Source organism: Ascaphus truei, chromosome 1 (genome assembly GCF_040206685.1).
Source record: "Ascaphus truei isolate aAscTru1 chromosome 1, aAscTru1.hap1, whole genome shotgun sequence".
Taxonomy (NCBI): Eukaryota; Metazoa; Chordata; class Amphibia; order Anura; family Ascaphidae; genus Ascaphus; species Ascaphus truei.
This window is the reverse complement of record NC_134483.1, coordinates 457,047,037-457,191,215: the sequence shown is the minus strand read 5'-3', so window position 1 is coordinate 457,191,215 and position 144,179 is coordinate 457,047,037. Positions and strand designations below refer to the sequence as shown.

Below are 144,179 nucleotides of genomic sequence, written 5' to 3'. Positions count from 1 at the left end.
CTCTCCCCCATCCTCTCTCCTTCCTCTCCTCCATCCTCTCTCCTCCCTCTCCCTCTTTCCCCCTATCCTCTCTTCTCTCCCCCCCCATTCTCTGTCCTCTCTCCTTCCCCCCACTCCCTCTCCATCCTCTCTCCCTTCCCTACTACCTCTCACCCCTCCCCCCCACCCCTCTCCATTTTATTATATTGCCCAGAAGCTGTAGCAGCCAACAAAACCCTGCTCTCCTCCTACCGGTTACAGCTGTTTTTATCTGATCAGCTCCGCGCTCTGCCGTCGGCATCTTCCTCTGATTTCCTCCAACCTCCGCTCTCCTCCTACCCACCCAAACCGGTAGGACACCACACTAATAACCGGGACTGTCCCAGCTACATTTTTACAATTTTTGGGGCACCGGGACAGCTCACTAAAACTCGGGACTGTCCTGGCTAAACCGGGACTTCTGGTCGCCGTACCTTTTGCAGCTATCTTGGATTTTACTTTCATTTTACAGGCACATATTAAAAGGTAAATATTTTGGGAACAGGGGTCTCAACCCTCTCCCCAGGCATTGTACAATTGCGATGCCTTGCCCCTGCTGTAAACCGTGCAGCGCGCGTTTGTATCTTTTCTTGGTCACGCAGAGCAAACCATGTTGGTGACACAAGGAGACTGACCACAGTTTGCTCTCTCACCTGCAGGCTTCTGGACGTTCTCGCTGCCAGGAAGGATCCACGGGGTCTCTATGGAACGGTGCTTGTAGATGGGAAACCACAGCCTGCCAACTTTAAATGCACCTCTGGTTATGTTGTACAAGTGAGTTATGTGGTAGTCTCAAGGGTGCGTTCCTGTGTACTGTACATAGTAACTTCAGTTAAGGGGGGGCTGTTTCCACTGATCTAAATACTGGAATTGGCAACTGTGGACACGCTGCGGTTGTATAGAAAAAATTGTAAATATGAGTTGAACTGGGAAATCTTAATCATCTTTTCACCTTGGTCCAGGCCCAAAGGATTCTTTCTATTGGAAGGGTGACAATGCTTCGGAGTAATATGTATACTGGTTCATATTCAGTGCTAGCGGTTAACTTTACAGACACCTTTACCATCAGAACTCCACTAATTTCCAGTATAGTCAGCTGTGCCAGCTTAGCTCAAAGTTGGTGGCTGTCTGTGAATTTTCTGTTCACCAGCACAGACCATTAAAACTGAATGGACCAACTCACAAGGGCATACATATAATTTCTCAGGATGTTTGTAGCTGAGGGGAGCTCATCATGGCTTGTGCGCTCTGCCACAATGATACAGTAAATGTCTCTTAGCTTAATCTTTTTGTGAGGCTTTGAACCTAATCATTACTCTTTTACTAACACACTAACTGCTTCATTATCTCCATGTGCTGTAGTGGCACCACCATCTTAAGAATACTAGTTATGCTTTATCTTTCTATCTTTCAGTGGGATCACTGAGAAATCTCATTAAAGGTGCATTTCCAAGCAAGATTTCCCCCCCCCCCCCTTTTTTTTTAAAACCGTATAAAAAAAAAAACTGTTTTGATTTATTAAACCTACCACTGTCATTGGGCCTAAATGGGATTGCACGTCATCAATAGACTGAAAGCTGTCATTAATATTATTTACTCCATTGTTTTTTTTTTTTACATTTATTGATTGAGGTTTCATGTCACTTTGAAATATGGTGCAGAAATTGGTAAGACAAATGGCACTATTTCGATAACCGTAACTAATTAATTAGAGAGTCGCCAATAATATTAACGTGTGGAGTTCAACTTTTCCATAAAAAATGGACGGGTTAGTATCCCTCCCAAATGCTATGTTAAGTATGTGTACAATTTGTTGAAACCTATGGCCCGAAAGTGGCCAAAAAAACCTTATGATGGATATGACTATTGCCTGCCATGAATAAACATACCAAGTTATTTTAATGGGTGAACGGCAGCACGTGCTCTGTACAGTACGAAAGAAACGCTCATTTTGCTGTTCTCTGCAGGATGATGTTGTGATGGGAACCCTCACCGTGAGAGAGAACCTGCAGTTCTCTGCAGCTTTGAGGTTACCCAAGACATTGAGGCAGAAGGAGAAGGATGACCGCATCAGTCAGATCATCAAGGAGCTGGGATTAACCAAAGTTGCAGACTCCAAGGTAATGTGTGAAGTAGGGTTGACAACAAGACGTTTCCCTCGTTACCACGTTTTGTATTGCTACAAATATTTGTTTAGTTGGAAATAAGATGTCAAGAACTGACTTAACTGATTTGAAAACTCTTTTCATAATCTATATCACAATTAATGTGGGGGAGAAGGTCTGGCATGCAGTGTAGGGCAAATGTGCCGGCAATAGCCACGATAGAGGTATGTAGAATCGTGATGCTGGCAGTCCAGAGGTCTTTCCAAATGAATAAAACAACTTCTTGAAACACTTCAACGTTTTAGTCCTGTCTGAGACCTTTGTCAAGATAATAATGCAAACAAACGCCCTTAAATACCCTGTGCACTGCGTATGCAGTAAAAATTGGTGCCAAGCTAGCAGCTGGAGGTTGCTAAGTAAACAAAGAAAGCAGACCGTAGCGGTATAGTTACAGAGCAGCTTGAGCATAATGTAACCTTGTAAACTTTCTATTGCCTAAGCTGGGGTGCTATAAGTACATATCTTGTACAACATGCCAATACACGATTAACAGCACATCTTTCAGACACCCTCATTGTGGTCAATCCATCTCTTTCAAATTTCACCTTCCATGCTCCGGTCAATATATGGTGCACCTCTTCATCTGCCCCTACAGACACGCGTAATTAGGGGGAGGGGGGAAAGGAGCGTGCCTTTAAAGAGCTAATCATTGGTCTGCCATTCGGGCAGCATTCAGCAATGGGTCTAGTGACCAGCCAGTCGCAGACCACTTTTACAATACACCGTGAGGCCAGATGGATCTACAAGCTAGATACTGTGACACTCTTAACGGGCTGAATGAATACGTGTCCTTTCATTTCTTCTTGTAAATTTGCAGCTCTGACCTGAGTCATGTTATCCACTTGTGTGAGTCTTTTGACGTCAGATTATTTTCTTCTGCCATATCCTCCGAACTGACAGAGATGAAAACACAGAGTTTCATGCATCAACTTCTTGGGACCAATGCCGGGGGGTTAGCTACAAGTTTTGAATGATAACAAACTCTTATTGCCCCTACTCTCTAGGCCAGTCTTTTTCAACCAGGGTTCCTAGGAACCATCGAGAAAGGTATACATTTCTTACCATTATTTATCTTTCTCTGAGAACCATGACCATACACAGACTTTTTCCTGTCCCCAAGAGTTATTTGTGAGGGCAATATTTGTGCTCTATGATGTAATAGAGTTTGAGGAAAGTCATTGCAGCTTGGCTAAACGAATGACTGAGGTCTTTGGTGGGAGGAGCTTTTTAAATGCTGTGACAAAGGCGGTCGTACCACACTGGAAAGATAGGCATAAATCCCATTGTGTGTAAGAAATGTATATGTTTGTGTGTGTTAATAAATGAATGGATATATACAGTACTATGTGGCTCTGTTAAATATATTTCTGCTCTTGTTTTAGGTCGGCACCCAGATGATCCGTGGAGTGTCGGGAGGAGAGAGAAAACGGACGAACATTGGGATGGAACTGATTACTGATCCAGCTATTTTATTCTTAGACGAGCCAACCACTGGGTTGGATGCCAGCACTGCCAATGCTGTCCTGCTGCTCCTGAAAAAGTGAGGGCATTGTTATAATCGTATTCGCTACGGGGAACTTTGGGCAAGTTGCCCTCTTTTCCTGTGTCCTAGGATCCAAAGATTTGTGCTATCTGGCAGGTGTTTGCCTAAAAATTCTATGTACAGTGCATTGATATGTTGTATAACTGGGCACTCTGAGGATTTAACTGGTGCATCTTGTTGTAGTTTAGGTATATATATATATATATATATATATTTTGTCAGGAAATTGCTTTTGTAACTACCAGAAAATGACACTATGCCCACCAAGTAACCTCTATCCTAATTTCAACCCAGAGACTGTGTGCCTCTACTGTTTCCTTATCTATAAATCGCCTTCAAATTATTATTTATTTAAAAAAAAAATACTTGTAAAAACAGTTAACTCATTTAATTTGATTTCTCTGAAAACGTTTCAAGTCGGTAGAGAAACATGTCAATCTCTAGTTTAAGAAGCGGGATTAAAGCGTAGAATTAGGGAGGTCCTGCGGTGTTGAACCTGGCTATTAGTAGCCCTAGACACCCCCCCCAGATTGCAATATAATTACTGGTATACGAAACTTTCACAATGTATATTTGCATTCCCCCCCCCCCCCTATTCACATTCGCAATCGAATTTATATGCCTGTGCATTTGTAATCAAATGTTTAAAATGTATTTTTAGGAGGAATGTAAATAGGGGTGCAACCTCGGGTCTAAGCCATTGAGTTCTTGGGTGTGGATTGGCGTGGGATACTTACCGTGTGGCTGCTAATATAGTGCTACTAGACTTGTGCTGTTTGCTCAAGTATATGATTATGTAATAATATTATTTACGTATTAAATGCTACTAGTTTTATTGTGAATGAACTTGCCCCCCGTCTGTCCACTCCCATGACTGGGCCTGACCTGGGCTCTACTGTACTGTCTGTCTATTGTGTATTATATTATATAGCAGTATAATAATAACTGCAACAATACAGTGTATTCCAGTCTAATCGCAGTACGAGCAGCAGGTTCCTGAGGCGTGCACACAACTACAGGGGGTGCAGCCACAGCACTACTGCTACTCCTGCTGCTGGAACAAAAAAAAGCAACTGGTACATCCATTGCTGTTCCTGCTGTCCAACCTGGCTATGGAATGGGACGTCTCATTGCAGCTGCAACCAAAACAGCGCTGGTGTTCCGCCGCCTGGACAGTTTGCCATGGGACACTTTGCTGTGAGGTCCGCTCCTGCGCCCGGCTGCCTGTCCCGACCACCCGCTCGACAACTGCATGTCGAAATGTCCTGCACGGAACATTTTAAAGAAGGCAGTGTAGAGGTCCCACGTGGGATTAAACATGCAGTTGTCGTAGCGGTCAGGAGCAGAGCGGGCGGTCGGGACATGCAGACCTGGCTTGTCGGTCGGCTGGACGGCGGTCAGGTGCAGGAGCTGACATCGCGGCGAAGTGTCCTGGCGGCGTTTTGGTTGCAGCAAAACATCCTAGAAACATCCTGGCTGTCCACCTCCTGTGCCTACCTGTCCCTACTCCCTAAAGTTCCTTTCTACCTACCCCTGCACTAACCCATTTAGCCACCAGCAGTAATTCCCTTCCCTTAGAATGTCAACAACAGTGAGAAACAGGTTGTAACATTCATAAATTTGATATAAAAGTGTGTAGGTGGATTTTATGACATTTGCATAAATGGAAGGCAAAGGGAAACTGCCGGCACTTTCAGGACCATTCGGCCAAATTCTTTACTGCCCGAGCTGCCTAAGAATATCCGTCTCAGGATCGAATGCTGGTCAGAAATGAGCAGATAATTTTGTGACTTTGCCCATATGTTAGTATATTCACGAGTATCGGGGTTGCTGCCTGGGGAAACGGAAGCCGAAATGTTGGATTTCCCATGAGGAGCACTGGCCCCTTCTGCAGTGACTTACCTCAGTAATATAGCGAGGTTCAGCACTGGAGGACCCCTGGTTTTAATTATTAAAAAATGAAAATAAAAAAAGAATTGGCATTTGGGGGGGGGGGGGGGCAGGGGGGGGAGATTTCATTGATTTGCATCCAAATCCTTACTTACACATTTTGTATTTCTTTCTTTTCTACTGTGCTCTGTAGAATGTCTAGGCAAGGGAAGACTATAATATTCTCCATACACCAGCCTCGTTATTCCATCTTCAGGCTGTTTGATTGTCTAACTTTGCTTGCCGGAGGTAGAATGTTATACCATGGACCCGCTCAGAATGCTCTGGAGTACTTCACAGGGCTGGGTAAGCTTTTAATAAATGGTTTGCTGAGAAGGTTCAAGAGGTAGCAAAAAACTATTTCCCTATAATATCTAGGCTCGTCACCTCTCCAATAGGTGTGGGATTAAATGAATGGATTAAATTAATAATCTCTACCTGGAAAACATACCTTCTTTTTTTATTAAGGTCGAGATCTACTTTTTATCGTGCCGTGCTAGAGTACTTTTTGGGGATATTGAGAAGTGTTGTTATGCCACCCTATAGAACTAAACTGGATTGGCTAATATTCTCATATTGATGTGTATTTTCTCCTAATTGTTATTTTGGTCTTGTGTAGGCTATGTGTGTGAATCGCATAACAATCCCGCTGACTTCTTTCTGGATATCATCAATGGGGACTCGACTGCGGTGGCTCTGAACAAATTGGAGGAAGTGGATCTAGGTATGAGACCGGGCAGTGATTTGCAGAATTCCAATGCACCTGTCAACCGTTTGCTTGGGAGCCCAACCCAGAAAACGGACTGCTTTCTGCCCAGCATTTCAGTGTCAAAAGTAAACTGGTGTTCTGTCCGTTTACACCTTTTACTTGTGTTCACTAGGTGATGTGGCTGCAATATCAACATTTCTATCTGAAAGCCATATTGAGCATGTTTTTTTGTTTGTTTTTGAAGAGATCAATATGCACTATACAAAGTTAATTTGACATACCAATGTACAGAAGGAAAATGTATATTACTATAGAACATAGAACATGAAAGATGCATGTCCCTTGTATCCTTCACACAACTCTTACGACCCTTATTTCTTAGCACCTCCCTTGTCTGTTCATTGACGACCTCCCTCATCTTCTGATCTTTATCAGCACTGCCTTTCTGACTTTTTACTACAATACATTTTCAGATTAGTTCTTCCTTACCGGAAGTTTGTTTATATATGTACAGTAAGTGTATGTTGTCTGCAGCACTCCTTCAATAAAACAATGACTTCATTTACTCCCTGATCCAAAACCGTGTGGAAGGAGCACTCTCGCTACATAATATTCTGCCACGGGTGTCATCTACAGTAGGGGTGAATTTCCGCTATACCCATTCACAATAAATTAAAACACTAATTAAAAAGGTCCACGTGAGGGCTTTCTAATATTCTCTCGTATTCATTTACTCCATCACAGATATAAAAATATAAACGATTGGCAACATTTAGGACCAGACATGTCCTTTGTCATCACCTACTATTGAAGCACTCATTAGTTTTTGTCTAAAACATAGCAAATCCCAACTCGATTACAGATCAAATAAATCTGCAATCCATGATTAATATTAAAATAGATGCACTGTAGTAGATCACACTATGATTAAAAATCTATATAGATAAATTGTTAATATATATATACATATATATCTTGTATTATATATTTGTGAAAGCACTGTATGCCTGTCTGCATCTTCCTGTGTCCCTAGGGGAAATCTCATTGGTCCCTTGGGCCGCCCGCCCCCACACCTCTCATTGGCCTGAGGCGGAGTGACGACACGCACACGCACACACACACACACTCTGTCTCTCTGTTGCTTGGCCTCACTCTCCCCCGTCAGTTGGACCGCAGCTCACCTTCCACACCTCCCCCCCCTCCTATCCCGGTGCCCCTCCTCTCCCGGTGCCCCTCACTCTCTCCCCCCTCCCCACCTCACCCAAATCCCCACGCTCCGCAACATCCCCTGCCGCACCCTCACCGTGCGCCGCTCCCGGAGAGGGGAAGCGCGGCCCTCCTGCTCAGCAGCAAACTCCAGGCTCCTCCCCCCTCGCTCACAACGAGGAAAAGCGCGGCACGGCCCGGGCCTCCTGCACTCCCCCTCACGTGCGCCGGCTCCTGGAGAGGGGAAGCGCGGCCCTCCTGCTCAGCAGCAAACTCCAGGCTCCTCCCCCCTCGCTCACAACGAGGAAAAGCGCGGCCCGGGCCTCCTGCACTCCCCCTCACGTGCGCCGGCTCCCAGAGTCAGTCACCCAGTCACCCGGGGGAAGCCCAACCCTGTCGTCCGCCCCCCCAAAATTACATCCCGGGCAACGCCGGGTCTCTCACATATATATATGTGTGTGTGTGTGTGTGTATATGTATATATATATATACACACACACACACACACACACACACATATATATTAACAATTTATCTATATAGATTTTTAATCATAGTGTGATCTACTACAGTGCATCTATTTTAATATTAATCATGGATTGCAGATTTATTTGATCTGTAATCGATATATATATATCTCACGCTACAATACATTTGTATTGTATCCCAGGAGACCTGAAATGCATTGCAAGTAAGTTAATTGCCGAGGCTTTTAGCAGAAGAGGTGACTTTTTGGGGGGGAGTTCGGATGGTTGAAGTTGATTTAATTACATTCATTCATTTGATTTGTCTCTCCCCTTTTGAAGATGCGATCGAAAGGCCCGACAGTGGCGATAAGACAGTCGTGGAGAAGTTGGCAGAACAGTTCTGCAGCACCAGTTACTACCAGGAAACCAGGGCAGAACTGGAGAAGCTGTCACCGGACAAAAAAGTGAAGGTCAACTTTTTTTCCAGACAAATCACATACAACACGCCATTTTTCCACCAGCTCAAGTGGGTGTCCAAAAGAACCTTCAAAAACCTCTTAGGCAATCCTCAAGCATCCATCGCCCAGGTAATTTTATGATGTCTACTGTGGGCCAGCTGGTTTACAGTCATATTTAGATTACTTTACTAATTACTAATGCTATGTGAAATAAACCTAGGAGGGGTTAATATATCCAAGCATATGCTTATATAACATACATAGTTAAAAACTGGCATATACCAGTGAAGATACTCACATGTCTGCAAGTAAAGTGAATATTGAAATACAGGGGACCTAGCTGGGAGATTATATACCTAGAAGAAGGAGGGGCTGGCCTCCCATAAGCTGCCCAATAAATAGTTGCAGGTGTTTGGCTAAATATATTAATTACACCCTAATAGTGGTGCCTTCTAGGAGCGTGCTGCTAAGGATTAAAATCGGCCAAACAGAAAATGTAAAACAAATATATAAGCGCCGCACTTCTCCATGTAAGGAGCATGCTGTGACTGCTAACAAAGGTTCAGCTACTTCACTAGCACATGACCCACAACAATAGATTTTCAAGTTGTGGTTACGTTACCAAAGTATGTTTTATGTAGCTTATTTTATATTCAGTTGTATGTACCGTGTACCGTTCTAACTTGGCTTCTTCACTTCTTATTGATTTAGTGCTCAGGGATATATTTATTACCACTGGGTTTTAGTAAAAGATATCAATGCCATATATTGGACCCATTCAAACATGAGAAATTGGGCCAGCACTGATATTCCAAGGAATATATGATCATATTAATGACATTCCATTGGAAATAGATATAGGGATTACAAAGGGTACAAAATAAAGAAGCGGTTAAACAAGCATTTTATATATATACTGTAGATGCTAAATCCTTTATGTATGTGGTTAAAGAGATTGGCCATGGAATTATAAATACCAAGTCCCTCTTTCCAAAAATTATTTTATACTATTTACTATTAAAAGGTTTTTATTTCTACTCATTTTCACCACACAATTTACGGAGTGCGTTCATTAGGGAACTTTTGTTTTTGTGTTTCTATTAGTATATATTATCCTTATTCACATCATAGTATATCACTACTTGTTTTATCATTACTAGGCTGATGAGGGTGTTTTCCCTTCTCTCCCCTTACCCCATTCCTATTCCAGGAGGGCAGGCAGGGGGTAGTAGGGTTGGGAGTGCTGCTTTAAGATTTGATAACCTGTACTGTATATATTGTCTCAAAATTGTTTCAGGAAAATGATTGTAATGTGTTTTTTGCTTTAATAATCACCCTACAAAGATGTGCTGAGGGCCCTAGACCCCCTCCCCATAACTCTGGGAGATCTATTGAGGAAACGCCAAATGTGCCAATTGGGGCACTATTGCACAAAAACTCCCATTTAAGTAAATTACAATTTTAATTCAATTGCGCTCCGCACACCTGTGGTTTAATGGATAACCTCGTGTCACCCCAAGTTTTTGCTCTCATTTTTTTTAGAATGAATAAGATATTACTTTATATTTTCTGCCATTTATCTACACATCCACGGCAAGCAAAGCGGAAGTAAAAGCAAGAGAAATCTGGAAAATGTTAGGTGTAAGTCTGTTTATATTCTAGATGTCTAAAAAAAAAAACTGCTCTGCGAGAGCTTCACCTCATGACAAGAATTAGCTCCGGCAGCTTTGTATTTTTAATGAGACCTGACTCTCTTTGTGTGTGCGCCTTTCAAGCTTTCATGTTTCCGACACCTCATTAGTGCTGGATTTCAAACGCTTTCTATGCGTGATACACCGTTCATTAAACCACTTCTGCTTATCCGACTCAAATTTTTCCTGATATGATCCTTGTTTTCTACCACAACTGGCTTTATGGCTGTGTATCTGTGCCCTTTGATCTTTTCAGCAGGTTCTTAGTAATACAGTACCACTTATCCACGGCATTAGAGAATTAAGGGCTAACGCAACTTTGCTGCTTATGCTTAAGCGATCAGCCTGATACCAATAATGTTATAATGTTTTACCCACCTTTGTACAATAGAGTAGGTCTAAAAGGTTAAAGCATTTGAGATAATCTCCTAATCTACTTGGTGGCATGTTCTTCTGTATCATTACCACTCGGTCACATACGGACAATGTATTGTTGTGGGAGAAATGTCATAAAGTATTCAAAAGATTTTCCAGACTTAGCAGAACATTGTTTCCAAATATTAAGACATTTTCATTTATTTATTTTTTTAATGATTTTTTAATAGAACCATGCCAGAAAATAAAATGGCATTAATGAGTCTTGCATTATTGAGTTCGTTGCGCTGCCATAATGGGTCACAATACATGTTTTCTGAAAGTTTTTTTTCCTTTATTGAAGGTAATTTCACATATAACATTTTCACTAGAAGCCACTCAAACTGGCATTCAATGTATTGTCAAATCATAAAAAAAAGCTTCATGCTATGGCATGTGTATTATTTACTATTTAAAATACTTTTTTTGTACAATTACCATAAATGGTATTATACAGTTTTTGTGCGTATACTAATTGGTTTTAACCTCTCTTACAGGTAATGGTTACTCTCGTTCTGTCACTAATTGTTGGAGCCATTTTCTTTGGCGTCCAAAACGATGCCAGTGGAATTCAGAACAGGTTGGTGCATTGGCATAGGAATTTCTGCTACCGTGTAATGATGCTTCTAGATTTAAAAACATGGTGCAGAGAAGACACAGCTCTGAGCAGCAAACAGCAGACTAATGGCAAGAAAGCAGAGCTAACTTTTTTTAACGAGAGGCAGACAATTGTTAATCTTTGAAGGACTGGAGGAGGATTTTTGTTTTTCATATACATATGACATCTACAGACCCTGAGAAAAATCAAATCCAAAAAAAAAAAAGACCCTTCCCGTACCCTCACAGCTTAACCCCATTTAGACACGAGTAGCTAAAACATAGTGTTTGATACCGGTCAGTTGAATTGGTTAGGCTGCAAAGCTGCAATGGAACACACAAAGTAAACTTTTCCAGCACTGTGATTGTTTTGAGATTTTGCCCATTTCCCTACACGTTCGCTGTGAAATATCTGAGTGGTGCTAGAACTGTTTACAGATAGTCCATACCATTGCACAAGCCACAATGTTCATTTTTGGGGGGGCCTTGTGTATTGAATAACACAGACCAGCAGTACGCACACCAGCAGTATTCTAGACACTGCGCTGTAGAATGCTACATCTTTTTTTGAATCACCACTTTATTTATTATGTTCATTATGAAAATCTGCTCCTGTTTCCACACAGGGTCGGATCTTTGTTTTTTTTAACTACAAACCAGTGTTTCAGCAGCGTCTCGGCCATTGAACTCTTCATTGTGGAGAAAAAGATATTCATGTAAGTACTGTAGCCCCCAGACATGCAGTAGGGGGGAAGATATCAGGCGACGGGCTCCCAAATCACATTTATTCACACAGCTTTCACTTAACACGCTTTCTATTGTAATTCTCCTCGTTTTTGTAGCTTAAATGGTAACAGTGCAGAACGCTTGGCCATGTTGAAATGGCGACAGGATGTGTCATTCCTCCCTGATACTTTACATTTGGTATGATATGTAGTGAGGGAGGTGTGATACGAATTGATATGCCTCAGATCAGATAATGCAAACTGCATGTGTCTAAGGCCATGAATTCATTGTCCATGGCCAGTCCAGCATAAAAGCGGGGCACCCTGTTGCATGCATAGTGAGCCCAACAGCTGCCATTACCTCAATTTGTCAGAGCTGTTTGTTAAACGGTAATATCCAGGGAGAAACATTTTTATTGAAATCAGGATACAGTTGTCCTTGAGAGAGAAAATAAAAGCCCATTCTTAAATTAAGGATTTAAAAAAAAAATCCCTTGGCACTGCGGGCACTTAAGTGGTTAAGCAGAGTTGCTGACCCTCTGACACTGAAGGAGTGTGCAGCCATTGCATGGAAGAAATGGAGTATGCCAGAGTACCTCCGGCATTGGCAAACATCAGGAAAACAAATCACAAAAAGGTATTTTTTTTTAAATTAAGTTTTTTTCTTTTTTGTTCCAGACATGAATATATCAGCGGGTACTACAGCTTGTCAGTATACTTTATCTCCAAGTTAATGGCAGATTTAATTCCCATGAGGACAATACCCGCCATCATATTTACCTGTGTCACCTATTTCATGATTGGTAAGTACATTGCAGATGAGGACGATTGCTGCTTCATCTAGGTGTAATGTCAATGCTCCTCCTCAGAAATATATGCCCTTATTTACTAAATGGTATTTGCCATAACACACCTTAGAGATTATTGACTTGAATGTGCTGTAAGGTGCCCTCCAGCTCCAGAAGGTCTCTTATGTGACCCATTGTCTTCAGCCACACTTATTTTGCTGTTTGTAAGGATTCTCTACCTGGCTCCGCACTACTCTAACTGCATATTGTACATTTCCATCCTATGCTACATTTAGACGGCAGATACTTTATCCTATATCTGTACTTACAGTATATTGATCCAGAGGAAGGCAAACAAAAAAACTCCAGTGAAATAGCATTAAATGATTTCTCATAAGGGGATAGATAAATTCCTTCCCGACTCCAAATATTGGCAATCAGATTACTCCTTGGATCAGCATCCTTCCCATGTTTACTTATTTGGTATATCCCTGTATACCTTTCCTTTCTAAAAAAAAAAAATCTCCAACTTTTTTTTAACAATACTATTGTATCTGCCATCACAGTCTCCATGTGTAATGAATTCCACATTTTAACTGCCCTTACTGTAAAGAACCCTTTCCTTTGTTGCTGGTGAAATCTCCTCCTTTCCTCCAACATTAAGGGACGACAGATTTGTTTGTACTGCCCTTGGGATGAATAGTTCTTTTGAAAGCTCTTTATTTTGTGCTATATTTGTATATAATTATCATATCCCCTCTTGGATGCCTCATTTTCTAATGTAAACAAATCTAATTTAGCTAGCCTCTCCTCATAGGATAGATTGTCCATCCCCTTTATTAATTTGGTGGCTCTTCTCTGCACTTTTTCTAGTTCCATGTCTTTTCTGTGGAGTGATGCCCAAAACTGTACTCTATATTTAAGGCGTGGTCTTACTAATGCTTTATACAGGGGCATAATTTGATTGGCATCCAGCAGCTTTTATTTTCTGTCCACCCCATGGAAAATAAAAATAGCAAAAGTGGTTCCCTAAAAAATAATAAATAGTAATTAGATTATCTGTTTGGGGTAGTGACTCTACTCCCCCAATGTTTAACTTTATGTATTATGCACTTATTTCTATTTTCCTGGGCTATAGCTTGTATGTCAACGGTGTTCAGCACTGACTGAGTACATGGTTGGTGCTCTGTGTATGTGTGTGTGCGTGTGTATATAGAATCAGTTACCGCTTTCAGCCTTCTTTTTGTTCTTTAGGATATAAACAAACGGCAGCGGCCTTCTTCACCATGATGTTCACCTTGATGATGGTCTCCTATACTGCCACTTCTATGGCACTGGCAATAGCAGCTGGTCAGAATGTTGTTGCTGTTGCCAACCTCCTCATGACAATTTCCTTTGTCTTTATGCTGGTGAGTCTCACGTGTGCACTGTCTGACTGGTAAACAGATTATGCAAGTTCTACAGAAACTCCGGTAACATTTGGTGCATTGTGGAGATTTGGGGGCTGTTCCATGCAACCTGAAGACAATAGGGGTTATATATTAAAGTGTGTGTGCCAATCATTTATCACCACACACAAACCCCTTTTTAAGTTAATCGGCGATTCCATGTGGTGGGAATTATTCATTAAGGTGCCGTGGTGCTGCATATATAGCCTGAGTAACATCAGAATGCTGTATGACCAAATTATATTGTCTGTAACAAATCACTTTCCCTATCCGTTCCATTTTTCACCTTCACATAGTGTGAGGAAGAGGAAGTATGTTGGCAGGAAGTCCTGAGACTGCAGTTTTTTCTTGGAACTCTGATCAGGAGTTACTCACCTTCTTGGCGTCCACCCTAATGTTACAATGATTATTAGACCATGCCGACGAGAGATTATTTAGGTCTCTGACTTCAGCTAGTCTCATGTCTGACACATTCATGTAATCTAAAAGGAGAATAGATCTTCAGCAAAGAAGGGTGGGTAGCAGTGTTAGTCCTTTCTTCCATGTTGTAACAAAGGAGGGAGAGGGAGTAGGTGGTGTGATACCTTTTAATTGGACCAACATTTCAACTACAATACTTGTTAATAGATCTGAAGTGCTGTGAGCACCCTTTTGTTAAGGTCCCCAGAGTGAAATTCTTTTTAGCACCAAAGGTTGGATTGATCAGTTACCACCAAATTAAAATGCGGGAATACATTAGCATGGGGTTAGTAACCAGATGAGTAGACGTTTGGTTTCTCCTATGGGTAGCTGGCGAAGACCTAAAACTGTGGACAGTCAGAGACATGCAAACGTTGGCATATTACATTTTATATATTGACGCCTTTTATATTCCAAGCAGTGGGGCCACGTAGTTTGCGTACTTGGATATATTTGTACCATGCAACTTAGCTTTGGAGTGGCACGGCTTGTATTTCTGACAATAGTAATTCATTTTTAATTCTCTCTACCTTCTAGATCTTCTCTGGGCTTCTGGTGAACCTGACATCCATCATGGATTGGCTTAACTGGCTCAAGTACTTCAGCATTCCTCGATATGGCCTGACCGTAAGTCATTCCCTTTCTGGTCCCCCACGGATATTTTAGCATATGCAGTTTTAGCATTAAGCTGCTGTAAAATAAGGGCTACAGAACATACCCTGTGCATTTCCTTTTACCTGGGGTTAATGCTAAAAAGGACTTCTTTTTATTTGTTGTACCATGGTGACATCCTTTTAATGCTGTACTTAGCAATACCCTCCTTTTTGTATTCTGTTCTTGCATTATGGAGAACATTTAAATTTGAATGGCTGCTGCCATTAACATACTTTAAAAGAACAGGTTGCAGTTGATGTCAGTGAAATATCAAAAACGTGTTATGACGTTTTTACTTTTGAGGCGTATTCCCACATCTTGAAACATATTGGGTTTAAAATCACTTGGCTGTACCATGATTTTTTTTTGCCATTCGGACCATTAGTTTCACAATTTAGAATCTTTGTAATTTGGAGCTAGACTTTCAGGCATAAATATGACCATAAATACCACATAATTCACACGGTTTGCTTTTTGTTAAGGAACGGCTACTAAGAAGTTCTTTGAAAATAACCATTGTCACAAAACAATTATACAAATATTCTAACCCACTTGTGGGTTTCACAATGGATAATAAAAAGAGTGGTGTAAAGGCCATTTTTGAAACAAATAAACAAACCAAAAAAAAACATATTTGGGCTTACTACATGCCTGCGGCTGTCTGCAGCTTTGGAAAACCTACAGTACTTATCCATCAGAAAACCCAGGCAGTTTCATGAAGTGTGTTTTATACCAGGAGCGCGCAAACTGGGGGGGGGGGGGGCGCGAGACTCTTTGGGTGGGGTGCGGCTCACCATGTCCCCACGTCACCATGGCAACGCAGCATCAAATGATGCCCGTTGCCATGGAGACGGGTCAGATGACCCCACTGCGTTATTTAACGCCGCATTAGAGGTAAGGGGGGGAGTGGGCGACAAGGGGAGAGCAGGCAGGAGGGGCGCAGAGCGGGAAGTTTGCGCACCCCTGCTATTTACCGTATCCGTCATGTTCAGCACTGCCATCTTGTGGTGTGACGTGCATCGTTTTATATTGATTATTTCATTCCCTCAGGATACTCTTCTCACTCAGTCTTTCTAAGTGAAAAATAAATTGGTAATTTGTGTTCATCTGTAATCAACTAATTGAGGTGTAAGGTATAACTCCTGAAATTTTGCATATCATGGACAAACACAAACAAATGTTCCAGCACTCGCGGTCTAGAGAAAAATGAATATCAACTAGAGGACAATGTACAAACTATAAATGAATTTAATATGCACACAAGAAAACAATGACTTGGAGTGATGTACCACAATGGAAATAACACCTCTGGGGTGATAGGTGTGGGGAAAGAACACAGGGGGAGGGAGTAAACAACAGAACACGGTAAGGGGGGGAAAAACAACAACATGCTAGGGGGGGCAAACTTTTCGAGGTGAGAACCTCTTCTTCAAGCCTGTTCCCACTGGTCCAGAGGGACCAAGAGGTACTTCCCTGATCCCTCTTTCCCCACCACAACGTCCAGCTCTGTCTCACAATCTCATATAATGTGCCAGACAGCAAAGCAAAAAGCTAATGAAAGTCCATAAGCTGCAGGAGTTCCAATTGAGAAAGCAATGTAAAGCAAAGTGAAACCGTCCTTCTCAGCAACCTGTCTCCTCTGTGTTCCTGCTTTGAGAAGCGCTGGTAAGGAACGCCCACCGGGACATTTAAAAACAGCGCTGAGATATTGGCACCCCCTACGGTAGTCTGAACCTCAGGAAGCTGGGGTCCCTGGAGCTGAAATGAATGGAATTCAGCTCCGGAGACCCACTGCAGGAATGAAGGCTGTCCTCAAAGGGCACCAGAATATCCATCCAAGCAAGTGCCCCCACGACACAGTAATGAGCAATATCCCATAGAATAACCAAACGCTAGCCACGAAATACATTGACACAATGCCTACTTAAGCCCCCAGCAGGAGCCTATATACCCACATTGCCAATCATTGAAGACCCTAAATAAATACAACTATTGTTTTCCCTTGCGGGATGAAGACTCGTCCTCCTTATCCTCAGGGGCACCATCAGATCCATCCCCTGAAGGGCCGACCAACAAAATAAATCCAAATAACAAAACCATTTATGTATAAAAAATTACCAGGAAGTAATACATTGAGCGTTACCTCTCGTTTTCAAATATGTCCTGGGCACAGAGTTATGATGACAAGTACATGGTTACAAATACATGGTTACATTAAATTAACAGGGCTATACATTATATATAAAGACATTGCATGAACAGTTAAAGATAATGTTGTAAGCGTATGGAACAATTACAGACCAGATTAAAATGTGAGGCCGCTTTAGTCTTGAAATATTTTAGGCTACGCTTATAGTGCCGGCGACGCAACGGTAACATTAGGCTGCGGACGCTGGAAAAATCAAATTGAGATGACTTCCAGCGATCGCGACCAAGCCGGCAATGCATTTGTTTTGACACAACGTCTCCGTCGCTGGCACTATAAGCGCAGCCTTAAACTGGTGGCGGCTTTGAAAGTCTGGGATAGATTGTTCCAGTTTTGAGGTGCACGGTAAGAGGAGGAGGAGTTGCTGGATTCTGTGTTTTGATATCAGATTGTTGTTGATGACTAGAAGACTGGAATATATTGATGACCTTCCAGAAGTTAGCTGGATTTGATGTATTCTGTTGAAGATTTGCAATTGTATGTTGTTTTGGGAGTGCAGAATCTCAGGTTCATATGAAAACAGAACAACATACTGTATAGTGCAAGATTGCCATTGAACTACAATGTATGGTGGTCAGTTTTGTTTGAGGATGGACAATGCCACAACTCACATGGTATCTTGAGGACTACAGGCATCAAAATTGTCATCTTAACTCTATGCCCTGGACATACTTGAAAACGAGAGGTAACTCTCAATGTATCACTTCCTGGTAAAACATTATAAAAATAAATAAATCAAAAGGTATCTTTATGAGAACACTCCGTCAGCCACTCTCTCTCTAGATGTCCTGGAGATAGCCAGTGGGGAGGGGGGATGTCTCCTGTTGTGGTTATGGGGGGATCTGTGTTATCCTCCTATTGGTATGATGTACCCCTCAAAAGGAATGGATGTAATATGAAAGGTTCCAATATAAATGTGTTTATATAAACCAAACAAATACAAATCTGCACTTGCATATAAGAATGTTAGCGGGCGCACAATAGCATGGTTTCAGCAGGATACACAATGCAGCAGGGTCCCAATATTACCAGCAGTCTCCACCTCAGCATTCGGTCGGCAAATCGTGACGTCGGATGTGCAGGTACTCTTGCGATCCTCCTATGGCGGCTGCCATATATTGTCAGAATAATATTGGGCTTTTGCGTGTCCTGTTTGCCTTTTGCATGTATTCCGCAGGCATCTGTAGTTGAGATTCTCGGTAGTGCCAGTTGCTCTCCCCCCAAAAAAACAATCGGGTAAATTAATTGAAGAGAAGTCCAGGATCCTTGGTGCTGTTTGAAGAGAAATCACCGGTGAGAAAATCTTCTTTCTTCTTGTAGATGTTGTCTCGTTGTCCACTTCCTGTCAAATGAGACGTGACACATTTGACAGACACATGGTACATCCACCAATCCGATTGATGGATGTACCATGTGAACATCTATCAACTTTGGCTGAGAAAGACCTCTAAACCAAACTTGATGGAATCGCATGGTACATCCACCAATCCTATTGGTGGTGGATATACCATGTGATTCCTTCCCTTTTTGAGTGATGTGACGTCACCTTAAAGGGAGGGAATCGCATGGTATCCGATTTGGTTCATGTGTACAATGTGATTCCCTTCTTTTAAGGTGACATCACAGCACCTAAAGAAGGGAAGGAATCACATGGTAAAGCCACCAAACAATAGGATTGGTTGATGTTCCATGTGTCTGTCAAATGTGATGTCACAGGCCTTATATAAGGCCTATCATGTCTCATTGGATAGGAAGTGGGCGACGAGGCAACATCTACAAGAATAAGAAAACTACTCACCTGTGACTTCCCCAAGCAACGTGGGAAATTTAAATTTGCAGGAGATATCGGCACCCCCTACGGAGGTCTGAACCGCGGAAAGCAGGGGGTCCCCAGCACTGAAAGTAATGGGGTTTAAACCCAGAGACCCCGCTTCAATCCTATGTACAAATATAATAAAAAGCGACAGTGAAAGGCGAGTAGCAGTATCTTCTCCCCATCTAATGGCCCATGAAGCGAAGGATTAACACTGCGGGTCACATTCAAAAGCATGGACCCCGGCAGTGTTATCGCTTCCAGGCAGTAAGTCTACCTGTCCTTGTCGCCACACTTGTCCCTATTTTTCTCTGCGGCAACGACAGTAAAACTGAATGCATCTGTTCACTCAGCAGAATATTGTCGTATTTTTAATGGTAATTCCAGCCTCCTTGGGGGCAACGAATGAATGTCCAATTCATATTGCAAGGCATGAATTTACATGTGCCTTCAAATTTCTGTGTTATCAAGAAATACGTTCTCACTGAGGTCCTGTGAATATGCTTTTGGAGTATTGAAGCTTGAATGTATACATTCAAAAGATATAATGTAATGTTGATCATAATTTGGAAGCTGCATAGCACAGTTTGAAATCTTAATAATCCTGTTTTACATTTTAGGCTCTTCAAGTGAATGAATTTACTCTTCTCAATTTTTGTGATAATAAAACTGCTGTGCCAGAAGTCAGTCCAAACTGCAGTGTGCCCAGCCCATTCAGCACGTAAGTATTTATAGGACCATTATTTTACATACATGATAATTTAATATGTTTCTTATGGTAGTTAAACTAAACCTCAAAGTCAAGTTATCTATTAAAAAAAGTGTATTTTTGTACATGACAGTATTGTTGGAATGGCAGAACTCATCTGAAAGCAACCACATTGTGTACAGTGTCCCGATAAATGCAAAGAATTTGGTGGTACAGTAACCAGTGCCACTCGGCTCACCTGCTGTAGAACGTTAGACGGTAGATGGAAGACAGGGCACACGGATTTGAAAATTAACAAATGAATTTCTAAAGCTAACACAACGTTTCGACCGCAGTGGTCTTTATCAAGTGCAAGTGGCTTAATGACCAAGTCCCAAATGGCCCATTAATGATTATATGTTTAAGGGGGTTACATCTGTGTGATTAATGCCTTATTTTCATTTACGGTAGAAAAAGATCAGTTGTGAGCACATTCCAATGTCTCAGACAGGTCTGCAAACTGGTCTGTCCCCCTAATCTTTTAACATACAATGCTTCCACGGATTCTGGGTAATGACATGCAAATGAGCACGGCGTCACTCTTTAAGGATCTATTTATTTATTTTTAAACATTTGGCATCTACTGTATTTCTAAATAATTCCCCAAATGTATTTGTAAAGCTGGCAAGCTGAGGGAGGGGTTTGATTTCCACTGGTTTCTCCCTTGTGTGAGATGTCACTGTGCGTTCAGCTTTATTGCTGGTGGGATAAGGGTATAGAAAACACCCATTCAAGGGCACCTAAAAAAAATTCAAACTTGTCATTAATTTCCCCCCCCAAAATGTAAGCAGTCAGATACTTGCTATTAGAATTGTTAGATTAGGGAAGCCAAGTAGACTTGCATTCTTTACAAAAAGGTTTCTACCTGGCCATGTGGGATTGACCCACAGTATGGCACAAAACTTTTAAAAGCAAAGAGCTAGCGCTTTTATTTAGTAGGATATTAGCACAGTAACACAGTGCTTTTTAAGTGCACCATGATTGCTATAGGCATCTGCAGTTTGGCTGAATTGGGGGGGGAGGGGCTGCAAACTTTTCTGCATGTACCATACCTTCTGTAAATTAATAAACTGTTGTTTTTTTTTTTAACATTTCATAATAACACTCGTTGCCCACTTTGTTTTTTGTTTTGTTTTGTTTTTAACAAAAAAAAGCCACCAGTTATAAAGCAGCTCTTTACGGTAAGGTACAATAATGGTCTCGCTCTCTACTTTCTTGCAGATGCACTGGAGAAGAATATTTGAACCAACAAGGAATTGATTATAGCAGTTGGGGCTTATGGCAGAACAATTTGGCTCTGGCTTGCATGACCATAATATTTCTCACCATTGCCTACTTGAAACTGTATTTCATGAAGAAGCTCACCTGAGCCCCTCATTTCATACATGATGTTGTGTGTGCAGAATCAAGAACATGTGACTTAGCCATAATGCCTGACGCACAACACAATAATTAAGATGCCATGAAAAGCAGGGGAATACATTGCTGTTAATGCCCCAGCTGGAGGCATTAAAGGCTTTTAATCCAGCTGGGGCATTAATGGCCAAGTAGTGCCCTGCTCTTTGGGGATTGTTATTAATATGCGTAAAAAAAATAATTAATGTTAACATTTTTAAATGTTGGCAGCTGATACCGGTTAAAATTCCTGGCCATTCATAAACCTGAATAATCGGCCAATCAGAGCTTGTGAGCATCCTGACGCTTTAGCTTATAATGCAGAATATTATAGATGTTCTATAGGAACCGGGGTCAAGAAATGACAGTACTGCTATTTGTGTTATAGATACTTGTCTGTTATGTAGAGTGCAATTGTGTGTACAAATATATATATATATTTTTTTTTAATCAGTTGTTTCCTCCTGTTATAGTATTCTTCTATGGCAATGTAATATTAACATGTCCAGAGTTATTTATGGCTAATTTCAATTGCACTTCAGTCATTTGAATAACCTTTTATACTTCTTTTTTTTCTACATACGTTTTTGTCAAATCTTAACTAAAAACGTAACACTAACCTTGTGTTCTAGGTTAGCTTTTTGTTGCGACACAGTGACAGTAAATCAGTAGGATGAATCTACTAATGACAATACTGCTTTTTACTGCAAAACAGTGCGATATCCTGAAATTGGGTATACCGAGCATCTGTAAAATCGCCTAAATAAGTTATTTTATACATGTTAAGGAAAACTGGGCAGAATGTGAAGCGTAGTGCTAATTTCAAAGTAAAGAGGAAAAAACATTTTGTGTCACTTTGAGTCTGTCCTCATTGCGGAGAAATGCGTACGGTTGTGTGTCTTGGATCTTCGCACTACTGGAGTGTTGGAGAATACTCAAGACTTATTTACATTTTCTAAAAGCTACAAATGCCAAGATTCACTAAGCTCCGATAAGGGCACGAGAGCTCGATCTGGCGTGAATTGCCATTGGCCTGAATAGCCGTTAACGTCGTATTGAGTTCCAATACCCCTTAATCAGTCATGAATCCCCGTCCCAGTCTAGGACATTTGGTTGCAGCTGTTAGGCCACCACTCACCTCGCCCATGGACATCTCGCTGCCGGCCGCTTCAGTGTGCATCTGCGTCGCCCCACAGGCGGACGACTGATGGGGTTCCCGAAGAGCTGCTCCCCTCTGCACAGAACCAGTGTGCTAAATGTTAACTTCTGCTTTTGGTTGTATGTATATCTTTATTTAAATAGCGCCATTCATGTACATAGCGCTTCATAGCAGTAGTACACGTGATAATAAAAATACCAGATAATACAAATAACACAACATGGGAAGAAGTGCTTTCAGACATAAGTGACATTTAAGAAGAGGAGTCCCTGCTCCGAAGAGCATACAATCTGATTTCTTGGTAGGAAGAACGTACAGAGACAGTAGGCGTTCTGGTAAGTGCGTCTGAGAGCCAAGGTTTATGTATGAGGTGTTAATTACCAGCCATGGAGCTATTCATATGCTTTCTTAAGCAGTTGTGTTTTGAGGTAGGTCTTAAATGTGGATAGAGAGGGTGCTAGTCTGATATTGAGGGGATGGGCATTCCAGAGGCAGTCAGTGAGCTGTTTCAGGCGGGATGAGAGCTATAGATACGAAAAGAGTAGAGAGAAGAAATCCTTGAGCAGAACGCAAGAGTTGGGAAAGTGTATAGCTAGAAATTAGGGCTCAGATGTAAGGAGGAGCAGAAGAGTGTAAAGCTTTAAAAGTGAGGAGGAGGATTGAGTGTGTGATATGGGATTTGATAGGAAGCCAGAAGAGGGATTTCAGCAGAGGAGATACCGAGACAGATTTAGGAGAGTTGATTGATTCTGGCAGCAGCATTAAGGATAGATTGTAGGGGAGGCAGGAAGGTCGGACAGCAGGCGGTTACAGTAAAGACGGGAGAGAATGAGCGCCTGTGTCAGAGTTTTAGCAGTCGAGCAACCGAGGAAAGGGTGTATCTTTGTAATATTACAGAGGGAAAAAACGACAGGATTTAGCTACCTTTTTTAATGTGAGAGAGGAGTCGAGTGTGACCCATGGGCAGCGTGCTTGTGCTACTGGGTGTATGATAGTGCTTTCAACAGTAGTGTGGAAGGAGGTAGTAAAGCCAGGTTTAAGAGGAAATATGAGGTTACATTTTTTAAATGTTAAGTTCAAAGTTACATAGTAGATAAGGTTGAAAAAATGACATGCGTCCATCAAGTTCAACCTATGCTAAATTTAGAAAACAGATACTTTATCCTATATCTATACTTACTTATTGATCCAGAGGAAGGCAAACAAAAAACCCCAGTGACATATCCAATGATATCTCATAAGCGGGGAAATAAATTCCTTCCTGACTCCAAGAATTGGCAATCGGATTACTCCCTGGATCAACATCCTTCTCATGTTTACTTATTTGGTATATCCCTGTATACCGTTCCTTTCTAAAAAATATGTCTAACAAATCTATTGTATCTGCCATCACAGTCTCCATGGGTAATGAATTCCACATTTTAACTGCCCTTACGGTAAAGAACCTTTCCTTTGTTGCTGGTGAAATCTCCTTTCCTCCAACCTTAAGGGATGACCCCCAGAGTCCTTTGTACTGTCCTTGGGATACATAGTTATTTTGAAAGCTCCTTGTACTGTTCCCAAATATATTTGTATATAGTTATCATATCCCCTTTAAGACACTTTTTCTAATGTAAATAAATCTAATTTAGCTAGCCTTTCCTCATAAGTTAGATTGTCCATCCCCTTTATTAATATGGTGGCTCTTCTCTGCACTCTCTGTAGTTCCAGAATGTCTTTTCTAAGGAGTGGCACCAAAAATGATACTCCATACTCAAAGTGTGGTCTTACTAATACTTTGTAAAGGGGCATAATTATGTTTACTTCCCTTTCATCCATTGCCCGTTTAATGCAAGATAAGATCTTGTTTGCCTTTGCAGCTACTGCATGACTTTGGGCACTATTGCTAAGCCTGCTGTCTACAAGCACCTAAATCATTCTCCATCAAGGATTCCCCCAATTTATCCCCATTTAATGTGTAAATCGCCAGTTTATTCTTGCATCCTCAATGCATAACCTTCATTTATCTGTATTAAACCTCATCTGCCATTTTATCTGCCCACGTTTCCAGTCCCTCCAAGTCCTTCTGGAGAGAAATTACATCCTGCTCTGATTCTCCTACCTTACACAATTTAGTATCATCAGCAAAGATGGAGACTTTGCTCTCGATGCCAACCTCAAGGTCATTAATAAACAAGTTAAAAAGCAGGGGTCCCAGTACCGATCACTGAGGTACACTCACAACCTTAGCCCAACCTGAAAAAGTTACATTTATGACAACCCGTTGTTGTCTATCCTTCAACCAGTTTTCAATTCAGGTGCATATATTTTTACAGTCCAATTTGCTTTATTTTGTACACCAACCTCGTGTGGAACTGGATCAAAAGCCTTTGCAAAATCTAAGTTGACCACATCAACTGCATTACCCTGGTCTAAATTTCTACTTCCTCAAAGAAACAAATTGAAGTCAAGCTTACAGGTCTGTAATTCCCCGGTTGTGATCTAGCTCCCTTTTTAAATATAGACATCACATCTGCTTTATGCCAATCTTCTGGTACTGAGCCTGTGGAAATGGACTCCTTGAATATTAAATGTAATGGTTTTGCTATTACTGAACTTAACTCCTTGAGAACTCTTGGATGTATGCCATCGGGCCAGGTGCCTTATCTACTTCATTTTGTTTCAAGTCAGCGGAAGGTCATACAGGATGATATAGCAGAGAGACATTTAGACACTTTGGTCTGTACAGCAGGTTTAAGGTTAGGGGTTGAAAAGTTTATTTGTGTGTCATCGGCATAGAGGTGATATTTGAACCCAAAAGATGTGATTAGGCCACCTAGAGTGTGTGTATAGAGAAAAGAGAAGAGGTCCCAGGACAGAGCCCTGGAGTACCCACACAGAGGGATCGATTGGAGGAGGAGGTGTTGGCAAAAGAAACACTGATGTACGATGGGACAGGTAAGAGGAGATCCAGGATAGGGTTGTTACAAATACTAAGTATGGAAAATGTGAAGAGGGTGGTCCACAGTATCAAATGCTGCAGAGAGGTCTAGTAATATGAGCAAAGTGTAATGGCCTTTGTCTTTAGCAGTATGGAGGTTATTTTAGTGATGGCTGTTTCAGTGGAGTGAGCAGTGCAGAAGCCAGAATATAGAGGGTTTAGGAGAGAATAGGTGGTGAGAAAATGGAGCAAGCAAGAGAATACAAGATGTTCAAGGAGTTTAGAGGCAAAAGGCAGGAGGGAGACAAGATGATAGTTAGAAAGACAGGTAGGGTTAAGTTTGCTGTTTTTGAGTAATGGTAGAACTGTTGCTTGTTTGAAGGAGGAGGGAAAGTTACCAGAGTAGAGCGAGGAGTCAAACGTGTGTGCGTGCGCGCGTAGGGATTATAGTAGGAGAAAGAGGTTTTAGGAGATTGGAGGGAATGGGTTAAAGAGGGCAGGAGGTAGAGGGAGAAGAGGAGATCCGCAATGATACATCCTCCTCTGTTACGGCAAAAAAAGAACTGCTATGTGGACTTCGTCAACTCCACCCACTGGAATATTAATGAGCCAGGAAGACAAAGGACATTGAATCCATAGCTCCATTCAATCTGAACCCCTTCAGTTTACATCTGCATCGCCCCAAAGGCGGACAGTCTTTGGCGCAGCTAAAGGGTGTGAGCCATTTGGTGATGTTAAAGCTTCTCTAATTCAATCTGAAATTCACCAGCCCTTTTATCCCCTGCACCCATGTCACGGGAGACCAGGCCATTTCCACCTTTTTACCAGGATCATGCATTGAGCAAAGCGAGTTAATGAAATAAATTGTAAATTTATTCACAGGAATAGGCAAACACACAATGTTACACAAAATACAGCAAAACAGACACACTTACTTGGGAATTGGGGTAACAACCTAGACTCTCCTAGCTGCAGGGAATTCTATCCAAGATCACAGTTGCAAAAACAGGACAGAAAATATTCCAGGCAACTTTTCGCTGAAGCAGCCTTTTTCTTGCTAGAGACTTGCAACCGGAAAACTCTGGAGAACCTTGGAGAACTATCTCATGGCCGCAAGGGGTTATAATACCTCTGACTTTCATTACAGATTACTGCCCCCCTATCAGGAGCACAAGGAAAATCTCTGCAGCTAATCAGAGACAAGCTAGTAGGACGCACAGGTTTACCTGGAAATCTGAATGAACCAAGGGGCATGGGAAATTTGGCATCTCTGGCCCTTGATTCCCTCAATGCCCCCCACAGTGACATGCCCCAGCCAGTCTGGTGGGCCAAATGGAAATTCAAAGAGCGTCCTAGGGACCCCTTGACTGTTTCAGGAACACCACATCCATATGCCCTGTTTACCTTCCTGGGTTGTGCTGAAGCAGGGAACTTAGTGGCGAGTCTTCCCCGATACCCTCTGTAGTCAACTTAGTGGGTTGTGGTCCGTGATTACTGTGAATGTTCTGCCATACAAATAGGGTTTTGAGGAAACTGCAGCCCTAACAATGGCCAGGCATTCCTTTTCAACTGTGGCATAAGACACTTCCCTGGGCAGCAGTTTCCTGCTTAGGTATACCACAGGATGTTCACCCCCCTCCTCCCCTACTTGACTGAGTACAGCACCAATACGATAATCGGAGGCATCAGTCTGTACCAGAAACATCTTTGAATAATCTGGTGCTGCCAAGATAGGGGCATTAGCCAGTACCGTCTTCAATGCCTGGAAAGCACCTTCACAAGCAGGAGACCATGCTACCAGAACTCAGAGTCGTTTCTTAGTCAAGTCAGTCAGGGGTTTGCAATGGCACTATACTGCGGGACAAACTTTCTGTAATAGCCAGCGGTGCCTAAAGAAAGCCATGACCCGCTTCTTGGTTTTGGGAACAGATCACTGAACTATGGCTTCTACCTTAGCTGGTTCTGGCTTAAGGTGCCCACCACCCACTCTGTGCCCTAAGTACAATACCTCCGCCATACCTACTAGACACTTTGTGGGCTTCAATGTCAGCCCTGCTTCACTAACTCTGTTCAGCACCGCTGCTAAATACCGCAATGTCGTACAGGTATGCCCTTGCGTAACCCTGCATCCCTTCCAGTAACCTATTGACAGGCGTTGGAAGGTAGCCAGGGCATTTTTCATACCAAATGGATCACTCAAAATTCATAGAGGGCACTTGAAGTGATAAATGCTGACTTCTCCTGTGCCTCCTTGGTCAGTGGGATTTGCCAATACCTTTTGGACAAATTCATGGTTGTCAGATACCTCGCCCCTGCAAGCTCATCTTGAAGCTCATCCATGCGGGGCATGGGATAGGCATCTGACACCGTCTGAGCATTGAGCTGCTGGTAGTCCACACAGAACCGAGTGGTTCTGTCCTTCTTGGGCATTGGTCCCGCTGCGTCCGGTGGCGCGCGACCGCGTGCCTCACCAGCAGGGGTATCCTTCTGAGCTGGTCGCAGTCCCCCCTCGCTGCACGGCTCACAACGCGCTGTGATGCGTCAGCCGTCCCCCGCTGCAGCCATCCGCTGGAGGGGGGGGTCTGTTTCGGACGGGAGCAGCAGAGGGCATGCGGAGGGAGGGAGGGCGGAAGTAGCAGGTCCCTCCGCTCAAACCACGCCCCCCGGCTGCCGCTCCCGCTCCCTACAGACCGCAGATAGCGGTCAAGTGCCTCTCAGCGCGCTGCCTGCATGCAGTGCGGGCGTGCTGACTGAGGGAGCGGGGCCATAGCCTTAGGTACCAGGACTACCGAAGAAGCCCAAGGGCTCTGAGACGGTCTAATTACCCCCAAGGCCAGCATCTCCTCTACTTCCCTCTCTATACTGCCCTTCACCTCTGTTGATACACAATAGGCATGCTTATGCAGAGGTCTCTGATCACCAGTCTCCACTGGATGATCTGTGATATGTGTTCTGCTCGGCTTGTCCGTGAACAAAACCCTATGCTGCTCTAACATAGCCTTTGTTGTGGCCTTTGCTGCACACTCTGCTGCGATCCTATCGCTACCTGCTCTACTGTGCCCCCCTACCTAGATTCCCCTAAGAGGTCAGGCAGAGCATTGCTCGCCGGGTCCCCCATCGGTGGGCTACAGATAGCTATCACTGATCCCACACACTGTTGAAAATATTCCTTAAGCATATTAATATGATAAGTCCTATTTCTACCTGTCTCTCCATCTAACTGTACAACATAGTTGCACTCATTCATCCTCCTGATAACCATGTACGGTCCGGACTAAGCAGCCATCAATTTGTTCTGACTAGTGGGCTTCAGAACAAGTGCTTGCTGTCCTGGGATGAATGTTCTGCAACGGGCATGTTGATCATACCAAGTCTTCTGCTTTGTTTGAGCATCCCTGAGATTAGCCTGTGCCAACCCCATAAGAATTTCTAACCGGTCCCTGAGATCTACCACATACTGAAGCACAGAAGCATCAGTATTGGTAGTCTCCCCTTCCCATCCCTCACGGAATAAGTCAAGAGGTCCCTGGACCCTGCGACTATATAGGAGCTCGAAGGGAGAGAACCCAGTAGATTATTGCGGTACCTCTCAGTATGCAAACAGCAAGTGCTGTAGGTGAATCTCTCAGTCCTTCCCCTCAGCCTCTATAAAAGCTTGCAGCATCTGCTTCAGGGTACCATTAAACCTCTCACATAGACCGTTTGTCTGGGGGTGGTAAGGGGTAGTGCGCTGGTGCTTCACCCTGCACGAATGCCAGAAACACTAACGATTCTGACATGAATTGTTACCCTTGGTCAGTTAGCATCTCACTGGGGAAACCTACTCTAGTGAATATAACAATCAATGCCTTTGCTACTGCCTTAGCGTCGGTGGTGGCGAGTGCCACAGCCGCAGGGTACCTGGTAGCAAAATCTACCACCGAGAGGATGTAACACTTGCCAGACCAACTCGGGATCATGAGAGGTCCCACTATATCCATAGCTACTCTCTGGAAGGGTTCCCCTATTACCGGTGGTGGGTTCAGGGGTGCCTTCACACGATCACCCGCCTTACCTACTTGCTGGCAGGCAGCACTGGCCAGGCAAAAATCTGCCAGTGCCCCTGATGCCCCTGGCCAGTAGTAATGCTGCAACAGCTGGGCTCTTGTCAGAGTGACCCCCTGATGCCCCGCTAGTAGTATGGAGTGGGCAACCTGTAACAGTTGCTGCCTATACTCTCTCGGTACCACTAACTGTCTTCTACCTGTCCAAATCCTGTTGGGTGTGGTAGAACCCTGCTCCCTATACAAGAGCCCGCGATGCCATAAGAAACGGTCTCTCCCACTGTCTGGGGCAGTCTCGTACACCCAGAGTCTTATGCTCTCCAAGCTGGGATCATCCCGCACCGCTTTCCCAAACTGTGTCCCTAATTCTGGCCACCCACCCTTAATCTCTAAATCCGGGGAAACAGGAAAAGTAAATCAGTACACTGTCGCGACTCAGTCTGGTTTACCTGCCTGGTCTCCTGGGAAACCCCTGGAACTGTTGGTCCCAAATGCAGAGGGACGGCGAAATCCTCAAGTGCAAATCCTTTGCTCTGGCTCCTAGTAAATCGCTGCAACAGGAGCCAGTTCCGCTGTGAAAACACATATAACGTGCCCCAGGTCATTACCGAGGAACACCTCAGTATCTAACCCGGGCAAAACCCCCACCTCCCTCATGCCACATCCAGCACCCCAATCAAGAAAGACCAGGGCAACCTAGATGGACCGCTGTCCTCCATCTGGCCTGGTCATCTGCATCCCTGTGTCCAGATGCAGACCCTCTGGCCGGACCATATCAGGTCGGACCAGGGTTACAGTGGCACCAGAGTCAAGCAAGTCGGCTGCTTGGCGATCTTCAATGGTCTCTTGGCACAAATGCTTTTGCCGGACATCGTTGGATTGCAACCCCACCGGTGCAATCTGATGTCCCCCTTTCTCCACGGCTGTCACAGGCTGCAGGTGCAGAATCTTCCATCAAAGTACCTCGCTGGGCTGGCTGGAAGGCTGCACTTGGCTCCTCTGTGTGTGCCAGTCGCACACGGGCGACCGGCCTCGCAGCTGGAGAGCGTTGCCTCTGTGACAGACTTTGGATAGTCCAGACAGTCTGGCTTTAGGTGACCAGTCCTGTTGCACTAATAGCCCCTCCTCTCGTGCTTGAACTCTGCAGGTTTGGGTGCACTTCCATCTGCTGCAGTTTTCCCTTTCCACTGAGGCGTGCTTTTGGCTGCCCTGGTTGGAGTGGCTGCTTCAGGAGCAGCCCCTTTCTTTCGGATCAGTGCCCGGCTGGTGACAAACTCATCAGCCATGTTAGCAGCATCCACATAAGTCTTTGGTTTGCTGTCAAAGACCCATTCCCTTAAGTCCGGTGGGCATTGCTGCATAAATTGTTTTTTAAAGAATAAGTCAAGCAAACTGTGGTACTTTGTGGCACCACATCCCTCCACCCACTGTGTCCCATGCAAAGCCATGCGTGATGCAAACCACATGTAGGATTCCCAGTGGCGTTTCTCCTCCGTCCTAAGCATGCCTCTATATGCTTCTGGGGTGAGGGCATGCTGTGTGAGTAACTTTAACGTGTCTGTAGTCATTGCCATCAGTGGCGGGGACAGCCTGGAGAGTCTCCAGGACAGCGCCGGACATTAACGGAGTTAAACGGAAAACCCAGTCCCATTCTGGCGCCCGGTACCGGTGACATTAGGTACCCGTCAATTTTATCCGTGCCATCAACTAATTTGCTGAAGCTGTAGTGGTCCACTCGGGGCGGGGGCGGACTGCTCCTCATTATCAGGATAGGAGCGTGGGGCGGGGGTACCTTGTGCAGCTTCAAGCAGCTGAAGTCTTTCTGCAAGGGTGGCCCCCTTTCCCCAAGAGGCAAGAAGTGCTGCAATTTCGGGTGTAGAGATCGCTAGCCACTGGGGCTACCATGGCTGCACTCCCTATTTCTGGCCCCCCAACAATGTCCATGTTGTCGCCTGCTCCCTCCCATTGTCCTTCCACGAACACCAGGGCCGGAATGACCTCCTGCACCCTGGCTGGACCAATGGACATTGCAACTGCAGCTGAGGCTATGTTCCCCTCTGGTGAAGCAATACTGGCTTCATGAGTCTCAAGATCCTCCTCAAGTATTGACTTTGACCGTCCGTCCGTAGACAGTCCATAACTCTCACATCTGGCAATAATTCTGGTGCGGTCCCATGACCGGTACCAACCTGACCTGTTGTCCATCTTCACCCTGTGGCCTTCAAGTAAGTGACAGAGAGAACCTGCACTTTGTCTGCTTTGTGTAACGTGTGTAAGTCACTACTTGTTTTGAGAGCTTGCAATCTACGAGTTTCTCTTTATGTTAGAAGAACCCAGAGGATTTTAAAACATAAAACTCAATGATCCCCCTGCTACCACCAGTAAATTTAGTCATGGGAGACCAGGCCATTTACACCTTTTTACCAGGATCATGGTACGAGTTCATGAAATAAATTGTAAATTTATTCACAGGAATAGGCAAACACACAATGTTACACAAAATGCAGCAAAAATACACTTACTTGGGAATTGGGGTAACAACATAGACTATCCTATCTGCAGGGAATCCTATCCCTGATTCAGTTGCAAAAACAGGACAGAAAATATTCCAGGCAGCTTTTCGCTGAAGCAGCCCTTTTCTTGCTGGAGGCCTGCAACTGGAAAACTCTGGAGAACCTTGGAGAGCTAACTACAGTATCTCATGGCCGCAAGGGGTTATAATACCTCTGACTTGCATTACAGATTACTGCCCCCCCCCCCTCCCCTATCAGTAGCATGAGAAAAATCAGAGACAAGCTGGTAGGAAGCAAAGGTTTACATGGAAATCTGAATGAATCAAGGGGCATGGGAAATTTGGCAACTCTAGCCCTTGATTCCCTCAATGTCCCCCACGGTGTCAGGCCACGGTCAGTCTGGTGGGCCAAATGGAAATTCAAAGCGCATCCATTGATCTGAGGACATGGGTACTTGACTTCTTGCCTCCTGTCCAAATGGTTTTGACACCTCAGAGTTCCTCTTTGGCTTTTGATCCCTACTGTATGAGTACACACAGTGGCACTGTCTGAGAGTCCCAGCCCATAATACTGTGCACAAGCATATGTTTTAAAACACACTGTTCCCTAAAATATATAAACTTTAAAAATATCCTAAGTCTTTTGGTTATGGGAAATAGAATAAGAAGCTGCACGTTATTTCTAACTAGCCATATTCCCCACACTCTATACACTACTAAGGACTGGACTTTTAAAAGTCCCCTCACAATCTTGTAGCTGATTAGAGTACCCCCAGCACCACTATACTGCTTCTGGGTGACCTGAGCATTAAAGGAGTATCCCCCTTAACCTAGGGACCTCTTGACTGTGTCAGGGACACCTCACATCCCTATGTTCCCTTTACCTTTCTGGTCTATACTGAAGCAGGGGACTTGGCTTTGAGTCGCGTATCTGTTTTCAAAGGAGGATTTTGACCGGAGGTCTGTGCCTACATGTCCCCGGGAATCTGACTTTATTCCAGGTTACATTTTTGGGGTGGCCAGCAACTCTGGGCCCCGTCTACCTAGACACAATGTGACAACACTTTTACTGCAAAACCCCCCTTGAAACTTATAGCTTGTGAATCTCCCCTGGTTAGCTCTCATAGAAAGGTGAAACACACATACATTCTTTATTGTTGCACAATCACATACATTTCATGTACAACCAATGGGTCCAAGAGCTGACACTCTAAACACACAAATATCAATACCTTTATTGATAGCCTGGTTACCCCTTCACCACCCAATTTTCCAACTCTATCTGTCCATGAAATGTCTGTGAATTGACGGTATAACCTCTGGTCATTTCATATACCCATGTATTGTTATAACTCTGTGCCCAGGACATACTTGAAAACGAGGTAACTCACAATGTATTACTTCCTGGTAAAACATTTTTTTATAAATAAATAAAATAAATAGCCACCACAGTAAGCCCCTAACCTTACCCTTTACCCTAAAATCCCTATCTTTAACCCCTTTAAGTTAAATTACCTTACTGTCGAAACGGCCGGCAGCTGAGTGTCCAGCTGTGGCAAAGGGTCCCTGCGGCCAAACGCCGGCTGCGACCAAAGATCCGATTCCGCCCGCAGTCTTTAGTACGGTAAAGTGCTTTGTGTTCGAGACCTGAAGGTTCTTGATCAATATGGGAGACGAATAAGGCATGGACAACCACTAATACGTTTATTACAAACAAACACTTAACAATATTCAAACAAATGTACAAGAATATTGTGCGATGTACAAAAAAAAGTTGTAACTCGTGTAGTACAAAGATATAAAATGTCAGAAAACTTTCTTGTACTTACCACCCTTAAAGGAGCACAATCTTAGGATCTACATGGATACCCATGAAACTTTAAGCACTTCAAAATGAAGTTTGTTTATAAAATGAAGCAGTAACGACACGTTACAGTTTTATATTTACAAGCTATTTTTACGATTAAACAGGTTTTGCTGCGCAATCATACAAGGTTTTAGGTGTTAACACCTGCAACGGGATTTCAAATCATTGCAGTACATCTTAATTGTGCCATTGGTAGTGATGGAATTGCACATACATGATCAGATTTCACACAATATTGAATATTTGTGCAGTATGAAATGTAATCTAACACTGCGCTGTAATGAGTAGTCACATTGGCACGGAAGGCAAAACTTTTTGGGGGTTTACAGTATTTTGTGAATCCTATGTACAGAATCAAGTTGCAAAGGTCGTGTCTTACTGCATTTGTAGACACCATTATATCTAATTAAATACTGAGTTTCAAGGTATGAGCTATATGTTTTTAATATTAGTGTAATATGCAACTGTTCCTGTACAAGGCAGCCACTGAGCTTGCACCCAGCATCACGAAAACGTCTCTGGCTGAGTTTTTCTTGCAAATACATATATGTTTTTATATAATAAAGTTGTGATCACCAGAAAACCTTGTACATGATGTGTTTGTCATTTGCATGGTTAAATGAAAAAATAAAGCTTGTATTGTAGCATATTGGATAATCATCTAGAAAATAAAAAAACATAATTGTATGGTTATGATTGGACAGTTTTTCTTGATTTAAGTTCTTCTATTGGCGCCTGCAACAGCTTTTGCAAAAACGTTGGTGCTTTGGCAACCTAATTACAATAAAATGTGTTTAAAACATGTTTGTATGAAAAAGTTAAATGTTTATAAAAGTGATAATACTGTCTGTATTAACCTTCATAAGGATTAAGACTTGTGTGATCCACTGTCACCCTTTTGTACACGAACAGCAGATAATTCTATCCGCTTTTGGCAATACAATTACATAATGCACTGCACTGCACCTCCATTATTGGATTCATTTCATGCCTTCGGTGGCTACAAAAAGGAGGAGTAGAGAAGGCTAATAAAGAAATTAGATTGACTTTTTCCCCATCGATAAAAAGTTAAATTGATGTTGAGTGTGAACATGTCACCAATTTTTTTTTATCTTAAGCCTCTGTGAAAGTGTGATATAGGGGGGTCTCAATGAGGGGTCACTAGGATCTATGCAGCCATCTTATTTGTCTCTGTCTGCCATCCATTTTGTGTCAGCAGCCATTTTGTTATTTTATGAGAGTGTGTGAAAATGTTGCAGAGTATCGCTCCCTGAGCCGGCCTCTGCTTGCAGCTGCAAAGGGAGATGAGTCTCAAGGTTAGTCTCAGCCAGTGCCAGTTCAGATAAGAAAACCGTGGTTACTTTTTCAATTGTTATGCAGTAACCCCAATTTAGAAGTGTGTAAGTCAATGCTTCACACGGTTATTGGGATTTAGAGATAAGAAACTGTTTCTTCCTTTACTTTCTTTTTAATTAGCAAACCTAACTTAGAAATGTGATAATTGCTTTTTCAGGAAATCACTACCCCAAGTGTAAGCACAAATATATTGAGTAAAGGTCAGCTTGTATAAGTATCTAGAATTTAGCATGTATAAGGTTTTTTCTAATTTTGGTTAAGTTTCTGTAATTTCAATTTTCTAAGCCAACCCCTTCTGAAGGGGCGTATTACTGTACTCTGTAGCAGTGTGTATAAAAGATACTGTTATTTGCTTTTCTGCGAGAGGAGCTCCTGTAAGCGTCTCTCCCTGTGCGCACTTGCAAGTATGAATAAACAAATTTGTTATTTGAACCTGTGTTGAAATATTTTTCAGCTTTCACACCTGAATTCTTGAATGTGTACATACGGTGCCTTTTTTGATGTATGTTTTTAAATATGGATCACAATTTACAAAGCCAATTGATCAAAGCATTTGATAAAAGCACCTGAAGAAGTATAATACTGATGCCATTTGTCTGTGAATGACAAAATTACCTAGATCCATATTTCCACTCACCTCCCCCCAATTCTCTGGTAAGAAGGTTGCGGTGATTGAAGCAGAGGGTGGAGAACAGTGTGCACGACAACTTTGTCCATCAACTACGTCTATGCTTGGTTTTGTGGCCTTTTAATTGGTGCATGCTTTAAGGAAAGAGTCCCAATGTGCCGCATTTTTGAGGCCAGCAGCAGCGAAGACATTTACTTTGTTAGTGCTTTTGCAGTTCCCAGATAATTGACATCAATGTATTAAAGTCTTATTGTTACCCTTTAAACTTTATCCATTGTATCATATCGGTCCAAGGTAGCGGTCTCGGTGCACCTACAGCATTCGCTTTTAGTGGATTTACAATGATCTGTGTATCGTTCACTGTCCTTCAAAGAGTTACACCTGGCAGTTTCCAACATTGCCTGCGGCGGCTCCTGCCTCCGTTCCTTCTGTAGACTGTGAAGAAGGGGGTCGCGAGTTCCTGGATCGAGGCTGACCGTTGGGTCCTATGGGGGTGCCCAAGCGGTGGCTCATCTGGGAAGCGGTGTCATCCGATTCCCAGCGCTCCAGCTCCTCCCTCACAAGCCGCTCCATTTGGTCCCGATGGATTTCGTTGTCACGACCCAGCCTTTCATCCTAAATAGCAAATATTTCCATGAGTCAGTGTTAAAGCAAAGGACCTTTCCCTGCTGGAATACAAGGGCTAGGTTTACTACAATACTCTGAACGTTTGTGCTAGGGGATCCTTTTCTTTGACAAAATTAAATACAATAGGTTTATAAAAATACTGTAGACTTGCAGTTGTCTGTCTATAATTAATATCTCCAGCACAATGGCTCACTAAATATATTCGTGGTCAATACAAGGAATTATGTAACCTGATGAAGGTACTGACCCCTGAAACGCTGTGTTATAGTGCTAATAAATGTCTCGGCAGAATAAAAACACCAAGATAAGGTAAAAGTGAAAGAAAAAATAGACAGCGCACGACTCAGTATAAAATTGATACTACAATGTGACAAAGTATTGGTGGTAAGTATTGCACGTACAGAAAATATCATCTTTAAAACATAGCATGTTTAAGGTACATGTTACCACTATAGCAATCAATGGTTCCCATTCCGTGAAGAGACCGCTACCATTTCCTCTCCAGATCAGGTAAGTGTGGACGTCCTTATGTCCCAGCGTCCTCATATCCAGAAGACCGCAACCAGATGTCATCAGTTTTCAACAGCAGCTCACTTCCTTACTCGTGGGAATCCAGATGGTTTGTGGTATATATTGGAACAAACATTAAGCTCCCACACTGCCGGCTGAGTTCGATACCCTCAATGCATGCCGTACTGCTCCTAGGGCCTATGGTGGTGACCACTGATGTGACTGGATCGCGTCACCAAAAGCGACCAACCAGCGCTGACAGTGGAAAACATCGCAGGCTCAGTATGAGCTTAACAGTGAGCAGGGAGAATAAGGGAAATGCCCCAATGTACTTCAGAGTATATACTGATCCTGCGATCTTTTCCACTGTCAGCGCTGGTTGGTCGCTTTTGGTGACGGGATCCAGTCACATCAGTGGTCACATTAGTCACATTAGTTTGTCACATTGTAGTATCAATTTTACACTGAGAGTCATGCACTCTCTTTTTTCTTTCATTATTAGCTTGAGAGATGATGAGCCATCTTTGTTGACCAGCAGCAGACTCTCAGATATTTTGTATGAGGTTTTTTTTGTATTATTTAACACTTGTCACATAATCACGTTGTGTCATTACTGTATAGACACTGGTTGCACTAATTAATGAGAGTTCACTCCCTGTTTTATTACCAGACAATCTCTCAAAGTTTATTTATACCACTTAATTGCATTACATACACATTCTGGGGCGCAGTTTCTTTATTTCCAAGATAAGGAAAAGATACCCAGTGTCTGACTATTTATAATTTTTTTGTGTGCGACGGGTAATTACATTGCTTCCATACAAGGAACTTTAAGAGATCTATTTGCCCCAACTACAAACGACATTGCCTCAGTCCCTTGGGATGAGAGGAATAGACATTTCACCAGCAGCAAACAAAAAGGGCAGGTAAAAATGTGGAATTTGTTACCCATGGAAACTGATGACGGCAGATGCAATAGATATCTTTAGAAATATATTTTTTTTGGAAAGTTATTAAGGGATATATTTAATAAATTAAACCTAGGAAGGATGTTGATCCGAGGAGCAATTTTAATTTTATTATTGTAGTCAGAAAGGAATGTATTTTTTCTCTTATGAGACATTATTGGATGATGATTCACTGCGTTTTTTGCTTGCCTTCCTCTGGATGAAAAAATACTGTAAATATAAATATAGTATCTTCCATATAAATTGAACTCGATGGACATCTGTATTTTTCAACCTCATCTACTCTGCAGCTTCCCACATGTACACATTGACCTGGAGTCACTCACAAAAAAAGTACATACACACAATGACTGGCATAACATATACTGACCAGCACGGAGACGTGTGTGCACGTGCTGGTCAGTAGGGGTGTGTATGTGTGCGTGCTGGTCAGGTGGGTGTGTGTGTGCTGGTCATTAGGTGTATCTGCTGGTCAAGAGCTCTGTGCTGGTCAGTAGGTGTAACTGCTGGTCAAAATCTGTGCTGGTCAGTAGGTGGCTGTGTTTGGGTGGCCAGACTCAATCATCTATTAGAAGTTCCCACCCATACACAAAGACACACACACACACACACACACACACACACACACACACACACACACACACACACACACACACACACACACACACACACACACACACACACACACCAACTTAAACTGACTTACAGGAAGCCTCTCAAACAGGAGTTACTGCAGAGTCCAAAGCACAGGAGCACTGTGGACTCAGCCCCAAGTAGCACCCACTTAAAATTTGGCTGCTCACAGGTGCCCTCTGCAACTGCAGGTTCCTCTCAATTAACCACTGCAGTTATGACTAGCCCTCCTGCCATCCAAGCCCCTGTATACAATATCTTGAATCCTCACAAGTCTTAGTCAAGTTTAGATACATGTTCGGTATTTAAGTACAAGTCTCACAACCTGCAACAAATTGGCACTTCTGAAATGCCAATACAGGAAGCTATGAAAACTTGGTCAAAATTTGCAGTTAATGCACTTTTGTGGCATGAATCTTATTTAAAAGGAATCTTTTTTGTTGTTGGTGTGTGCATATTACTGTAGCCCTGAAATTAGGCACAGAAAATAGTTTGTGCTGTACACATGAGCTTTCAAGGCCACAAAGTCAGATCAATCTGAAAGCTGAGGCTGGTCTCATATTGAGGACAGTGAGCAAGACCCAGGGCCCCGCATTGCAGGTCTGCGAGACACAAATGTGCATTGCATGGAAAATACAATGCAGTGCTCCAATAAACACAACTGTAAATTACACCACAAATGAAATACTGCAACATAAAGAAACATAAAGAAACATGGATGGCACATTCAATGAAACAACCCATTTTTAGAGCTGGTTCACTATTTTTGGTTGTAAAATCAATTAAAAAACAAAGAATAATTTATGATTTTTATACCTTCATCCCATTATTTTTCTTATGAAGAAGGATACAAGTAGTGACTCTATCTATATCAGTAAGAAATAATGTAGCACTAGGCTGAGGATTTACTGAAACAAATCGATTAAAAGGTTAAAATAGCAACATTTCTAAGTTTGAAAGATTTACCACGGTCAGGCAAAAAGCTGAGTCAGACCCATACCTCGGTCACTCCATCCAGAAGCCTTCCCAAGAGTTCTCGACGCTTCATTTTGGCCCTCTCCATGGCTTCCAGTTTGACAATCACTGCATCTATTTTGGACACAATGCTTCCAATGGAGTGTTCCATGCGATCCACTCGTCTCACCAGGCTGGGGGATAACGCGCATGGTTAGTCATCGCAAGGAAACTAAAGTGGAAATTAATAAATGCTTTCAGCTGACGGTTAACGGAATTTAAAAACTATGTGAAACAAGCAGAATTAACTCATAATCACTAGGATATGCATATTTCCCCCAAGTATTCTTTAATACCTCACAAGTCTCTGCGGAGTGCAAATCTCTTGTATAAAGGAATCTCGGCTAAGTTACTACAATCTCGTCTTTTTACCCATGGCACTGACCTGTTCCACTAATGCACCACCTCTATGACCCCACAACAGGCAATTATGGTCTTCAAAAAATCGACACAGACAAAACTTAATGCAAGTATGGTTATGCAAAGAAATTCCTGGCTAATTCAGTACCAAGCGCCGATCCATTTGGGAGTGGGGGGACAGTGTCAGAGGGGGGGGGGAGACAGTGTCAGAGGGGGGGGGGGGAGACAGTGTCAGAGGGGGGGGGGGGAGACGGTGTCAGAGGGGGGGGGATACAGTGTCAGAGGGGGGGGGGAGACAGTGTCAGAGGGGGGGGGAGACAGTGTCAGAGGGGGGGGGAGACAGTGTCGGGGGGGGGAGACAGTGTCGGGGGGGGGAGACAGCGTCGGGGGGGGGAGACAGTGTCGGGGGGGGGAGACAGTGTCGGGGGGGGAGACAGTGCCGGGGGGGGAGACAGTGTCGGGGGGGGGAGACAGTGTCGGGGGGGGGAGACAGTGTCGGGGGGGGAGACAGTGTCGGGGGGGGGGAGACAGTGTCGGGGGGGGAGACAGTGTCGGGGGGGGAGACAGTGTCGGGGGGGGAGACAGTGTCGGGGGGGGAGACAGTGACGGGGGGGAGACAGTGTCGGGGGGGGAGACAATGTCAGGGGGGGGAGACAATGTCAGGGGGGGGGGAGACAGTGTCGGGGGGGGGAGACAGTGTCGGGGGGGAGACAGTGTCAGAGGGGGGGGAGACAGTGTCAGAGGGGGGGAGACAGTGTCAGAGGGGGGGGAGACAGTGTCAGAGGGGGGGGAGACAGTGTCAGAGGGGGGGAGACAGTGTCAGAGGGGGGGAGACAGTGTCAAAGGGGGGGGGAGACAGTGTCGGGGGGGGGAGACAGTGTCGGGGGGGGAGACAGTGTGGGGGGGAGACAGTGTCGGGGGGGGGGAGACAGTGTCGGGGGGGGGAGACAGTGTCGGGGGGGAAACAGTGTCGGGGGGGGAGACAGTGTCGGGAAGGGAGACAGTGTCGGGGGGGGAGACAGTGTCTGGGGGGGAGACAGTGTCTGGGGGGGAGACAGTGTCTGGGGGGGAGACAGTGTCGGGGGGAGACAGTGTCGGGGGGTGACAGTGTCGGGGGGGAGACAGTGTTTGACAGTGTGGGGGGGAGACAGTGTCGGGGGGGAGACAGTGTCGGGGGGGAGACAGTGTCGGGGGGGGGAGACAGTGTCGGGGGGGGGGAGACAGTGTCGGGGGGGGGGAGACAGTGTGGGGGGGGAGACAGTGTGGGGGGGGGAGACAGTGTGGGGGGGGGGAGACAGTGTGGGGGGGGAGACAGTGTCGGGGGTGGAGACAGTGTCGGGGGGGGGAGACAGTGTGGGGGGGGGAGACAGTGTGGGGGGGGGAGACAGTGTGGGGGGGGAGACAGTGTGGGGGGGGAGACAGTGTGGGGGGGGGAGACAGTGTGGGGGGGGAAGACAGTGTGGGGGGGGAGACAGTGTCGGGGGGGAGACAGTGTCGGGGGGAGACAGTGTCGGGGGGGAGACAGTGTCGGGGGGGAGACAGTGTCGGGGGGGGAGACAGTGTCGGGGGGGAGAGACCGTGTCGGGGGGGGAGAGACCGTGTCGGGGGGGGAGACAGTGTCGGGGGGAGACAGTGTCGGGGGGGAGACAGTGTCGGGGGGGGAGACAGTGTCGGGTGGGGAGAGACCGTGTCGGGGGGGGGGGAGACAGTGTCGGGGGGGGGAGACAGTGTCGGGGGGGGGGAGACAGTGTCGGGGGGGGAGACAGTGTCGGGGGGGGGGGAGACAGTGTCGGGGGGGGGAGACAGTGTCGGGGGGGGAGACAGTGTCGGGGGGGGGAGACAGTGTCGGGGGGGGGGAGACAGTGTCGGGGGGGGGGAGACAGTGTCGGGGGGGGGAGACAGTGTCGGGGGGGAGAGACAGTGTCGGAGGGGGGGGAGACAGTGTCGGAGGGGGGGGAGACAGTGTCGGGGGGGGAGACAGTGTCGGGGGGGGGAGACAGTGTCGGGGGGGAGACAGTGTCGGGGGGGGGGGGGGGAGACAGTGTCGGGGGGGGAGACAGTGTCGGGGGGGGGAGACAGTGTCGGGGGGGGGGAGACAGTGTCGGGGGGGGGAGACAGTGTCGGGGGGGAGAGACAGTGTCGGAGGGGGGGGAGACAGTGTCGGAGGGGGGGGAGACAGTGTCGGAGGGGGGGGAGACAGTGTCGGAGGGGGGGGAGACAGTGTCAGAGGGGGGGGAGACAGTGTCAGAGGGGGGGGAGACAGAGATTGTCATTGAGGGGGTAGAGAATGTAAGTGGGGGGGGGGAGACAGAGTGTCAGGGAGAGAGGGGTGAGTGTGTATGGATGCTAGAAAAAATCTATACAAGACTAACTTTTTAGACAGGCTGAAAGTTCACCTACGGTGCCGAATACCTTTGCACCGGCGCTGCACACCGCGTGAGAATTAAATTGCCCAGACATTACCATTTCTTATGGAAGTTTGAGAATACTAGGACAATTTGATGTAAAAATCCACAAATTGATGGTGTTTCAAAATATGTTTTGCCCGTGTTTTATTCCGTATTATGAATCTTTGTCCTATTAGGTTTACTCACGGATCCCACAACGAGGTATAAAAAATAGCGTTTTCCTAGTTTGTGTTTACTGTAAATGATGTATCTTTTGTGCTGTGTTTAAGAATAAGTAAAAAAGCTCTGTATTTAGGAACTAGAAACAGCTCTTCTTGGCTATTCAAGATCTTCTAACAAATGCATCTTCAGTAGCCGATTAGTAAAGTTATGTAGGGTAACACTCAGCATTGGCCGCTCCACTGCCCACTCTTGTCCTTCATTAAAGTAGCTTTCGATTGCTCTGTTCAAGTACAACATATAAGAAGCAAAGCATTATTTGTGCAAAATTCCCAGCTACAGTAACATAAAAGTGCGAATCTGTGCAGGGCGGGGACACTCACACTTGGAATTCCTCGTATGACACTCCACTGGAGCTACTTCCTCTCCTACGGGAGCTGTGTCCGCTGTCCTCATCGTCATCCTCTTCGGAGTCGTCCAGGCTCCGCGGCAAGCTGCGACCGCTCATAGGGCGAGGCAAAGAGCCCCGCTCCATCTCCAAGTCCTCCTTGTGGGAAACAAACATGCAGCTACTGATTCCTGGTCACAGAGAGAGCTCTGAAGAGACCCAATTACTGTGGTGAGAGCCACATTGTATTGTATTGTATTGTATGTCTTTATTTATATAGCGCCATAAATGTACATAGCGCTTCACAGTAGTAATACATATCATATAAATAACAAATAATATAAATAACAGATCATGGGAATAAGTGCTTCAGACATACTGTTAAAGTAACATTAAGGAAGGAGTCCCTGCTCCGAGGAGCTTACAATCTAATTGGTAGGTAGGGAGAACGTACAGAGACAGTAGGAGGGAGTTCTGGTAAGTGCGTCTGCAGGGGGCCAAGCTTTATGTGTCATGTGTCCATGATTATCCAGTGCTACTCAAATGCTTCTTTAAGCAGATGTGTCTTAAGGTGAGTCTTAAAGGTGGATAGCGAGGGGGCTAGTCGGGTATTGAGGGGAAGGGCATTCCAGAGGTGTGGGGCAGAAAGTGAGAAAGGTTTAAGGCGGGAGAGAGCTTTAGATACAAAGGGGGTAGAAAGAAGACATCCTTGAGAAGAACGCAAGAGTCGGGATGGTGCATAGCGAGAAATTAGGGCTGAGATGTAAGGAGGGGCAGAAGAATTACAAACCATGATATGTATAGCTTTATCTATCTAGCGCCGACAGTGTAACTCAGCGCTTCACAAAGACAATACAGTACAGGGAATTGTAATAATACAATAAGCGCAGCAAAGTGAGACAATAGGAAAGGAAATCCCTGCCCCGAGAAGTTTACAATCGAAGTGATCTGTCGGGAGACTTACAGGAACAACAGGTGAGGGAATAAGTGCTGTTGATGGCAGTGCTTGACCACAATGGTTGGTAGGAGTGACTGTGAGTGCGGGACAGTAATCATGAGTCCATGCTATTGAGATGGTTCTTTTGCAATTTGAGTTTTAAGGTTGGTCGGTATTAAATTAGATGGGTTAACAGCATTAGCAGGGAAAGAAGTGGCAGAGTGGCGTGGGCGAGATCAGGTGTGTACATGGCTGGGTCCAGGATTAGGAGAGATATCTCCAGCAGCAGGAAGGAGTATAGAGAGAGAGGTGTGAATAGAGGATTTGTGGGGGGAGCTTTTTATTGATAGGTGTAGAAGTGAGTAATTAGTGGTGCAGTGTATGGGCACAGGCATAGGTGAAGGGGAGGAGAGATTAATAAATGTGGATAGAAGGAGGGGAGTGGGGAAGTTGTAGAGACATGACAAAAAATAAAAAAAAGGGAGTTCCTTATATCCAAGTGAAATGTAGGTTTCGCACAGGGCACCATGTTTTTTAGCTCCCTGTGAAGTGTGGGAAAAAGTAGGAATCCAACTGTGCAGCAGGACCTTGCATGCAACTTCAATTATTAGTACCAACATACAGTAGAGTCAGATTTGGGTTAGCAAGTCTGAGTTCCTCAAGGGGTAACATGCTAAGAACCACAGGGATAAAAGGTAGAATAACTTCAACTCCGGTATTTTCTTTTTTGTTTCTAATAGGAGTTAAGGAAATCCGGACTCCTGGGTTGTTCTGCTTTCGAAAATTAAGCAGTTGTTTCAAAGACACTTAATGAAGAAAACACCTAAAAAATATGAAATGCCGTTTGTTGTCCAATAAGAATACTAGCCGTGTTTCGATTTCAATTTAAACAAAAAATCAGAAGCACTCTATTCTTAAAGTGAAGTAGAGGAAATAACCTGAAACGGGTTTGGAGTTTTACAGTTATTAATATCAGGGTTATGATGAAGCCTGGAATCCCCTGCTAGCCATCAAGTCTGATCCCAGAAAAAAAAGACTAATTTTCTCTGGCTACGCCTCAGCTATATTTGTATAATTTCCTCATAGTGTTTGCACTTTATAGATGGCAGACGTGATGTCGTGTTGGGCAAAGGGTAATTGCGGTTTTCTGTTCACTTCATATCTGCAAGCCAGCAACCTCAGAGTGACTGAACTGTCCACATCATTATAGTTAATAGCATTCACACAACACCTATCCAGGACACATCAGAACATGCATGAACATAAAAAGTTAGCAGAGGTCAGTGTCCGCTCGATGAAGCAGAGTCGTAAAGTTTAACAGCTCTTTATGACTTCTGAACCAAGCAGAGGCCCACAAGAGTCAAAGCAGTTCTTCCTAAACGTTTATGGCTGGTGAATCTGTAAGTTACCTTAACCTTCAGAGTCTTAAATATTTAGCCTATCATGTAAACAGTTATAGGTTAGAGCTATTTAATTCATACTCATTAAAATAAATAAAATAAATGTAAAGTATTGTATTTTTAAATGACTTCTAAATTAGGAACTAGTAGCAGCCCAGTTGCAATTGTGCAGAAATGAATGAGTCCTTCTATATAGTAGGTGTCATGATAATGTCATGAGATATTAGGTATTTTAATCCCTCTGGTGCTTAAGGGGTTAATGAGCTACAGTTTGACATTTAAAATTCTAAATTTGTGGCCTGTCTTGTCTGGAATCTGTGGAGCTTCAAAAGGGCTTGATTGAAGTTGGGTGTGAAAAGTAAAAAGAGTGGGTTTATTGTATGTCAACACCTTTTTGCAGGCCTAGTGGTACAAGCTGATATAGTCTGGATAAGGGCAGCAGACATGGGAATAAAATATGGTTCCTGTGACAAGTTTATAAACATGGTCGTTTTACAGTTTAGCTTCAAACACATTCTCTAGACGGTTCTGCAAGTTCAAGAGGCGTGGCTACAGAAGGTATCAAAACAAGGGTGAATTTATTCAAAATGAGAATATCCTGTGATGTCATCGCCTGTGCATAATAAAAGTAACAAATCCGTAAATGTGTCACAGAGGGGCACATTCTGACACCACACACTGTGTGTTTAAGGGATCGTGACAGATATCACGTTGTCCCTTCAATTTAGGACTAAGATGGTCATATTTACACTTGTCGTGTCTGGCATGAGCGCCTAAATGCATGGATGTGTCTCACGTGTGTGTAAGTATTACAGAAGTGAAGTTATGAGAATATTTACATATTTAAAAGGAGTTTAAATGTCATGTGGTGGGAGGTGTTTTACTCTGTCGTAAAACCATCAACCCCACATCTGATTTACGACAGGGACTGGGTATATGTGGCTCACAAGGGAAGACAGAAATGTATTAAATTATGGGCAAATTTATTGAAAATTAGATTATACCAGAGGAGTGCTTTGGACAAAATATGTGAGATCACATTCTCTGAACCAGCGACCTCTCTGGGGAAAATCCATAGCATTTGATAAAGTACAGGCATACCCCGCATTAACGTACGCAATGGGACCGGAGCATGTATGTAAAGTGAAAATGTACTTAAAGTGAAGCACTACCTTTTCCCCACTTATTGATGCATGTACTGTACTGCAATAGTTATATACGTGCATAACTGATGTAAATAACGCATTTGTAACAGGCTCTATACTCTCCCCGCTTGCGCACAGCTTCGGTACAGGTAGGGAGCCGGTATTGTTGTTCAGGACGTGATGACAGGCGCATGCGTGAGCTGCCGTTTGCCTATTGGGCGATATGTACTTACTCGCGAGTGTACTTAAAGTGAGTGTCCTTAAACCGGGGTATACATGTATAAGATTTTTTGTCTGTTTTACCCTTTTATTTTAAGAATCTGTTCTGCATTTTATTGTAACTGTATGTTTTTTGTAATACCTTTTATGTAACCTAAGCACTGTATTTTTATATATATTAAAACATTTAATAAGTAATGCTTTGGGCTCTGAATGAAATATTGCATGCTCTGGGGAGAGTATTAAAGTGTTCGGACACATTTGGCTACAACTGATTTTGGTGTGTTAAAGTGCATAGTTTTTTCTATAATAAACAGGGACCTGGAACCCTGGCAAATATTAATTTTACATCTTATAGTATTTGCATACACCACGGTGGTGGAAGTGGATAGAGTAGGGGTTAATAATAACTGTCCAAATGTGGGGAGCGCTTGCAGATCTCGTTGTGAATATGAAAAGATAAAAAATACGAATAAAGGTGTAGCCAGCAAGTCAAAAATGTGTATAGTAAAAGAGTATATTGGTCCCACTCACAAATTATGATGGTAGTACAGTATAAGCAGATCAGAGATACATCTCCCTCTCTGATAGGAGCACTTTGGCCAATCCACTTCTGTGTTGTAAATCTTGTATGTCGAATGTGACAAGGATCCAGCATTCACTCAAAAGCTAAGAGAGAAACTCACAATGGTGCAGTATGTCTCAATCAGTATATATTGTATAGACACATAAATGACAGATTTCACTCACATTTTCAATATGTGCAATGTTCAATTGAGAGGACTTGAAGAACGCCGAAAATTGCTGACACGCTGCTGTTTTCTGCCCGCCTCCGTCTCCACCCTGTGAGCGCCACTTCCTGTGACGTCAGCAGTCCTGACGGATGAGGCGTCTATGGTCACTCGGCTGCCAGAAAGGTGATCTCAGGTCCTCCAAAGACAGGATTCAACGCGTTTCGCCGAGGCTCTCTCAAGAATCATGTCTACTGCTGTCACTAGATTATATTTATAGCACAATGCCTGTGTCCCAATTAATTAATTTAATATTGATACCTCTTAGTCAGAGAGGACTGACTAATATATATTTACCATTTCATATTATGCCGTTCGGCTAATCCATAACGGCTAATCCAAAAATACTAAGGCAATAATATAAGCAATTTAAATGTGCAATAGTGTAGTAATAGCATGAACGTAATATCTATGTACAATACAAATCTATACATGATCAATACATAATAAACACTATTTATTCAAAAACTTCTAAAATAGACTAACAGATCATTAAAAAAACATATATTTTAAGAATATTGACGCAATAGAGAAATATCTAAAAAAACAAAAATAGAAAAAAAAGGAAACACATATTAAAAAAACCTTAATGGTAATCTTAATGGTAAAATATCATTTAATATATTTAATTAAAGTACATGTCACTAATTAAAGACTGTTAATAGCCAAAGACAACAAAAATGGAAGGGGATATCACCAATACGTGATACTAAAAATGTATCCTGCAGGAATAAAATCAACACAAGGGGGTAATATCAGATTAAAAAAGCACCAATATCTATGTCCACATTAAGACCCTTTCTTACCAGGGTCTGCCTTTTATGGATCCAAAAGGTCTCTCTCTTTTAGCTAACAGATTTAACTTATCACCACCCCTACAATTCATGGGTATATGCTATACCTTTATATGTTAAAGATGTAGGATCCGACTGATAATAATAATAATAACAATATAACGCTGCTAGTTGTACGTAGCGCTTTACAGAGACATTTTGCAGGCACAGGTCCCTGCCCCGTGGAGCTTACAATCTATGTTTTTGGTGCCTGAGGCACAGGGAGATAAAGTGACTTGCCCAAGGTCACAAGGAGCCGATGCTGGGAATTGAAATCAGTGCCAGTCTGTGTCTGTACTCACTGAGCCACTCAGATGCTCTAGAATACGCACTCTCAAAGGCCTTGAGGTGCGTCCTATATATTGGAGGCCACAAGGGCACTCTAACATATAAATAACACATTCTGTTTTACAATCTATAAAACCTTCAATGGTGATTCGTTCTCCAGTTACTTTAGATGAAAAATGTAATTTATCTTTGTGACTGTGTGTGCAAACTTTACAAATTGTACAGCCAAAATTTTTTGCATCTATCATCAGTCAGATCCTAAATTTTTATCATATAAAGGCATAGAACATAACCCAGGAATTGGAGGGGTGGTGATAGGTTAAATCTAAAAGATATGTTGGATCCCTAAAATTAAGACCCTGGTAAGAAAGGGTCTTAATGTGGACATAGATATTGGTGCTTTTTTAATCTGATATTACCCCCTTGTGTTGATTTTATTCCTGCAGGATACATTTTTATTATCACGTATTGGTGATATCCCCTTCCATTTTTGTTGTCTTTGGCTATTAACAGTCTTTAATTAGTGACATGTATTTTAATTAAATATATTAGATGATATATTACCACTAAGGTTTTTTTTAATGTGTTTCCCTTTTTTCTATTTTTTAGATTTCTGTATTGCGTCAATATTCTAATAATATATGTTTTTTAATGATCTGTTAGTCTATTTTAGAAGTTTTTGAATGAATACAGTGTTTATTATGTATTGATTAATCATGTATAGATTTGTATTGTACATAGATATTACATTAATGCTATTACTACACTATTGCACATTCAAATTGCTTAAATTATTGCCTTAGTTTTTTTTGGATTAGCCGTTATGTATTGAACGGCATAATATGAAATGATAAATATATATTAGTCATTCCTCTCCAACCCTGGAGGAATCAATATTAAGTTAATTAATTAATTGGGACACAGGCATTGTGCTATAAATATAAGCTAGTGACAGCAGTAGACATGATTCTTGAGAGAGCCTCGGCGAAACGCGTTGAATCCTGTCTTTGGAGGACCTGAGCTCATCTTTCTGGCAGCCGAGTGACCATAGATGCCTCATCCGGCAGGACTGCTGACGTCACAGGAAGTGACGCACACAGGGGGGAGACGGAGGCGGGCAGAGAATGGCAGAGTGTCAGCGATCTTCGGCGTTCTTCAAGTCCTCTCAATTGAACATTGCACATATTGAAAATGTGAGTGAAATCTGTAATTTCTGTGTCTATACAATATATACTGATTGAGATATACTGCACCATTGTGAGTCTCTTTCTTACCTTTTGCGTGAATGCTGGATCCTTGTCATATTCGACATACAAGATATACAACACAGAAGTGGATTGTCCACAGTGCTCCTATCAGAGATAGATGTATCAATGATCTGCTTATACTGTACTACCATCCTAATTTGTGAGTGGGATCAATATACTCTTTTACTATACACATGTTTTACTTACTGGCTACACCATTATTCGTATTTTTTATCTTTTCATATTCGCATCGAGATCTGCAAGCGCTCCCCACATTTGGACAAATACACTATTTCAGGACCAGAGGACGGTCCACAAGGGTTTTTTCAGCTGCTGCATTTATACCTTTAAATCACATTCTCACTAGATTTTGTGAAGGTTATATTGATAGTAAAGATTTTTTGAATATTTCACTTATTCACTATTTTTATTGAATTTGCATATTTATATAGCATCTATATTAGTGGGTTATAGCACTTGTTATGTTATTCATTGCACGTTTGTAATTGCTAGAAACCCACTTTATTTAGGAGTGCCCGGTAACATCCTTTGTTTTATTGTTAATATTAATTCACTGGTTCCTTGAGGAGGAGAAAGGCGTGTGTATTAACCCTGTTGCATATCTAAGTAAGGGACCTTTGCAGAGGTGGTGGGTGGGGCAGCTTGCGGGTTGTGTATTGAACCTGGATCCTGGAGAGGCGATATTGTCCATTTGACGGACCTTCGCGGAGGTGAAATGTGGGAGCGCTTGGGGGCTTTAGTATTCACCCTTGTCCCATATGCAGGTTACGTGCTAGCTAGGTGCCGTACGTGACAGTAGGTCATTTAAATTTTATCATCAGTCATTCTATCAGATTGCAGGTAGTTTGGGAATTTATTACACACACACACACACACACACACACACACACACACACACACACACACACACACACACACACACACACACACACACACACACACACACACACACACACACACACACACACACACACACACACTGGTCATGTATGTCTTTAGGTATCTGTGTGAACTCATTGGTGACATCATAATGCACTAGTGGCAGATATGGAGAGTCAGATAGTTATAACACTTAGACAGAAAGCAGACAAAGAAAGAAAGAGAGTAAGTCAGTCGACGTGATGAGAAAGTAAGACTACTGAAAAAAAAAACAGAGGTAGAAAAAAATTGATTACATCATAAGGTATTTAATGAAAGATACGGTGCAGAGAAGAGTGGGGGAAGATGGAGAGAAGGAGGGGAGAGAAAGAGGAGGGGGAGAGAAAGAGGAAGGGAGGAAGGCAGACGAAGAGAGAGGGAGGAAGGCGGAGAAAGAGAGAATGAGAGAGAGAGGAAGGGGGAGAAAGAGAGAGAGATGGGGAGGGGGAGAGAGAAGGGGAGGGGGAGAGAGTGGGGGAGAGGGTGGGGGAGAGAGAGAGGGAGAGAGTGGGGGAGAGGGTGGAGGAGAGAGAGGGGGAGAGAGAGAGGGAGAGAGAGAGGGAGAGAGACAGAGCGCGCGCGAAAAATAGTAAAGCCCATCTTAACAGGCATTTAATTCTAGTTAGATAATAAAAAAGGTACCATAAGATCACTCATTCATTTCTAATTCCTTTCTGAAAGTGCATTGTTGTAAATTACAGCGGGACAATGAATGGACATCCAATGCACATCCATTAGAAATAGAGAGGTAGTAGGCGATGAGACTGGTAAGAACATTGAAACTAAATCATACAGTTCAGCTTACAATGTTTACAAAGATATACACAAAACACTTAAAAAACAATATATAGTTATTTTTTATCATTTCATTGAACGACTTCAGTTATGGAAATGTAGCCTACTAATCCTATGAATGGCATAGTTCAATTTGGTACTGCATTATATATATATATATATTATATATATATATATATATATATATATATATATATATATATATAATCGAAAAATAAATAGATGATACCGTTCTGTGGCTAACGAAATGCTTTTATTTGTGCGAGCTTTCGAGATACACTGATCTCTTCTTCCGGCGATGTTACAATGAATGAAGCAAGCAAAAGCTATACTATAAACAGTGTCTGAGGAAGATGATATCGCTGTCCAGTTCGTTAGCCACAGAACGGTATCATCTATTTATTTTTCGATTATTGAAGCTTGGCTAACACGGTACTGATACCTCTACATGTATATATATATATATATATATATATATATATATATATATATACACATACATACACATACTGTATACATAGAGCCAGATTATCATACTTGCCTTTGAGAACGCATGGCAGGATGCCAACAAGAAACAGGACAACCTTTCCTTATACATAGAAGCAGCTTTCTGATGTTAAACAGAGGTTCTCGAATTCAGTCCTCAAGCCCCCCGACAGGTCAGGTTTTCAGGATATCCCAGCGTTAGCACAGGTGCCTCAATCACGAAGACTGAGCCACCTGTGCTGAAGCAAGGACTAGTGAGCCACCTGTGCTTAAGCAGGGACTGGTTGAGCCACCTGTGCTGAAGCAGAGATATCCTAAAAACCTGACCTGTTGGGAAGGGGGGGTGGGGGAGGGGGGAGGGAGGGGCTTGAGGACTACAGTTGAGCTCCCCTGCACACATTGGGAAATGTACACCGGAGCGGCAAAGACAGTGAAATAAAATTCCCCGCCAATGTTACTCACCCTCTCTTTTTCCAGATCATCTCTCATCTGCTGATGTTCGTGCTCTGTGAGTTCCTGATCCCCATCCTGGTCATACTTTGCAAAAATGGCCTCAATTTCTGCATCGGTATGGCCTTTCCTGCAACACACACAGTATATCGGTGACTGTGTTCGGTGGGTGCTGTGCAGTATTCAGGAGCTCCCCGATTTTATCAGTATTCCATTCCACATAACACAATCTCATTCCGTTCACAATGATACAACATACAGTACCAAATGTGTGTCCCGCAGCTGGGGAAATAAGGGATTTGTTTATCCTTATTCAACCAGCATTAATTAGGGTGAAAGGACTTCTACAGCCTAACCCCAAAATGCCAGCCGGCTGCTGGGTAAAGAAAGCACTTTGACCCTTATTCTGTAAGCTGCGATAGCGCCGATGCAGCGGGATTGCATGGAAAGCGCCTTTGACTTCAAAGCTGTAATTGACGATGGGGAGACGCTGCACACAGTGACCTCGCCTGTGTGTAAGGCCTGGTACTGGAGGAACAGGGAAGTGACAGTGTGTATATGGTACATGTTTGTATATATGTGTGTGTCTTGTCTGTCTCTATTTGCCCTGTCTTATGTTTGAGTCCAAAAAGCAGGCACACCAAATGGTAGAATAAATGTCTTTCCTAGCTTTTCAAGAGCTTGAGAAAGGCTCCATTGAGAAGCCAAAACAGTGAGCTAGGAAAGACATTTATTGAGCCATTTGGTGTACCTGCTTTTTAAACCTTTCTACATAGTAGTTTAGTACGTTAACAGTAGCACCGTTATTGTGTGTCCTGACTCCTTTATACATACATACATACTGTACATACATATATATATATATATATATATATATATATATATATATATATACACATACATACACACACACACCACACATATATATATATATATATACACTTACATTCATACATACATACATACACAGGTAGTCCTTGCTATCCAATGTTTCACTTTACAACGAATGGCATATCCAATACTTTACAATGCAACATAAGGGTCGTTTTCCGACACCTGAATGCGTTATCAGACACCTGAATGTGTTAACCAATACTCACCGCCACTGATCAACATGGGACTGACTTTACAACGGTTTCACTACTCAACGCTACAGTACTTCCAGAACGGATTCCGTTGAATAACCGAGGACTGCGTGTGTGTGTGTGTGTGTGTGTGTGTGTGTGTGTGTGTGTGTGTATGTATATATATATATATATGTAACGGTATTTCTGGCCCGGCCTGACCCACCCAATCTCACATTGGCCCCTGTGGTCTAACCGGACCCCATTACAGTGTAGATATGCCTGATGGTGCACCTGTTGGCTACAGGACTCCTGAGTCTCCCGCATGATGGTGTGTGGGGAGGACCCGTCAGACAGGCAGCTGAGGTAGTGTGCTGAGTCTCACCTAGTTCCAGTGCAGCGCCTCCACCTCACCAGGGTCCCTGCGTCCGCAAGGGGATGATCCTGGCGAGGAACTCCTCCGTGGTGCTCCTCTCTGTACACTCATTCCAGATAGATACACGAGAGGGTTTCTGGCTGAACTCATCTTTATTGACACGGCAGGGCAACTGCCCTCCACAAGGAGTATCTTCAGCCACTCATCTCGCCAGTGCTCCCTTTAGTTAGGTATGTCACCTAGATCAGGGATTCACTTATTCCCGCAGGAATCACTGTCCTGTGCCAGGTCCCTGGACACAGCCTCCCATGGAGTTACTATAACATAACTGACACTCTGATAGAACTTGAACTCCTTCCTCAGCTCTGACAAGAGCTGGAACTCCTTTCTCAGCAGAACAACTAACAACCAACTCCACAGCAACTAACTTTTAGACACAGTGCTGTGCCTTATGTAAGCTTCTGAGGCTGACACATCTCTGACATCACTAACCATGGAGTCAGAGCATGTGACCAGTCCCAGCCATACACAGAGCACCCCACCAGGGTGTGAGGGGAAACCTCCATAATTACTGCTGGCATGCCCACACTTACCAGGCCTTACTGCCAACAGGAGAGATGACTGTAGGCATTTTACATGACCGCTACATTCTCCCCCTGGTGAATCCCATCGACCTCGCTGGGACCTAAATTTGTATACCTCTTTCCAGGAAGCACTGTAACGGAAAACATAATTAACATCACACAAATTTCCTCATAATACAGTACATATGAATACAGTCATCCGCCAAGCCCGCCCCGACCAGCAGCCACGAACCCGCGTAATGTCTCAGTACCCCCTTAATAATAGTGATCTGGGTCAGGTTTCCTCACTTCCCGGTTACCCATATCCAGGACCGTAACATAATAATGCCTAGGTGATCCTCTCTCTGGCACATAGGTCACCCTATGTTTGTGAACATTTCTCCCTATGCTCCACACTCGCATCAGGGTGTCTATCCTTTCTTCCGCCTTCTTACCTACAATGTCACTCCCCCTATTGGCTAAATACAGCTCTATAGTTTCTTGGAGCCACGTTTCCCTATTGTCCTCAATTTCATCCATCAGGGGCTCCGGAACATAGGGATACTCCAACCCATGGGATTTTTTATATTTGACTATTATAGCCCTCTCCGCCCTACTGACCCTGGTCAGATCAGCATTACCTGCCCTCCCAGGTAACACCCATGATAGGGGCTCATCAGGATCGACTGGATCTGATAGTGTGTCGGGACCCATGGGCGCTATGTCTCTACGCTCCAGCTGGAACCACCTCTCCTGTAATTCCCTGTCCCTCTGCTCGGGTGTAAACTCTCCCTCTCTCCACCAGAAATCTACCACGTCCTCCCGCCGGATGAGGAACCGAGTACGGTCCATCCATGCGGAGTACCCCTCAAATAGTGGAGCCCACCACCGGGTCTCCTTAAAGGGATTAGGCCCTGGTTCCCGGTCGTCATCAAATGAAAATACCCCTGACGACCTTGTAGATCGCGAGTTGAACCACCTCGAGGACCCCGGAGCCTTTACTGCCGGTTGGGGTGCTGTATCCGCCACCCTCAATTCTCCTCCTCCCCGTGAATCACCTTCCGTAGCTCCACTGAGCTGCCTCTCCCCAGTCCGTTTTTCCTCCCCCCCCAAAGGTATGTCCACAAGTTCCAAGCTGGGCGGTGAACCCGGTGACCGTGTGATAGGGGTAGGGGCATTAGCTAGGGCATGGGGTTGGGTATAGGGGCAGGGAACGGGACCCCACGGGGTTACGACCCGCTCCTGGCTGTCCGTAGACTGGTCCAAGGATGATGTCTCACCCTCCTCAGTCCTGAGATCGTCTCTCCGATTTCTGGGCAATACGAGCGGTCGGGGACCTTCCTCCAATCGCCGAAGCGTCGCTGCTTCCCCTTCCTGGGTTCCGCCGTCGCCACCGGAAGTGACGTCCTCCCCGGAACCGGAAGCGTCGCCATCTCGCGTTGGACCCCCATGCGGGATCTCTTCTCCCACGACATCCGGTTGCTCCGCCGTCGCCACCGGAAGTGATGCCGTCCCTCCACGTGCGCGTTGGGCCTGGCGCGGCCCTTCCAGCGCTTCGCCGTCTGTTGTGACCAGGTAAGAGATAGGGCTTTTTGGCTTACCCATCCGCAGGGGTGTAGGCGTCTCTCTCCCATCTCCGCCAGGTCCTGGGATGGCGGGACTCCGTCGGTCGGATCGCCGATCTGCGGGGGACGTCCGGTCACTCACCCCACGGGGCGTCGTTCTCCCCGTCTGTCTTTTCCGCTCCGTTCTTGCTACCGCCAGCTCACGGAGGTCCTCATCAGAGTAGTCCCCTCGCCCCGACCTAGGGGTCTCGGGGCGGGGTGAAAGTCTCTTTGCCCCTGTCGCGGGGTTTAATCCAGCCGCCTCAATGGCCAGTGACCCAGCCGACTTGACCGGCTCCAGTCCCCTGTCTCCGGGACTCGCGCGGTTGATCCACAGCGCGCCCGGGGACTCAGCAGAGCGCCGTGTCACATCCACCGGGGGGTCAGCAGGCTGTATTGGGACGAACGTGGGCATAGGCCACAGATACAAAGTCCCGCAATGAGGGCAACGTGCCATCGTATTCACAGTACCTCCGGGCAGCCAGCATTGTAGGCAGAGCCCGACCACTGTCTCTGTATTGGCCACCCTCACCACCAGCACCCCGCCGGGCACTGAGTAGGGCTGGGTGGAGACCATGGTGCCCACAGTGGAGGAGCAGGCCATTCTTTGTACAGGAGTCACTTCCTGTACAGGTCTCTCCTTCTCTGTGGTTCCTCGCAACTGACTGGTGGAAGTTGCTGGATCCGCCACTCCCTGCTTCGGCTCCTCCCTTCTCTGACAGAGTTGGAACCCGCCCCCAGGGGTTGCAATAATGGGCGGGTCCCACAGGGGAATATCATGCCCCTTAATTAAGGCCGCACCTCTCTCAGTCCTGGTGGGCGCGGTCTGCGTTTTCGCGCCAATTTCCTCCCCAGAGCTGGAGTCCTTTCCCGCGGCTAGTTCCCGCCTTCTCCTTGCAGCAGCTTTTTGCACAAGGTACCTTTGTTTGCAAATCACCTCCACGGCCGGAACTACTTTTTGTAGTGGCGCCGTCTGGATATCAGTCCCTGGGCCCAGTGGGTGCATTCCCACAGGCCATAGTTGAAAGTCACTCCCCCTGGTAGAAATCAGGGGAGGGTCCCATAAACTCAACGGTTGACTCAGCACAGGGGCTGAATTAGTCACTGTCCATCCCGGCGCAGCCATAGCTTTCGCGCCATGCCCCCCTTCAGGGCGGGGCTCTGCTGTTCGCGCCATTCCCGGCCAGCTCTGTGCAAGTCCTGCAGCAGCCATTTTTTCTGCGCCTGGCCCATGCGGTTTCCCTAGCAAGCGGGAACCGCCATTTTGATTGGTTTTGGCGGCCAAAAAGTCCATTCGTTCGCTCTCCTCACGGGGTTCTCCCCCAATTATGACAATTTCCTCACACTCTTCAAGGGTGGCCCCTCGCTGTCCCAGGCAGGATAAAAACGGGGCAGCCACGGCCTTTGCTCCGCTCCAGAGCAAACTCGTTAAGGACAATTCAGCGACAGTCTGCTCTTCAGTGGGTTGCACGCCACGGGTGCCCTCCCCATCAGCCTCTGTCCGCCATTTTACGTTCTCCGCGCCACGCGGATCCTCCACTCTCTCATAACAGTTGTCGTACATGAGGCTCCACTCTGCGGGGCAGCCACCACACCGGTACAATAAAGATTAGCTCAGATGCACCACCACATGTGTACCTTATCTAGGTGTGACTCAGTGTTGCACTACCTCAGGCTAGGCTCACTCTCTCAGTGTCTGCTGTGACTCCTTCCTCCCAGTCTGTGCTCCCTACGGTGAGTGTCTGGAATGGCTAGGTACTCTGGCTGGCTCTGCCATGCAGTACTTGGGGCGTCTACCTGTCTTGGTCAGCCTAGCGCAGACCCTCTCCAGGACTCCTGACCAAGTTAACAGGCTGTCCCTTCTGGCATCCTACCAACTAGCACTGCCTCAAGGTGACTCGGTCAGCTATAGCCCGCTCCAGACCCCTCACTCCCTTCAGGCCCCTAGGTTGTCCCTGCGAACTGACAATATCCCGTCAGCCCCCTGACCACCCCTAGGTCCGTCCCTACGCAGCACAAAGTGGCAGCAGACACTCTCCCTGTTTCCAAGTGACCTAGCTAAAAGCCTGTCCTGTTGACGGATCTGATCTCAGCAGCTCGCCTCCAAATGTAACGGTATTTCTGGCCCGGCCTGACCCACCCAATCTCACATTGGCCCCTGTGGTCTAACCGGACCCCATTACAGTGTAGATATGCCTGATGGTGCACCTGTTGGCTACAGGACTCCTGAGTCTCCCGCATGATGGTGTGTGGGGAGGACCCGTCAGACAGGCAGCTGAGGTAGTGTGCTGAGTCTCACCTAGTTCCAGTGCAGCGCCTCCACCTCACCAGGGTCCCTGCGTCCGCAAGGGGATGATCCTGGCGAGGAACTCCTCCGTGGTGCTCCTCTCTGTACACTCATTCCAGATAGATACACGAGAGGGTTTCTGGCTGAACTCATCTTTATTGACACGGCAGGGCAACTGCCCTCCACAAGGAGTATCTTCAGCCACTCATCTCGCCAGTGCTCCCTTTAGTTAGGTATGTCACCTAGATCAGGGATTCACTTATTCCCGCAGGAATCACTGTCCTGTGCCAGGTCCCTGGACACAGCCTCCCATGGAGTTACTATAACATAACTGACACTCTGATAGAACTTGAACTCCTTCCTCAGCTCTGACAAGAGCTGGAACTCCTTTCTCAGCAGAACAACTAACAACCAACTCCACAGCAACTAACTTTTAGACACAGTGCTGTGCCTTATGTAAGCTTCTGAGGCTGACACATCTCTGACATCACTAACCATGGAGTCAGAGCATGTGACCAGTCCCAGCCATACACAGAGCACCCCACCAGGGTGTGAGGGGAAACCTCCATAATTACTGCTGGCATGCCCACACTTACCAGGCCTTACTGCCAACAGGAGAGATGACTGTAGGCATTTTACATGACCGCTACATATATATATATATATATATATATATATATATATATATATATATATATATATATATATATATATATATAAACCCTGTCTTCCCATAAGAAAAGGCACAAAAGCAGCAACCCCCTGAGGAAGGTCCTGCCTAGGACCGAAACGTTGGGTTTATAGTGTGCTGTTTTGTAACTGCTAATACATGTCTTTTTGCTTTATCTGAGTGTTGCTGCTTTTGTGCCTTTTCTTATGGGAAGACAGGGTTTCTATATTGATTTCTATGGAGCATGCACCTTGACTTTACATTTGTTGCTTGGAGTGCTGGCTGCTGCTTTTTTTTTGTTGTATATATATATATATATATATATATATATACAGTGGTCGACAAATCACCAAAAAATCTACTCGCCGGACAAAAAAATCTACTCGCCACCTAGTACCAAACGAGTGCTGCTTGGGCCAATAGGCGCTCTCCACGATGTTAAATCCACTCGCCCGGGGCTTGCAAATGTATAGGTTTGTCGAACACTGTATATATATATATATATATATTCAATTGAAAAAAAGTTGTTATTAAAGTGTAGTTAATGTTTTTAAGCAAACCCTTCAAATGTCTGGAAATTTCTAAGTTAAGGCGACCTTAACTCCCAGCCATGCTTTGCTGATGTCATCATATACAGTATGACATCTGAAATGACATGATTCCATCAGAGAATGTGGAATGCATTCAGGAGGAGGGCATTCTGGTAAGTGCGTCTGCAGGGGGCCAAGCTTTATGTACCAGGTGTGTAGTATTAGCCACGGAGCTACTCATATGCCTCATTAAGCAAGTGTGTCTTAAGGTGAGTCTTAAAAGGTGGCTAGAGGGGGTGGTTTTGATTCCTGTCTCCCCCTGCTCCCCAGAAACATCATCAGGTCTCTCCAATCCCTTTCTCCCCAAACATATGGCTTCTCTGATTCCTTTCTCCTCTCACCCCACACGCATTAGGTTTCTCAGGTACCTTTCTCCACCTGCCAACCAGAAGCATGAGGTTTGTGCAATCCCTTTCTCTTACTTACATCAGGCTTCCCTGGTGTCTCTCACTCTGCCCCCACAGATGCATAAGGCTTCTGTGATTCCTTTGTTCCCTTTGCCTCCCCAAGTATCTGCGGACGTCAGTGATGTCATTTCTGACGTCATGTATGATGACATCATTAAAGCATGGAGGGGGAGTTGTGTGTCACCTTAACTTCGCAATGTACAGACTTAAGGGTTTGCTTATGTAACCATGCTGTAAAATGGCTGCAGTCATCTCTCCTGCTGACAGTAAGGCCTGGTAAGTTAGGGGCATGCCAGCAGTAATTATGGAGGTTTGCCCTCACACCCTGGTGAGGTGCCCTATGTATGGATGGGAGTGGTCACATGCTCTGAATCCATGATTAGTGATGTCAGAGTTGTGTCAGCCCCCAGAGGATACATAAGGCACAGCACTGTTCAAAAGTTAGTTGTTAGAGGAGGAGTTCAGAAGCTGTTGGAAGGTTATGTAAGAGACTATGAAAGAAGGAGCAAGTCTGAGTGCAGGCTTGGGAGGAGACAGCTTATAAGACTGTGACCAAGGACCTGGCACAGGGAATATCTTCCTAAGGGGAGATAGGGAATCCACCAATTAGGGAAGGGACACCTTTCAAAGGGAAGTGCGGTGAGCATGAGCGGCTGAGTACACCCACTGTGAGGGGCAGCTTGCCCACCATGCAATAAAGATGTTGCTGATAAAAGAAACCCTCGTGTGTAAGTGTGGAGTGATTACACAGGGGGCTGCACTACAGAGGAGTTTCTCACCAGGACCATCCACAAGCTCACGCTGGGATCCTGATGAGGTGGAGGCGCTGCACTGGATATAGGTAGGACTCAAGCACACTACCTCAGCTGCCTGTCTGGGTTGGCAAATCCCCACACACCATCATGCGGGAGACTCAGGAGTCCTGTTGCCAACAGGTGCACCACCAGACACTACACCATAATGGGGACAGGTTAGACCACAGGGGCCAATATGAGATTGGGGGGTCAGACCGGTTCAGAAAACCCGTTACATTTGGAGGCGCTGCTGAGATACCTGTCAACAGGACAGGCTTTTGCTAGGTCACTTGGAAACAGGGGGAGAATGTAACCATGCTGTAAAATGGCTGCAGTCATCTCTCCTGCTGACAGTAAGGCCTGGTAAGTTAGATGCATGCCAGCAGTAATTATGGAGGTTTGCCCTCACACCCTGGTGAGGTGCCCTATGTATGGATGGGAGTGGTCACATGCTCTGAATCCATGATTAGTGATGTCAGAGTTGTGTCAGCCCCCAGAGGATGCATAAGGCACAGCACTGTTCAAAAGTTAGTTGTTAGAGGAGGAGTTCAGAAGCTGTTGGAAGGTTATGTAAGAGACTATGAAAGAAGGAGCAAGTCTGAGTGCAGGCTTGGGAGGAGACAGCTTATAAGACTGTGACCAGGGACCTGGCACAGGGAATATGCTGCACTGGATATAGGTAGGACTGGATCCTGATGAGGTGGAGGCGCTGCACTGGATATAGGTAGGACTCAAGCACACTACCTCAGCTGCCTGTCTGGGTTGGCAAATCCCCACACACCATCATGCAGGAGACTCAGGAGTCCTGTTGCCAACAGGTGCACCACCAGACACTACACCGTAATGGGGACTGGTTAGACCACAGGGGCCAATATGAGATTGGGGGGGTCAGACCGGTTCAGAAAACCCGTTACACTTACAAACCTTAACAACACTTTAACAAAGTTTTTCAATTGCATTTCTATGGTTTTTATCCTATGGACCATATATAGCACTTGATCACAAGGATTCTTTCATTAATATATTTCACTATGAAATTGTTCATAGATACCTCGCAATTACATGTTGGAAAATTGCATCAAACGGATGCACCCAATTGTTTTAAAAATTTTCAGAAAAATGTACCTTACCAATCTGACCTGAAATTTCAGATGGATCAGTGAATTTTTGAGAGAGTTATAATCAACTGAAAAGGGGGATTATAATGAGTCTTGATTAAACCTAAACTATGGATGCCCTACTGCGTAATAATGATATATATTTATGTAGGGGTATCTGTACAGTGTTAGCCGAGCTTAATAATCAAAAACGAATAGACGATACCGTTCAGGGCTAACGAAATGCTTATATTTGTGCGAGCTTTCAAGATACACTGATCTCTTCTTCCGGCGGTGTTACAATGGATAAAGCAGGCAAGGGTTTTACTTAAAAATAGTACATCCTAGAATGTATCTGACTGAAGCCTATCCCTCCCCCGTGTGCAGTATGTGATTTATGACTTAAGGTGTTAAATGGTCCCTGAATGTAAGAGTATTTGTGTGTGTGTGGTGTGTGTGTAAATATAAATGATAAATTAAATATAAATACATATGTACATACACACACGTGTCAAAATAAACGTGCACTATTAAGCAATATGGAGTGCCTGCTTCTTTGTCCTGTGACTGATACCTAGTTTAACCTATTTACTACAGTATGTGTGTACTCTGTTCTTCCAAATATAATATATATATATAAGAACAGAAGAGCAGAGCACACACATACTGTAGTAAATAGGTTAATAATAAATATCGGGTAAAGCCTGCCTAGATACAACAAAGTATCAGTCACAGGACAAAGAAGCAGGCACTCCATATTGCTGTTTATTTTGACGTGTGTGTGTATATATTTATACACACACACACACACACGTTATGGTGAGTAAAAAAAGTGACAAAAACCCTCCACAGCAAAGCATATAGCAAATGGAAATATACTGTATGCTCATTTGCATGTCTTAGGCAGGTCTGCAACCCCGCCTTTCCCCATTATCATCCAGCACACAGCACTTCCACTGCAGCAAGGGATTCTGGGAAATGACATGCAAATGAGCAAATGGGTTGCAGACCTGCCTAAGACATGCAAATGAGCATACAGTATATTTCCATTTGCTATATGCTTTGCTGTGGAGGGTTTTTGTCACTTTTTTTACTCACCATAACTTAACTAAGTATGGTAAACCCCATCCTCATTGCTTCATTGCATAGCCAGTTAACCAACCCCACACTGATGAGACCCATTAAGGTCGAAACAGCTGTCTGTGGGTGGGTTTTCTGGCTATGCATCTTAACCCTGGCTGTGCAAAAAAGCTGTGACCATGCAGCAAGCTTAAGCCTATAGGGAACCATGTTTAAAATAGTTTTTGAAGCAAAAAGTGGCACTGTGTGCTCATTTGCATGTCATTTCCCAGAATCCCTTGCTGCAGTGGAAGTGCTGTGTGCTGGGTGATAATGGTGAAAGGCGGGGTTGCAGACCTGCCTAAGGCTGAGGCCATAGAGGGGGTAGCAGGGCTGAGGCGCGCTGATGCTGAGGCCAGCCTGCTGAAATCTGCGCAATTTCATGCCCATGCAGGCGAGCCAGCGGGCGCGATCGGGAGGCGGGGGGAGACTAAGGGAGGCGGGGCAGTGACGTCGCTGCACCAATCGCCCGCGACGCACCGACGTCAACGTCACGGCGCCGTGACGTTGACGCTGCTCCGCGCTGATTGGATGTTTTCAGCCGACAGCGCTCTGAAAAACAGTTTGGCTGTCGGCTGAAAAATCCAGCGCCTCAGCACGCCTGCAGACGCTCGTGTGAGCCCCCTCTAAATACATCCTCATGGAGGATGCAGGGGCTCAGCGCGGAGCGTCCGCACGGCTCAGCACGGACGTGCCTTCTATGGACTCAGCCTAAGACATGCAAATGAGCATACAGTATATTTCCATTTGCTATATATATATATATATTTAAAACCAGAGACAGAACATAAAACACAGACAGAGCTCAGTGCACATCCAGTGAAACTCATACACGGTACAGTGTCTAAATATATATGTATATGTATGTATTTTCCCCCGTAGTTAGCCCTTACAGTAGGTTCCCCCTTGTGGATTCTTTGTGCCCAAATCTGACACTGCATTAGGAGTTACTATGGCAACCTCTATTTGATAATATGTGTAAATGGCAGCAGATGAATGGCCAGTGTGGAACATGATTTTGGAAGAGTTAAACCGTTGCAGGCCCTGAAGGCATTAATGGGGTTAAACTGGTTGGAATCACATGACAGCCACAAATAGACTACACAACAGTAACACAAAAATAGTGGGGGGGGGGGGGGGCGGAGGCGTTCCTGTTTTAGAACAGTGTGTATGTATGTATGTATGTATGTATTTATGTATATTTGTATATATGTATATATATATGTAGCCAGGTCCCCCCTTGGGCACTCACCCCCTCCTTATGGTAAGCGAGCCGCGCGTTGTTTGTAGTTGCGGCCGGTTGCCAGGGACGCGGTCGGGCCGGTTGCCGGGGACGCGGTCGGGTCGGTTGCCGGGGACGCGAGCGGGCCGGTTGCCGGGGACGCGATCGGGCCGGTTGCCGAGGCCGCGATCGCGTTGCTGGGGTCTCGGCGGTCCGCGGAGCAGGGCGCCGCCATTGAAAGCCAGCCCGCGCATGCGCAGTTAGAGCAGGTACGGGAGAACGCCAGTCAGCTCGCGTATGCGCAGAGGTGAGCCCGCGAAGCCCTAGACTACCAGGGAAGGTATTGGCCAGGGACTACACATCCCAGCAGCCTTAGGGAACCCCATGTGACGCCAGGGAGCCAATAGGGCTGCAGGAGCTCCCTGCTTGCAGGGAATGGATACATTTCGCGGGGTTTTTGCACACGGCAGTTGATGACTGGAGCAGCTAGGGGAAGGAGGTAGGGTGCAGGAGTCAGTGACTCTCTGCACTAGGCCAGCAATCCCCTAGGCCCCAGATAGCCCTGAGTCATCCTAGCTGAGTATTGTAGGGACTGGCCCTAGGTTAGGGACTCTGCCCAATTATCTATTTATTAGTTATTAGTACAGCATATTGATTGTTGCCATAAGGGAGCTGGACTATCACCCCGGAGACCAAGCTAGCAGTGACTGCGGCCTGAGGGCAGCAGACAGACCCTCGCCAAGGTGCAGAGCTGGTGCAGAGCTGCGGTGCAGAGCTGCGGTGATATTATCCACGCCGGAATTCACCCCACGCGTAGGAGGATATCCCGGCGACTTAACCCCAGTGGTATAGCAGCACCTGTGACTGGAGCCCGGGGAGGTAACCCACACCCTCACGTGCACCAACAAGGCCTACCAACAGACATAGTGGCTGCGCAGTCACACACACACACACTGGTTTATGACTGGGGAGTGCGAGACATTGGGTTGGGGGTACTGGACATGGGGAGGGGTCTCTCTGTACAAGCGTTAGCGTCCGCCGTGGCGCATAAGGTATTGGCGTCCGCCGTGACGCATAAAGTGTGGGCGTCCGCCGTGGCGCAGAGGTAGTGTGGTGTGGTATACTGTGATTAGTGTCTCCTCTATAGAGGGACACGTGTTATATGAAGTGTGATATATCTGTGTTATTGTGTTCTCAACTAAAAGCCCTTTGGTTATATCACGTATGTGTATTTGGTTATTGTGATTGTCCTGAGAGGAACCACTCCCCCTCTGGTGGGAGCCATCGCAGGTGGAGGCGCTGCATCGAGTAAGTGGTTACTCATTAGATCATAGTTGCCCCCAGGTTTCCCGTAGCGGACGCTCAGCCCTCCTGTGAGCCAACAGGTAATGCAACACAAACACTGAGTAACGCTGTATGTTCTTCGCACCTACACCAAATCTGCGATTGGGTGGGTGGGACTACCCGTTACATTTGGAGGCGCTGCTGAGATCCAGACCTGGGGTGCCCTATTCAAAACCGTATCACCAAAGATCATTACCATGGTGATTCCCTCACGTCAAGAGGTCCACGTGTGGGCTACCACCGTCCGTGAACCGCCTAGACACATTGTTGCCGTAGGGAACGTCCCAGCGTTAGTGGCGGAAACTGACATCCGGGACTCACTGAGAAAACTCTTAGGGCCAGCTATAATATGGTGCCATGGCAGGGTGTTCGACTCTACTCATCATAAGAGTGCCCTACTGTTCACGGTGGGGAGGGACATATGCCTCGAGACGGCCCCGCACACCCTAGTAGCCCCCGAGTGCCCGCCCGAAGGATACCCCCTTATATACTCAGACTTACCAGTGATAAGGGAAATGTTTTCTCTGAACGCCTTCCCCCAGGATCCAGAAGAACCGTCCACCAGTACTTGGACACCACTGGCACCAAGGTCCAGTACCCCAAACCGGGTGGATCGTCCCCAACCCAAAGTCTCCTTTACCCCAAGTGCCCTCCGGGAAGCCAATAGTTGGGCTGACACCCGACACTGTGCCCCGCGAGGTAAACCCCAGGCCTATCAGAGAGGGAGCAACGAACGAAGGTTCCATAATGGGGGTGACGCTACCCCAATTCGTAGAAGCCCTCACCATGGCATCCCAGTCTCAAGGCTACCGGAAACTTAAGGCCTTCTCGGGAGTACTTCCAATACCCCAGGGGGAGGAAGGAATAGACCTTTGGAGGGAGAATGCAGTAAAAGTAGTAGAGGACTGGTCGTGCACTGATACTGTAAAGCGGCAGCGTATCATGGAATGTCTCAGACCTCCTGCGTGCTGCATGTTGACCATCCACAGAGACCAATACCCAGAGTTGACGGCGTTAGAAATGGTGGCGTTCCTGTTGGAAGCGTACAGACTAGCAGAAGACGAAGAAGCACTCTGGACGAAGTACTACAATCTGTACCAAAAGGAGGGAGAAGACTTGTCGGCTTTTATCCACCGCCTGCAGCTAGTCCTGGGGATCCTACTCAATCGTAAGCTGGTTCTAGCCTCTGGGATGGATAATGCGCTTCATAAGCAGTATCTGCGGGGGTCCAGCCCCACTCACCCCATAGCCAACATGCTCCGCAGCAAAATAATGGACGCGGGCCCCTATAAGTTCACCGAATTGCTGCGCCAAGTGAAAATGCAGGAGACCCATGTTATGCTACACTCTACCGCTAAACCTAAGAATTCCTCCACCTCAAAGGAAAAGGCCTCTATGGAAAAGAAGGAAGAGTCTGCTACCCCGTCCAAAGGATACAAGCCAAGGACCCGTGACAAGCAGCCTTCTCCGCCCATGGGACGTCCGGAGAGCCGCGAGGTCGTGTGCTATAACTGCGGAAAGAAGGGTCACATCCTCCGTAACTGTCCAGAAAGAGAAGGCCACTCGGAGGAGCACCCTCCTGATAGAGGGAAATCAGCCCGATCAATGGTCAGCAGTGTACTCATGACCGAACCTGACACCGAACCCCCTCACCCTGGACCCCAGAATGCTCCTTCTAACACGGACCCCAGTGATGATGCCTCCAACCGGGCAGCCTATAGCCCCGTGGGCCCCGCAGCCATCGTGCGGGTGCTATTAGAAGGGATCTATGCGTCGGCCCTGCTGGACACGGGATCACAAGTGACCATCATATACCATCCGTTCTATGATCAGCACCTCCGACACTGCCCCCTGATGACGGCCGATCATTTGAAAGTACGGGGGTTGAGTAATGAAGACTACCCCATCGAGGGAGTTGTAAGAGTGCAAGTGGAAATAACCCAACTGAACACCGGCAAGAGACACCCCATGCATATAACTGCTTTGGTCTGTCCGAAGCCACAAGATCAGTACAAGTACCCGATCATCTTGGGCACCAACGCTGACATAGTACAAGAGGTGATCCGGACGTATCTGAAAGAAACTAACGAGCTGTCACTAGCCACCTCTCCCCTAGATCCAGTTCTACGAGAAGAGTGTCAATGGATATTTGCCCTGGAACGTCACGGGGACCTCTACAACCGTCAAAGTAGACTGACGACCATATTACCAGGGGGAGTGCAAAAGATGGCCGTTTGGTGTTGTTATCCCGAACGAGATGAGAGCGACCAGCTGTTCTCTCTGGAGAGTATGCCTGAAGAAGAAGAGATTCAGAGAGGGTATAGGGTACTACCTGAAGTGAGGGAATGGACCGCCAAGATCCCTCTACGAACTCACGTGTATGTGCAGAACCTCTCCCCCTTTCCAATGGAACTTGATGCCAACCAGAAGTTGGGTGGCATATACCCGGTCAGTCCCGTAGACGCAACGTCTCAGGTGAATGCGGCAGCTGTGAGTGAACGGTTGACTGTTCTGGACTTCAACTTCGGCGAGTAAACGTTGCCCGCCGAATGGAAAGAACGACTGATCACCCGGTTGAATAAACGACGGAATGTATTCTCCACGAGTGAGATGGATGTGGGTTGTAGTCGCAGCGCCCAACATACCATTCCACTGAGTGATGCCACTCCGTTCCGGGAATGCTCTCGTCGCATCGCCCCGCGGGATGTGGATGACGTGAGGAACGCCATACAAGACATGGAAACCACTGGGATTTTGACGGAATCTCGAGGGCCATACGCGTCCCCCATAGTGGTGGTGCGTAAAAAGAACGGAGCCGTACGACTGTGCATCGATTATCGGACATTGAACAATCGTACGATACCGGATCAGTACAACCTCCTGCGCATAGAAGAAATACTGAACGCGCTGAACAGAAGTCACTGGTTCAGCGTGCTCGACCTCCGATCCGGGTACTATCAGGTACCTATGAGCGCGGAAGATCAAGAAAAAACAGCTTTCGTCTGCCCCCTGGGATTCTATCAATTTACCTGTATGCCCCAAGGTATATGTGGGGCGCCTGCTACGTTCCAAAGGCTGATGGAAAAGACTATCGGGGACATGATTCCACGGGAGTGTCTGGTATACCTGGATGATATCATCGTCTTCAGAAGGACTCTGGAAGAGCACGAAGAGCGATTGTTTAAGGTGATCGACCGTCTGGGGAACGAAGGGTTGAAATTATCCCTAGTCAAGTGCCGATTTTGCCATACCTCGGTGACCTACGTGGGGCACATATTGTCCGCCAAAGGGATCGCCACCGACCCTGCCAAGGTAGAGGCCGTAGTGAACTGGCCTTGCCCAGAGAACGTCACAGAGTTGCGATCCTTCCTGGGATTCTGTGGGTATTACCGCCGCTTCGTGGAAGGATACTCGAGCAAGGCAAAACCCCTGAACAATCTGTTGAAAATATACCCTTCAGAGACCGGGAAGAAGGCTGTATCGGCCCGCCAACCGTTCGGTGACAAATGGACATCGGAGTGTGAGCAGGCCTTCCTGAAACTGAAGAAGTGTCTGACCGAAGCGCCTGTGCTAACATATGCGGATCCCGAACAGCCATACGTCCTGCATGTGGATGCCAGTCTAAACGACTAGGCGCCGTCCTGCATCAGAAGCACCCGGAGGGTCTACGGCCTGTAGCTTACATCAGCCGCAGCTTGACACCCAGTAAGCAGAGATACCCCGTCCACAAGTTAGAGTTCCTGGCTCTCAAGTGGGCTATTGCCGAGAAACTACACGATTACCTGTACGGGGTTGCCTTCGAAGTAAGGACAGATAACAATCCCCTCACTTATGTCAATACCTCGGCCAAATTGGACGCCGCTGGACACCGCTGGTTGGCCGCCCTGAACAGTTACAACTTCTCCATGAAGTATAAGCCGGGACCCCTGAATGTCGGAGAGGACGCCCTCTCCCGAAGACCCGGGCTAAGTGCTATTCCAGATGACGAGGAATGGGAAGAACTGCCCGGGCCCGCAGTGCGGGCTATGTGTAGCATGGCCGCCATCATCGACGACCAAGTGGCGTTCTCAGAATAAAGAGTGGTCGATTCATTGGGATGTCGGTCGCAGGCTATCCCAGCCGCCTACTGTGACCCAAAAGGGATGAACATCACGCATGACAAGGTGTTGCGGTGGAAAGATCTAGTGGACTATCAACTACGAGATCCTGTTGTGAGTACCATCAGACAAGCCATTGCAAAGAAGAACCCAGCCCTTCTGAAGCGTGCCCCAAATGACTTAGTGGCTTTGCTCATGCGTGAATGGGACAAATTCGAAATAGACAATGGCTTACTCTATCGGGTGGTGCCCTACCACAACCACCCGGATAGGCGACAACTGGTCCTCCCTAAGAATTTGCAGTACATGGTGTTGAAGTCTCTGCATGACGAGCATGGACATCTCGGTATAGAGAAGACCTTTGGGTTGGTCCGAGACCGCTTTTTCTGGCCCAAAATGTGAGAGGCCGTAGAATGCCACTGTCGCTGCTGTACTAGGTGTATCCAGCGCAAGACTCTGCCCACCAGAGCAGCCCCCATGGGCCACCTAAAAAGTTCTGGCCCCATGGACCTGGTGTGTATGGATTTTCTATGCATTGAGCCTGATAGTCGAGGAATATCCAACGTGCTGGTCATCACAGACCATTACACCCGGTATGCCCAGGCCTTCCCCACTAAAGACCAGAAAGCCATCACGGTGGCAAAAATATTATGGGAAAAGTATTTTGTGCACTACGGCCTGCCCAACCGCCTTCATTCCGATCAAGGGCGGGACTTTGAGAGCACATTGATCAGAGCACTGCTCAAAATGCTGAACATTGCAAAATCACGAACGACCCCGTATCATCCCGAAGGTGATGCGCTGCCAGAACGATTCAATCAAACCTTACTGGACATGCTCGGAACTCTACAGAACGCACAGAAATCTGAATGGAGTCGACACGTAGAGGGCCTAGTGCATGCGTATAATTGCACCAGACACGAGTCAACTGGCTTCTCCCCATACTTCCTCATGTTTGGGCGAGAGGCGAGACTGCCAGTGGATGTGCGTCTTAGAGTCTCGACGGATGGGGTACATAATGCTACTCATTTCAAATACGTACAAAGACTCAAAGACAATTTACAGCAGGCCTATCAACAAGCTGAAAAGTCCACAGCTAAGCTGAATGCAGGGAACAAACGGCGGTACGACCATAAGGTCAAATATCGAGAACTTAGTCCTGGGGACGCTGTGTTGCTTCGGAATTTGGGAGTCCCAGGAAAGCACAAATTGGCCGACCGATGGAGGGACGGCGTATATGAGATTGAATCCCAGATGCCTGGCCTCCCGGTCTATCGCATCAAAGACACTGAAGGCCGGGTAAAGGTATGGCACCGCAATCATCTTCTCCCCATTCCACAAGTGGAAGATGAAGAGACAGAGATACTGACTACACCGCTCAATGGTGAGCCCGACTTATCCGAGCTGGGTCAAGAGACTGTCAATAACGAGACCCACTCTGAGACTCCTGAAGATCCTATGGAAGGACCCTCTCAAAGGGACTGCTCCACAGAAGGGGCATCTCCCGGAGGAGCTACGGGTAAAGGGCTTAGTAGGCCAACGCCTACTAAGGTGGCACCAACAGGCCAACCTTTGGATCCACAGAGCCCGAGCTTTGTACCTAACAGAGACTGTGCAGAGACATTTCTCCCCTCAAGGGAAGAGGCTGAGCCTCAGGACTGTGCTTATTACTCCCCCGAGGGAGTGGCAGAAGAACAACTCCGACGGAGCCAAAGAATCAGGTACCCTCCAACTCGGGTAACCTATGATCAAGTTGGGGCACCCCATTACGAGGCTCAGCGGAGGGCTCGCAGTAAAGTACAGTCAGTTATTGTGATGTTCAGTGAAATGTACAATCTGATTTAGAGCTGATATAGTGAAATCATGGTTGGTTGTTGAAATTTTCATTGTATAAGTTTTGTTACGCCATTTTCATTATATAACTTTTGTGTATAGTTGTATTTCATGGTGTCCCAAGCGAGGACGTTGGGGATTTTACCAGGGGGAGGATGTAGCCAGTTCCCCCCTTGCGCACTCACCCCCTCCTTATGGTAAGCGAGCCGCGCGTTGTTTGTAGTTGCGGCCGGTTGCCAGGGACGCGGTCGGGCCGGTTGCCGGGGACGCGGTCGGGTCGGTTGCCGGGGACGCGAGCGGGCCGGTTGCCGGGGACGCGATCGGGCCGGTTGCCGAGGCCGCGATCGCGTTGCTGGGGTCTCGGCGGTCCGCGGAGCAGGGCGCCGCCATTGAAAGCCAGCCCGCGCATGCGCAGTTAGAGCAGGTACGGGAGAACGCCAGCCAGCTCGCGCATGCGCAGAGGTGAGCCCGCGAAGCCCTAGCCTAACAGGGAAGGTATTGGCCAGGTACTACACATTCCAGCAGCCTTAGGGAACCTCATGTGATGCCAGGGAGCCAATAGGGCTGCAGGAGCTCCCTGCTTGCAGGGAATGGATACATTTCGCGGGGTTTTTGCACACGGCAGTTGATGACTGGAGCAGCTAGGGGAAGGAGGTAGGGTGCAGGAGTCAGTGACTCTCTGCACTAGGCCAGCAATCCCCTAGGCCCCAGATAGCCCTGAGTCATCCTTGCTGAGTATTGTAGGGACTGGCCGTAGGTTAGGGACTCTGCCCCATCATCTATTTATTAGTTATTAGTACAGCATATTGATTGTTGCCATAAGGGAGCTGGACTATCACCCCGGAGACCAAGCTAGCAGTGACTGCGGCCTGAGGGCAGCAGACAGACCCTCGCCAAGGTATAGACGGTGCAGAGCTGCGGTGATATTATCCACGCCGGAATTCACCCCACGCGTAGGAGGATATCCCGGCGACTCAACCCTAGTGGTATAGCAGCACCCGTGACTGGAGCCCGGGGAGGTAACCCACACCCTCACGTGCACCAACAAGGCCTACCAACAGACATAGTGGCTGCGCAGTCACACACACACACACTGGTTTATGACTGGGGAGTGCGAGACATTGGGTTGGGGGTACTGGACATGGGGAGGGGTCTCTCTGTACAAGCGTTAGCGTCCGCCGTGGCGCATAAGGTATTGGCGTCCGCCGTGACGCATAAAGTGTGGGCGTCCGCCGTGGCGCAGAGGTAGTGTGGTGTGGTATACTGTGATTAGTGTCTCCTCTATAGAGGGACACGTGTTATATGAAGTGTGATATATCTGTGTTATTGTGTTCTCAACTAAAAGCCCTTTGGTTATATCACGTATGTGTATTTGGTTATTGTGATTGTCCTGCGAGGAACCACTCCCCCTCTGGTGGGAGCCATCGCAGGTGGAGGCGCTGCATCGAGTAAGTGGTTACTCATTAGATCATAATTGCCCCCAGGTTTCCCGTAGCGGAAGCTCAGCCCTCCTGTGAGCCAACAGGTAATGCAACACAAACACTGAGTAACGCTGTATGTTCTTCGCACCTACACCAAATCTGCGATTGGGTGGTTGGGACTACCCGTTACATATATATATATATATATACACACACACACATACTGTACACACATATATATATATTTTTATAATTATTATTAGAACCGAGGGTGTCCCAGAGATGAACTTCTGCTCAGACCCCCTTATCCATGATAAATTTACCTTTTAATTTGCTGGTAAAATTAAACCAAATTGAAAGGTAAATTTCTAGTGAAAATAAAAACATGATTTTTTTTTTTAAGAGGACGTGATTATTAAACATGTACTTGCCCCTTCAGATCTTGTCGCAGCTCATCAAAGTTCAATTTTCCACCCCCTTGTCGAAGGCTCTCGGAAATATCATCCACTGTGGTTTTTTTCAGTTTAAGTTTCACCATGGCTTTACTACAACCCTGAGAAAAGAAATAGAAAAAATATATAAATATATACACACACACACACCTTGCCTCATTTCCTTTTTCAATAGGTGCATCATGGGTGCCAAGGGGAAAGAGAAATGTAGTGAGTAGTGTTAGGTTGTATGGCTAATATAGCAGGCGCTTGTCCCTTGGTTCAAAGTTATTACAGGCATACCCCGCTTTAAGGACACTCACTTTAAGTACACTCGCGAGTAAGTACATATCGCCCAAAAGGCAAACAGCAGCTCACGCATGCGCTTGTCAGCACGTCCTGAACAGCAATATCAGCTCCCTAGCTGTGCGCAAGCGGGGACACTATAGAGCCTGTTACAAATGCGTTATTTACATCAGTTATGCACGTATGACGATTGCAGCACAGTACATGCATCGATAAGTGGGAAAAAGGGAGTGCTTCACTTTAAGTACATTTTCGCTTTACATACATGCTCCGGTCCCATTGCGTATGTTAATGCGGGGTATGCCTGTATTTCATTAGACCAATTGTCTGTCACAATGGCCAGTGACTTAATAGAGTCATACATGTTGCTATGGAATGTTCAGCATGAGCAGATGACAGACGGAGTCCAATAATAATTACCTATGTAGTACCTACATACAAACGTATAGTCCAGAAAAATAAATTATATATATATATATACGTAAGTAGCCAATTTGCTATTTCTATATAAAGTTGCCGTTTCATACATCACTATTGTGGCCCTTTTTTCATTCTCTTTAGGATCAAAGAAAATTGGGACTTGGTTATTACCCCGAACACCTTCCATGACACATTGTGTATTATTTTATTAATTACTGATATTTTCATCTGCGCCCGTTATTCATTATGGTTGTATATATATAATATTATATGTGTGTGTGTGTGTGTGTTATACTGTATATATATATGTGTGTGTGTTATACTGTATATATATGTGTGTGTGTGTGTGTGTGTGTGTTATACTGTATATATGTGTGTGTGTGTGTGTGTGTGTGTGTGTGTTATACTGTATATGTGTGTGTGTGTGTGTGTGTGTGTGTGTGTGTGTGTGTGTGTGTGTGTGTGTGTGTGTGTGTGTGTGTGTGTGTGTGTGTGTGTGTGTGTGTGTGTGTGTGTGTGTGTGTGTGCTGTTCTGCTTTTTTGGAAGCAGCTAAAGAATGGAGAGTACAGTAGTAGGGATTTACTTTGTGACTATACACACACACACACACACACACACACACACACACACACACACACACACACACACACACACACACACACACACACACAGTCACAAAGTAACTCCCTACTACTCTCCATTCTTTAGCTGCTTCCAAAAAAGCAGAACAGCACATGGGAAGGGATTATAACAATATTACACTCATGGGTTGTGCTAACTTTGTGTGTCTGCAGAAAAAGACAAAATAAGCCTTTATTGAATTGAAAGATAAGAGGGGGTTATTTATTATCATGCGTTATTCCTTCATTTTTAATGCAAAGCAACGTGAGAAATAGGCGACATTCAGGACAGAGCCCTGAGTGAGTCCATATTATTACAGACTGTTACACAAAACAAAGCATTCACTGCATGACATTATACGGACTCTCAGTTTCTTAGAATCTAAGATCAGTGCAATACCTTGCTCATGTCAATTGTGTGGGAGAAAAAAGAAAGACATGTGGTGTGTGTGTGTGTGTGTGTGTGTGTGTGTGTGTGTGTGTGTGTGTGTGTGCGCGCAAAAACAATGAGATGTGAAGTGAGAACATGTTATACAATAGTACATGAAAACATATATATCATCTGAAAGACATAAAATAATGCAAAGAAAGATAGAACTGGCCTTACTTTCTTAATAAGATCTGCCAGCTCCATTTCACTTTTTTGCTGAGCCATATCGGTTTTGACTTCTGAATAGGTATCATTGATGATTGCCAAAAACATGTTCTGTTGAAGACAGCCCAGATCAACAAACAGAAAGTGAAATACATCATTTCTGCTACTATATGGAGGCTATGTATATACATACAGTACAACACTTCTGCCGTAGGACAAAATCACTGCCTTTTCTGGTGGAGCAGGCATTATAAACAAGTAAAGACTGTCACAAGGCATTTTTATAAATCATTAAAAATGCCCAGATATTTTACTCTGCACCTTCGATCTATTAACAGTCACCTCTCCAAGAAGATTTGGCATTGTGAACATGTCTATTAAAAACATGCATTTTCAACACCATCACACATGGACCTCTGCAGTGTTGGAAAGTTCAGTTATGTAGCAACTCCAAGACTATGAAGTGTAACACACTTGCACGTGTGCACTACTCAGAGGCCAGTCTCACTCAATTACAGCGGTATCATAGACTTCAACAGTCTCCCATTCTCTCAAGTCATATCGTCTTGATATCAAAAAGTATTTTTGGGGAGCACAATCTCTAAATGTCACTCATCTGGCCATTGACAAGTGTGACAGCTATGCCGCCTATACAGAGCTATACTATAACGCTTCTGCAGAATTAAAGTAGATGATTGGTCATTTGTGCTGGAAATGATAAAGTAGGACAAATCATTGAGTGTGACCAAAGCGTATGCTGGGACGCAGACAGGTTCCCTCCCTTAAATCCTTGATGCAGGGATCCCATGGCCTTCGAATTGTAATATGTAAGGCACTGCAGACATCAGCAGTATATAATACAAACAATAGTGTATGGGCAACCATATGTGCAGATGAGAAACCCCAACGTAGAATAGCATTTGAGCTTCTGAAATAACAATATGTAAATCATCGTATAGTCCAACGTCATTACCATACCTCTAAAAAACAACAAAAAGTAGCTTCCCTGCACATTCTGTCATTTGTTATACCGTATCTCTGATCACATCATACTGTGTAAAATAAACCTATTTAGGGCAGCGGAATAATAATAACAACATTTAAAAAAAAAAAGACTAATTTACTAGGCTCAGGTAGTTACGATGAGGTTGAAAGAAATTAAATTAAAAAAATACAATAAAATTATAAATAAATGGCATACCAGAAGAATAAAGAACATAAAGAACACAAAAGAAATGAAGTAAATGGGCCCCAAAACTCGATTTGCTTCTTCGATCTCAGAGAAGTCGAAATCTCCCAGAATGATACGGAATTGGGTGAAGCTAAAAACAGCAAAAACAAAACAAAATGAATGCCAGCTATTTGGAAAAATCCACAGGGAAAATATGTTTGCTCATGGACAGTAGATGGCGCAATAGAGAAGTCTGTGCTGTCACGTATCTTATTAAGTGCTGCATGCATAAAACAAAACACCTGTTTGTGATCCCTTTCTAACGGATAACTTCGGAGATGTCAGGCTGACAGCCCCTTAGGGGTATGAACAGCCACCTCTCCAATCTTACTCTTCCATCAATTGCCTAATATTAAACCCAATCTGGATAGATCAAATCTTGGCTCTGTAGTAGTGCCTACTTACAGCAGGTCAGAGTAAAAACAGCATTTGTCTACACAACCGGTAGAAGTGGGTCTGAACCCCCCGCATTGTCAGTGGTTTTCAGCAGGAAATGTGGCCAGATCAATTCTCAGACAGGAGGTATTGCAGGATGAGTGTCATGTAAAACAAGGGCAGACCATGGTACAGATCGCAATATAAAATTTATAGATAAAAAACAGTTGCTGCAGCTGCCCTTGAACTGAAGGCTCCCGAGTTGCTGTGTTCCCCCACTGCTCGTCCCCAAAGCTCCCTGACTGGACGTCGTCATTCCCACATCGGATGTGACGTCAGACGCCATCTACCATCTGGCCCGACAAGAGTCACGGAGAAAAGAAGCAGTCAGCTGTTCCACACGGGACAGGCACTCCACTGCCTCAAGTTAAAACCTTACATGAATTATGTACTTATTGGGAGTACGATTCCTATCATTGTTTTTTATCTACTACAGAGCCAAGATTTGATCTATCCAGATTGTGTTGATTTACTGCACTATTATATGTTTCTTATCTTTTTGGTGTATCCCTGAAATCTTCGCTCCCTTCCCACCCTGGACAAGCAATTTCTGAAAGGAATCCGTACACATTCCTTGGAAGGTTGAGAAATTTATTGGAGTTCACCTTTACACAAAGTGTTTATTTTCTAATTTATAGGCACTACTTTTCACATATTGGGTGTTTTTAGCGCCGTTTCAAATCACGTTAAGTTTACTAATATTAAACCCGTCAGTGCCAACATATCCACACATGGCACATTGCTATTAAAGCAGAGCAGCAGTAATCCCGCGACCGATTCAGAACGTCAGTCGCCAGCTGTGGCTCACAAGGGCAAGCAAAGGGTTAAGCAAATATGAGTATTTATCAGTCACAATCAGAGGATAGACAGGGGGGGGGGAAAGAAACGGTGTCATGAAAAATAGCTAGCAATCAAATATCAACCTGTGGTAGTATGAATTTGGAGTATAGGGTGACAACTGCATGGTATGGTTCTTGCAGTGGGTGCTTGGCTCTGCCTGACACTGCAGACTAACATTTTAAGGTATCTCGTCATCACATCTAAGCAATTCAAGAATTAAGTGTGGCAACTTTGGAATATATATATATATGTATATATCCGCGAGCACCATCAGAGAACATATTTCAGGGTATTTATAGCCTTAGGATCTGATATCTATTTTAGATGTCTGTGTCTGATTTTTTTTGTACCATTACGTCTTGTTTCCTGAGCTTTCCCCCCCTTCTTTGTGTTAATTTACATACTGTACCTACATATATTCTCATAAAATACTAAAGTTAATAAGAAACTAAATATCACTAAACTAAAAGTTTATATATATATATTTATATATAAAAACAGATGATAAAACAATAAAATATTCAACAATAACATTTTTTTTGTGGCATGGTTTTCAATGGCCTAATAAAATGTGAGTGTCCCCGAAACCATTGTACTTTTCAGGTATTGAAACAAATGTTCTCATTGCAAAACATTCGGCTGGTTTCACTTCTTCTATTCCCTTGCCTTCATGCTCCAGTCTAAATAATGAGATCCCTCCCAGTGTCTGCTGTACATGTTCTAAGTTCTTGACTACATGAAACCCCATAAAAACAATAAAACGTAGCCAACACAAAAATAAAATACTGTGCGAGTCTAGAGGTACATACAGGATTGCCACCACTCCGTGTTTGACCCTGAGACTACATGCTTTGACCACGTATCTCCGGGCTTACCTAGTAAACCTCTGGGTGGTGGCGTTCGGTGGAGTTTCCCGGAGTCCTCCCGGCATTTTCCCTGCAAGTAACTCCTGTCAATATGTTGCCATGTCAACGGGAATGCTACGTGACGTCACCGCATCACGTGACACCCGTTGCCATGACAACGGGACGCTTCGTGACGTCGCAACGCCCCTCTGCGCCGCGTTGCCATGGCCCATGTCATAGCAACTTGACGCCGCGGAACGTCACATAGCGTCCCGTTGTTATGGCAACATGGCGTCATGTGACGCCGCACGGCCATATTGACGGGTTGCAGAGGGAGATGCCGGGAGGATATTGGAACGCCTAGGAGACACCGCCGCAGGCAAGCGCGAAATTAAAAAATGTTGTCTCCCGGTTGGCCTTCAGTAGAAGGTGGCAACCCTGGATACATGTGTGCTCTGCAGTTGCATCTACTTACATACAATCTTGGAAGGTACTGAAGTCATCAACCTGGGTGCCAAACACGAGGTAAGCCAATTGAGCATACGCCAGGAATATGATAAAAAACATAATCGCAAAACCAACAATGTCCTTGGCGCAGCGAGACATGGTCGTCGATAACTGGGTCATAGTTCTGTTGAAGTTCACATACTTGAAGAGCTGTCGGTAAAGAGAATTTTTGGATAGCCCAATGTTAGCGGAATCGTTTTTCAAAAGGTGTTGAAGTATCAAAATATTCCTTACTCGGATATTACAAATTCAGGTTAAGGATTCACACACCACCACAACTATTCGTCAGTTGAATAGTCTTGTACGTGCTATTTTAGGGCCTATATCTTTATGTTGTACAGTATTTTTAATAAATCTAAAGCTCTTCGTGCTGATACCATAGAAATCAGTGCTTAGGTTTCTTTTCACTATATTAGGCTTGGAAGTCTCGTAACTGAAATCTCCCATCTGCAAAACAGGGGCCAAAATCAGAGCAAAAACAATTGCACCTGAATTATCAAAGGAAACACTCCAATTGCCTTCAATGAAATACCTTTTTTTGACAAATATCTAGCCTTCTGTTTCTTGCACTGGTGTTGCTCTAATTTTGCTGTGGGACACTTGCCCCAGAAGTATGTATACAACAAAAGACAGAAAAGCCCAATGCTACATCCAATATAACAAAAATACACAGTGAAATACCTATATATTCTCTTGAAAAGGGTAATTTAGTTAAACTCTTTGGCCAAGGCGTTATAAGGCTGCAAGCCACATCAAGGCATGACCATTAGCAGGTCCTAACACTACATGATTAAAATTCTCATTTACCTCTATTTGGAGGGAAAATTACCACATTGGATCTGTCCAAACCCAGTAAAATGAAAAGGACCTTCTAACTTTGAAAGTGGGGAGGGCGAGCTTATACCCCGGGGTGGAGGGGCCACTAACCTCCAAACAGCTGAGACCAACTGGAAACAAAATGTAATAAATACACAAAATCCCTGCAAGCTCAAGAAGCCCCTAAACCCGCCACATAAATGTATGTGTATAAGTGTCAAAAGGAGTTCCACTGAGCGTGGCCAAATGTATACAAAGAAAGACAGAAAAACCCAATGCTACAGCCAATGTGACAAAAATACATGTATTTTTGTCATATTAGATGTAGCATTGGGCATTAGAAGTAAATGAGAATTTTAATCAGGTAGTGTTAGGACCTACTAATGGTCATGCCTTAATTTGGCTTGCAAGCTTATAACGCCTTGGCCAAAGGGTTTAACTAAATTACACTTTTCAAAAGAATATATAGGTATTTCACTATGTATTTTTGTCATATTGGATGTAGCATTGGGCTTTTTTGTCTTTTGTTGCATACATTTGTCCATGCTCAGTGGCACTCCTTTTGACACTTATACATACATTTATTATGTGGTGGGGCTTGGGGTTTCTTGAGCTTGCTGTGATTTTGTGTGCAAAACACAAAACCCCAGCAAGCTCTTTTTGGGAACCCCTGTGCCCCCACAATATATATATATATATAAATATATATATATATATATATATATATATATATACATATATATATATATATATATATATATATATATATATATGTATACAAGCCCGCCCCTCCCCACTTCCCAAGTTAGTAGCTCCTTTCATTCTACTGGACATATCTCCAATGTGGTCTTTCTCCCTCCTAATAGAGGTAAATGAGAATTTTAATCCTAATTGAGGTATATTAGTATTTTATCTGGTAGTGTTAGGCCTTGCGAACTGGTGTCTGCCTTGACGTGGCTCGCAAGCTTACAACGCTTTGGCCAAAGGATTAAACTAAATGACCATTTTTCAAGAGAATATATAAGTATTTTACTGTGTATTTTTGTCATGTTGGATGTAGCATTGGGCTTCTCTGTCATCTGTGGGATTTTGTGTGCCCAGAAGTATGTATCAAGGCAAAAGTGGAGCAATTCTGGATTAAAACAATTGCACCAGATGTAAAAAAAAAAATCATTAAAAAAAAAAAAAAAAGTATTGAAATCAATGAGTTTTTTTTTCTTTGCTACATCGGTGCAGTTTTTGTGCCCCAGATCTGCATAACTTTTCATTGATACAATATTTCATTCTATTACGGAGAGCGGCATTTCTCTGGTATGCTATGCATATTTAAACGTGGGCCTTTTGTAAAACTGACAGAACATGTGTTAATATGCCATGGGCCCAGATCTGGAAACGTGGCTATCATTTTTCTTGGCACAACATTACATTTCCTGATTGAGTCAAACCAAGAAAAGAGAATGTGTTTCCACTACCATGGAAACGAGTCTAATGCATTAGAATGACAGACCGCGAGCAAGAAAGTACAACGCAGAACTGGTTACACTACCTTAACCCAACCGAAGAACACAGTCACTGCAGCAACATTATTGAATTGAATCTGCCAATATGCTAGCGAGTCAAAGTTGGGGAATACATTCAGGTCCTCCAGCAGCTTGTGTAGTGGCCCTTCTACCGATCCCATTCTGTACAAGCCGATTCCCACAGCCGTCACAGAGAGCTGGAGGTGAGGAAAGAATTGAATATGAATAAAAAGCTTTCGGAATTCTTTTCTTTTAATAAAGTGCCGTTGGTTTAACCTGTGGAAACCAAGCTGCCCGGCATTATTCGTGCTCATTTATCTTTTACAGTAACCCACTCCACATCACCCTCTTAAAACCTACAAGCCAAAATAATTGGATTGGTAAGATATTCAACCAAGTGCCACAACCATTATTAAGCTGTTAGAAAGTTGATAATGCTTACGGAAATATAGTGAGTATACCCCTCTGTTCTGCACTCGGCTCTCATTTGAGAGAAATGTGCATTAACGTTTCAATGTGAGAAGTCATATTTTAATCCAGGGGTGCACAAACGTTTTTGTCTGTGCCATCCTGACTGCACTCCCCCCCCCCCCTGCTCGCGCCCCCCACCTTACCCTTTCTCCAAATTTTCTGACAACACGATGTCATGTGACGTCGTGTTGCCATGTGACCCCGCGGCATCATTTGACGCCACTTTGCCAGAAGCTGCCGGAGACAAGGTAAGGGATATACAGAGGCCTCGCACGCTCCCCCGACATTTTATTTCAAATGTTGTGGGAAAGAGTGCAGGGCCTCTGTAAGTGCCGACCCCCCCCTCCCCCCCCCAAAAAATGTAAATCTTTAATTGAACCATTTTAAGAATATTTGAAACATTTGAGTAGAAACTACAAAAAAGCCTCACTAAATTGGGAGGGAATGGAGGGGGGGAGGGGGGGAGGGAATGGAGGGGGGGAGGGGGGGAGGGAATGGAGGGGGGGGAGTGGGGGAAAGCAAATAAATGTTGATTCAAAAAATGTTTTTGTTAAGTAGGACGAATACACACCATACCGTGATTTTAAAGGCATTTTTTAATTTAATTTTTTATTTAAAACATGGAATTAAAGCAGAGGGTCTCCAGAGCTGAACCCCATTCATTTCAGCTGCGGGGACCCCCTGCTTCTGAAACTAGTTACCTCCACAGGATGTGCTAGCTGGGGTTCACGTAATGGCGGCTTTTCAAAGCTCCCGCGTCCTACGGGCCAATAAGAAGCCGTGCTGTTATCCGGTGCAGCTTCCTATTGGCCCGCGTGATTCAGGAGCTTTAAATTTACAGGAGATACCGGCACCCCCTTTGGAAGTGTCGGTATCTGCAGGGGATCAGCTACGGAGACCCCCTGCTTCAATCCTATGTTAAAACAAACAAAAAACGGTGCAAACAATCTCCAGCTTGGATTGCTCCTGGACTGCAGAGCAGAAAGGCATTTTCAAAGGGCTCTGGACTGCTACACATTTACCTTTGAAGCCGTTATGTCAGGTTATGGCAACAGAGGTCTGATTGCAATGGGGCTCACCACAAGAATGACAATATCCAGACAGTTCCAGACACTGCGGAAGTAATCCAGCCGATGGACGCGGATCTCAAGGATCTCCTCCACGATGTAATACAGGATGAAAAGGCAGAAGCAGATTTCGCAGGCAGCCAGGAAAAAGTCGTACGTGGAGACGTAGTGGATCAGCTTCACGGTCTGAAACTGCCAGGAGGTGAAGAGACCGCCCGTGGCGGGGAACTCTACCAACATCCTGCAGGAGAAATACAAACCATAAGGAATCGACCTTGCATGGAGTTGATCATATTCATTACATCAATAAAGCGATAACCCTGTCACTGCTACAATAGCACTGAAAGATAGGCCATTGAAAACTTGGGGTTAACTTGCAAAAATATGAACTTGTTGAACAGTGGGCCTCCTCTAACTAAAAAAAAAAAGGTGTTTTATCCACAGTATGTGGGTGTGGGTGTGTGTGTGCCACTTGTATTTCAATGTTTGTATTAATTTGGTGTATATATATATACACATAAATTGTTAATCCAATAAAAAATAAACCTAATACTGAAGAAATCATTTATTCTGCACTATCGCAACTGGACTAACATGGCTATTTTCTGCTTTATATATATATATAGTTATTTTTTTAAACAATTATATATTAGCCTATCGCCATTTTCAAATAATGTTTATTAGTCCCTAACATTTGGAAACCTGGAATGGCTGACGGCAAAATTGCAAATATGAAAGTTAACTAATGCACTGCCAATGGGGGCCTCCAATGCATTGCTGACCCTTATAACAATGAAGGGGATAACTTGCATGTTAAATATGTATTCACTATGAGGAAGTAATATGGTAACTTAACTTGCCGTAGTGTTCTTTAGGAAAAATAAACACACAGAATTTGTCTGGTTTCGCTGTGAAAACGCAGTACATACTCATACTAACAGAAGACATTGAAGGTCCACAATCACTAAACACTACTATGCTTTAGCACAGAGAGCGCAATCTTTTTTCCCTGCGCCCCCTGCCGGCTGTCCCAGTCTCTGCGTGCCCCCCCTCTTACCTCGGCTCCGGCGTCATGACGTCACGTTGCCATGGCAATGTGACGTCACATGACCTCCTGATGCGTCACCAGAAGCCGGCTGAGCCAAGGAAAGTGCAGTTTACAGAGGCCTTTGCCGCTTCCCCGGGCACTTCATTTAAGTGCTTCAGGAAGCGCGCGGGGCCTCTGTAAACTCCACACCCCCGCAGGCAATCTCGCGCGTCCCCCAATTTGCGCACCGCTGCTCTAGCACATCATAATTCAGATTCAATTGAATGCTAAATACCATTCAGTTGTACTAAAGCTTAGCACCCTCAAGTGGTTGGACCCCTGAAGACGGTCCCCTTGGGGACCGAAACGTTGGACTCCTGTGTGTTATGGGTCAATAAACACCCTTTATTTTTGCATCTATTTTGTCTGGTGCTGATAATTAGACCGTTTTTATTCACCTTTTACATTAAATGGCATACCTCACAATGCAGAAAAGATTTATATTTGCGTTGTAAACTGAAAAATCAATGAACAATGCTCTGGTGCCTCTGTCCAGCCACAGGTTCTTCTTGAGAGTGGTAATCTGGGCAGCGGTCTCTTGTCTGTTCCTTGACAGGTCCAGGTAATACCCAGCACCACTGTATGTGGCGATGACACCCCAATGACTGCTGCTGTTCAATTCTTTTTCCTTTGCGTACGTCCAGCTGTGCAAACAAAACAGAATTATAGCATAAGGGTTCTGCACAATTTCAATCGTGCAATCCGTCACCATCAATTCAAGGTCATAGTCAATGACATCCCTGTCCAATTGATATTGAAAGTATGCATTACGGTGAATTGAGTATTTGTTTTGCTTCTTTTTTTTTTTTAAATGTATTTATTTTTAACTGTAATATTACAACTGGTTTCTTTTTTTATAAAGAATCTGAACCCCGGTAGCTATAGGGACTCTTCCACAAGTTTGTTTGGCTTTGTATGGTTAATGAAAATAGAAGTTGCATACATTCTTCTTCCAACAGATAGAAATTAAATTATGGGAGACATACATACATACATACACACACACACATATATATATATATATATATATATATATATATATATATATATATATATATATATATATATATATATATATATATATATATACACATATATACACACACACACACACACACACACACACACACACATCATTATTTACATTGCACCAACCAGGTACATGGCGCTTTACAATACTCGTGACATAATATTATAACACATAGTGGGAATAAGGGCTTCAGACATAAAACAATAGGAAAGGGAGTCCCTGCCCCAAAGAGTTTATAATCTAAGTTGTAAGTAGGTAGACGTTACAGAGACAGTTGGAGGGTGTTCTGGTAAGTGTGTCTGCAGGGGGGCAAGGTCATGTGCTGTATATACGTTCTGCTCTATACGCTTTAACCAAAAAATCTGCAGTTACATTTCTGAAACATCCTTTAGCTCCTCAGCTTATTATAGAGACCTACTTGATGTCTTCCAAGCATTCTTTAATGGGAGTGCTCCAATATTCACTCAGTAAATGAAATCTGTTTTTACGTTCATGACATTACTTTCAACTATGTATTGCGTCACAGCATCCAATAGTGACAAATGTAACATAAAAAGCCAACAGCTGTTTGAGGTACGTACGCGGTTCCACTGCGCAGCCCGAAAGGCGCCGTGTCTTCGTTCCTAAAGGAATAGGCATCGTAGCAGTCCTTAATTTCATCCCTCAAATCCACTGGTATAGCGCAGGATCCGTTCTTTACTTTAAGTTGGCGGAGACGGGGCACGCCCAGGAGCAGATTCTCATAGTAGATGAAGCTTTGATTCTCTGCCATGGTTCTGTTGTTGTACCAATGGTCCCAATACAGACCGTCCAGCAAAGGACCTTCTGTGAACTGTAGTTCAAGGCAGAATAGCTTCCAATAAGCAAACAAGAATTCAAACAACATCCAATAGACTGGGATTGGTGTCTTAATCCATTTCCTTTATAGTTAGAGATTCCGGTTTTAGGTTTTAACCGAAAAAAACACCACTGAATGATCATCTTGCACTTTCTGTTAAGACCGATAAACCCCTGGAAATGCAGCATCATTTACTATTAAATTCCACCTCTCGTGGCAGCGCGTCCATAGGTAAGAGACAAAGGCATCACAAAGGAGTATGGGAACTAAAACTAAAGTGCACCGATGAACACCAACGTCACGTGCGTGTCTATTAACATGGATAAACTGATTTTTGGAATAAAATGAAAACACCGGAAAGCAGGAAAAAAAATAAACACAGATTTTATGAAAAAATAAACACTGAAAACCGGAATCCCTAATTATAATACTCAACGGCAGAAGAAAGACACTGCACTCAAGATATATCAAATGTAAAGATATATTGAAATACATTGACCAGAATTATTATCAGATGGTGCCCTGGTATATTTGCTGTTGAGTTATTATACTCTGATCTCTAGGAAACCCCCTCAATTCCACAGATATTGGTGGAGGTATATTTGCTGTTAAGAAAAAGAAAATATATGACTGTTGGAGTCACCGAGAGAAAGCTGCAATGTGATCTCATTATGACATCACGTCATTCAATTGGCTGCCGGTGACAGGCTCATATTCTATTTGCTACATACAACCGTGGATCTTTGGGGATCGGGGGTGTCTCCAGAAATCACAGTAGCATGATTCAGCTCCGGGAGAATCCTTGTTCAGGCAAAATAACTGATTACTGCTTTAAAGCAGCAGTCCAAGCTGTTGTCAACTCCCCCCCCTTTTAATATGAGCATCAATACAATCCACACAATGATAAGTAATTAGCAGATAGATCCGTTCTCCTGTGATCAATCATCGAAGATTTGGCTTGGGGGTTCACTAAATGGCTGTCAGTGCAGCAGTAGAAGATCAAAGATGCAAAATGATGTGGGGAAGATCATATGAACAGGCAGTCACTAGATACAATTGGTGCACTGCTAGAGAGAGGGTAGGGCTCAAAAAGGGGTGTGCCAGAGCCTGTTTCAGAAGAGGAAGGGGATGTGACTTTGCAAATGGTTGCTATAGAAATGAAAAATGAAACACAAGAGCGCACCAAGGGTCAAGATTTAATAAAACAAATTGATAAATAACAAGTAAAAACTTACATATAGAGATATATAAGTCCAGTAGAGCAGTGCAGGGGCAACAGTCCTGGTGGTGTCCTGGGTGCAGGGGGATGGTGCTGAGGCTTACTGGTCAGTCCCGCGCGCTGGGGCTGGCTGGCTCGGCACCACATTGTTGTTCCTTCCGGGTTGCTGCTTCTCGCAGGACCCGTGAATAGTAGCCCACCACAATCGCCGGTTCTCCAATGAAACTCACTCCGGCGGACCGAAAGAGTCTCTGACTGTTTATAGGAGTGCTGGGACTTGTTCCACCAATTGGCTGAATACCGATAGCACTGTGTGAGCTTCGCAACGCGTTTCACACGATGCTGTGCTTCATCATCCTCGGTATAAACAGTCACTCTGAGAGAGACTCTTTCGGTCCGCCGGAGTTTCATTGGAGAACCGGCGATTGTGGTGGGCTACTATTCACGGGTCCTGCGAGAAGCCGCAACCCGGAAGGAACAACAACGTGGTGCCGAGCCAGCCAGCCCCAGTGCGCGGGACTGACCAGTAAGCCTCAGCACCATCCCCCTGCGCCCAGGACACCACCAGGACTGTTGCCCCTGCACTGCTCTACTGGACTTATATATCTCTATATGTAAGTTTTTACTTGTTATTTATCAATTTGTTTTATTAAATCTTGACCCTTGATGCGCTCTTGTGTTTCATTTTTCATGGACACCTGACGTTTGGAGCCATCCTACGACGGGATCGGTGGAGGAGGGGTGCCTTCACATCACATCAGCTGCAAGAGGGAAGAGTTGATCTACTTCAAGATCATGTTAGGAAGCAAGAGCGCGGTTTGAATTTACTACCTATGGTTGCTATAGAAACAAAAAATGCTTGTTACATTATAATACATTAAGAATGTAATTCAGAGTGGTTTTTTTTTTAATGCTACAAGTATTTTCTCATAGTACAGAACTGATTTATTAAAAAAAAAAAAAAAAACCACACATGTAGGATATTGCTTGGTCTGCAGCTTTAAAGCTCAAAAACATTTTTAATTAATGCTTCCATGCCCAACACGACCTTCCATAAAGACTACAAGCAGAGATATGCTCTCATACTTGCCTTCCTTTTTTGTATTTTGCCTATCTACGTTTACATCCAGTTATGATATTTACACAGCAACTCATCTCTGATTGTGTTATCAGGTGCCTCCTTGTTGTGCTGCTAAAGCCATGAAAAGGTAGCAGCAACTCCACTGTGCTGTGGGTTAAATGCTCTTCCAACAACAATATACTACAGAAATTCACGACAATGTATGTATATATAGGTTGAACTTGATGGACATACGTCTTTTTTCAACCTCATCTACTATGTAACTACGTAACTCACGATGAAAATAGAAAAATAGGGACACAACTGTAAACATTTGCACAACTTTGAGACTTCAGTAGAACAGCAGAGGCCTGCACAGTGTAATAGTATAAGATAATGCGCCTATATTGGACAATACTGCACCTTCCAGAAATCGCCCATGGTCATCAAGGTTTTGAAATTGGTCCTTTCAGTCTTAGAGATAGGAGTGTCTATGAAGAGCTGAGACATAAACTTTGTATAGTAATACATGCTGGAAGACACCATCCCATAGGTTACTGCAATAACAAAAAAAACAGAGACATGACAAGCTATATCAGGACATGGCCTACAGTATACAGTATGTGAACAAAAAAGAAAGGACTGGTTTGGTCTGTGAACACAGATTTTAATTCCTTCTGTGCAGTTATCGCATTGTACACTTTACATGTATACAGTGCATGATGCCAGTGTTACTTACAGATACAATTCTAGGTATAATCCCAATTCTCAAGAGCAAACTGATTTAAAAAATCATCATCGCTGAACAGTGGAAAGAGAGGAAGTACAGTTGTTTCTCTATTTACAGGTAGGATTTCAGATTTTTGAAGTGTTTTATCTCTTCCTCCTTTAACTAAGTGTGGCACCATATAGTGGAGGAGGGAACTAGAGACTTGAAATTCGGGGGTTGAAGGGTGTGCAGTGCGACAGGAAGGATACACACACTGGGAAATACAGAAAGCAACAAAGAAAAAGGAGGACATTTGGGGCATATTTACTAAGTGGGGCTAAGCCATAAGGTACCTTACAGCACATTCAGGCAAATAAAGTCTGGTTTAGAAATATGGCTTTGCCCACTACATTTATTTAGCCCGATTGCCATTCATTTTTCTTTTTCGCCCTGGCCACATTTAATTATGAAATCCTTTAGTAGCTTTGAAGAAACATTAATGAAAATACTTTCAGAAAACTGCCGACCAGCAAAGTTTCTACAGTATGAACTGCTTTATAGTTTATCCCTGACCAGTGCAGCATTGTAGCTGCTGCAGTGTCCTTTCCAGGTCGTGTAGGTATGAGCGGTGTCTAGTCTCTAAGACAGTGGTCCGCAACTTTTTTTTTTCAGCACCCATGATTTTTAAATCTCAGGGAAGCCCTGCTCAGACCTCGCTCACTCTCACCTCAGTCACCCTCCCCCTCACATACACAAACCCACCCCCTTCCTACACACTCCACATTCACCCCCCCTATATATTCACCCTTTCACTCAGCACAATCTACATTCACCCCCTATATATTCACCCTTTCACTCAGCACAATCTACATTCACCCCCTATATATTCACCCTTTCACTCAGTACAATCTACATTCACCCCCTATATATTCACCCTTTCACTCAGCACAATCTACATTCACCCCCTATATATTCACCCTTTCACTCAGCACAATCTACATTCACCCCCCTATATATTCACTCAGCACAATCTACATTCACCCCCCTATATATTCACTCAGCACAATCTACATTCACCCCCCTATATATTCACTCAGCACAATCTACATTCACGCCCCTTTATATATACTCAGCACAATCTACATCCACCCCCTATATATTCACTCAGCACAATCTACATTCACCCCCCTATATATTCACTCAGCACAATCTACATTCACCCCCTATATATTCACTCAGCACAATCTACATTCACCCCCCTATATATTCACTCAGCACAATCTACATTCACCCCCCTATATATTCACTCAGCACAATCTACATTCACCCTCCTATATATTCAATCAGCACAATCTACATTCACCCCCCTATATATTCCCCCATCGCAATCTACATTCACCCCCCCTATATATTCACCCTTTCACTCAGCACAATCTACATTCACCCCCTATATATTCACTCAGCACAATCTACATTCACCCCCATATATATTCACTCAGCACAATCTACATTCACGCCCCTATATATTCACCCAGCACAATCTACATTCACCCACCTATATATTCACCCTTTCACTCAGCACAATCTACATTCACCCCCCAAATATTCACCCTTTCACTCAGCACAATCTACATTCACCCCCCCTATATATTCACCCTTTCACCCAGCACACTACATTCACCCCCCCCTTTCTCACATAGCACACTCGCCCCTTTCTCAATCACACACTACGTGATCACCCCACTTTCTCATATACTCCACGTACTCACCTTCCCCCCACCCCACACATACATAGACCACTCACTCCACTCCCACCAACATACACACACCACATCTACAGCACCACTTCTCACATACCACAATCACACATCACTCACACCCCCTTTCTTACTAAAACCGCACACCCACCTTCTCAGCACACAATGTTTCTCCCCCCCACCCCTCCCGGGGGGCTGCGGCACCCTTGGCCCAGGGACACGGCACCCTGGTTGAGAAACACTGCTCTATGAGGTATGAGATATGGATAGTAAGTTTCAGGGAGTGTGTTTTTGTGCAGTTTGGGGATACTGTAGTCATAGATCTTGACATATTAAGCATGTTACATACAAAGCAGCTTACATATCTGATAGCTTTCACATCGCTGCACGACAAATATTTGTTGTCACAGTAAGTAATCAGGACTGAACAATAAAACAAAAAAAAAAAGGACCATGAAAACAGGAAGCAATGGATATGACACTAATACATAGGTGTTGGCTGTAGATGTTTTGTATATATATGAAGTTTTTATGTTGCGTTTTAACAAAACAAACAAAAAAAAAAAAAGACAGGCAAGGTCAATGTAAAGTTTTTCTGCCTCTTTCTAAGGCCTTGGCCATGTTAACCGCTTGCTGGCGGAAGCGTGCTGAGGCGCGCTCCCGCTCAGCACTGAGCCCCTACAGCCGCAATTAGAGCGGCTTTAGTAGGGGCTCACCTGCGCTTCCGCGCGCTTGCGGAAGCGCAGGTCTTAGGGGAATTTAAAATTCCCCCGCTTGCCGGCACGACAGGCCGGTCACGTGAGCAGTTCGCCCAATGAGGGCGAACCAGCTCCGTGACGTCACTGGCCCGCCCCCGGCCAGTGACGCGCCCGCCCCCTGACGGCGTGTGCAGTAAACAACCGCAAGGCCAGGGAAAGCAACTGCTTTCCCTGAGCCTCAGCGCGCCTCAGCGAGCAAGCAGGGAGCATGGACTCAGCCTTAAGGTAACCGTGAAAGAGTGAAAAAGGTAAGAGTGAATCATTCTATTTTATAATTAAATATGCCTCAATGACTGCACCCTTTATGTGAAATAAGACAGTATGGCAATTTGAAGTATACTAGCTAACTAGCTACGACTTAAAATTCCTTTATTATGTAAATCTAACAGACAGCTAATATATTATACAATTATATACAACACCCCTCCCCCCCCCCTCTAACTTAAATCAATCGGAGAATGCTTTCACTTGCAGATTGGTAATGAGAGGTCACAATAAGTTACTCAGTTGAATGACCTGTTAATATTGGTAACTTTTAAAACACTAACAAGCTCTGCAGGGGAGCACAGCACAGGCCAGCACAGAGAGGGAAACAGCATTTTCCTTGTATGAGTATTATTTGTACAGGTGCAAGGACACACTTGTGCAAACAATTCCATCACTTGGAAACATTCTTGCCATTAAAATGTGAAGAATATTTTATCGCCACACAGCAGCACTCGCTAAAGCAGCACAAAGCATACTACTATAATATAGGCCAGCGGTGCGCAAACTGTGGGGCGCGACCCCCAGGGGGGGCGCGACACTGCCGACGGGGGGCGCGGGGTTTACAGAGGTCCCGCGCGCTTCCCGAAGGCACTTAAATTAAGTGCCGGGGGAGCTGCAGGGCCTCTGTAAACCTAACTTACCGTGGCTCCGGCGGCTTCCTCCCTGCGGCGCCATGGCAACGCGGCGTCAAAATGACGCTGCGAGGTCATGTGACGTCACGTTGCTATGGCAACGTGACGTCATTACGCCGGAGCGCGGGTAAGTCGGGGTTGGGGGGGGGCGCGGGAGTGAGGGGACAGCCGTCAGGGGGGCGCAGGGAAAAAAGTTTGCGCCCCCCTGATATAGGCACATGGGTATCTAGGCCACCTTAGAATTAAAATGCTGAAATCCCAGAGTGAGAATAGGGGTCTGACACTGAAATTAAATGTAAAAGCCTGTGTGCCCAAGAATGATCATACATGAATTGAAAGGACATGTAATGCTGCTGCCAGTAGCTTAAATATTTTTCTTAAACACCCCCATAAGCATAATTGCTGTGTTGAAGGAGAGAAACAGCGGAACATTTTAATGATTATTTTTATCCATCATTGCCAGCTCTTGCAATTAACTAAAATTAGTATTTTTTTGTATATATATATATATATATATATCTTTATTTATTTAGCACAGTGTACTCATCAATTTACAAAGACAATACAGTACAGGGAATTATAATAATACAATAAGCGCAGCAAAGTCATACAATAGGAAAGGAAATCCTTGCCCCGGGAAGCTTACAATCTTAGGCTGGGGCCATGGTACAGCAGACCGTGCAGACGCGAGCAAACAGACTGCCTTAAGGCAGTGTTCGCGTCCATGCGGCGTGTGGGCGTGGGAGGGGTTGTGCGTTGCGCAAGAAATAAGTTCAAATTGATTTCTTGGCATGACAGGCCGGTCACATGAGCGATTCGCGCCCAATGAGGGCGAACCAGCTCTGTGACATCACTGGCACGCCCCTAAACACGCCCACGGACGGCACGTGTACCATGGCCGAAAAACGCACCCACTTCAAGCGGGTGACGTCACGGCCAGCACGCCTCCGCATGGGCGAAGGCACCATGGCCCCAGCCTACGTGTTATGTTAGGTGACTAAGGCCCCGCTCCCTCAGTCAGCGCGCCCGCACTGCAGACAGGCGGCGCGCTGACAGGCACAGACCGCGATATGCGGTCTGTAGGGAGCCAGGTGCCGGAGCGGTGCGGGAGTGGAAGGGGGGGAGGGCGTGGTTTCAGCGGAGGGACCCGCTACTCCCCCCCCTCCCTCCACGGGCTCGGGCTCGGGCTCCCGGGCTGCAGGAGGGAGCTGCTGCGGGCTGCTGGAAGGTAAGCAGCTCCTGCTCCCTCCCCCTTCCCCCACAAATGCCCTCCTCACACACACACCACTCCCTACCTTGTGTAGGAAGCTGCCTGATAGCTCCCGCCCCCGCCACTGATAGGCTCATCAGCGCACCACGTGACGCGTCACCGCTCGGGATCACAATTTTCTTGCATCCCCTGGCGGCTGACGCGCCCGTAGTGAGCCGTGTAGCGAGGGGGGACTGGGACCGGCTCAGAAGGATTCCCCTGCTGGTGGGAAACGCTCACGCGACCGCCCGCGCCGCCGGGCGCAGCGGGTCCCAGCCCTTACAGAGACAGCAAGTGAGGTTAATAAGTGCAGTAGATGGCAGTGCTTGGTCATAATGGTTGGTACAGTAGGAGTCACTGTGGGGAGAGGGACAGTACAGTAGCTATGACTCCATTAAATTAAGCATTTAATTAACCTGAAGAAAAGTGCATCTTTATTTTAAGTATTTAACATGAATCATGCACATATTGGGCTGCACTGATTTATGTGACATAAATGACATTAAGTAAATTTTAGCTTAATTTATCCTGAATGGCTAATCAACTCGTTACTGGGACCCCTGCTTTTAATTTATTTATGACCTTGAGGGTGGTATAGCGAGCAAAATCATTGCTGATGACACTAAATTGTATAAGGTAGTAGAATCAGAGCAGGATGTAGTTTCTCTCCAGAAGGACTTGGAGAGACTGGAAACGTGGGCAGGCAAATGGCAGATGAGGTTTAATACAGATAAATGTAAGGTTATGCATTTGGGAAACAAGAATATACAGGCAATTTACAAATTAAATGGGGATAAATTAGGAGAATCCTTGATGGAGAAGGATTTACTATAGGAGTGCTTGTAGACAGCAGACTTAGCAATAGTGCTCAAAGTCATGCTGTAGCTGCAAAGGCAAATAAAATCTTATCTTGTATTAAATGGATAATGGATGGAAGGGAAGTAAACATAATTATGCCCCTCTATAAAGCATTAGTACGACCACACCTTGAATATGAAGTACAATTGTGGGCACCACTCCTTAGAAAAGACATTATGGAACTAGAATAAGTGCAGAGAAGAGCCACCAAATTAAATCAAGGGAATGATAATCTTATTTATGAGATGAGGCTAGCTAAATTAGATTTATTTACATTAGAAAAGAGGCATCTAAGAGGGGATATGATAACTATATACAAATATATTAAGGGGCAATACAGGAGCTTTCAAAAGAACTATTCATCCCAAGGACAGTACAAAGGACTCGGGGGCCATCCCTTAAGGTTGTAGGAAATGAGGTTTCATCAGCAACAAAGGAAAGGGATCTTTACAGTAAGGGCAATTATAATATGGAATTCATTACCCATGGAGACTGTGATGGCAGATACAATAGATTTGTTCAAAAAAGGTTGGACATCTTTTTAGAAAGGAAAGGTATACAGGGATATACCAAATAAGAAACATGGGAAGGATGTTGATCCAGGGATTAATCCGATTGCCAATATTTGGAGTCGGGAACAAATTTCTTTTTTTCCTTATGAGATATCCTTTGATAGATAATGTTTCAGAGGGTTTTTTGTTTGCCTTTCTCTGGATCAAACTACTGTAAAAAAAAATTACAAATAATTATATATATTATAGGATAAGTATCTGTCATCTAAATTTAGCATAGGTTGGACATATGTATTTTTCAACCTCATCTACAATGTAACTCTGTAACTCCTGCTCCTGTGTTTCTTGTTCACAAACATGTAAATAGATTGATGCCTCCTGGGAGCTCTGTGTGACTATATCCAGGGCTGTTTTAGTGCAGGAACGCCATTATTGTTTGTGATCAAGAAGAAACGCCAAATCGGGATTATAATAATACAAGCAGCTGGGATACTGAATGGGAGGTTGCTGTATGCTTGTTCGCCCACATTTCTTTATTTAACAATGGATGATTTCCTGTAGTTTATATGTAAATTGTGTTTTCTTTCTGCATGAGGCTCCAGCGCCTTTCTTTCCTAAATCACCCACTATATGCATCCTTAACCCTTCGGTGCCTGTAGCACATTGTGCAGCATTGCGTTACAGGCTCCGCTGGCACTGAAGAGCTGCTCCCCTAAATCTACATTTTTAAAGAGGCAATCAAAGCAGGTGATTTTTTTGTTGCAATTTATTCTTTTTTAGAATGTAGAATTGAAGCGGGGGGGGGGGGTCTTTGGAGCTTAAACCCATACATTTCAGCTCCAGAGACCCCCTAATTCAGGAGATACAGACCTCTGTAGGGGGTGCCGGTACCCGCCCGGCTAGCAGGGATCCCGTAATGGCAGCTTTTCAAAGCTCCGCATCCTGCGGGCCAATAGGAAGCCGTGACATCATCAGGTTCGCATTCTATTGGCCTGCGTGACGCGGGAGCTTTAAACTTACACCGTCCAATTTTCAGCTCCGGAGAGCCCCTGGCTCCCAAGATACTTACAGGAGAAGTATTCCTTCCTGGTTTTTAATGGGGATTTAAATGGACATCCAATAAGAAGCTCGACTGATGATGTTGCAGCTTCCTATTGGCCAAAGATTTGGCAGCCATTTTGTTTCCCCTGAGCAAAATTTAAAACCGGCATCTCGAATCTAGGGGGGTTGCCAGAGCTGAAAATAGTGGCGCTTAGTTCAGTAGGAAGAACATGCTAATTCAAAAAAACAAAGATAACGATGAAAATTTCTGTAAAAAATGTGATAGTGGAGGCAGAATACTCACAAATACATAAAATGATAAGAAACAGTGTATAGGTGACTAACTCTCGCAGGACACTTTTTAGGTATTTTTCTCTTGTGGTTATCTTGTCCTCTGTAAATCTGGTGCCCCAAAGACCTGCCAAAAAAAGACACAATATGAAAAAAAAAAAGATACAGTGAATTCTCCGGTGACCGCTACATTCTTTGCAAACATCTTTCACTATGACTTTTTTTTATTTAAATAAAAAGTTGTGCAGGGGTTTGCACATTTATTGTTTACTTGTTCAATTATATTTTCGCCCTTACAATTCTAACGGTGCTTGTACCCGAGTGCTGAAGAAATGTTGGAGTTTTTGGTGCTACATGTAGTGATGTTCCAGTCATAATAACTTGACAATAGACAAATCCTGTACAGTGTATAATTTTTCTTTTTTTCCCCAGCAGAACCTTTATATCAGGGGTTTGCATAGTTTTTAACCTGCGCCCCCCCCCCCCACCCCGCCCCGCCTGCTTACCTCCCGGCTCGCAAGACTGATGCTGGTTACCATCAGGTAGGAGAAGCTGCAGAGGCCTTGCGCGGTCACCCCGGCACTTACTTTTAATGCCTTGAGGGAGAGCGTGGGATCTCTGTAGCCGCCCCCTCCCCCCGTGGAAATTCTCCCGCCCCCCGCTTTGCGCACCCCTGCTTTAGATTGCCCAGGGTTTGTTATTTTTTCAATGATTTCAGTAATGTCAGTCCAAATGCTAAAACAATCCCTTTTGTTTGTAACTGAATAACGTAAAGTGAATATTCACGTACATAAATCCTTTATTCAATGTCACACTTAAACAATCTATATAATCACGGTGTTCCCCACCCTTAACACTAATATAACACCCAAGCATAGTATCTGTAAATGAATGATTAAGCAGTACGGAAGCACGAAAACAGTGATGCTATACATCTAGCCGCAAAAATATCCTCTCCTGAATTCATCATAGCATTCAAATGTTATAAAATGTAATCTTTTATTAATGCATATATTTAGTAAAACCAGGATTAACTAGATTTATGTATGGTCTTTGTAGGACCTTCCCATAGGCTCTGCGCCGAGTGGAAACCCCACCCAAGATTAAAAAAGGGGACCCCTCTTTACAAAACTACCCAGGATCTGAGAATACACCCCAATGTCAATGCCACCCCCATCCCAGTTGCTACCATAGAGATGAATAACCCACAAGAGAAAGAAAGACACCAGGGAAACCCTGGGGAATTTGCAGAGGGAATCACAGACCTCATATCTAGGCCTGGGACCCGCTGCGCTCGTTGGCGCGGGCGGCAATGTAGCGAGTTCCCCACCAGCAGGGGAATCCTCGCGAGTCGGTCCCGGTCCCCACTGGCTGCACAGCTGATCACACGCTGTGGCGCGTCAGCCGCTAGGAGACACCACAGAATGGTGTTTCCTAGCTTCGACGCGTCACGTGGTGTGGCTGTGAGCCAATGGGGAGGGGAGGCTGCGGGAGGAGGAGAGGCTTCGGGGAGCGGGGAGGAGTGTGGAGTGAAAGCAGGTGAGTGCCTGTCTGTATATGTGTGTGCCTGAGTGCCTGTGTGTGTGTGTATGTGTGTGCCTGAGTGCCTGTCTGTGTGTGTGTGTGTGTGTATGAGTGTGTGTATGTGTGTGCCTGTCTGTGTGCGTGCCTGTCTCTGTCTGTGTGTGTGTGTATGAGTGAGTGAGTGCCTGCCTGTGTGTGTGTGTGTGTGTGTGTGTGTGTGTGTGTGTGTGTGTGTGTGTGTGTGTGTGTGTGTGTATGTATGAGTGCCTGCGTGTGTGTGTTTTTTTTACTTACCTGCAGCCCGTGGAGGGAGGGGGGGGGAAGAGTAGCGGGTCCCTCCGCTCAAGCCACGCCCCCCCTCCCTGTCAATCCTCCCAGTCAATCCTCCAAGTCAATCCTCCCAGTCAATCCTCCCAGTCAATCCTCCCAGTCAATCCTCCCACCTCCCGCTCCGGCCCCTCACGTCATGGCCGCGCCCCCTCACGTCATGGCCACGCCCCCCCGACCCGTTTGGCCACGCCCCCCCTGCTCCGAGAAAAGCATCCTGTAGACCGCAGATCGCGGTACAGCGAGTTGCACGCGCCGCCGGCAAGCAAGCCAGCCGTGCGGACGCGTGCAACGGGACCTTAGCCTAATGGCCGAAGCCTTTACTTTTCATGGGGGGGGGGAATCCCTCCATCAGCATCTACCGAAATATCGGAAGGTTACAAAGAGCTGCCTCTCACCTCCCTTTACATTATGTAGCACTCAAGGGGTTAAAGAAAAGTACTATGATATTGAAACCGCTTCCCGCTCACTAACATGGACATATATTATCGCTGTGTAGCTGCCATAACAGTCTCCAAATGAGGGGGTGAATTTCAACCAAGTGAATTTCTTTGAGAGCAAATTTCTTGTGCCCTCTACTCTTTTGCGATTACACGTCCAGTATGTTAATGAAATGTATAACGTTAGTGTTGTTTGATTACTGAACTGTATTAAATCACTGGTTTTATCTGCATAGAAAGGTAAATCGCATGCAGAAGCGAATGGGCTCTGGCAGCATTGACACATATACGGACTAAAATGCTTTCTGTTACATAACTCGAGGAGCTAGCTGTGCAGTGTGACGTTGCTCAGTGTTCCACATTCACCACTGTTACCTGGTGGGATAACAGAAATAAACTGTGCGCTACTATCTATCTCCTTATAATTGAATACAGTGCAGTGACTAAACCATATATATGTAACGGGTATTCCACCCCACCCAATCTCATATATAGTGTGGGTGAGTAGAACATGTAGTGTTACCGGTGTGGTGCGTATACCTGCAGGCTCACAGGAGGTCTGAGCCTCCGCTAATGAGAGCCTGGGATGAATCCTCTGGAACGTTTCTTGGTTCAGCGCCTCCACCTATGTAGGATTCTAGGGAAGTGTAGAATGACCCTACATAGGAACCCAATCAGAAACCACACACACAGTGATTTATATTATAACTAATGACTTTACTACTGAACATATAAGACATTACACAACATCATAACCTTATGCAATACTGGAGCACCTTCTGCCCAATGTCTGGTGTTCCCACCCAGTGTCCTGTAACCCCCACCCAATGTCCCGTACTCCTACGGAGATCGTGGGTGACTGCGCAGTCACTAAAACCTCTAGGCCTGTTGGTGCACTTATATATTGGGATACCTTCCGAGCACTCCGATGCTCGGGACCGCAACTCTCTTCTCAAAGGGTCAGACGTCCATCTGATCCTTTCCAGGTACTCTGCCGGTGGACCCCAACGAGGGTCCCACCGCTCCACGGGAACTGCAACCGATCACGGCAACACCAACCGCATGGGAACAGCAACCGCCGCTATCCCTTCCTATCACTAACTACTCCTAGAGTGACAGCAACACTATCAGGACAGGAACCCTAACCTAGGGCCTGTCCCTGATGAACCGCAACCTGGGATGGCTTGGGGAGAACTCCTAGGGCCTGTGGAACATAACCTGCCCCCCCCCTTCCCCTAGCTACCCAGTCCTATCTGTAACTGGCTACTAGCTATTAACTAGCTACTCCTAAAGCACCTGCAGCTGACACACCGCTCACACTGTCAGCCTGCAGGGATCCACACACGCTTCACACACACTGCACGCACTGCGCCCAGCACATGCAGCGACAACACACACAGACAGCTGCAATCACACACAGCCACCTGGATCCCGCAGCAAATCCACTGCATGCACACTGTGCCTCTTTGCCAGTGCCCACAGCCCTCCCCGCTGTGGCACTGCCAAACCTGCACCTTCCACACCTAAGGGTCACCTCCCTAGCTATGGCCGTCCCTCTTCAGTTACCCCCTGCCCTTCCCGGGAATTGGGGCCTGCCTGGGGATCTAGGGAGAACCCTTACCTGGTACAGGAGCCACGCGCTCCCTGCACCCTTCCTACTCCTACCTTCTCCTCTGCCTGACTGACGTGACTCATGCAAAGCCCGGGAAATGTATCTCTTTTCCCGGGCTGAGCTTCCTCCAGCCCTATTGGCCACTATCAGGCACCTGGTGCCTGTCTCCCTATGCCTCCTGGGAATTGTAGTTCCCAGGGGGCTGCTACACCATTGGGACCGCGTGCGCGCTTCTCCTGCGCCTGCGCGAACTACCAATGGCCGCCTCACTGTTTCCTGCTCTGTTTCTGCCCTCGCGCGACTCTTCCCTGCCTCTCGCAGCCTGCATGCGCGAGATAACTGGGCCGCCGGGGACTCACTGCGCATGCGCGACTTGAAGCGCAATGGCGGCGCCCTGCTCTGCGGCCGCCGGGACCTTAGAGACGCGATCGCGGCCTTAGCAACGGCCCGATCGCGTCCCCGGCAACCGGCCGCAGGCAGAAGCCGCGCTGCTCCCTGCTCCAGCCCCCACCCTTGGAAGCAGCCGTCGGGGTTTTCAGTACCCGCGATCGAGCTGCGCCAGGGAAGGGGGGTCTCCAGGGAGAAAAAGGTGACCTGGCTACACTCTCCCCCTGGTGAAACACCCAACGCCCTCGCTTGGGGAACGACATCACCTGGTACAATTTTACACAGTGAAAAATGGCATGGCATAACCCGTACTCTTAACAGATCGGCTGCAACATCCTCAAAACATGGCACATTTTCACACAATGAAAAATTACATGGCATATCACACCCACTATTACCCGAGGCCAGCTGAGTATCAGCTGCTTGCTGAGACCATTTGTGGGGTGCCCCTAACTGATCAGATGGGGGTACCTCACTTTTGCGTCCGTGAGCCTCCCCGGAGTGAATCTCGCGGAAAGCACACCCTGGAGTAACAGTCACTGGTTCAGTGCTACTTCCTCCCCCTGGTGGAAAGAATAGCACAGTGTCCTTCACACCAACCTTTACTTGATCATCCATGGCCTGGAAGCAGCAGGCCAGGCGGCCAGGACCTTTCCCGCGGTCCACTACTTGACGAATGGGCTGCTTCTTCTTGGGCGCAAAGGAGGCAACTTCTACTAGCTCCTTTGCCACATAGTCCTTGTCCCTACATACGTGCTCAGCTTCCACTGAGAAGCGAGAATTGGACACTGTCTCTTTAATCAAAGTCTCTGCTTCACCTGACAGGGGGTAAAGAGTAGACACCTTACCCCTGCGGTGATTCTCGGTGGCCAACAGGTCCTCGGGGACGCTGTCAGTTCCCACCTCGGCTGTCTCGGGACCTGCCCCCTGTACTTCTGGGGCAGTCCACTTGCTGTCCTTAAACTCGGAAGCGTTGGATCCCAGTCCTGGGACCATTTGGGTTGGAGCGCACGGGCTCTCACTCAGATCAGGAACCGTAACTCTGGCCTGTTGCACGGCCACCTCCATCGGAGCCTGTGGGGAGCAAGGGGGTTCCTTACCACTCTGCTGGCTGACGATGGGCTTCCCTTCTTCCGGAAGGATCGACGGTAGACACTGGTCCACTCTCATCTCTGGACAGCTACCTTCTGATGAGGACACCTCCACCAGGACGCGATGCAGAGGGGAGCCCTTTGCCCGGGCGACCAGACTTAAGGAGCCATCGTGCTCCGCGGTCACCTGGAGGCTCACCCCCGACACCCCTGGGGCAGTCGACTCACCCTGGTCATCTGTAAGTACTGGTCCCATGCCTAGGACCGATGGTACCTCTGTAGTAGGTCGGACTGACCATTGTAGGGCACACGGGCCCTCCAAAACCTCCGCTCTTGAGGTAGGTATATTAGCAGCATTGACCGGCTCAGTAGAGGGGTTCATCGCATCTTCCTCGGTGGGTTCTGTAGGCCGCAGCATCATGGGCTGCAGGAACTGTGCTCCGCAGCAAACACTCTTGGGTCCCCAAGTCAATTGTCCACCTGGGAAGTCACACTGAGTACAAACACATTGTATGCACACCTCTTTGTCCACCCTTACCACCTGCTTGTCTATTGGTGGCCCACAGGGGTTAAAGTCCATACCACCAGACAAATTTAAGTCCTTTTGCAAACATGGGCACAAAAGAAAAGACAAGCTCCCTCCTTTTCTACGCCATGCTCCATACAGCTGCGGGTGTGTTTCTCTGCATCCCGTACTTTCCTTAGGAGGAACAGAAATTGCTGATAGCTGTTCACTGTGCTCACTCACATGGCGGGGGCGGGGCTCTGGTTTTCCCGCCAACCCCGGACAGATTTCTGCAACCTTTTTCTGAGCAGCCTGGCAGTCAGAAGCACATGTGCCATTTTGAGTGGGCGGGAGCCGCCATTTTAGCTGTGACTCACTGTTAGTATTCCCTGCTGCAGGAGCCTCCATTTTGACTACAGTCCTGTTAACTACACTGCAGCTTTTTGCATAGATCATGAGACAGTCCCTTGCGGAGGACTCTGGTAGGGTTAAATACATGGGGAACAGTCTCTAGGCATATGTCACGCGTGGTGAACAGGAGATAGGTAATCCCCCGGCCGTCAGTATCCAGCTTATAGTCTGTCACCCGGGCAGTGGCCAATTCCGGGCAAGTTCTTACTTGTGCGTGCATTGTGGACAAGGCCGTATCATGGGATACTCCGGCCACTACAAACACGCGCCTTGGGGATAATTGCCGCGCTAAGGCCCAGTCATCGACGTCTTGCTGTGACGGCACCGACATGATGAAAAATATGAATCGGACAATTTAGAAAAGAAAAAAAAATGGAACAGGGCACCCCAGGTCTATCTCAGCAGCGCCTCCAAATGTAACGGGTATTCCACCCCACCCAATCTCATATATAGTGTGGGTGAGTAGAACATGTAGTGTTACCGGTGTGGTGCGTATACCTGCAGGCTCACAGGAGGTCTGAGCCTCCGCTAATGAGAGCCTGGGATGAATCCTCTGGAACGTTTCTTGGTTCAGCGCCTCCACCTATGTAGGATTCTAGGGAAGTGTAGAATGACCCTACATAGGAACCCAATCAGAAACCACACACACAGTGATTTATATTATAACTAATGACTTTACTACTGAACATATAAGACATTACACAACATCATAACCTTATGCAATACTGGAGCACCTTCTGCCCAATGTCTGGTGTTCCCACCCAGTGTCCTGTAACCCCCACCCAATGTCCCGTACTCCTACGGAGATCGTGGGTGACTGCGCAGTCACTAAAACCTCTAGGCCTGTTGGTGCACTTATATATTGGGATACCTTCCGAGCACTCCGATGCTCGGGACCGCAACTCTCTTCTCAAAGGGTCAGACGTCCATCTGATCCTTTCCAGGTACTCTGCCGGTGGACCCCAACGAGGATCCCACCGCTCCACGGGAACTGCAACCGATCACGGCAACACCAACCGCATGGGAACAGCAACCGCCGCTATCCCTTCCTATCACTAACTACTCCTAGAGTGACAGCAACACTATCAGGACAGGAACCCTAACCTAGGGCCTGTCCCTGATGAACCGCAACCTGGGATGGCTTGGGGAGAACTCCTAGGGCCTGTGGAACATAACCTGCCCCCCCCTTCCCCTAGCTACCCAGTCCTATCTGTAACTGGCTACTAGCTATTAACTAGCTACTCCTAAAGCACCTGCAGCTGACACACCGCTCACACTGTCAGCCTGCAGGGATCCACACACGCTTCACACACACTGCACGCACTGCGCCCAGCACATGCAGCGACAACACACACAGACAGCTGCAATCACACACAGCCACCTGGATCCCGCAGCAAATCCACTGCATGCACACTGTGCCTCTTTGCCAGTGCCCACAGCCCTCCCCGCTGTGGCACTGCCAAACCTGCACCTTCCACACCTAAGGGTCACCTCCCTAGCTATGGCCGTCCCTCTTCAGTTACCCCCTGCCCTTCCCGGGAATTGGGGCCTGCCTGGGGATCTAGGGAGAACCCTTACCTGGTACAGGAGCCACGCGCTCCCTGCACCCTTCCAACTCCTACCTTCTCCTCTGCCTGACTGACGTGACTCATGCAAAGCCCGGGAAATGTATCTCTTTTCCCGGGCTGAGCTTCCTCCAGCCCTATTGGCCACTATCAGGCACCTGGTGCCTGTCTCCCTATGCCTCCTGGGAATTGTAGTTCCCAGGGGGCTGCTACACCATTGGGACCGCGTGCGCGCTTCTCCTGCGCCTGCGCGAACTACCAATGGCCGCCTCACTGTTTCCTGCTCTGTTTCTGCCCTCGCGCGACTCTTCCCTGCCTCTCGCAGCCTCCCTGCGCATGCGCGAGATAACTGGGCCGCCGGGGACTCACTGCGCATGCGCGACTTGAAGCGCAATGGCGGCGCCCTGCTCTGCGGCCGCCGGGACCTTAGAGACGCGATCGCGGCCTTAGCAACGGCCCGATCGCGTCCCCGGCAACCGGCCGCAGGCAGGAGAAGCCGCGCTGCTCCCTGCTCCAGCCCCCACCCTTGGAAGCAGCCGTCGGGGTTTTCAGTACCCGCGATCGAGCTGCGCCAGGGAAGGGGGGTCTCCAGGGAGAAAAAGGTGACCTGGCTACATATAAATAAAGTAAACCACAATACCACAGTGAATAAGTGATTAAATAATTAAATTATAACATAACCGTGTGGTTGATAAGGGCGTCTGCTGCTATAAACATTAGGGGTGGCTCAGCACCCCACACACTCTAAGAAATGGAAACAAAAAGAAAACAGCGCACAACGCCAAATAGTGAAGTAAGTAATAGAATGTATTACAATGTTAAAGGGGTAATAAATCTGCGTACATCAGATAGAAGTAACATGTGCATTTAGTGCATATCACACTGGTTACCACTCTGTAGCTGTAAAACAGGACGGTCTGGCACTCAGGAATTTATGATGTCTATTTTAATATACTAATAATGTGTTTCTTTTTATTCCAGCATGGTTTTATGTTCATGTTAGGTTTTGATTATATGCTAGTGTTTTTTTTTTATATATATGTGATTGTTCATTTGTTAATAAAGTTGTTGTTTTAAAAGTAGAAATAAATCTTCCCTAATACTTTGACCATAGCTCAGATGATTGGTCTAACTCTAATTGTTTGACCAATGAGACATCTCTGAGAGGTATTTAAGACCTCTGGGTAATGGCCAAATTATTCCCTGAAGAAGTAGTTAGATCTACGAAACATGTTGGATGTATCTATGCCATAATTTTGCCTATATTCATCCTTTGGATTTGTATCACTATCAGCTTATATTGGCTGCCACCGTGCTAACTGAGCGATTTCTGCGCCGGTAAGAGACTGTAAGGGACTCTCCTTCTTCCTCCCTATTGATTCCTCCATTGCCACGAGAACTGTGACGTCACTCCGCTATACCACGTGACGGAGCGGCATCGTGGCACGCTGTGTAAGCCCCTGCAGTTGCGGAAGTGTTTGCAGAGCAATTCCAACAGCTCTGGACTGCCCTAAGATCATAGCAGCTGGGAAAAGCAGCAAATCTACACAGGAGAGACGGGGGACTGTAGGGGAATTCCCCTGGAGGCAGTACAGTATATCGCCGGTTGAGGAGCGGTCCCACTAAGTGTCTGAATCTGCAGTATTACCAGGCTGCTTGAAAGGAATCCCCTTGTGAGCAGCGTCCTGCTGTGTGAGGAGTGCATGAAGGATCCCATGCCCCAGAACCATCATAGAGGCTCCTGCAGAGACAGCTGAGTGCCAGACCGTCCTGTTTTACAGCTACAGAGTGGTAACCAGTGTGATATGCACTAAATGCACATGTTACTTCTATCTGATGTACGCAGATTTATTACCCCTTTAACATTGTAATACATTCTATTACTTACTTCACTATTTGGCGTTGTGCGCTGTTTTCTTTTTGTTTCCATACCTGGTGGGATGCCACCTTTTATTTGGCTGTGTGCTGCTCTACTGAAGCTGGCTGGAATGTCCCCTCAAATCACAGAACCATCCCCTAATCTCCGCAATGCCCACCTATATCCTCCAGGAAAACCTTATTTGCAACGACAATGTGCGATTACCACGAATGAATGTGCAGTATGGAACCGGTGACTGAGATCATCAGCAACTGCAATGTTTTATGCAGACTTCATTTTATTATTTTCTGAAGTCCAGCAACATACTTTCTGTTACTGTAAGACAGGAGTGGCCCTCCAGTGCTCATGGACACAAAAAGGTCAGGTTTTAATGATATCCCTGCTTCAGCAAAGGTGGCTTAATGGGTTGACAGCCACCTGTGCTGAAGCAGGGATATCCTTAATAGCTGACCAGTTAGGGGCCCTCGAGGACAGGACTTCCCAACATGGGGCTGGTTTTGTGTCAGTTTTGTAGCCGGAAGACACTAGTCACTAGCTCCCATGTTAAATGATCCTGCAGTGCTTAAGAAACGTAGCTGTACATAGAAACGGAATGTATGCCAAGACCCAACCGTGAGCTCACTACTCACCAAGAAGAAATGCAGGAGGGAAAAATGTGGCTGGCTGAAAGCTCTGACATGTATTAAATAATTGATGCAAGGGTACAATGGAAAATTGCAACATGCCTCTCCCCATCATTATTCTTAAAAGGTGCAAAGAAAGATTTTTGGGTAGTCAATCCTGGAATTGTCAATTAACATTCAGTCTTAACGCACTGAATCTGTCAAGCCTTAATGTGGGAATTGTTGATGCAACTCTGAAAGCTTTTTTATAAAGCTTTAAATAAGGCGTCTTTCTATCTTCTTTTTATCTTCTTTGCCACAATTTCAAATCTTTGATCGGGGTCTTTTACAAAAGTTTGCTGGCCTCTGCGGGAGTCATTATTGTATTTAAAACTTCATTTGTGTGCAGGGGAAAATTTGTGCACTGAAGCATTTTTCCAGTTGCTGAGTGTTTCAGGATATGGGTCATCAAATCCGCCCTGTACAAAGCAGTCTCTCAGGCACAGATCCACAAAGGTCTGTTCCTGAATTAACAAGGTGCTAAGTTAATGCCTCGTTAAGTGTTTATGCGGATCTTCAAAGCTCAGGAATGTTAGGTTAAGGCCGAGTCCATAGAAGGACAGGCCGCGCTGAGCCTTGCGGACGCTCCGCGCTGAGCCCCTGCATCCTCAATGAGGATGCCTTGAGAGGGGGCTCACGCGAGCGTCCACAGGCGTGCTGAGGCGCTGGATTTTTCAGCCGACAGCCAAGCTGTTTTTCAGAGCGCTGTCGGCTGAAACCATCCAATCAGCGTGGAGCAGCGTCAACGTCACGGCGCCGTGACGTTGACGTCGGTGCGTCGCGGGCGATTGGCCTAGCGACGTCACTGCCCCGCCTCCCTCAGTCTCCCCCGCCTCCGATCGCGCCCGCTGGCTCGCCTGCATGGGCATGAAATCGCGCAGATTTCAGCAGGCGAGCCTCAGCGTCAGCGCGCCTCGGCTCTGCTCAACCCTCTATGGCCCCTGCCTAAGTCATCTTTTCAGCCGGAAAGGGCATTGCTTGGTATTAATTCTTCATTGTCCTGTGGACAAAAATATGACTTAGTTAGACATATGATATATAAAATATATATATGTATTTATAGCATGTATATATGTTTGGCCGGTAACGGGCCAGTTGCCCGTAACAATGCACATCCACAACGGTCTGTTCAAGTTAATGCAGGGATTTACCCTGACGCTAGTTAGGTCATAGCTAAGCTTGGCGTTACTTCCAGACCCAGAACTATGGGTTGTGCAGGAGAGAGAGAGGAGAGGCTATTTTTGTAAAGTGACTGTGTGACTGGTACCTCCCCAAACACTCCTTGTGAACAAAACACACCTGAGATACCTGGCAAATATGCTAATTGGGGTATTCAAATGGTTTAGATTAGCATATTTCCACACCACTGTCTCTCAACACCATGGTATTTGAAGCTAAAGCAAGGTAGTGCTAACCTAACATGGTGTTAAGCCTATGCAAAGGCGTTATACAATGGCGGTTGGTTTTACATATAATTAGCATTGTGGATATGCATTAACCTCAGGAAAAATAACGTCCGTTACTGGTTTTGATAACAGCTTGCTGCAGGGTATGAGCCCAATATAACCCACATGCCAGCACTCGGACAATAAGAGGAGGCTGGAAAGATGTCGGCTCCATAACACTACTATACCGATCACTAAGTACATCAAAAGACAATAGATTCCAGCACTTTGAATTAATACAAAATAAAGAATAGACTAATTTAGAATGCAAAAACAATTTTTAAAAAAATACAATAGAAGCTTAAATCACAGACGTCAGATTACATACCCATATTTTGTAGGATGCATAGTTTCAGGCCATGATGGCCCTTTTTCAATCCATGGTCTCCCATGTTTTTAATTTTGCACTACCTCAATAACATGTGGAACATATTCCCTTTTGATACAGTTGGTCATTTCTACATAAAGAGGCAGAATTGATGACACTTACCCACTTTTAAGGTAAATTAGTAAAATGATTGGTTATCGCTAGGTAAGATCGCCCTTTTTTGGCTCCCACAGGCAATATTACTCAAGACCAACTTAACTCTTTAGATCATACTTACACACAGCAACAATAAAATAATTATTGAAACAAACTGCAATATGGAAAAGGAAGAGATGTATGTATTGATCCAAACGTTTCTACGTACAGTGCTTTATGATACAAGCAACTGCGGCATGGAGTTCATTCTAACATATAGAATGGTTATTACATAGTTACATAGTAGATGAGGTTGAAAAAAGACGTACGTCCATCAAGTTCAACCTATGCTAAATTTAGACAACAGATACTTTATTCTATATCTATACCTAATTATTGATCCAGAGGAAGGCAAACAAAAAACCCCAGATATCCAATGATATCTCATAAGGGGAAAATAAATTCCTTCCTGACTCCAAGAATTGGCAATCGGATTAATCCCTGGATCAACATCCTTCCCATGTATACTTATTTGGTATATCCCTGTATACCTTTCCTTTCTAAAAAGATTCTTATAATCATGTCGTGGTAACCAGACATAGGCCACAGTTGTGATAAATACCAGATGTATTCACTCTCATTTCTAAAGTACGAAGACAGAGATCATGCAGAATTGCAGAGAAACAGAAGGTTCAAACGCCCAGTTTCTAATCCAAATCTCTACTCCATCTTCATGTTGTGTAAATATTTCACCAAAACAGACATTGATCAAAATGATACCTTGGTGACCGGATAAACAAAGCAAGTAGAGCAAACTGTGCCTTAGAAAGAATGTCATGTACCAATAATAGATGGAAAGTACTCAGCAAGTTAATATGTTTGAGTAATACATACAGTAAGTTATTCGTTTAGTGATGTAATGTATCTATACAACCCCAATTATCGCCTGCTATCCCGAGGCATATCTGGTACATAAAGATGTTCACTAAAAAGCAAGAACTATTTGTTCTTCACAAATTAGAAGCCGTTTTGCACCAAATTTATTGACTGGAGTGTTCGGGAAACAGGTCGCCTTAGCAGAATGCTGTATCCTGCCTAAAGATATGAATTAGTATGTGGACCAGATTGATATAAAAATACACCTCCCATAACTATCATGTCTGAGGAAGGAGCCACGATCTGAGCTCTGAAGCCCAACGTTCTATTTAGGCCACATTTTTCTGTTGTTTTTCTTTTTTCATTCTGATCATATACTGTAGTGAAAGTCTCCAGTAGTTTTCTGTTGATGTAAATCAGTTTTTAAAGACTTTTTTCAGATGTTAAAGATGCTCAAGATGCTACACTGCCGAGGGCTCACCCGCTACTGCAACTACTTTCATATATGGAGCGTAGGGAGACTGCCCATTTAAAATCAACTTTCCCCATCTGAAAAAGGTACACTTTGAGATAATATATACTTGGGGAATATATACAGCACTATGGTTAATATGACCCCAGGTGACGTCTCAAGTACCATTTCCAAGGGTGTTTGATTTTCCTCAAGGACACTAAAGATATGAAGGAGCATGTTCAGTTAAATGTAAATTCATTTTTAATGGTCTGTTTAATTTCCAAACGTGTTTTAGTGTTAAATGTAAGCGTGATAAATGCCTATACAACTTAAGCGTATATACCCTTAGTTCCAATCTTTTTTTTTTCCTCGCTGGTTGTCAGAGTAGAATCCTTAGAAATCTTCAGGGAGTTCTTAGTGAGACATCTAACTAATTCATTTAAAAATACAAAGTATTTCACTAGTGGTAAAAAAAAACTAAAAAAAACTATGTAAACTAGTGCACTTCAACTCCTTGTTCAAAGGCCAGGTTAGGAAAAAAATTTAAGTAGAAAGGCCAGAAGTGTACATATACATGTATAGGACTTCAAAAGTACATATATATACACACACGCACACATTTTGTAAGCATTTTATAACATCTCTACGGTATAATTGAAACTCACTTTAAAACAAAAGAGTAAAAACTTGCACTGAGCTGCTTGAGCAACTGAAAAGAAATGAGATGGGACACAGTCCAAGGGCCAAACCAAGGCACATGGATTCAGCATCCATTCCCGTTTGCATGCCTGACCGAGGAACCTGATGGTTCTGTCACAGACGCTCTAACAGCTGGTGCCCTTGTACGTTCAGAGGGGTGATAGAGAGGCTGATGTCGTCACCATCATTGTATTGCACTTATATACAGTGGTTATGCTCAGTCATAGACGACTCCTCACCGTCACGAGTGGGTAATGCTAATGCCAATTATTGACTATGGAGACATAGTATATCGCTCAGCACCTCAAACCCACCTTAGCAAACTTGACACCCTCTACAATTCAATTTGTTGTTTTGTTCTCCAATGCAACTATAGCACACATCACTGCGAAATGCTCAAAGAACTAGGTTGGTCATCACTCGAGTCTAGGCGCAAAGTTCACCTTTCCTGTCTTGCCTTCAAATTCTTTATGGGCAAGCTACCCAGCTACCTGAACAAGCTCCTCACCCACACAAGCAGCACCTATCACCTGAGATCAGACTCCAAAAGACTGTTCATGGTCCCAAGGCTCAACAAAGTATCCGGCCGTTCCTCCTTCTCTTACCGTGCACCCCAAAACTGGAACAACCTACCAGAGACTCTTACATCCACCACCAGTCTAAGGGCTTGGTCCCGCTGCGTCCGGTGGTGCGTGCGGCCGCGTGCGCGTGCGCCACCAGCCCCTTACCTGCAATCCATTGGTCCCCGCTGCCTCCTCCCTCCGTGGCTCACTATGTGCTGTGACGCGTCTGCTGGCCAGCGCTACCAGAAGAAGGTGTTCTGGAGCGTTGACGCGTCACGTGGTGCGCGTATGAGCCAATGAGGTGAGCAGGGGAGCAGGGAAGGAGCTCGTAGGGAGGCGGCTTTTTGACTCTCTGCAGTGTAAGCAGATGCACGGGGGAACCCCTGGCAATGAGGAGAGGAGGAGGAGGGGAGGAGGAGGGGAGGCTTCGGGGAGCAGGGAGGAGGAGGGGAGCGGGACACATGTATTTACACTGTCCTCACACTCATTTACATGCAGGGCCTGGGGGACGGGGCCACGCTTCAGGGCAAACTGAGGGGGGAGAGGGGGGCGGTGGACGGGACGGGACTTTACAGCACCCGATTAAACTGGAGATATGTCACTCCAGCACACGGACACACGTCATGGCCGCGCCCCCCCTTGTCATGGCCCCGCCCACCCAACCCGTTTGGTCACGCCCCCCACCCCCCGCGCCGAAAAAAGTTTCCTGCAGACCGCAGATCGCGGTGCAGTGAGTTGCACGCGCCGCCGGCAAGCAAGCCAGCCGTGCGGACGCGTGCAACGGGGCCTTAGCCTTAGTTCTTTTAAATCTAAGGCTGTCACACATTTTAATCTGGTCTGTAACTGTTTCATTCGCCCATAATATAAATGATCTTTAACTGTGCATGCAATGTGTTGTATATAATGTATACGCTGCTCATTATGTAACTGTATTTGTAACCATGTATTATTTGTCTTAATTCTGTGCCCTGGACATACTTGAAAACGAGAGGTAACTCTCAATATATTACTTCCTGGTAAAATATTTTATAAATAAATAAATAAATACCGGTAATCAGGACCCCATTTGCACAGCCCTCCCTCTGCCCTGCCAGTTAGCACAGTCCTCATCCTCACTGTCATTCTTTAAATTAAGTCACTCACTATAATCCATTCATCATCACTGTAGCTATGTCCATAGAACGTAAAATCCTTATCTATTAGTTACACTGTAAAATGCAGCAAAGATAAAGTGGTTTTAAAATCCCGTGTTCCATGAAGCATTATATATTGGATTTAAAGTCAAAGCCCTCGCCCGTGTTATTTATTGCCTACCATTTGTAATGTGAATTTTGACGGGTATAATTATATTTAATAGCTTTCCAAATGTGGGAACTGAAGCCAAACTCCAAAATGTGAATCAGTGATTGGCATCTGATCATAGTAGATCAGGATCCGGAATACGACTATTTTTAATTCTTTAGAAGCCCGGTGTACCGTTTTGCCTTTAAAGAAGGTTATTTATTTATTTTAAATAAGGTTCGGTTCCATTCTATTTTCAGACAATAACTCTATAAACCTTCATAAACAGGAGTACAACAATTATTTGCCTTTATTTTCAAGAAACCTTTTAAACATTGTCATCTGACCTGTGCTAACAGGTTTCATGAAATTGAGAAAGGGCTGGAGAGCCTGCAACATGTGGGAGATTTTGTTTTTTGTTTTTAACAATGTAATTCAATAAACCTTTTTTATTTTTTGCTACCTCTGGTGAGTTGATCGGTGCTTTTTCTGGGTTCCTGCTGTTCCACCATTTTTTTCAACTCTTCATGAAATTAGAGCCAGTACTCGCAACTCTTTTTTAAAGACCACATACACAGATTATACAGTACATGCTGTTGTTGTGAGGTGCTAGCTGAGTTATACCAAAACATAGTAACGATAATATACAGTGATTTGGGCAGAGTAATAAGGTATTTAAAAATTTGCATTTAATTAAATATTAGTGATGAAAGTCCACAGCACATCTGCATAACTCACAAACTGTTTACATCGACACAAAAAAGTGTGCAAATGCCAACGTTTTGGTCACGTTGAGTTTCATCAGCTAGCAACCGATGGTCCATTTGACCGAAACCTTGACACTTACCAGACACTTATTTACCACCACTACCATTTCCTCTATGATGTGCTGGGCGACCACTTTCTTTTAACCATATCGAAGAGTCCTTGCATAAAATAATATTTTGCATGCGCTCCTCTGCAACCAGCTGTGGAATATGCTGAGCCAGGGTGATCATGCATCCCTTCTTTGGAAGACCTCATAATCTCTCCCACAGGATTTCGCACCTCTCAACCTCATGTTAAGGTGTCAACAATGTTCATTTCTTATTCACATAGGTAAAAACCCTAGGCTTAACCCCTTGGGTGTCAGACAGTCCTGCCACACACTGCAAAAGGAGTACATTACTGGTCCCTATAGCATCCAAGAGGTTCCCCTCCTTAAAATTCCACTTAAGTGAATTTAATTGTTGAAGTTCTGAAAATCAGGGGCTTAAGTGTGATGACATAAGGGGGGTACACGGTGCTACTACTTTTTTAATGATACACTTTGTTCCAATTTCTGTTTAAAAAAGATAGGCTTAGTTTAGGAAGACTCTACCGATCTTTTTTTCAAGCATAAGTAATGTAGTCATCTTTCTAAAATATGGTTCAAATAACCTTTTTACAATATTTTTTTTTTTTTTTTCCAAATTCAGATATAGTACCACTATTTTTGCGAGCCATTGCTGAAAATATCAATGAAATATCGGGTCAGTAACGTAACTATAGTTCCGTTCAGTGTTAGGAAGAAAGGAAATATTTAAATTTTACTGTAGCTAATTTCAGAAGAAAAAAAAAATCTTAATACAAGTAGCAAACTTCTTTTGATTCATCACTTGTTTCTATTTGTGAATAATTAAGCAATGGCTCAGTGACACTTTGCCCACTACTTGCATTCAAATATATATAATGCCTACATAAGTACAGAGATCTCACACCAACCCTACATCCCAAGGGAAATAATTCCTAGACAGTGCCTCATCCCCTAAAAAAAAAAAAAACATTTCCCATATAAGGAGGGTAGAGGGAGGAACACAGCTAAGAAATGACAGGGGCTAAAAAGAAATAAAATAAAGGTGAGGGTCTGTGTGTGATCACTCACCTCTCAGCCTGTGCAGGATGGTGCCAGCCCCCTCCTCCTGCCCCTGGGGCTGCTCTGAGCCCTGGCCGGGTCTGCCAGCTGCAGTGCCAGCCTCCCCCCTTCTCCTGCGGCCCCTCTGCCCCTGGCTATTTGGGTGATGATGATGATGATGATACCCCACCATCCCGCTGCTGCCCCCGCTGCTGGAGGACACCAGGGAGGAGGACCTCCTGCCGGCTCCAGCCGACGGGTGCCACTCCACGTCCATCTCCACCACCATGCCCTCCTCCCCGTCCTCCTCCTCTTCCTCCATCCCTTCCTCCTCGGCTTCAAAGCCCGGGTTGTCCCGGCTCCACGCCTGCCTGGAGCCGGAGGGCAGTGGGGACGGGGTGGCTCCCCCGGGGGGCAGCTGGGCAGCCGGTGCCAGCTCCTGCCTGGGGATGGTGTCCATCTCCATCATGCCCTGAGGCTGCAGGGGCGGGGAGGCTGCAGCTCTCCCCTCCGGCTCCCTGTTCTTCTTCCGCCTCCTCTTCTTCTCCTCTCCCTCCAGCTCAGGCTGTGCCTGGGGCTTCACTTTGCTCGGGTTCACCATGCTGCAGTAGGGCCAGCGGGCACCAGCAAACACTCACACCCCCCCACCCCTGCTCCAGCAGCCATTCCACTAGCGACCTTTTTTTATAATGTTTTTTTCTTTTGTTTTGTTCCCTTTCCCTTCTCCCCGCCCTGCTTGTTCCTCTCATACAGACCCGTTATATCCTGAGAAAGAAAGGCAGGAAAAGGCAGTGCCTCAACTTATCCTGCCTCTTTCTTTAGTTTTACCCCCCCACTGATTCCTTCTTTACTTTCCTCTTTCAGATCCCCCTGTTACCCTGTCTCTATCTCTATATAGACCCTTCGGGGCGGTTCTGCAGATGCCCTGGGTATTTGGTTGTCCTTTTTTTTTATTTTTATAAACTAGTTTTTTTTTTTACTGTGTATTTTAATCATTATTTATTTACCTATAACATTTTCAACTCATTCTCAAATAGGTGGCACCTTTATCTTCTCTTCTTGATGGCGCATGTCCCTGACTGTCCCCGTTATCTCTTAGGCTGCTTCCCCGCTGGCGCTAAGCGGGCGGCGCTTGGCGAGGTGACTTGCATATATATATGCAAGTCCCCGCTCACGCGATGCGTGCGCGCGTATGCACGGGCACACACGCTCACGGCGCACGGCACTTAAGTAAACAAATTATTTAAACTTTATAGCACGCTCAGCCTCTCCTGTAGTGTCCCCCCTGCCCTCCCCCCCCCCCCTCCCCCTGCGAGCGCTTGCGAAAATTTAAAGGACACCCGGCGCTCATGCTTGGAGAGCTCTCCAAGCATGAGCACGCTCATCGCCAGCGGGGACAAAGCCTTAGGCCTGGACATGGTGATATGAAGAGCTTTTTTGTGTCCCTGCATGAGCGTCAGTGTGCGCACTTGTGAGCTGGGTAGGAGCTGGGCGGGAGGCGGGGCTAGCGCACCACATCACGGCGCCGATGTCACGGACGGCCATTGGCTTTTGGCGGTCACGTGACCGGCCCTGCGCTTCCCTCAGCGGGAAAAATGAAATTGTGCTGTCGGCTGCAATTCCACACGCCTCAGCAGGCCTGTGGAAGCGTGCGGAAGCGCCATCTAAAGCCGTGCTCAATAGGGATGATGTTTCCCCTCTGCACGGTTCAGCGCGGGTCAGCACGGTCGTGCCTCTGTGTGCTGGGCGATGTGTTAGGCTGCGACCAGGCAGGGAACGGCTGTGCTGGCGCTCATGCGCTGCGCCCTGCTCGGCCGGGCGATTCGTGGCCTGCTCATTGGGCGAACCACTCACGTGACACGCTTGCGAGTGGCAAATTAAAATTTGCTTGCTTTGAGTGCCGAGCGGGCGCATGCGCTTGCTCATGCTGGCCACACACATTGCAGCAATGTGTTTCATCGCGGCCAGCGTGAGCCCGCCCACTCAGCGCCACCCTGGACGAGGCCTTATCATGCCCAGCAGACGGAATGAACCGACTTGGAGGCGGGACTTCTCAGCCATTTAATAAATTAAAAAAAGAAACAAAGTGTGTGTGTTTGTGATTGGCTGGCGAAGTACACGTGACGCGGCTGTCGCTTGAAATGACAACTTCAGTTGTCTCCTTCAAGTGCAGCGGCGTCAACGCTGTACTTCGCCGATGGGGGTCGTTTTCTGTTTGAAAACTCCCACCCACCAAAGCGAAAGTGGCGAACGTGCGCGCAATGCATCGCAGCCTGTCTGAACTCGGCCTTAGCATACAATGCTTCCACTGCAGCCAGGGATTCTGTGTACTGACATGAACAGTGTGTCACTCTGCATCTTATCCATTTTAACATGGAGCCCTATATGCGTACGCCTGCCATATCACACAGCTTATCAGCACAGCCTGGGTTAAAAAAATGCATAGCTAGTAACCCTACTCACAGACAGCTCTTTTCACCGTATGTACCTAATCACTGTGAGGATGGTTACGCAAAGTATTTTGCGGTGAATAAAAAAAGTACAAAAAACTTCCCCGTACGACAGTGTGCAGCAAATACAAATATCACACATTCAAGTCTCAGACAGGTCTGCAACCCTGGAATTCCCCAATATCTTTCCGCATGCAATGCTTCCGCTGCAGCCAGGGACTGGAGAAAGTCTGGGAGTAGGAATGTACTTAATGGTATTTTCTATTCTTCCCCCCTGCTAAAGAAAGCATGCAAGTAGACAGGAAACAGTTAAAGTGGCTGTTAATATCATTGCAAATGAGTAACGTATTATTTAGCATTAGCGTGTAATGCTGTGTTTACCAAGGTATAGGAGTTGTTTTAGAGAAATTGAATATAACTGCTGGAATAAGAATAAAATGTTTTCCTATTTTGTTTTTACAGCTTTATTAATGATGCCATAAACGCTATAACATAAAATACAATATCACATATACATATTACAAAAAAACAACTAGTGTTAACAGTTATAAAGAGTTGCAGCAGTGTTGCAAAACGAAGCACATTTCCTTGGGAATGCAGGGAACCTGTTTGTTATGATGGTTTCTAGGCAACAGTGAACATGACACAAGCTTCCTTTAGGACCTTTTATGGGGGGTTGTTACAAGTAGATGCATCACCTATCACTGTCCTTGTTAGTGTCAAGATGTGTAGCTTGCTACTTTGGCAACAGCCATGCAACAGGCCGGCATTTCACACAAATAACTTAAGGCAGCAGGCTGCATTGCATTTTAATTATTATTATTATTTTAAATTACACGTTTGGAGCAGGGGGTCTCCGGAGCTGAACTGTATTCATTTCAGCTATGGGGATCCCCAGCTTGGAGAGATACTTACCTGTGTATTGGGAAACAAAAGAAAACAGCGCACAACGCCAAATAGTGAAGCAAATTCAACAATATATTATAGAATTAAAAAGGGGGTAATATATCTGCGTACATAAAAAAGGTTGGTAAAAGGCATGTAGTGTGTATCACACTGTTTACCACTCGGCTGTTAGTTGTAGATTCAGGTGCTTGCTTCCCTCTGCTGCTGCAGCTCAGTTGATTCTGGGGCAGGACGTCAGTCTTTTCACTCCCAAGGGGATTTCCCTTCATGCAGCCAGGTTCAGCAGCTGGTACTGGGGCTCGGTGAAATCGCTCCTGCTTCCTAGCCGATATGAAGCTGCTCCTGTACCTTGGCAGGTGTATCCTCTGCAGAGAGGTTAAAACGCAGCTTGCTGCTGTCTTCACAGCAGTGGTGGATTCAATAGGGAAGTTTGAACAGTCTTACAGAGTCTCTCACAAGTGTCCAAAACAGCACACAGGATGAAATAGAAACAGGACAGGCCAACACATAGACAAAGGCCAATGTAAGCAGATATAAGGCAATAGAATGTTACATCCAACTAGTTTCGTAGAATTAACTACTTCCCTGAAGAAGTAGTTAATTCTACGAAACTAGTTTAATGTAACATTCTATTGCCTTATATCTGCTTACATTGGCCTTTGTCTATGTGTTGGCCTGTCCTGTTTCTATTTCATCCTGTGTGCTGTTTTGGACACTTGTGAGAGACTCTGTAAGACTGTTCAAACTTCCCTATTGAATCCACCACTGCTGTGAAGACAGCAGCAAGCTGCGTTTTAACCTCTCTGCAGAGGATACACCTGCCAAGGTACAGGAGCAGCTTCATATCGGCTAGGAAGCAGGAGCGATTTCACCGAGCCCCAGTACCAGCTGCTGAACCTGGCTGCATGAAGGGAAATCCCCTTGGGAGTGAAAAGACTGACGTCCTGCCCCAGAATCAACTGAGCTGCAGCAGCAGAGGGAAGCAAGCACCTGAATCTACAGCTAACAGCCGAGTGGTAAACAGTGTGATACACACTACATGCCTTTTACCAACCTTTTTTATGTACGCAGATATATTACCCCCTTTTTAATTCTATAATATATTGTTGAATTTGCTTCACTATTTGGCGTTGTGCGCTGTTTTCTTTTGTTTCCATTCTCTTAGTGTGTGTGGGGTGCTGAGCCACCCCTGCGTTTACAGCTGCAGACGCCATTATCCCCAACACGGTTATGTGGCACTTATTATTTAATGTTTAACTATCTCACTGTGGGAGTTGTGGTTTAATTTTTTATACATTTTTTATCACTAAATTGATGGTATAGTCACTGCACTGTATATATTTATACATTTAAACTTTATAGGTAGTTAGGTAGTAGCGCACAGTTTTGTTTTTTGTGTTACCTGTGTATTGATGCCGGTATCCCAGGGAAGTTTAAATGTCCCGGACACGCTGCCCAATAGGATGCCGCACCGGATGACATCATGGCTTCCTCTTTGCCCGCGTGACGCGGAACATTTAAAACCGCCATTATGTTAAGCACAATTTCTCTGCCTACATAGATACCGGCACCCTTACGAAAGTATCTCAGAAAGAAGGGGGTCCCGAATATGAAATTAACGCTGTTCAGCTCCGGAGACCCCTTGCTTCAATCCTGTAATTAAAAAATATATATATATATTATTTGAAATGCAATACAGACAGTTCTGCTACTTTAAACTACTACGTAACTCCTAACCAGAAATAACACAATATTCACAGTTGACCGCACTCTGAAGAACAGTTATCCAGAAAAGTAGTATCAGTTAACACTTTTTCTAAAAACAAATGCCCGTACTAATTTTGTTACTCTAAAAAATATTTCAGAATTACATGTACATGCATGCTAAGTATTTGATTTATTTATTTTAAATCCCAGATTAGGAGTTAGCATATCTAATCAAATAATTAAACTAATATGTATAATAATATAATTCCTAAATGTCAGTGTATGGATTATAATCACTGATTTTGAAAGGCTAGAAGAATGAATGTCATTTGAACTTTTATTAAACAGATAACATGAAAAACAAACAAAATAAAGTGTTACATTGAGTGATGCATATGATGAAAGTGTCATACATGCTATTTGGTGAAAAAAAGTCATTTATTTCTATACATTTACTTACAAATTACAATCAATCAAGTATTAAATGCATGCAGTAGAATTACTTGCAATTCAGCAAGACAAAGGACATCAGGGATGGCATTTGTCTGTTTCTACTAGGGGGAAGTAGTCTATGTTGTGTATCAGCAGCAGGTTATTATATCTTTGCATTGTAAGAAGTTTGACACATACTGTAAATTACCACAATCACTACACTAATTATTATCCAGAACTAGTACAGCCAAAGTGATTTATGGGGACAATTACAAATTCGGTTTTGCACAGAGAAAAGAAAATCCAGATTTGTACTACTGTATTTTGAAAAGTTGTCGTTTAAGTTCTAGCAGCTGTATTGGTCCTGGAGAAGTATAGATTTGTTGCAGTTTGTGCTGCCCTTTAGGGGACTAATATGGGAGTTCTTCCTGCCGTAGTTGAGATTATAGTGTGCTGATTTTAATGCGGTTGAAGGCATCTGAGAAGTTTCAAAAGCTCTGCACAGTAAACATGTTAACAATGGAAAACTTTAATTGTGGTCCCTTCAAAGCTATCAAAACCCTCAACGACTCTCCTCTTGATTTATCAATCAGATCCTTACTTAGACATCTGATCCCTTCTATGTTTTTATTCAGGACATTGATTTCACTCTCCAATTGCTTATTTGTTTGTTCATACCTTTTATTCTTGCTTTGTATCTGGCTCGAGTAGCATGGTGTTTACATTGCCATCAAATAGTATGCAATGTACTCTAAACTGATCTAACACTTTGGTAAATTACTCCCGTACCACAAAGGGAAGATAGTGCTTCATTTCCACGTTTAACGTCGTAAAGGACTTCAGAACTGCTTGGGATTGACTCCTGGGTGTCCTCCGTTTGGAAAACAGCTAGGGATCTACTGGGGTCTGGGGCTTAAAGCAGCTACAAGGATGAGCAGACAGGCAGGCCATGCGGTCCTTATCTGCTGACAATGTATATGTTCCTAATGTATGTTAACATTTGCAGACATGCAGTTTGAGTTGGATTTGGCACTGGTGATTATTCTAAAAAGGTGATTACAGAACAGTATACATGTACGTACACAAACAAAAGAGTAGAGGACAACAGCGGATAATGTAACTTTGCAAGTGCTGAGAGGCAGTCACTTTAGGGCTTCACGCTGAGTGGCTTCTGTGTTCTTTCTTCTGAGCTTTCCTCAGATGTATCAGGAGCTTCGGTGGTCTGTTGAAGGCCTTGCAACATGGCCTGCTTGGCACTGCTCTCATTGCTGTCTTCTGAACTCTCCATGGAGTGGGACTGGCTGCTGTCTTGGTGACTGCTGGTGCTCTCGGTAGTTAAACTCTTGTCTTCTTGGCTTTCAGATTGTGGTGTGCTTCCCGGTGCATTCTGTGTCACATGCAAGGCAAAATAAACATATGAAGTTAGCACCTATTTCAGTGCTGGCATTACATTGTGAGTATTTGCTTGCCTCTTCATTTAAATCCTTCACTTTTGAGGGACAGCCACTTTCAGGACTTTAAAGCCACCTGAGTACTTGCAGGAGGCCCGCGTGGAAAACACAGGGCGAGACGCAATAGGCTTACATACTGTATTACTTTCAGGCCAGATGGAATAAAACATGTTTACTTTTCTGTTAGGATCTGGTCATTTTTAAAAGTTATTATTTTAAAAAGTAAACTACAATATTTTAGGGTACTACCGTAGAAATTAAAGACGGCTATTCTATCAATGCATGTAAAAGTGAAACAAGTCCCTATATTGTTATAACCAGGGCTTTTTTTTAAGGGGGAACGCGTTGGAACGCGGTTCCTGTACCTTTTTTCCTAGACCGTGTGGTACATTTTTATAGGATTATTGTGATAATCTAAGAAAAAGCAAATTTTTATAGGTTTTATAAAACAATTTGAATGTAATAATTATTATTTACAAAAAGAATAAAATAGATTTGAAACAATTGTGAAATGTGAATAAATGTGTGTATTATTGCACATGTCCAAGTATAACCCACCATGTCTCATCCTCACGTCAAAGGTCCCTTACCTTTTTTGTTCTAGAAAAAAATCACTAGTTAGAACAATATATTTAGGTTTGTATATCTTTTTCAGCTTAACTGACAGCATAGGCAAAGCAGTGTGCTTTTTGACAAGCATTATTTGTTAAAGTACTGTCCCTAAATGAGTAGCTCAGTGCTAATGTTCCAGTCCTGGTCACTGCCTTTGAGGCAAAGAAACCCGATTCAAATCCCAATGTTGGCTCTCCTTGTTCACGTTATAGTAGATTGTAAACTCTATGGGACAGAACCTGCAAAATTACTGTACAGTATATGTAGAGTGCTGCATAAACTATCAGTGCTGTGTAAGAATATATATTTTTTAATAGTGCAGACAGTGTACGCAGCGGTGTACATATCATTTTTGCCCTGTAGAGCTTACAATCTATTTTGTTGGTGCCTGAAGCACAATGAGATAGAGTGACTTGCTAAAGGTTACAAATATCTCTCCTGCTTCAAACTCAGTGTCATTATTTTCAGAGTCAGTGTCTTTACTCACTGAGCCACTCCTTCAACCTTAATGTTAATATTATTCCAACAGTATTGCCAACCTGACTTTCATGTCGTCATGAGAATTTAATCAGTGGCTTGTTTTGTAACTGTAATCACAAACTGTGCTTTAAAATGATCTTTCAATGACCCAGAATCTCATTATAACTTGGAAGGGGATTGGCATACTGCAAGACTTGTCCAAGAAAGGCAGTCGCTACCAGAGGTCAGGGTTGCCAGGTGTCCGGTATTGAACATGTATGTGGCCGGTATTACCTCTCCAGACTTAGGCCTCGTTCAAGGTGCTGGCTTCGGAGGGCGGGCGTGCTGACGTGCGTGCTGCCGTGAGCAACAAAGTATTCAATTTGAATACTTGTTGTCAGGGTAGCAACTGCCCTGCCTCCGAAGCCAGGCGTTGCCGCTGACGACAGCTTCAGTAAACGAAAATTTCGTTTCTTGGAGCTGAAGCAGCGTCACAGGGACCAAGGCAGCCAATGAAATCATTCTTCAGAATGATTTCATGATTGCAGCTTGGATACTTTACCCTGCCGTCTGTAGCCCCGCCCCCTCCCCAACGCTGAAAAGTCTGCTGGGGGATAATCACATGTCGCCCAGCAAACTCCCAGCACTGCCTCCCGCACGCCCCCCCTCCGAGTCCTCAGCTGGCTCCCTGAACGAGCCCTTAGTAACCAATCACGGGATTTCCCCTGAGAAGGGATAGAGCAGGGCTGCTGCTGCCAGAGGGCTGGACAGCTTCCTCCATCCTGATTGGCTGCTGCTGTGTAATGCAGCCAATTAGGAGGAGATGGCAGGAGCCTGGGAGTGGGGCCAAAGAGCGGAGAAAAAGCGTGGAGCAGAGAGAGGTGAGGCTGTGTCCTGTGTCTCCTGTATGCTGTGTCTCCTGCTTGTGTCCTGCCTGTGTCCTGTGTGTATTTGTTCTGTTTTGTCCTGGTGTGTGTGTGTATTTGTTCTTGTTCTATTATGTGTGTGTGTTTTCTCTGGCTGTCCTATGGGGGTGATAATGACAAGGAGGGGGAGGGGGGGTGAGAGAGGATGAAGGGAGGGGGGTTGAGAGAGGATGAAGGGAGGGGGGATGAGAGAGGATGAAGGGAGGAGTGAGAGGATGATGGGAGGGGGTGAGAGGATAAGGGGAGAGAGAGAGGATGAGGAGGGGTGCAATAGTCTTGGAATTTGTGGGAGCAGCATTAAGATCATTATTGCTCGCCATTTACAATATGACTGCAGATAAGTTATATTCTATTTCCTAAAAAAATCCTTGGAAGGGCACTCCCTCCCAACACTCCTCCCCAGATTTTTTTACGAAACAGAATATAAATTGTTGAATTCTTGGAGTGAAATTTAGAAAAAATTGCGTAACAGTCAGGTAATTTATAAATAACATTCTTCCCCGCCAACAATTCTCGCGCGTGTCAGCAACCTGGCTACCCTACCAGAGGTACATGTAATACATTTGCATTCCTTTGGCACTCAAATGGTCAGATTCGATACAAAGTTCTCATGTTCACATTGCCTATAATTCCTTCATTTCAGGCATTAGCTTCTACCTGTGCATCACGCTTCTGGAGTCTCCGTACACTGTCTCCTCTTCCACTGTCTCCTCTGGTGAAGGAATCATAAGAGTCCGTTTCTGTCTCATCACTGGGGGGGACAGTGGTGGTGATGGGAACGTCTTCCGATGAATCAGAGTCGGAATCGGACTGGGATTTGCTGTCACTTTCACTAGAAGATGATTCCTAAAAAAAAAAAAAAGATATATATATATATATTGTGTGTTTATTTTGCTAGATCACCTTTGTTCAATAAATTGTACCATTATGAGTATCCAATAAGAGATCAATTTGACTGTATATACAATTATAATACATTATAACATAGTTGTATACTGTATGCTTGTTATGTATATAGTATAGTATTGTGTTAAGGGGATTTACAGTAAGTCATGAAATGTAAAAGAATAAATGACACTTTTTTAATTTTATACTATAGTTACTTATCCATTACATTATCCCTATGATAAGTAAAAACAAACAAGCAGTGGTTGAAGTGCCTGTGTGTGTGTGTGTGTGTGTGTGTGTGTGTATATGTACAGTATGTGTGTGTGTATGTGTGTATATATATATATATATATATCACTTATTAAGATTATGGTGGGTAAAAAAAGTGACAAAAACCCTCCACAGTAAGGCATATAGCAACTGTAAATATTACTGTATGTTCATTTGCATGTCTTGGACAGGTCTGCAACCCTGTCTTTCACCATTATCACCCAGCAATTGTGCTGGGTGATAATGGTGAATGACAGGGTTGCAGACCTGTCCAAGACATGCAAATGAACATACAGTAATATTTACAGTAGCTATATATATATAAAAAGTGACAAAAACCCTCCACAGTAAAGCATATAGCAAATGGATTCCATATATATATATATATATATATATATATATATATATATATATATATATATATATATATATATATATATATATATATATATATACACTAGGAGTGCGCCTGTTTGTCTTTTGTTTTTTGCAGATATATATATATATATAGAATACAATGCACAGCCGGCACACCATATGCAAGTAAATAAGTTTTGGTGCTTATCCCATAAAGCAATAACAGACCATACGATACCGGTTGCAACACGACATCAAGGGACAGCACGCAGGTAAGTAAATCATGAATTTTCTATATTTGATAGAAGACACAAAAACCGACGTTTCGGTCCCACTGGGGGACCGAAACGTCGGTTTTTGTGTCTTCTATCAAATATAGAAAATTCATGATTTTGTTACCTGCGTGCTGTCCCTTGATGTCGTGTTGCAACCGGTATCATATGGTCTATATATATATATATATATATCTGCAAAAAAACAAAAGAAAAACAGGCGCACTCCTAGTGTAATAAAGTTGTCATCTGGTTTTTATACACACTATTTTATTATTTTTCATTTATGTATTATTACCTTTACTAATAGTTTTTGATGTGATTTGTTATTATTTTATTATGTCATGTATTCCAGTTTACAATTTATTGTAGGTCAGTTGCTTTATTTAATATTCGCCCTTTGGGGATTCATTGGTCAGATAGCCTTGATATTTAAATCTGTCTGACACAGCTAATCATTATCCAAATCAGGCATACTAAGAGTCTGTCTGTCTGTCTGTCTTATAACTCACAATTTCTGTTAAGGATCAATCCAAGTGCTTTTTTTTTTTTTTTTTAACATGTATTATTATTTTGTACACAGGATTGAAGCAGGGAGTCTCTGGAGCAGAACCCCATTAATTTCAGCTCCAGGAACCCCCTTCTTCCGTTTATACCTCCATAGGGGTTGCCGGGAGCCGCTCTGGTTCATCTAGCTGAGTTTTAAAGTTTAAAGCTCCCGCATCATGCGGGCCAATAGGAAGCCGAGCCTTGTGATGTCATGTCTTCCTATTGGCCCACAGGACACGGGAGCTTTCAAACGCCACAAGAATGTTAACCCTGGTAGCTGAGTGAAGCAGCTACCGGCACCCCCTATGGAGGTAAGTATCTCTGGAAAGAAGGGGCACCGGAGCTGAAATTAATGGGATTCTGTGACGGAGACCCCTTGCTTCAATCCCGTGTAAAAAAAAATTACATTTAAGTGCTTGGATTGCCTCTTTAAGGTTATTACTGTATTTTACTGACAAGGGTTCCAGGTTGAAACATGTTCTTCTAAAAATATGTTTCATTTAATGCATGAAACAAATGTATATACAGTACAATATGATCTACTTCATTGGATCAGCAAGGTAAATAAAAATGTAGCATTCTCAGTTTTATCCGAAACTAACCTGTGAGGAGGACTCCACCGAGCTGTTAGAAATCCCTTGACTTTTCAGTCTCGACTAGAGAGAGAAAGAGAGAAAACAATTGCACTCACAGTTTAGAAGTAAGAAATATAACGTGCATATACTGTGCACAGTAACATACTGATACAATGCCTTTCAAATTGGGGTTTTCATCCATGAAAGGTTGTATGGGGTTTCCTGATAAAACAATATAGTAACACCGGAAAGGTTTACTTTTTAAGGACCCAATATTTTTTTTCATTTCAGAGTTCTGATATGTTTGAAAACTGCTGTACTAACTAACACATGGGAACCGTGAAATGTTAAGCAGGGCTCGCCTACATTCAACATGCCACTTCCATTAGGTCACTTTGGTCCTAGTAGGAACTGCGCAGTTAATGCTTGCTTCCGTGGCATACTAGATGCTACACATATTTTTATTCATTTTTTTATTTGCAGTGTTTGCTCCTCATATTATTCATTTATTTTTTTAGGGAAACTACAATAACAAAAATAAGATATTTATTTGAATTTAGTGGGGATGAGCGGATTCCTTGTTTATATGGTGGGCTTCCACTGATTCTGAAACACATGCCATTTATGTAACTAGGTTTTGCTTTTTAAGTTCCTTTTATTTCCTGTTGCTTTTGATTCGCTGCTTGTCGGTGACATGTTCAGAACAAAGATCATATCGCAACACTAATACTGCAACGCTCTGTGCGAATGTATACCTACTCTACACATCAACATGTTAAGCTTTCCCAATTTGACTTGGCATATAATAACAAATGCAACCATTTGTGATGTCATTTGACTTCAAGATCCAATCATTTTAGTTTTCACATATTTACTTTCCTAAAGAAAGGTTATTACATAGGTTATTAAATAGTACACAGTGATATCATAAAGTAAATGGGTGTGTATATGCAGTATATAGACTGTCTGTAACAATCCTATGTGCTGCGTACCGCGCAGTATACTGTAATTGTGACACGCATTGAGTCCCATTGGGAGAAAAGCAGTATATGAAATAAAGTCATAATAACATTATTTATGTATTTATATAAAAGAAAAAAAACCACAAGAGCAACATAGTCACTAAAACCTAACATTTCATAATTATTAACCCTTACTTTTTACTTTGATCATGCTGTATAGTATAAGAACCTGCACATTTTTAATTCTGATATTTCAATAAAATGGGGGTTTTAGTCACACATTTTCTGGCAGAGAATGACAAGCTTTTCCACCACACCAAGTTAACCCCAGATCCGGCAAGTCCTAACTCCTATTTTTTAAATTATTATTATTATTCTTTACCATGTCCCCTGAGCTGAATTCCTCCTGCTTATCGCTTTAGTGTTAATGGAGGAACACTCTCTGACTTGCAAATGTAAATGCCCGTTATACAGTACCTTGCCATTAGCACATTGCCAAGAAACAGAACTCTGTCCGGGTTATGGATCAGAGACCATTAACACTGCATTAAGACAATAACAACACTTTTGTCATGCAGGTATATTAACTGCTACCCGCTTAATATCTTTACACTAGGAATATAAATGAATTTCAGTTGATACTCACTGGCAATGCACAGGTCAGGCCGATAAGGCAAACAAAGAGTGCAGCAATCTTCATTTTTAGTTGATACCTGAAAATAAAAGGTAGGCTACATTTTAGTATTTTTTTTTAACGCAAGTTTGTTCTCTCCCATAAATAAATCAAATTAGCATCCCACGGCGAAAGAAAATGATGCTTAAAAAGCATTATTACCCTGACGTACCTGTGAATCAGATGAGTATTAGCAAAGTTCTGTAAGTTTATTTCCAATGTGTACAGCAGCAGACTATGATTAGCAGAAGATTTTTTGTTGTAGCTGTGGAACGGTCCAGGGCTACCTGAATTTAAACTGTGTCCACAGACCTCCTCACCCAATCACCACGAGACTTAGGGGTGTGACATGGTGAGGTTTCTGACCTGCTCACAGTCACCCACACACTTCCCTTTGGTTTGTGGTTTTTCTGTAAACACAATGAAGGGTTCTGAACGAACATATCTGACGGGGCACAGTGTAATTAGCTGGTTTCTCTTGGTTGCATGCTATTTAGCAATATGTAGGAGGTTTTAGCAGGGATTTGTTTATGTTTTCTCTAGCGATGTCATTACTGTGAACAAGGCATTTACAGTACAGTACCTGCCTCAAATGTCTGGAAGTAAATTGTTCCGGATGGATTTGTGATGAGTAATGTAGGTGAATGCAGGGGCATACAAACTACTCTTTAGTAGACTATACGGCTGAGAAAGATAACTAAAGTAAAAAGGGCTGTTGAAGTTATATGATTTTTTTCTTTGATACATCTGAAGCAGTTTGTCTTTACCGCCCCAAATGTCTTTTGCCTTGATTCATAGACACCCCATATATTTAAACATATTGATTTTTTTTTCTGCTAACATTATTTTTGCTCCTTTAAAAAAAATGATCATAAATGTTTGAAGAAAAAAATAATTGTAGTTGAGCAATCACCTATTATATAAATATACTGTACATTATGGGGCAGAAGCATCAAGGCAAACATAGTGCAATTATGAGGCAAAAACACGTGCACCATCTGTATCAAAGTTAAAAAAAAATCCCATTGAGTCAAAAGGATTCAATCATGTTTGCTTAACCCCATCATTGCACCACAGTCGTTCTGTACTCTCGGATTCATTGATGAGAAGACATCAGGTGCACTGTAAGCCCATTCAGTGCTACAGAAGTTCATTGACGGCTTGGAGTATTTTCCTCATGGCCGCATCAATATTCTGTACGTGGACACATAGGTGAACATACTGATTGCATCTCTTTAAGCTTCCTCCCTTTTCATGGACTTTTCTAAAGCATGAACACCCAAGTCTAGTTCAATGGAATTAAGGGAAATTCCTATGAATGTTCTTTCCTGAGTGGGACCTCTGCGGTGGGAGACCTAGGGAAGGTCCCCCTAGTACAGCCATCTTCAGTCCAGGGCCTTTGCTAGCTTGGCCTCAGAGTGCATGATGATGTGTTCACCTGTGCTTATTCATTTTATTCTAGATGGCAATCTTTTATTACTACTTTTTATATAAAGATTGCTTTTATACTTACCCGTCGCCCTGCCACGCTCTTTTCTTGTTTTTTTTTCTTCTTCTAAATTGTTATGAAATCTTTAATGCCCCATTCAGTGGCAAAACTTGTAACAAAGGTAGGAAATAAAAAATAAAAATCATACTTCTTAAAAAGTATCGTAAATATGTTTGGAACACGAATGAGCAGGATCTAACATAATACCATAATAACATAATAATTGCTTCAGCAACTTTTTAGCCATAACAATGTGTTGTTTCTGCTCATCCAGAACAAAAGGACAAAACTCGGGGCCCGATTAGGAATTGATGAGGGTGCTACTCTGCTATAGGTATATTTTCAGAATGATGATGGCTAGCTTCATTTTCCACATCAGTTAATTTCCAGTAGCAGCACCCACTCAATGGGATTTGAAACATTGCTCAATTGCGGAAGGGATTTATTATTTTAAAAAAAGTAGCTGAATTCTTGTTTGTTTCCAGTCACAGTTCCTGTGGCTTCTCAGACCACAGTGAAGTGGAGGAAAATGTGAACCTTTCCCAGTCACTGAGTTACTAATTTGCTTGTGCCGCAAATAATTAGACACTTCTTCATGGGGGAGTTTAATGCGACTCATGATGGATTTATCATTGGCAGATGCCTAAATGAGTAGTACTGTACAGTGAAGAGGTATAATTCATATTTAGGGCAATAGAAGGATAAGTACATTGTCAACTAGGTGTACGGTGAAATAACCTTAAAAAAATTAAAGCGTTGGAAAAATACAGCACAGAATGCCCTAATTTAGTTATACCTCCCTAATGGATTATGGCTCTGATCCACAAAAGGGTGCTAAGCTGTAGCACGCCTCATCTGCCAATGGAAATGAATAGGAGTATAGGTGTGCTGAAGCTGATCACCCTTGTGTGGACCTGGGCTTATGTGAGATCTCTGCATTGAAGAATAATTGTAACTCAGATTTAGGACTGGGATGCCATACCACATTACCTCTTTCATTTCAGTAAAGGGTACTTATTTTAAGAAGGCTCTCTCAATTTCTCTCTTTGGAAATAGGGTATAAACCTTAGTATAATGAGGTGCGGAGAGTTTTCTCTCATTGGCCAGACACGTTTGGGATATTGGAATACCTTGAAATTAGGTACGTTGATCACAATATTTCATGGCACTTCAACCTCTGATAAGAACAGTATAAGGACAGTTTTATGTTCTGCAGTGACAGAAAGGATACTTGGCCTCTTTAGTGAAGAGTGGATTGATGGTTAGAATAGGTGCTTTGCCATCCTGGCTTTTAAAGCAATGAAGCTCAACATTAAACCATCCTCACTCCTGCTCTTACTATTATGACACATGTTGAAACATACCACATACTTATAAGGCTTTTATGACACTAAACACGGCATGTCAAATAAATTTACACAGCATCAAGATATATCAGATATAACCATGTACAGGTATAAATTATTAAACAGAGCATTAACGTACAAAAAATGTTAAATGATAAATAAATTTCTGCTGTTTTATTATGCAAAGTGCTGCAAATAATTTCATTAGGCACTTCATTCGCACCATGAGGATAAACTGAGGCATACTGGAAATCAAGCTATTATAAGTACTAAGCATGAGGACAATAGCATGTAAATTTGATCAAGTTACAGAGATGTTACCTTCCAAGGACTAAAATCAACATGATGTGATGTTCTGGACCAGAAATGGCATTTTAAAAGAAATGTACTGTTTGCTGTGCAGCTGAATTCACTCTTGGACATAACACCATAGTCTCTCCAAAGGCGGCACCTTAGGCTGCGCTTATAGGTCCCACGATGGCAATGCGACGTCGCTCCAAACCAAAACAATTTACTCTGCCGCGAGCGCTTATAGTAAGCACGATCAACGACGGAGCGACCAAAAATTTGGAAGCAGGTCAAATTAGATTTTTCAGAGACTGTCGCCACATGTGACTGTCTCTGAACCAATCAATGACCATGTCGCTAGCGACGTCGCTGAAAGGTAAATGATAACTTTCGCGGGTGGCAATGGCGATGGGTGACATCATCGGTCGCGTCGCCGTCGCCAGCACTATAAGCGCGGCCTTAAGAGAGTCTCCCCAATATGCCATCACTGATCCTGTCCACTAAGCCAGAATAGACAGGGTTAATATCATGAGAAAAAAACAGACAACTTCAAAAGAACTGAAGTTGGTCAGCCCCTTCATCCTGCATGTCTATTGTGAGGGGGGGGGGGGGGTATGTTTGCTGTGCAGCTTAAGTCACTCTCCCTCAAATTCTCTTGGTCATAACACCAGAGTCAGATAAAAGGCAGGCAGCCTTTGGGGGCAGCCAAAGGGTGTCAGCTGTGTGCTGCCATTTGCTGATGTTCAGCTGTTCTGTTGTTGGTCTTGGGTAAAATATTTTATTCCCCTGTACTTTATGTTTCAATTTACCCTTCCTTATAGATTGTAAGCTCTTTGGGGCAGGGCCATCCTTACCTACTGTAACAATGCATGTTAATGCTTGTATTTTACTGTTTTTGTCCCCCAATGGGGTTTATTGTACTGCACTATGGAATATGTTGGTGTATTATAAATAAAGGATAGCAATAATATTTATCAATGGGACTCAAGTGAAATCCATAAGACTGCTGATACTAAAATAATTAGGGAAACTGACTTTAAATCAGTGAGTTGACATACAGTATCTCTATTTACAAAATGTTTTTGTAACCGTTGATTCTCTTGGGTCGGGGCAATTCCTGCATATGACATATAACCTGACAGAAAATACATTTCTATCCAGGGGACCTTATTTACTAAGCAGTGCTACACATTTCAGCAAACAAAATTTATCATGCAGTGGAATTAGGGAACATGGCCCTTGACATTTACAGTGCTTTAATGGTGTACGTGGCAAAGCACAAGGCCATCACACACCAGAGAACCTTATGACATACCAGGTACGTAATATGCACTTTCTTGTTTTTTAGGGGGTGATAGGGCTGAGCGTGCCAGCAGGGGGGGTCAGCCCAATTGATGCAAAAGTGGAGCCCCCTTCCCTATCTCTTCTGGTCTGGTTGTGTCATTTAGTTGCTCCTGGAGCAATCACGTGACCTGGAAGAACCAGAGGTCTGCTCTTAGTGACATTATTAGACATCTTAGTCAACCTTTATCTGAGAAGCTTAGGATAAGGCAGATTCACTGATACCCCCTTTAAACTTCAGCATGGAAGACAGCTCTGTCCTGCCTAGTGGGGTGGAGCAATTTAGAACAAACAGCAGAACACTCAACTGCTAGGAATTTGTGTAAACATTTTAAAATAAGAAGTATATAAGGGTATCCCCAGAGGGGAAGAAGAACAAAGTCCCTCATTCAGTGCACAACTACTAAAGAACCGCACAAATATTCCTAAATAGCCCAATTAATATTTTTCACAATGGTTCTTTAGTATGAGGGACTTCGTTTTCTCCTTCCCCTATAGGGAGCCCCTAAAATTCCATATTCCCCTTAGGGGCACTACAAGGTCACTTTTGGTTCATACTAGCTGAGCGTAGATATATATATATATATATATATATATATATATATATATATATATATATAAAATTAAAAAACAGCAAGGAAAAAACCCAAAATGAAGGTTGTTTCAATTAGCTTCACATTCAGCTCATTTTCAAGGTATCCTCATTTTTGTTGGGGACTGCCCCTTTAACCCTTTGATTTCAGGGATGTCAGTGGCTCCCATTCTGTCTTCAGGGCATTTACATTGAGTTACAAAAGAGAATATCCTCCAGTTCCGTTCGGAGCAAACAAATCATACCGTCATTGGGCCACCAGGGTGGCTTCTCCTGGGGCACTGAGGGCTTAACTCAGGGAAGATGGGACAATGACCTCCAGCCATTTGTCCCATTGAAGAGGTTAAAACATTTCCGAGAACCCGATTTGGAAAAACTTTTAGTGTGAACACTGACTGTGCTTCCTGTTTTAATTTGCAAAAAGTCACCACGTTATTGGAATCTCAGTTGTACTAAAGTCAACACAGGAATAATTATTGCTTTCGCATAAACCAGTCCATTTTTTCATAGCACAGAATAAACATTTAATATGAGAGCTTTCAATGGCATCTTCTAAGGAAAGTTGTTTACAGGATATATAAATGTACTGTTACAGGATGTAGATGTACATTTAAGGGATGCAGTTTTTTGGAAACATTTTTGCACATGAGCCAATCATTTAATTAGAAGTCAGATGTATAAAAATATTCCTGGTGACATGTGCAGTGGCAAATTTTGAAGAGCAAGCAGTAAACTGTGGTCTTGCTGTTTATGCTGAACAGGAAGAAGAAGAAGAAGACACAAGTTCGTAACAGGATGAGGAATAAAGATATTAACCCTTCAGTTATAGTCACTAGAATGAATACCAATATGACTTGTAATAATCTCTGGAGATGTTCTAGAATTCTGTACTGCGCACGAAACAGGTGTTTCCACATGAGGTTACTGGATATGATGATCAAGGGTTTCAGAATTGTTCAGAAAACAGTGGAAAGTTTTATAAGCGATGAATTAGCTTAGCACCACTCTGCCATACGCAAATACAGGTGTACCAGAGAGGGTGTTTTCTGCATAACTATGAGGATTCAAAAATTAAAGCTGCAATTCAAGCAATATCTTACGTGTGCTTTTTTTTAATAAACCAGTTCTGTACTATGAGAAAATACTTATAGCATTTACAAAAAAAACTATTTTAAAGACATTTTTAATGAATTCTAATGTAACAAGCATTTTTGTTTCTATAGCTACCATTTACAAAGTCACATCCCCTTCCTCTTCTGAGACAGGCTCTGGCACACCCCTTTTGCCCTCTCTCTAGCAGTGCACCAATTGTATCTAGTGCCTGCCTGATGACATGATCTTCCACACACAACTTTGCATCTTGCGTAATCTTCTGCAGCCCTGACAGTTATATGACGGACCCCCGAGCTGAATCTTTAGCAATCAATTACAGAAGATTGGATCGATCTGCAACTTAGCTAATCACTTGTCAGTGTGCAGATTCTATTTATGTACATACAGTACATATGGATTGGGAAAAAAAGAAAAGGTTTTCTAGGCTCTAGTTTGCATGTGTGCATTGTACATATGAAAGGATGATTAATTATTATTATTATTATATTAATTATTATTATTATAATATATAAGAAGGAAGCCCCTGCAATTAGCTGGAGGCATCATACGTGTGAGGGAGTGCGACTCTCCCCCCTTCTATTTAGTTATTGTAGTAGGACATTTTAATTGTCACGTAACAGGTGGGTGTGTTGGGAGCGGGAATTTCAGACCGGAGCCTACAAGGCTGCTCCCCTTCTCTTCAAATATATTCCGTTATGGAATTTCACATTTATTTACAGGTTTTTTTTCAGCGTGGAAAGCCATGGTACACAGCGTCTAGCCTCTAATGATACCCTCCCCATTCACCTTCTGATTCTTCGGTGTCAGCTATGGTGGAGAGTGAGTGGGAGTTACAGTTGTTCATCCCAGCAAAGGCCCAGTAGGTAGTATCGAGGAGGCACCATTCAGGCAGCGACTGGAGATATCAGCAAGGATGCACCCGGAGGATTAGACCTCTATGACGCCCTCAACCTATGGAGCATTTCAACCCCAGTGGGGAGTAGAGTCTGCAGCAAAATAGCCATAAGGTATAAGAAGCTATTAAGACAATACAGTATGCTGGGTCAATGCAGGTAGGGTCAGGCAGAATTGTGTATCCCACCATGAATGCTAGCAATGCTTGGGAGGAAATGCAGCAGTTTGCTGCATGCAAAAAATAAAGGTATTCCCCCAAAATTATCCATGGGCGATCTTGCCCAGAGAAATCTCCAGTGAGCGCAAGTGAAATTGACCCTGTGGCATGCAATTTACCCCAATAAAAAGTGGTTTTATCATTACGAGAGGGGTTTACTGTAGTCTTCAGCATTGCAAAACTCAGCAGCTCCTAATATTGATTGCAAAAAAATTTAAGTCCGCATATACACATGCAGGAGTGGTTTGGAGCAAAACTCCAAAAAGAAGTGTTAGCGGGCCATATGGCTGGCCCTCTTTTTTTATTCACAAATAGATGGTCTTTTCAGTTCAGTTTTTGGAGGGTTTTTCCATCTAATACAGCATTTGTCGTTTCCACATGGACAGTCTGTTAATTATGGTATTCGTCCATTTCCAACGATGGTATCCCGCATGAACTAAGTTCTGTGAATGATGTGTCTTTTGAAGATGGAATGTTCCTTGTTTGTCTTTGTGGTCCAGGAGCGTTAATGGCGAATACTTATATAGATATACTTTCTATTTTGAACTTTTTAGCTTGCTTAGTATCCTGGGATTGTCCACTATCTGGCCACTTTTTTATTTATGGGTCCAGCAGGTGTTAGCACTTGTGCCCATCTTTTAGCATCTTTTTAATACAGGGATCATCAATGTGGGGTTCCATCAGCTTAGAAAAAACTGATGGTCCAAAGATGGTGATTACAATTCTTGGCATTGAGCTAGATAAAATTAAAATGGTCGTTCAGCAAACGCAAATAAAAATTAATTGTTTGTGAGATCTTATCAACTTTGCTTTACTTTAAATAAATTGACAATACGTGATAGATAATCTCTCTTTGATCATCTATTTTATGCTTGGCATGTTTTACCCATATGGTATTTATATATATTCACAACAAACATCATTGGCTACAGTGGGTATTAAATCACGGTATCATTTTATAAGACTATCTGCATCTTTGAAGGAAGATTTGAGGGTACGGCAGACTATGGAATACACTCCTTCAGAATAGGTGCTGAATCAGAAGCAGCTAGGGTAGGCTTATCTGCAAATATTATGAACCGGACTGGAATATAGCAAGCAGTACGAGTACAGTATGATATAAAAGTTATATACATAGTTAAGAATTTATGTTTTCAGTGGTCTGCTTAAGTATTTGGTTATTTATTTTATGTCAAAGACAGTATGGATCCTTGGAGATTGTTTGGTGCTATGGTAGTAGCTCGGCTGCTCACCTATATGATCGTGTTTTCATCAGATTAGACCTCAGTAGTATGGTTAGGGCACAGGATATGAGTTCAAGCTATGCCAGAGATATTAAGGCAAAAGTTGTCTCGGTGTGTTCCTGATATATTATTATAACATTTAGAAGACACGGACATCACTCATCACTGGACATCGCTCTTTTTTCTATAACGTTTAGAAAGCAACGATCTGGATAGAAAACTATTAGTTGAGATGATGATACGACATTAGTTATAGTTAAAATGTTATTAATGTTGGAAGGGGTTCTTTTAAATTTGGTCAGAAATGGTATGTCGCTTGCAAATATATAAAGGTGTACATGCACTCAAAAATGTAAGATACATGCGGGGCCTGAAACTCAATAGTGAAATGAAGAAAACCATTGGATGAATAAATACTAACCACTTGATCACTATTTTGTTGTGCTGCTTTTTTCACATCGCTTACAAATGTGCAAGATTACTAAAAAATAACAAGTAGTATTTGGTACAGTAGGTCCACTAGGGGGAATTGTAAGTCAAAAGACCCCCTCCCCCCGAAGATTGAGATAGAGAAAAAAAAACAACTAATTACATGCACACTAAACCTTTGGAAATGCAAATAATGTTTTTTTTTTACAATATCCCCATTTTCATCAATGGTCCAAGGAGTAGGAAATCTTTGTATATTATATGTAAAGAAAAAACCCACAGTATGAGGGTGAAACAACAGGAAAATGTTGAAATTCTGTCATATGTATTATGTAAATTGAAAGCTGCCAGATAAATAAAATGTTATCATTATTTAATGGACTGGTAGTTATCTCTATGTTGAATATTGCATTCAATATCCCCTAGTGAGTAAGTTATGTGCTGAGGTCATACTGTCAGCGACATCCTTCCCTAAGGCCTCATCCATGGTGAGCGTGACACCGCGTGCAATGGCGTGGGCGGCTCGATCAAAATTACGTCATTAGGCCATAGAGCGCGTGACTGTGCGCGACATAAATACATTGGTTTCTGTCGTGCGTCAGCCAGGTCACGTGAGCGATTCGCCCAATGAGGGTGAAGCAGCTCCGTGACATCACGGCCACGCCTCTGACACGCCCATCTAGCGCTTCTACCTAGAGGGCACAAACCGCTCCAGAACGGTCACGTGCGCACACGCACCCGCCATGGACGCAGCCTAAGGGACTTGTAACCTCGCGGCACTGCATGGTGCCGTAGCCCATGGACTGCTCCCACTCAGCTGCCTCTGCGTATTCGGAGCTTGCAAATACCTAAATACAAATGTACAACTATTTTCTAGTGTAAAATGCGAAATTCAGCTATATTGCAATAAACTAGAAGTTCTGAATGGGGACACAATCTTCTATCTTATTCTACCATCTATTTTTTCTATCTTATTCCTATGATAGTGTTTATGTCAGCCAATGTCCAATGTATTAGTCACTTTACTAACCTACCAGTAAGTATACAAAGAAGCTATTGTCCCCGGAACTGTTGCAACAGCTTCAATAACTACAGCAGTCACAGATTAATCAAACAGTCTGTCGAGGCATTCGCCTGTCATCCTGAAACTGCTATACTGAAAATGCGTTTGTCATCTAAGTGTTCATTACTGGTATCTGTCTCTATGATAGTTCTTTTCAAACAGGTGACTAAAATAAGGCACTTTGTAGTGAGTTGCTAATTTGGGGAAAGTATTCACAGCAAAGCTGTTTCCACAGTATTAACAACTGCAGCAGTTATTAGTATCCAGACTAATCAAATACAGTAACTTTATTGAGACATCAGCCAATTTATACTCCGCAACATACAGTACTGCTACAGTGAGAAATCGTTTCACAGCTGGTTCAGTGTCTCACTAGAGGTGTCCTCTGGGTCGGACTTTTAAACTCACTATATGATAATAGCACATATTGGGGCAGATCCTCAGAGGTCCGTTAAATCTGGGCTACTAAAGCGACTTTACCTAAAAAAAAAAATTCCCTCAGTTTAACGGTTTCCACAAAGCTAATGATAGGCAAAAACTGTGACCGTTCGGCAAACTAACATCGTTACGTTTGCTGTATTAATGGAGATTTTCATTGAGCAGAGACGCGTTAACCAATACACTGCATGTGTGCATTAGCAAAACTATAATGTCCGTTCCAATTAACGCACATGTGTTAATTACAAATTAGCAGGTGAGCCTGGCAGTTCTGCTCCAAAGAAGAGGCGATGATTTCTTGTAAATGGTTTTTATGTTATTTTCCCTGTTATTTATTTCTGAATTTATTTTTCACACACAGCGAATTAAGTAACTGCGTCTGAATAAAAAGTTTTGTTCACAACTTCTGTCTCTTGATAGTTATTGTTATCATTTGGATGAAAGGTTCCCCAAATAATTGCACTCCTCCCCCCCGAAGAAGCGTGGCACACACGCGTAACGTGCGCCGATCAGAAGGACGTCACTGAGGTGACGTCATCGGAGTGGTGGCATTCCCCTGCACATTCACGGCTTGTATATTGGTGTTCTTCTCCCTCCTATCTCACAAGGTCTGCCACGACCTTCATTGTGCTGTAGCTGTTTGCATTGGCTGATTTTTCCTATGCTTCTATATGGTGACAAGTATGAGAGGCACTTCCTGGTTTGGAGCGCTCTCACACTATAGTGACTATGTGATACGTTTGTGTCAAAACATCCACACACAATATCTATCTTTATAAATATGATTGCAACACATATATCCCTAAGCTGGGAACTTTATCAGTATACCTAACAACTCTGCTATCCCTTTGCTTATTGAGCTACAGCATTGATTTCCTGACATAGCCATAACATATACCTAAGAGCTAAGAACATTGGTAATATACACTATTCACTTGCTACCTCTTTGTATATATAAGCATTAATGGCACAACATATGTTGTGACAGAGAGTCAGTCTTCATTTACTGCAGCATCCTATTCCTAGAGGGACACCACAGTGATTTTTAGTCCAAGCTGACTCTATTAGAACTTTCTTGAACTATATACTAATTTGGATATCAGAGTAGACACACTGGGTCAATCATACAAATTGGGTATTAACCCTTACTTGTATGTAATGATAGATACCCAATACCCCAGCATTCCATCTACTCTCTACTCCGGGGAATTTGATATATTATATTATACACTATACTTAGTTTAGTTTATTCCACTGTGTTATATTTTGATGTAATAAAATTTTATTGTTTTTTTTTTAATTATTCTGATCCTACTGGTCCCTTGACTGACGTACAGACAAACTATCTGGTGGATCACTGCAGTCATATATACAGGCAGTCCTCGTTTTACGACGCTTCGCTTTACGACGAATGGCTTATCCGACGCTGTCCAATGCATCCCTATGGCCGGTTTTACGACGCCGAAATGGCTTATCCGACGCTCTTACGACGCTTTGCAAAGTTGCAACATTATGTCAATCAGAAAGCTGCAGTCAGGGAAATCGTCCAGATCAGTCTGTGTGAGGGTTTAGTGGGGTATTTATGCCTTTAAACATGTCTAACAGTTTTATTATACAGTTCTGGATTCAATAAATAGAATCTTTACATCATAATGTATGTGTGTGCAGCATAATCTTATTGTTTGAGTAAAATATTTTGTGTATTTTAGCATTAAAAATGCCTTCAGGAACGGAACGTTTCATTTAAACAGTGTTCCTATGGGAAAACGGGTTTCGCTTTACAACGCTTCGCTATCCGACGCCATTTTGAGTAACGCATTGCGTCGGATAACCGAGGACTGCCTGTATCTTCTTCCTAGCACTGAGTGCAATTATTTGTGGAATCTTTGATCCTACTTGGATCTGTCTTTATAGCTATTATCCTCCTCCTTGCACTTGCTTTTCATTAACTACTAGGACTATACTAATGGTGAGCGGCCAGATCAATGTTTTTGTATAATTTGGATAAACATCATTGTACTGTACATCCATACTTAATACAGTCAAGATAATATACCATATTAGGTTAGATAAACATATCCTACATTCACTTTAATCACTAAAACCATATTACAGCTTATTACATGACATAATATGAGATGCATCTCTTGATGTCTTCCTGTTGTGGGGAGTCCAGAATCACACTGAAAATATAACAAATAAAGAAAACATAGTGCAATATGTACTGGCCAAATACAGATGAAAATCTTCTAATGATCTTGTAATATCGAAACTCACCTTGCCCCAGTATGTTTAAGGCAGTATATCATTTCAATGGATACGATCCAGGAATCCTCCCAGGGTTATCTCCACTTCCTACAACCCTTGCAAACTGCAATGCACTGAGGTATGTGTAGCTGGTGTAAGGGGCCGCAATCCACCTCTCCCAGAGACAGATGAAAAACAAACAATAGTTTGGAATGTTTTATGTGGATTTATAAAGATAAATGCATAATTAAAAATGGACACTCACATTCTACAAATTCTTTAAAACTAAAAACGATCTCACCGCTGCTACACTCAACCCATCTCTTGATGTGTTTCAGACATTGATATGATCCATAATATATATCTTTGTATGACATACTGTATGTAATGAAAGGGTTAAGTCCTATACACAGTACAATCATGTGGGTACCACTTTAGACCCGCCCTTTTTGATTGCAGGCTATTCCCAGAAATAACACTATAATAATCCTGGTCTGGATGTGAGTAACGGCAGGCTTTGATGTGACCTAATTATCGTAACGTTATTTCCCTGTGCTAACATGAACGGAGGTTTATGGACGGCGATGTTAGGCTAATGGCTCATTCGCATCTAATTTGCATAGAAGCCAGACGTCCGTTAAAAGTTAGCGATTCGATATTTCTCCGTTTAACACAAGGGCATTTTAGCACTACGTTAAATGGTGGTAAGATCATGACAAAATATTTAATATACTTCTGTGGATCTACCCCATAGTCAGTGCCATCTTAAGGCATGGACTAGCTGGGCTTTAGCCCAGCGCCCGAGACCTTCCAAGGGCACTGACCTCACAGAAGCTCCACAAATACTATGGCCCAAAATGTTATTTTAAATTCGTAGTTGTAACTGAATGCAGCAAATGTTGCTTAATTATAATGTTTTTTATTTTATTTTTTGGTGTGATTACATCTGTACATTCCTTTTAATTTTATATAGCCTAAATGATTATAATTGTTGGCACTTTCCTGTTATCCGGAGCCATATTCCTGTTATCAGGAAAGAACCCATATTAAATCTACTACCCCCTCCACTCAACTCCCCCTAATGCCCTCCAACCAGTAAAAATGCCTGCCCCCACCTCCTCAAATCCTCCTAATACAGAGATAACTGCCCCATCCCACCTCCTCATACACAGAGATAACCACCCCCCTAACACCAGTAACTGCCCCTCCCTGCCACCTCCTAATACACAGTGAGGACTGCCCCCTAACCCAGTAACTGCCCCTCCCTACCTCCTCCTAATACACAGTGAGGACTGCCCCTAACCCAGTAACTGCCCCTCCCTACCTCCTCCTAATACACAGTGAGCACTGCCCCTAACCCAGTAACTGCCCCTCCCTACCTCCTCCTAATACACAGTGAGGACTGCCCTCTAACCCAGTAACTGCCCCTCCCCACCTCCTCCTAATACACAGTGGCGCAACAAAGAACACCGAGGAACAGCACGTCATCATTTAGAGTCATATTTGGCCGAATTCATTTGGAGGCAGCATGTGGGAGATGAGGACGTCCGAGTCACTGTTGAAAGCAATTAAAGGTTTTTGGCCTCCAAAAATGCTTTGTTTTCAATAATAAATAAGTTGTTACTTTGTTTTTAATAAAGTAATAAATACGTTTTTAATTAAATAAGTTGTTTTGAATATGGCTCCGGATAACAGGAAAGTACCTAATTTTTTTTAATTCAAAGATAATGTTTCTACACTTTTTTTGGAACAGGTACTTTTATTGATTTGTCGGAAATGTATTTAAAAAATATCACACAGCAAAAAGCTATTCCCGCATGACAAACTGGGGGCAACATTTCCTAACAGTGAAATTGCGTTACGAATGTTCCTATCACTGACGGCCACAAACTGCGAAGGCGAAGGATCTTTTTCCGTGTTGAAATTGATTAAGAATGAGCTCTGCAGCTGCTGCTTCAACCCACATGTAACGCTCGTTCCTTGATAACAATTGAATCAGATATACTTCTTAAAATCAAATGTAATAATGTTATTTGTGACTTTGTGAATAAAACAGAGACACACGTAGATAGATAAAATGTTTGTGTTTGCTGTAATATTTGCAGAATTTCAATAAAAGTTATTAAATGTTGTTCAATAAAAACATACTGTATTTGTATTTAACTGTGACCTTTGTGGGTGGCGCCCTCAATTTACACTTAGCCCAGGGTCCCAAAATATATTGGCCAATGACTGGGGGTCCCATTCACAACTGACACTGATACACACCTGCGCAGTGTTTTTGCCTAGAAATTTGAAGGGTTACATGATGTTTTTTTTTTTCAGGACCATCCCGCAGATGGAAATATTACTGTATGCTCATTTGCATGTCTTAGACAGGTCTGCAACCCCGCCTTTCACCATTATCACCCAGCACACAGCGCTTCCACTGCAGCAAGGGATTCTGGGAAATGACATGCAAATGAGCACACAGTGCCACCTTTTGCTTCAAAACCATTAACATGGTCCCCTATAAGCTTTACTGTGGAGGGTTTTTGTCACTTTTTTTACCCACCATAACGTAACTAAGTGTGGTAAAACCTATCCCTGCTTCATTTTGCAAAGCTAGTATAACCAACCTCACACTGAGGAGACCCATTAAGGTCTAAACAGCTGTCTGTGGGTAGGTTTACTGGCTATGCATCTTAACCCAGGCTGTGCTCAAAGCTGTGAAATGCAGCAAGCTTAAGCTTATAAGGGACCATGTTAAATGGTTTTGAAGCAAAAGGTGGCACTGTGTGCTCCTTTGCATGTCATTTGCTCATTTGCATGAGCACTGTGTGCTCATTTGCATGTTCTCATTTGCTCATTTGCATTGTGTGCTCATTTGCATAATATATGTACACTCACATACATACACACTTAGTTAAGTTATGGGGGGTAAAAAAAAGTGACAAAAACCCTCCACAGTAAAGCATATAGCAAATGGAAATATTACTGTATGCTCATTTGCATGTCCTAGACAGGTCTGCAACCCCGCCTTTCACCATTAGCTGAGCTTTACTGTGGAGGGTTTTGTTGGGGTCTCTGCCTGCTGAACACTGCGTGGGAGCAGGACAGGGAAAATCTCCTTACAGAGGTCCCTGCACCTAGGCCCCCAGTTACCGCAGTTGGGAGTGTGTTTTTATGTCTGTGACAGTTGTGTATACTATTTTCCAATAAATTCACTTTTAACTCTGTTGTTCTGTCTGGCGAGTTGAATAACACATTTATAATCAAAGTCTGGATGTGAGTAACGGAAGCTTTTGCAAGGTCTTAAATATCGTAGCGTTATTATCATGCGCCAACAGCAACGGAAGGTCTGAGGATCTCCGTTGTTAGGTAAACTGCACATTACCATATAATTTGAATACGAGTAAGCCAGACGTCCGTTAAAATGTATCGATCCACTATTTGTCTTGTAAAAGCAAGGACATCGAAACGCAATGGGCTTTTGGAGATATGAGTTACCGATAATGCTACGCAAAATGGCGCACT

General features: G+C 44.3%; 3 protein-coding genes across 5 annotated transcripts in view; 1 reads left to right on the top strand and 2 right to left on the bottom strand.

Moving 5' to 3' along the window:
• The window catches only part of ABCG2 (ATP binding cassette subfamily G member 2 (JR blood group)), a 123,244-nt gene extending 100,957 nt beyond the window's left edge, over nt 1-22,287 (top strand). For both annotated transcript variants that reach the window (XM_075565544.1, XM_075565554.1), the window contains 13 exons: nt 678-792; nt 1,986-2,138; nt 3,566-3,723; nt 5,810-5,961; nt 6,275-6,379; nt 8,377-8,624; nt 11,098-11,180; nt 11,824-11,913; nt 12,601-12,725; nt 13,965-14,119; nt 15,155-15,244; nt 19,911-20,011; nt 21,260-22,287. In XM_075565544.1, the coding sequence (XP_075421659.1) occupies nt 678-792; nt 1,986-2,138; nt 3,566-3,723; nt 5,810-5,961; nt 6,275-6,379; nt 8,377-8,624; nt 11,098-11,180; nt 11,824-11,913; nt 12,601-12,725; nt 13,965-14,119; nt 15,155-15,244; nt 19,911-20,011; nt 21,260-21,407 (1,723 nt within the window). In that variant the 3' untranslated portion in view covers nt 21,408-22,287. The remainder of the gene's footprint in view (nt 1-677; nt 793-1,985; nt 2,139-3,565; nt 3,724-5,809; nt 5,962-6,274; nt 6,380-8,376; nt 8,625-11,097; nt 11,181-11,823; nt 11,914-12,600; nt 12,726-13,964; nt 14,120-15,154; nt 15,245-19,910; nt 20,012-21,259) is intronic.
• An 11,465-nt stretch (nt 22,288-33,752) lies between these two features.
• Nucleotides 33,753-115,227, bottom strand: PKD2 (polycystin 2, transient receptor potential cation channel). Of its 2 annotated transcripts, none has more exons than XM_075565531.1 (15): nt 114,504-115,227; nt 96,430-96,543; nt 88,766-88,899; nt 85,807-86,057; nt 84,615-84,839; nt 83,121-83,349; nt 81,597-81,767; nt 79,203-79,384; nt 76,578-76,698; nt 75,389-75,487; nt 73,435-73,556; nt 52,528-52,645; nt 42,981-43,141; nt 39,657-39,804; nt 33,753-36,533 (listed from the first exon to the last, which is right to left on the bottom strand). In XM_075565531.1, the coding sequence occupies exons 1-15, from the start codon at nt 115,072-115,074 to the stop codon at nt 36,294-36,296; spliced, it is 2,886 nt and encodes a 961-aa protein (XP_075421646.1). In that variant the 5' UTR covers nt 115,075-115,227; the 3' UTR covers nt 33,753-36,293. The 2 variants fall into 2 exon arrangements, with proteins under 2 accessions (XP_075421646.1, XP_075421636.1); XM_075565521.1 differs by having other exon boundaries at nt 42,981-43,144; nt 114,504-115,226.
• A 2,162-nt stretch (nt 115,228-117,389) lies between these two features.
• Nucleotides 117,390-128,284, bottom strand: SPP1 (secreted phosphoprotein 1). Its single transcript, XM_075565509.1, has 6 exons — nt 128,135-128,284; nt 127,936-128,002; nt 126,355-126,408; nt 124,074-124,262; nt 119,232-121,355; nt 117,390-117,838 (listed from the first exon to the last, which is right to left on the bottom strand). The coding sequence occupies exons 2-5, from the start codon at nt 127,987-127,989 to the stop codon at nt 121,116-121,118; spliced, it is 537 nt and encodes a 178-aa protein (XP_075421624.1). The 5' UTR covers nt 127,990-128,002; nt 128,135-128,284; the 3' UTR covers nt 117,390-117,838; nt 119,232-121,115.
• Nucleotides 128,285-144,179: the final 15,895 nt, after the last annotated feature.

Coding starts and splice junctions, on each gene's coding strand:
- PKD2 (XM_075565521.1), bottom strand. CDS start 115,074: ATGGTGAACCCGAGCAAAGTGAAGCCCCAGGCACAGCCTGAGCTGGAG. Junction 88,900..96,429: donor TCTTATCATTTTATGTATTT/GTGAGTATTCTG, acceptor TTGTTATTGCAG/TAACCTATGGGATGGTGTCT. Junction 84,840..85,806: donor GGGCTGCGCAGTGGAACCGC/GTACGTACCTCA, acceptor TTGTTTGCACAG/CTGGACGTACGCAAAGGAAA.
- SPP1 (XM_075565509.1), bottom strand. CDS start 127,989: ATGAAGATTGCTGCACTCTTTGTTTGCCTTATCGGCCTGACCTGTGCA. Junction 126,409..127,935: donor GCCTGACCTGTGCATTGCCA/GTGAGTATCAAC, acceptor TTCTCTCTCTAG/TCGAGACTGAAAAGTCAAGG. Junction 124,263..126,354: donor CGGTGGAGTCCTCCTCACAG/GTTAGTTTCGGA, acceptor TTTTTTTTTTAG/GAATCATCTTCTAGTGAAAG.